General features: G+C 38.5%; 1 protein-coding gene across 2 annotated transcripts; it reads left to right on the forward strand.

Moving 5' to 3' along the window:
• The first annotated feature begins 49078 nt into the window (after nt 1–49078).
• Nucleotides 49079–116262, forward strand: LOC145984367 (plasminogen receptor (KT)). Of its 2 annotated transcripts, none has more exons than XM_083118026.1 (7): nt 49079–49136; nt 83060–83115; nt 93180–93260; nt 97653–97740; nt 101968–102098; nt 112751–112860; nt 114739–116262. In XM_083118026.1, exons 4-7 carry the CDS (start codon nt 97660–97662, stop codon nt 114876–114878), a joined length of 462 nt encoding a protein of 153 aa, XP_082974152.1. In that variant the 5' UTR covers nt 49079–49136; nt 83060–83115; nt 93180–93260; nt 97653–97659; the 3' UTR covers nt 114879–116262. The 2 variants fall into 2 exon arrangements, with proteins under 2 accessions (XP_082974152.1, XP_082974154.1); XM_083118028.1 differs by lacking the exon at nt 49079–49136 and adding an exon at nt 49147–49291.
• Nucleotides 116263–130657: the final 14395 nt, after the last annotated feature.

Below are 130657 nucleotides of genomic sequence, written 5' to 3' on the forward strand. Positions count from 1 at the left end.
ACACAGAATTCACGAGAAGTGGCACGAGCTCCTCCAGTCTAAAGCACAACATTCACTATGTATGATATTGAGAAAATGGGTCAGTCTGAGCGACACATGCAATTTTTCGTGTTTCTTCAGTTCAAAAGGTTGCATTGATCACCGAGGGTTCACTTTCAAGCAACACACAGTGCTTGTCGATTCAGTCTGAAATATTCCTAAGAGTTGCAACATGATTTCAGATCTACACTTGCTCGTCTAAGGGCAGTGCTAAAGTCCCTTTTAAACACCTTCAAAGAAAGTTAAGAGAATGAATCCCATGTGCAAAATGTAAACAAACTTTGCAGCTCTTCCTCCCAAATTTCCAGTTCCATTGCATAGGTGAACTGGCCAGACAACACTGTTCTGTAACACACCACCCTTACCCGGGTCACTTCTGGTAGGAAAATCCAAAAATAAATAACTAATTTGGCTCATTAGTCCTGGGTTCCCATCCTGTTCCTCACTAGTGTGCTCAGAACCAAAGAATAAAATGACAGGCAAGAACTTAACAGAATTAACATTGCAGGGTGTTACTGAAAAGTCACAGAAATGGGCTTTATACATTTATACAGGCAGGTCTTGGATTCTTCCATTTATGTTCTCTAATCTACCTCATAATCCACCATGGCAGTGCAGTCTAAAGGACCTCGCGCACTGAGATGCGGGGAAACACTGAAAAATCCAGCAACAGAACTTCTGTCGTCTGCTTCTATTGAAAACAAATGGTGTAACGCTTACTACAGAGGAACGTGCGGAACCGATGCATGGAATTTCCAACTAGAATTCTACAGGTTATGGCCCACTGAGACACTGAAAGCGAAACTGGTCCGTTGTGTTGCCTTGCTTCCAGCATCTCGGTGCACGTCAACCTTTGGGCTCAGACTATGGGATGCATGCAGGTTTGAGTCTCCTGGGGTGAAGCATAACTTTTCTCTTGAGATTTTGACCTGTGTGTGGGATCGGTAGCCACCCACAATTGTGAGGAAATTGGGGAACTATGAATGAGTTGCATAACCTGGTCATGAATACCTACAACAGTGACTGGGGGTTTATTGTGCTGACCACACGTCACTCCGTAACTGGTTGGATTATTTCACCTTGAGGGAATGAGGCTGGCAGTCGGTAGGTAGGCCCGGCCCCTCAATGGGCTGTTGTACCATGGGTTATTATTATGTTAATCTACCTCAAACACATTGTGGAAGCCAACATTGGCGGAACTCTCCAAATATCTATTTCAGTGTGTGTCTCCCCACAGGTTCGATACCCAGTGGAGACACATGGTGCACCCACCCAATACCCAACACTGGCCTTAAACATACAATTGTGAGGTTCTATCTATACCCTTTAAAAATATGGTGTTCAGCCCCCCTGAAAGAACTTCCTGGATACGTGCCTGCCCTGGTTGGAGTGTTATTTATCATAGATAAATTTGTAATCAAGAGAATGCAGGTATAAAATACTCTCGTCCAGTGTTGCAATACTGTATAGATTTCAGTTTTGTTCAGAAATCTGTTATTTCTGATTTACCAAGTTTGTCTTCAAATAATTCAGGGGATTGTGATTTTATAAATTAGATTAAATTGTTTCATGCATGAATCACATGTTTGCATTTACATTCTGTGAAACATTAAAATGTTGACCAAGGCAAAATTTATTGTATAAAAATGTACACTAAAAACGTAACTTTTCCACCCTCTAACAGGCTCTCCTTCAGATGAAGATTCACAATAAATCAATTCAATAAGTTTATTGTGAATCTTCATCTCAAGAAGACCCTGTTAGAGGGAGGAAACGTTATGATTTTAGTGTATATTTTCATACAATAAATTTTCCCTTACCCTAATCTGTGGACAAACTAAGATCTTGAAATACTGACTTCCCCGGAATGTGTTATGTGTGTTGCCTAACTCTACGGCGATAGAACTTCATATTGAAAAGTTGCTGTTGAATCTTATAGCCATATAATTGGGTAACGCATTGCAGGGGAAGCCAGTAGTAGTTTAGGATTTAGGTGTCCCATTATTATTGCCAGTGACTGTACATGAAACAAGCCATGTACACATGAGGATAATTGGAAGTCAATGAACTATGTTGAATCACAAGGAGATAAGCATGCTATTTCACATCATGCATGTCCTTTGTCTTGTGCTTGAAAGAACTTCTGATGTGACTGAAATAAAGGTTTGGAAATGTTTTTGCATTTTTTAAGGTTCTTTGAAAAGCTCGGTGTCCATAGATCTTGACAAAAGGAAGGTTTGGATAACTTTTTATGTCCACAACTGCTTTCATGCATTTGAAACGATTGTCCAATTGTGAGCAAATTGTGTCCATCATCGGATAAAATATTGATACGTCGAACCAGCTCTTTCAGTTGGCAAGTCCTTGAACAGATTTCGTAAAGAGAGTGTTCAATAAGAGATCATATGCAGCCATGTCAAGAGTGTTTGCTTATAATGACTTAGATGTGATATTCATCTGCTCCAGGACTTTACATTGAACAGTCAATAATAAAATGAAGCTGATAGATTCAATTTTTCCCTTAAGCTCAGTCCCACATCTTTCATTTAACTTCCTGCTTGTTAATTATAAGAAAACACTTTGGAAACATTGAAAAGCCTCTCTTAAGGGCATACCCAACTTCTTTTCCTGCCTGTCGTCTTGGATCAGTGTTTTGAGAGTTGGTTCATCTTATTTCTTGTTCAAGATTTTAACTCTTGCCATTGCAGAATACTGTTACCAAAAGAATCTTAGACATTCTCAACTGTTACAAGAAAACATTGTGATTAACGCAATTTTGAGGTGCATGTTGTTGGGTTATATCTTGTGCGTACAATGATCACCCGGCCAGCGTTGCAATCCTTACTTAATTGTGTTATAATCTCCTTAATTTTACCCTACTAGCGTTTTTTGCATAGTGGGAAATCATGATATAATTACTGTACAGGGAGTATCAGAAGTCCCTTACCACATCTTGTAAAATCCGCAGTGATGTATTTTCATGGAATTTGATATGGGCGATACAAAATAGGCCTAGGGGGACACCTTTTGGAGTATGTCACGGGGATGTCTGCCATCTTGAATTCAACTTTTTTTTATTTAAAATGATAGGTGGGTCATGTAATACATGACCATAGGCTAGAATTTCGTCAGGATGTCAAATCTGAAATCAGATTTCATGTAACTTCATTTGGTGAAAAGTTATTGGCAACTGAAAGTGATGTTTACCTGTTACAGAATGTGCTCCACATGTCCGTGCTGGGCAATGCACATGTGCAGATGCTTCTCCCAATGTCTGTGGACACCGAGCAAGGTATCTGGTTAAATTTGCTCAAAGGCAGCCATGATACGTTGTTCCAGATGACGAAGATCACAAATTTTCACACCATACCATACACCCAGGCCCGTAGCCAGGAATTCTTTGTGGGGGGGGGGGGCGAAGTCAATCCTAGAGGGGGCAAATTTTTAGTATATTGTGTCGCATTGGCAGATATAACAGGGTACACAGAGGCACTTACCCCCTCCCCCAAAAGAGATAAGTAACAGAAAACGCATGATATCTTGAAACTGCAACGAACAAAAATACTTCGAGCAACATCAAATAGCAATATTTCGATAATGACCTTTCCAGATTGCCAAAGAATATAAAGTTTAACATAAAGAGGCTAATAGGGACTGTATCTACAACCTTGGTGACAATGAAGTTCGACCAGAAAGGAATACGTGATTAAATGCAGAGAGGCATAGGCGGTGAGTAGGGAGAACGGTACGTTCTGAGCCACCCCCAAAATTTTAGTTTACTTTTATTGTGTACACCTATACAGTAATATACTCAAAATTGAACTTTGACTGTTACAAAAAGTGACACAATACAAGCGCAAAAAAAAAAGTCAAAGCTCAAATTCCAATTTTCATACTGCAAAATTGCTAATTTTCGAAAATCCCTCTATAACTTTTGCTAAAATTTTATTTTTCAATAATTAAAGCGAAGTGCTAAGTTAAAAATATTATAAATTATTACAAATTTTAGCAAAATACCCCAGCATCTATTCGGTTCAGATCTGAACACCCACACCCACCCACCCACACATACTTACCCACACATATTTACTTCCGGTCCACTTCCGGTTTACTTCCGGTCTACTTCCGGTTTACTTGACAGATACCTGTGGGTTACTGTGGTGTTTTAATATTACTAAAACGTTTATCGAAACTTTAAAACGTTACCAAAACGTTTACCGAAACGTTGAAACATTTATATAAGAACGATGGAACGTATTGTCATCCTCATCTTCACAATTAGTAAGTAAGTGCTATTGGTAAACTTACGAGGAAAAAAAAAGTTTTGTAGGAATTCCCTTGTCAATATGAATACCATGTTGCTGCCTTTTAGTTTCTGAAATATGTTAAATTATATTACATTGAATATCAATTAACTAACTAACTCTCTAGCCTTCTTGAATCCGAAAGTTCATAGCTGCAGTTTTCCATTTGTCCTTATCCTGAGCAAGATTTATATATTCCATTCCATGTTTACCGATTTCTTTTTAGGTCCGCCTCCATCTTCGTTTTGGTCTCTTACCATCAGGTTTTCCTACAAGATTCCTATAAAATCTCCTTTATTCTTTTCTCATTCGTACCCACCTAAATATTCATGATTTAATCATCAATCTAATAATACTTGGAAATTAACATAAATTATGTACTTCTAAATTATATAACCTTCTCCATTCACTTGTTTCTTCATCCCTTTTAAACTAAAATATTTTCCTAAGAATCTTATTTTCAAATACACCTCAATTTATCTTCAAGAGATCAAGTTTTCTCATCCACAGGCAAAATTACTGTTTTGTTTACTTCAACTTTTCGTTTCTTAGATATTAAACAAAAATACAAAAGTTTATGAAGAGAAAAATAACATGCATTATCCGAATTAATCCTACTTTTCATTTATTAATATTACTCCTAAATACTTAAATTTGGAAACTAGTTCAAAAATCGAGTAATTATCACTTAGTTTCGGCCTGTGCTAACTTCCTTAGATGCTTTGAAAAATATTTTAGCATTATTCTTAATTGTATTTACATCATCTGCAATTGAATCACAGTACTTTGTTAATTTTTTTACCTTCCTAACAACATATTCTAAAACAAAATTAAAAAGCAATAAATATAATGCATCTTTATTTTATAACATTTCATAAATTGTACATTTATCAGACATATTAACAAGATTCTTAGGTATTCCAAATTCAAATAATTTATCTTTTTAGCATTTTTAAATTCAATCAAGTTAGTTTCTGGGACTATAAGTTCTGCTTCATTTATTTCTGATTTATCTCCTACATGAACATTTGAAAAAGTCATTAAAGCAATTCTTCCATCTATTTAAAATAGTCAGCCATTTTTCATCAAGTTTACTTTAGGTTGCTACGCCTTTCTAAATTTATTTGCACCTCTGATACTTTTATTTCAATTGCATTAATTTTACTTTTCAAGTAATCTCTTTTTTGTACAATGCTATAGGTTAAAATTCATTATGAAGAAATAAATTTCATTTTTTAAAAAGTTCATTCTATGCCAGGGATTGTATTTTTTTTATAGTGCCATGTGATTTCATAACTAACTAACTAACTAACTAATTCTCTAGTCTTCTTAAACCCAAAAGTTCGTAGCTGCAGCAACACAGGCCTTCCATCCATATATTCTTAACCATCCCTAGCAATTTCCTTTAGATCCATCTCAATATTGTCCTTCTATCTTCGTCTAGGCCTCCTCTTACCATCAAGTTTCCCAACAAAAATTCTGTAAACTCCTCTTTTCTCTCCCATTCAGGCTTTGTAGCACATATCCTGCTCACCTAACTCTTCTTTATTTAATTGTTCTAATAATATCTGGATATAAATATAAATTATGTAGTTCTAAATTATGTAACCTTCTCCACTAACCTGTCTTCTCATCCCTTTTAGGTCCAAATATTTTCTTAACAATTTTATTTTTAAATACACCTTAATTTATATTTGACCAAGTTTCACATCCATATAATACTACAAGCAAAATTACTATTTTATATATTTTAACTTTTAATTTCTTAGAGAGAAATAACATGCATTTCCTGAATTAAGTCTACTTTTTATTTTATTTCCTCTTTAATATAATTTTCATTTGTTTATATTATTAAGCATATCTTTTATCGATGTTTCATGAGATTTGGTCACCTGCAAAAATTGATCTGTTTATCTCCTTTTTAGTAATAGTATTTTATTTATATATCATGTCAGGTTAGAAAAAAAGTTCGTGCCTCAGTCAAAGCGATAAGTTGTGTAATAATATTATCTGTTTCAGCATTTGACTTATACCAATCATCCGTATATCGTCTCCTTCCTTTCCTCGCCTCATAAAGCTCGTCCATTCTATCGGCCAACTTTTTGCCTGCAGCCCGAAAAAGAGACTCGGGATTCTGTAAGTTTTTCATACCACTTATTTTGCGTAGATTATCCATAAAAATCATCTCGCACGGTGGACGAAATTCAGGCACTATTTTGCTTAACTCAACAAGCCTCGCAACATCCTCACCTTCGTCAACTGTGTATTCAAAAATCTTGTACAGCAGTTCAAGTGGTAAGTCAATTATACAAGTTATCATTTTTACAAAATATTATTTAAATAGAAATTTCTTGGTATTTATATATAAATTTTCTCGGGGAAAAACACAAAACTCACAATCAAATCAAAATTTAATAAAATTCTATTTACTAGAAAAAAACACTTTTAAACTTATGATAATTAATAAAATGTAACTTAAAAAACAATAATTATAATTATAATATTTTTTTCAGCTCTGATATTTATATATAAATTTTCTCGGGGAAAAATTCAAAATTCAAGTATGTACATGACCCCAAGAATACAATTTAAAATTACTAATATAATCACATTTTCAGAACCTCTTTTTTTCCCCTTTCCCTATACTTATCAACATCTAAAACCAACACATATGCCTACATCTGATAGCAAATTTCCTATAACTATTCTATGATAAAAACTATATTGTATTAGGACATTCAGGAGCTCCAACTAATCCGAATTCTGGGTTCAGGTACATGGAAATGTATTGGACCCTTTCTTGAGAATAATTCTCGAAAACTACATATTACGCATTGCATCTCTTCTTATTATTATATCTTCTTGTTTATAATTTTATTATTTTACGCCGCCTTTCTTTCGATTTTAACTAATCGCGACGATGAAATTGGATAAGAAACACTTATAAAGATCTCCTATGCAGGGATTCGAACCCGGAAACTTCAGTGGTGATACCTAAAATCGACCCTTGAGCACTATGCCGGTAGAATAATTATTAATCCACACAAAACTTAGTGCCTGTCTGCATCCATACCTAGATCAAAAAATTCGAACCATGTCTCAACTCCTTATAACTTATTTAATTATTTACACTTGTACTTGTATTAACTCTCTTCGGGTTTAAGATATCTAGAGAATTAATTAATTAATTGTTTTCCACTGCACTATTTGAATTTTTGAATAATCACATGTTAATTATGAATGCATTGTTGACATCCTGTCTACGTCAAACAAATTACATGATCCTCTATCTCTTTTTTATAAAGAAAAAGAAATGTCACGACCTTCCCAAGCTAGTATTATTGACGTGAGATTCTTAAGAAATTGACGTCACATCTACACACACGCACGCACACTCGGGGAATATTTGGAATGCAAAACTATTGATTTTGTCAACAACTAGGTTAGATGAGAATTCTTACCAACATTTCTGTGTTGCAGAAGTTTCTTTCTAAAAATAATTGCAATTAAGAAATTATTAGCCCCGTCTAATTCGATACTCGTACCCCCTTCTCTGACTACTGAGGAGCACTGGAAAAACACCTCTATACTCTTCAACTATTCTCACAATATTAACTGATTTGTAATACAAAAACCCTTTAAGTAGCCTAAGCGCGAACCGCATCTGAAACAGTAAGCCAATCAGAAAACACCACAGTAACCCACAGGTGTCTGTCAAGTAGACCGGAAGTAAACCGGAAGTAGACCGGAAGTAGACCGGAAGTGGACCGGAAGTGGACCGGAAGTAAATATGTGTGGGTAAGTATGTGTGGGTGGGTGGGTGTGGGTGTTCAGATCTGAACCGAATAGATGCTGGGGTATTTTGCTAAAATTTGTAATAATTTATAATATTTTTAACTTAGCACTTCGCTTTAATTATTGAAAAATAAAATTTTAGCAAAAGTTATAGAGGGATTTTCGAAAATTAGCAATTTTGCAGTATGAAAATTGGAATTTGAGCTTTGACTTTTTTTTTGCGCTTGTATTGTGTCACTTTTTGTAACAGTCAAAGTTCAATTTTGAGTATATTACTGTATAGGTGTACACAATAAAAGTAAACTAAAATTTTGGGGGTGGCTCAGAACGTACCGTTCTCCCTACTGCGGTGAAATGGGTGACCCGCAGAAGTGACGCATGTGTGTAAGAGGAGGCGTGTGAGCAGGCAAGAATCGTGATCCCAGCATGTTGCACCCAAGGTCACGTAAAGAACGTAAACACGGGGAACTATACGCGTGACATTGAACTTCGACCAGGCACCAGACCCATACAGAAAATTCCAGATAGTGGCGCATTCGACGGAAACATGACGTCACGGACACGATAAGGGAGTCCGCCGTATATAAGCGCGTGCTGTGCACCGAGGAACCGCAGTGCATCATCACCATGGCCAGGGGCAAACCTATTGATAACACCGTGAGGAGAAGAGTGGTGGAGTTGCAACGGGATGGACTCAGTGAACGGGAAATGGGGCGCCAACTGAACTTACCCAAGTCAACCGTCCACTGCATCATCAAACACCACAAAAATACGGGTACTACAGAGACAGGTAAGGCCCCCGGTCGAAAACGACTGCTGAGCGTGCGTGACCTACGGATATTTAGGCGCTATATCCAGACCAACAATCATGTTTCTGTGGCCGAATTACGACTGTGGACTCGAGAACGCTTTCACATTGAAGTGTCAACCAGAACCATTCGCCGTTACCTACAGCGATGCGGTTACCGAGTGTACAAGGCGAAACATAAACCCTTCCTTTCCATGTTGAACAAAGGCAATCGACTACGGTGGGCACGAATGTACCGGGGATGGACATTTCGGCAGTGGAACAGGGTTTTGTGGACGGACGAATCCATTTTCAATGTTGTGTACGGGAAAATACGGAAAACAGTCATTTGTCGGAAGGAGGAACAGAATGAAGCAAAATGTTATGCACGTCGGGTACAGAAACCTGCGTCAGTGATGGTATGGGGATGCATGACGGCATCTGGGGTTGGCCCACTACACGTCTGTGAGGGCATTGTGAATGCACACGCCTATACACGCATACTGGAGCGGCATCTTCCCACAGTGCGAAGGCACCTGTTCCACAGGCGGCGTCTCATCTCTCAACACGGCAATGCCAGGCCTCATACAGCGCGGCTGACAAGAGAATGGTTGACTCGCCATCACGTGCGAACTCTGCCATGGCCACCATCGAGTCCCGACCTCTCGCCCATTGAGAATGTGTGGCGTGTTCTTAAGCGACGTGTGCAACAGAGGGGACCCACTTCAGTGGCTGCTCTTATCGCCTGCCTGCAGGAGGAATGGCACCGCATCGATGTGGTATACCTTGAACGACTCGTCCGCAGCATGCCCCGACGCGGCGTCACGCCATGGTAAACAGGATCCCCTCTAACAGTGGTCGAACTTCAATGTCACGTGTAGATGGACGAAAATGTTTTATTTTGTGTGGACACCATACATTGCTGCGTTGCAGCGGAAATTTATGTTTTCCTTTGTTCCATGTAGCCTGCTGAATAAAATATGTTCAGCATATGCAAGTGTTCTCCTTCTTTCACAACGCACTCCTATATTTGTGACTGGTCGAACTTCATTGTCACTAAGGTTGTACTTTATAAACTCCTCACAAAAAGTTTGAAATATAAGAAGAAAGTGAAGAAATGGGAACAGACATTTATTGTAGCAAAAATGATACACCCTGTGATAGGACAAGTGCAAAAATAGAGGACAAGTGACGATGCCAGCTTGCCAAGTTCACCAAAGCAACCAAATATAGTGAACGAAAAACAACCAAAATCAAGGGAAGGAAAAAACGTCTTCCCTATGAACTGTGCAAAACGGCCACAGTGTGTGACACACATAAAGTGAGTCCCTCAATAATGTGTATAGCCTCCTCTTGCACTGTGCAGTTCCCGCACACGTTGTGGCATCCCAGAGATGAGTGCATCGATGGCATCCTGTGGGAGACGGTCCCATTCAACCTGGGCAGCCTGGATGAGGTCTGGCAGTGATTGCGGAGGCTGTGGACGACGTGAAATGGCTTGCTTCAACATTGCCCACACATGCTCAATGCAATTCATGTCCGGGGAGAGTGCTGGCCAATCCATACGACGAACGTCAGCATCCTGCAGGAAATTGGTCACTGGTGCTCCACGATGTGGACGTGCGTTATCGTCCACAAAGACGAAGTCGGCACCATACTGGTAGCGAAATGGAAGCATAAAAAGCCGTAGCACTTCATCCACATAGCGTCGAGACGTCAACCGCCCTTGCAGTGGAATGAGAGGTGTCCGTCGCCCGTACATGATACCTGCCCAAAACAAGATTCCACCACCACCAAAGGGATGGACTTCTTGCACATGCTGCTGCCTCCCGTGGTGTTGGCGACGTCGCCAAACACGTTGTTGTCGCGTATCAGGCCGCAAACAGATCCTTGTTTCATCGGAAAACATCACATTCCGCCATTGTTGCACATCCCACCTACGATGTTCATCAGCCCATATTCGTCTGTTCCGCCGATGGTGAGGTCGCAGTGGCACACGTCTCAGCGGCCTATATGACCTTAGTTTGACACTATGCAAACGATTACGCACAGTCTGTATCGCGATACGAACGCCGGATGCTTGCAACAAGTCCTTTTGCAACTCCCGGGCAGTCGCTGTTGGCCTTCGGCGTGCAGTCACAGTAATGTATGCATCCTGACGGCGCGTTGTCACTCTTGGACGACCACTTCTCGGCGTGTCTGATACACTGTTCGTGTTCCTGAATCGTTTCCATGTTTTGGATACCGCTCCTTGGGTGGCCCCGACCACACGTGCAACCTCCGCCTGTGTACGCCCTTGTTCCAACAATGTCACAATCCTGGTGCGATCAAACTGCGTTATCACCATCGTTAACGCCAGATATCCATTTAACGCTTGCACTGCTTCGAAGACACTGGATTTGACATGCTGCGTGACAGCCAGGTAAACTCGGCCGGTACTGATAGGTTGTACCACATTGTAGATGGCGCTAGCTGTTGCCCGGATATGCACGTACATCACATGGTGTTCTGCCTGCATTCTTTTCTCATGTTTCCAACTACATTCCACCCGCACTGCGCCCTGCTCATGTTCTCTCTCCCCGACAAATGGAATATTCCAGACTTTTTGTGAGGAGTTTATTTACATGTCGATAATATTAATAGATGATTAATATGTACCAACAGCTTTGGGCCTCTCTGCAGAACTGATTAAGGGAGTCCTTTATAATTCATGCTTCATAATGATTCCCTCTTAGTTTCCAGTATGCAAGATTTTCACAAAGGAATCTAACGAGAATCCAACAACACCATTGTGTTGTGTTATGCAAGAAAAATCGAATTAATTAAATAATAATGGTTACATATTATCTACACTTTGATGACTTGTGTAAAAATTTGTAATACATTTTTTTTTGTACTTGCTAAAACATTAAAACATGGGTCCCTTAGTCCACCATGGACTCTATTTCTTTCAAAGGGGATACTCTTTCATCACTACAGACAATGTTTGCCTACTTGTTACGTTAACAATTTTGCAAAATATTCTGTGAATTGCATTATATTATAGTTGAAATACATGTTTTGACACCTGACAAAGAAATAGGAATCCCTTGATTGATCAATGACTTCTTGGATTACAGTGTCATCATTAATATTTCATATTAAGTTTCATAGAAATAAATTGTTTTAATAGGGTGCAAATAATTTTACGGGCAGCCATGGCATTCTCTTTAACATTTTTTTTTCATACAGATTGTTTGGCTCCCAGGACCGACTCCCGCTGCCCCATAGCTATGGCTCTGAACTTGAACTATAAGAATAGCACACAATGCGAGCGAAGCGAGAAAGAAAATTTTACGAAATGTATTTTTATTTGTATAAAATTTGAAATCGAGGGGGGGGGAAATTGCCCCTTGCAAGTTCCGTTGGCCGTCTGGTAGAAAAATGCAAGGAACACGTAAAAACTAATTCCATCATGAGTATCCAATTTGTCCTGCTATTCTTAGATTCTCCCAGTCTTGTTTTTTTTACTTCAATGTTTGCTTCCCCTAAAATGGACTTCCGTCCAAGGTCAGGGGGAGGGGATAATGCCCCCTGCCCGCCTGTAGTTGCGGCACTGTTTATGAGTTACCCTTAATGAATTTCACTTCATCCTTCATTGTTGCGATTAGCTAGAAGTGGCAGAAAAGCAACGCAAAGTAACAAAAATCAAATATCCACTCCCTCTCTCTACTACACTATTACCAAAAAATGACTTGGGAAACAAAAATTTAAGCAATTCAAAGTTCATAGCAACACATCCAAGAAAAACATCCAAACACATTAGGCACTTTTAATACAAGACTACTCAAAATGTCACAACTGTTCTAGATACTGAAAATTGTGAAATCATTTCCCGAAGTCTGAATCTGGACGGGAATGTTTCCTCCCAATCCTGATACGACATTATACGGAATCCCATACACCCTAAAAAATCACAAAAACAATAAGTGTCTATGTTATGTTGCACAATATAATTGTAAGTATTAGTGAGAATTCCAGGTAGGAATGTGTTCTGTATTTTTCACAGGGGGCAGAACAGGCTTTCAGGGGGGCAGTTGCCCCCCTCTAGGTACGGGCCTGCATACACCATAGCCTTAACGTGTCCCCAAAGGTAGAAGTCCATTGGAGTTAGGTCTGGTGATCGGGCAGGCCATTCAACTGGCCCACGTCGACCAATCCATGCCCCAGGAAATTGTTCATCCAGGTACTGACGCACCTGGACGCCATAATGGGGAAAAAACCTGGGAAATGTACCATCTTCCGACATCAGAGCTGGCAGTATCTGTTCCTGTAGCATCCCCAGGTATCGTTCTGCATTTAAATTTCCTTGAATGAAAAAAGGACCGATTATCCGTGTTCCCCATATGCCTGCCCACACCATAATTTTGCCTGCACCAGTCATTTTGGAGGGATCTGTCCATGCGAGGTTGTCATGAGACCAATAGCGTATGTTTTGCCTATTCACCTCCCCATTTACGTAGAAGTTCGCTTCATCGGAATGGAGTATCTGCATAGCGACGTTTGGATTTAGCCGTAATTGCGCGATAGCCCACTCGCAAAACTGCACGCGGCGATCTTGATCGTCCTCGGAGAGGTGTTGCTGCATTTGCACCTTATACGGATGCTACTTGTGCCTCTGTAGCTCCCTGTACACTGAACTGTGACTCAAAGCACATTGCATTGCTATACGACGTGTGCTCGCTGCGGTGATGTCGAGAAGGAGGCCAACACTGCCGTAGCTGTTGCTTCATCCGTGACTGTCCGCGGTCGTCCACTACGCGGTCTGTCCAAGACTATGCTCGTCTCCTCGAATTTGGTTAATAACTGTGCCACTGCAACATGTGACACAGGGTGACGTTCTGGATGATGCAGGTTGAAATCGGCAGCCACTGCAGGGGCACTTCTCTCACACCACAGTTTGACGATCTGGATGCGTTCCTCAGTTCTTAACGGCATGGTTCAGCACCTGCAACAAACAGGTAAACATCACTTTCAGTTGCCAATAACTTTTCACCAAATGAAGTTACATGAAATCTGATTTCAGATTTGACATCCTGACGAAATTCTAGCCTATGGTCATGTATCACATGACCCACCTATCGTTTTAAATAAAAAAGTTGAATTCAAGATGGCGGCCGTCCTCGTGACATACTTAAAAGGTGTCCCCCTAGGCCTATTTTGCATCGCCCATATCATCCATGAAAATACATGCGGATTTTACAAGGGGTGGTAAGGGACTTCTGATACACCTGTAGATGTGCAACTATACGAAACCACCAGCTTTTGGACTCACACGTCACTATATTCTGCCTACAGCGGTCCAGACTAACAAAAAGAAAAGTCAGAAAAATCCATTACAGTCCTCGGATCTTTCGGGGGCCCTGGAGCACCACACTGGTTGCCCGAGCCTAGTTACGCTCCTGGCCCAGTCCCGATTAGCATTACTGTGCATAAAGTAGACTTATAACAACAACTCAATTGAATGTGGTTACTGCTTCAATATATGATCTGGTAACTTATTGTATAGGTAGATGCCTGTGAATATATCAAGTGGACGGGGGAAAAGAATGCTGGTCGTAGAAATTTTCAAACTTCATGATACGACAAACATCTGTGGAGTTTTTTATGACCAAAACAAGAAAGTGGTGTTATGCAAGGAAGCTAATGATATATTTTTTTCTTTCATATTAAGGGACCCTCGTTTAATTTCTTCTGGCATTTCCAACTGGAAACTTGCTTTAAGGAAATTCAGTTCCCATGAAACCTTGCAGTGTCGCAAAGAATACTCTCGCTTAGTTCTAGGAAAGAAGGATTTTTGTGAACTTACAACTCAAGGGGTTTGAGCCCAACTAATGATTTTCTAAAGTTGGCGCACTATGTCCACAACCACTCCCCACCCCTTAAAGGTAAGGTTTCCTCTGCATGTAGCACCCTGCCATGAAGGCACATTTAAGGGATGTGGCCCCCACACATTCTCGATCTCGGCCATTTTGGAAGTGATGTGAACAGCACCACGCTCCGGCCGCCTGTACCCCCAGGTACCCATTGATTTGAGGCTGGGTGAGCCCCGGAGCCAATTTATGGGGGGACATAATGCCCTCGAGGCAGTCAGGCGCCTTATCGACTAGACCACCGCGGCTCATTCCCCGTTTCTTCTGTGGCAGAGGGTACTCCAGTGGGTGAAAAATCTAACACAAATTTGAGTAGAGTTCTAGGGGGTACTCTACGGTAATACTAATATTTCGTAACTCGTTGAAGTTAGTAACTACAACCCAATGTGAGCTCGACCAAGATAAGAACCCCGCCAAACTCGCGAACTAAAGAGGGCGGTCATTTCTCAAAAAGGATTTGAATTTGAATTTGAATTTAAAATTTTGGGTTCGTCAGCACTAAGGCTATTTTGCACCCGTCACATTATACGGGGTCCAGCCCCTTATCGTTACAAATCACAACTCTAATGTTGCAGAACTAAAATCATAAAATATTAAAATGTTCTGACTTTCGTTAAAAGCTGAGGCTGTAAAGGAGCACTCATAAGGACACATAAGGACAAAAAACAGGACAATACAAACAAAATTATACTGGCCATGGGGCCAGTCGCCAGAGCCTCGTTAGCCTTTAGTCCAGGGTGCACTACGTGGAAGTGAGGTTGACTTTTTGGCGCCTACGTGGAAGGTACCCCTTACACCCCTCAAAAAGGATCCTATGTTGTTTGGCCATTTAGTTTTTCCTCTCGTTTCCACTTCGCTTCCCTCCGAGTGCCCTCGTGTGCTTAAAGTGGACTTAAAACACCAAATCAACACACCACCGAGTGCCCTAGTGTTTGAATTGATGTTTTAAGTCAACTTTATGTGCAGAGAAGATAATCGGGACTGAACCTACAGTTTAAGTTTGGATCCGAACCACCGTGCCATGTGCCTCTACTGAGTATCGATTGAACCCGGGACCCCTTGATTACAAGCCGACGACGTTACAACTACGCCACCGGGGAGTCCCCAGTCCTCGTGTTTCAAGGGTGACTGAAGAGAGGGCACTTGCCCCCCTCCCCCCAGGATATGTGGAAAAAGTTAATGTAAGGTTAGGGTGACCAGACAGATACATGTAAAAAAGAGGACAGAGCATGGTGAAAAAGGAGGACAAAGTCATAAAAAAGAGGACACCGCAAAAAATGGCAACTCATTTGCCATTACTCATAATTAGGGACGTGAAGTTTTCGTTTTATTTTCAACTGAATTTCGATGTTATTTTTTACTGCAATTCGGTATTATTTTTCGCGGTTTAGGGCAAAATTCGATGTTATTAATTTAAAATCGGTTATTTTTACATGCATATTTACTGTTCCTTCTATGATTACGATTTTCACATTGCTTTAGTTCTGGAAAATTGAGGCAAATTTTAGTTTTAATGAGAAAAAAATATTTAAGGCTTACCTTTGTTAGGAATTACCAAATTTCTTGCATTTGGAAAACTATTTCGTCTCATCAGCCAGTAAATATGAAATGTTTATTGAATGATATCACCCAAATCTTTGAAAATAGTCATACATATAACTTCCTCCAACAATGCCAGGAAAATCCCTCTGCGACCTCAAATTAGGCGTTTTGTGTACGCACACTCGCATACACAACCCCTCCCCCTCCCCCGAAACACAAAAGGTGCTTCTCCCTGAAAATTTTTCCCGTTCCTAATCAACTTCCCTTCTGTGAAGATCCCCTCCCCCCCGCCCCGAGCAAATTCTATTTCAGGAAGAGGTTAAATAGCTTACTGTCAGTCATATCTGCGCCAAACTGCAATAATGAAGCACGACAATTTCGATTTAATCGAACTTTCACCAGCTGGACTAGAAACGACAGATCAAATAGCACTTCAGGTAGTACTTTTTTTAACAAAAGAAGTATTATCCCTAGTTTGTATTGCATATTTCGCGACGTTTTTCGTGTTAAAGTTTAAAATTCGGTGTTATTCTGAAAAATGGGATAATTCGAGTTATTTCGCGATTCCAAAAAACCGAAAACTTGCCTCCTTAATTTACCCAAATCCATTTTAGACACTTTTTTTTTTTGCTTTCTTCAAGTATTCGGTGTTATCGTTAAAACGAAAACTTCACATCCCTACTCATAATTTAATGAATATAAATCTGATGATTTTTAAAATAATTTCCTATTACCTTTGAGCAGCGAAAGCAATCTGCTAATCATATTATTTAGCACAGGACAATAATAATTAAGAATATCTATAGTTTGAAGCACAGAATTTTACTCTTTTTACAATTCTTGGATATTAGAATGCAATATAACCATAAGTGAATGCAAATGTGAAAAGTAAGCTTCGCTTTAACTTATTTCCAAAAACAGAATTTAAATTTTAGGTAGTTTAGATTGTGTCAGGAAATATGATTTTATTGCCACGAACATTTTTGCACTCTTTCAACAGGAGGGGAAAGTGACAGCCACCTTACACTTTACCTCATATTCGTTTCTTCCATCCTCTAAAAGCTGGATATTTTTTGCAAGACCATTGATGAATTTACACTTTCGCTTCGTTATTTTATAAAAGTAAATACGACTTAATAATAAAAATTCTCACTACGCGTTTCTGTATCGCGTATATTTGACTCTAAAATGAACTGGCCGACCTCTGTGGCGGAGTGGTTAGCACACCGCGCCACAACTCCAGAGGTCCCGGGTTCGAATTCCAGCCTGGGCATGGGTGTTCTTTGTGAGTGCCCCTTCATCAAAATCATCATATCATCGCTCATCCTCATCTTCGCAATTACCAAAAGTGGCAGAAAAGGGAATTAAAATAAACCATATCAGTCAATCTAAAAGGAACTGCTCAAATTACATGTGTTTCACAAGTCTCAGATTGCGGAGCAACGAGTTTCAATAATACATACTAATGACTAGGGGTGTGCGGTACATAACATTTTTTGGTCGGGACGGGGAATTTTTTTAAATCCCGACGTTCGGGACGCGTAAAATCCTCAATTTCCCGAGAAATTTTCAGGAACGGGTAATGATAAAACATCCCCGACGCTGTAGAAATCGCAAATTTGACGTCATTTCCCTTTCTTTCGATTTCTGAAATAAAAGCCAACAATTTCAGAGAAGTGTCAAGACACTTATAATGCAGAAAACATCAAGAATTAACCACTTTTTAAAACGACCATTTGGAAGTTTAGAACTGCTCGGGATCTCGAAATGTCTGTAAATCACTTCCTGAAGTCGGGATCGGGAATTTTTTTAACCGACTTTTTTGGATCCCGTACACCCCTACTAATGACTTAGTCAGGAAAGTGATCATGTTCAGCTCCCAGATGCTAGGTGAGCATTGCTCTCATATTTAACGCGCCCCAAGTGATATGAATATCATTATGTGTGGAAGCATTCTCTATGCAGAACATTTGCTACGGTAGATGCTATACCCTTTCTAAAAAAGGAGGACATTTACCGATTTCTAAAAAATCCGCCCGGACGCCGGACAGACACCTAAAAAGGAGGACATGTCCGGATAAAAGAGGACGTCTGCTCACCCTATGTAAGGTACCTGAACCCAATATGGCATACCTAAGGTTTGCGATTGTTTCATGTGGTCAGGGCCACCCTTAAGTGGGCCATCCATTTGCAAGGAAGCTTGCATGCTTTTCTCCCGCTCAAGGTCGCTGACCCCCGCGCTGGTTTCTATCCCAACCAGATGTGAAAGTGGATGGGGGGGGGGGGGGGGGTTGCGGGTTAGGTCAAGTTCCAATATCTCTTCAGTTTTCCACAATATTCAGGCATTCCAAACGTTTGGAAGTTTTGCACCAGTCTGGCCAATTCGCGCGTTTGCAAAGCTTGCTTTGCCGCATAGGCGGAGTTCTAGAGAGGCCAGAGAGGGCCTGGCCCCCAACTTAAAAAATACTAAAAAAAAATAACACATGATTAAGTTCAGTTACTACATTTGGCATGATGGCATGTGCCTCAATGGCGGGTAGTTCTTACAAGTGGGATTGGAAACACCACTCAACACTCAACTCATTAGCTTCCTCCCCTATTTCTCCTAGAATAGATTTGTCCGAATTCCTAACCACACTGTCAGTGCAGTCTGCAGTCACTACTGTAGGCTACAGTGTGTTTTTCATTCGTGGCTTTATAACAGTGATTTTTTGTGTTCTGGTGTATAGTTCTTTAGCAGAACTGTTTCGTTGTTAATGTTGTTTTTAGTTTATTGTCTGTAAGTGGTAGGCCTACTGTCTACAATCCAGGTAACAATGAGTAAAAAGCAGAATACCAAGACTGACAATCGTTCTTCTTTTCTGAAACAACGTGACAGAGAAGAAAAAGCTAAAGCTATTGGAGGTAACTTACGTAAAGAAAGGCCTGCTTTCAGCTATAAAATTGTTGGATTTCATTGTATGTTTATCAGTACATTTATCATAAATGTTTTATCCCAGTCCCTTCAGAAAGCTGATGCCTCATTAGCTCAAAGTTCTAGTGTAGCCAACGGAGTGATTAAGGAGCTTGAGTCCCAACGAAACGAAAACCCTTGAAACAGATAATGGAATGGAATAAAGGGTGTTGACAAAGAATTAGGTCTAAGAAAGAAGGTACAAATCCGAAACGGCCTAGACTGATATCAAACAAATTAGATGCTTATCTGGTTTGTTCTTCAGTTGGCCAGAGAACCAGAGAAGAGACATCTGCTGAAACACTTTCTACATTTCAAAGTGAAGAAAACTGGAAGAAAAAATAAAAGTGAGGATTTTTTTATCCATTGCTGGATATTTTGATTGGCGAACTGAAAAGGAGATTTATTGGAGAAACTTCGGAACTTGCTGAAGCCAGTGAAAGATTTAATCGTCTGGATGAAGAAGTAGCTGCACGTTTCATTGAGATTTACTCCATTCCTGGTATTGACACAACAATGTTGAAGGCAGCAATGACCATTTTAAGAAATGTAATGGAAGGTTCAGGTTTGAGTTTGGTAAGTGCGTCTTTGAAGAATGATGTTCCAAAGATAGTGGACACAGTTTTGAGCAAACATACAGAAACATACAAAAATGTTAGCATTCTTACCCTGCCATCAAATAGTGCAACTTGTGAGAGGACATTTTCTGCTAAGAGGCTAATCCACGAGTGGTTGCATTGCACAATTTAATGATCTTATACTCTGAATCAGATGTTGATAAAAAAAAAATAACTTAGACGATTTCATTGATGTGTGCAGTTTGAAGAAAAGGAAACGTAAAATGACTTTGTGTTGAGTCAACAGTTACTGTTGAGACATCAAAATAACTTTTCAATTTAATTTTTCTAAAATTTCTGAAGCTTACTATTTTCCCGTAACTTTTTTAAAAATACGAGTATTGTATCAATAAAATATTAATGAAATGTAAAATGCAATAATCGTACTGTTTTGCTTCTTTTAAAACTGACAACCAATATACTAATTAATATTTGTTTACTTAAGCAAGGAAATTTAACATTTCTTCAAATCTAAAAGGTATAAAACTCAGTGTTTTTAAGTTTTTTCTTCTTTTTTCTTCTAATTTCCAGGGGAAGGCCTCCGGACCCCTTATATAGTAGGGAATATTCAATAACCCTCGGGTACATGATATGCTTCTCCCAGAGTCTGGCCCCCCAAAGCAAAAGCTCAAACTCCGCCCATGATTTGCCGTTGTTCTGGTGTTTGATGGAGGTGGTTGGCGGCTTGGGGGGGAATTTTCTGTATTGGTATGCATACTTTTTTACCAGGCGCGGATCCACGGGAGGACGATGGGGGCGATCGCCCCTCCCAAATCAAAAGCTTAAACTAGGTTTTTGTCCATACATTATATTTAATTTAATCTTCATTTCCCCATTTCTATTCGTATTCGCATCTTTATGTAATTACTAATTAGGGTCATCACGGTGGAAATATATAATACTGATTGAGAAGATTAATAAGCACCCTTTACTTATCCGAGATTCGGACCCAGTACCCTTGTTTTCAGCTGTGCGCGTTAATCCCCTGTAGACCACGGGGCAAGGCGCAAGGGAGGACACCCCCTCCCCCACAAATTTTCATGTCTATGAAAATGTACAATGGTAGAAGAAATTTTTAAAACCCTTTTGGAATCTAATGTTCATTTTCTGTCTTCCCCTCCCCCCATCCCAAAGTTAGGCCCAAGTTACACTAGTGACGGAACCTAGAGAAGGAATAATGTTGATTTCATGAAATGCATGAAGGATAAATTAATTCCCCTCGAAATATATTTCTAGATACGTAATTGCAAGCTTCGTCGTTGTGTGAACAGTTTCTATGATTTCTCTGTTCTTCAGTTTTAAACTCATTCAGCAAGTTCGTATGGCTGTATGTACAATTCTCATTGAAAAAAAAAAAAAAACAAAAAAAAAACAAAAAAAAAACAACCAGAATCTATAATTTATTATTTTCCAGCTGCAAGTGTGTAACTGCTTGACTCCAGCTTTTGGCAAATCGCAGCGTCTCGCCAATGGCAAGGGAGCATTTCCCTCTCGTTTTCTTTGTAAATGGATTGCCCGCATTAGGGGTGTGCGACGCGTGCCACCACACAGGGTCTCGCGCTTCGAGATATTTAACATTATTGACTCTTTTATTCACATTTATTTCTCGTGAAAAATTGATCACATTAGAATAGATAAAATAAAAGAAAAGAAGCCTACATTAGCAATACAGCTTCATTTGCAATCAGCATGCATACTACAGAAAAGGAAACTGAAATAGAAAATGGGGACAACAAGCCTGCTGTGAAAACAAAATTTCAGCACTAACACAGTTGAGTTTCTTGTTTGTGATCCCAACCTTCTACCTATTCCCTGTCAAAAACTCTATTGTTCGATAGAGTGTGTTTCTTTGCATTGACACCGAGCGCCCAGGCCCCAAATTTGAAGATGGGGAATTTACGATGTAGGTAAATTGAAAACAGATGTCAAGAAGAGGATATACCGTGGCAGGAAAACTTGTCGCGGTCGGCAGTTTGCCTTTTGTGTGAAACGGATCCGTAGCTAAATATAAATAAAGATTTGGAGATACCTTTATTTCTACTTCCTTGAAACCCAGAGAAGGGGCAGATTTCGCGGATATTAGAAAAATCAGGTGCACTATATTCAGTCCGTTAAGAGAATGAAGAATTTTGTGGGAAGGCAGATCAATAATAGTGTACACTGTCTTAAATAAATGCTTTATGAGGATTATGACATGACGTGGGTGAACGCCATTGGCCTTGGGTTGGAGTGGACGGCTGCCCTTGGGATTGACGCAGGGCCCCCTCGTCATTACGCAGCAACGGAAAATTGGAAATCAAACTATAAAATAATTAATGAGACTTGTTACGCTATTTCAATACTATTTAGCACAAAAGGATATCTCGCTCGACCACAGTTAAAGTTTAAAAAATGCGACACTAATTTTATATTATTATTATTATATATTATATTTTATGAAAACTCTCTCACTCTCTCTCTCTCTATCTTAAACGTAGCTTAAATTTAAATGTAGCAAGTATTAGGAAAGAAATGAAGGCTTGACTTCATATGTTTACCGTTGTAGGTCTGTGATTGGATTTTTAGAAGGATTACATGTAATATTCCCGGATCTCCCGCGTGGGTGATCTAAGGTCTGAATTCTTTCGTTTCCTGGGTTGTCCCCGCATAAATCGACTCTGGGGTTCACTCAGCCTCAAACTAATGGGTACGTGGGGGAACTCTGCGAAGTAAAGGCAGCCGGAGAGTGGTGCTGGTCACATCACCTCCAAAATGACCGAGATCGAGAATGTGTGTGGCCATATTCCCACGTCCCCTAAATGTGTCTTCATGACATGGTGCTATATGCACAGGGAACTTTACCTTTACCTTTGCATGTAATATTCCTTTTCGTATAATGCTATCTTGCATAAAATGGAAGCAAGCGTGTTTCAGACATGATTGACCGAAGATAGTATTTTTATTAGCCTTAATTTTCAAAAAAAACTTTGTTCGCCACTTGCCACGATTACCGACAAAGTTAATAAATTCAAGTTCTACACTCACATTAGGTGCAAAATCATGACCCTTTATCAGTTTAAGGTCTCCTTTGGTATAATTGTTTTATTGTAGTCGAAAACACTTTTAGTTCATCTTTTAATTCAGTAGCCTTCATGTGTTAACATTTCGGCAAGTTTTCTACACTTTTCAGACGAAAGATCAGATGGCATGTCTTTATGCTTACTAATATCATAAAATAAATTGAAAATTCACTATGATGTTTAAGCTGCTCAAATCTTTCTCTTAGAGCTAAAATAATTGTCTAAGACCTGGTCATAAAAAACAACTTTGTACCATTTTTGTGGATCTTCAACAGTTTAGTCATATTGACACTGCTTCTTCTTTCGATTTTGACCCTGTACAGTGTTCCTTCTTTGGATCATATATATCTCAATTCGATGCCAATTCTTTCTTATCAATCAGGACTCGCAGGTCGCCGCCCCCGGATGCCTCCACGAGTGGAGAGAGGAAGACCCTACCAGGCTGCCAAGTGGCGTCTAAGAAACTTTGAAAATCTTCATCACTCCTGCTTTTTTCAAAGCGCTGATATGTTTGCAAGGAATCATCTAACAGCATCTAGCACATCGTAGATTAATGTTTTGAAGACATTTGCTCATTACATTACGTGAAGTAAAAAGTCATACCAGATAACTAGTGAATAAAGGAATGTAAAGTCACACAACTGGTTTGCAATACACTGAGCCTCATGTGCGACCATTTGAACAGTTTTATTGTCGCCAATTATTTGAAGGAGCGCACCATAGACCTTCCCCACTTGATATCCCAACGGAGTTAAGGCAAAGAATTTGCTTTCCCACCTTGTGGCACTCACATCAGTGGTTTAACAGTGAGGCTACTGATATGTTCCTTCAAAATGGTGGGTTGGCATATATTAACTTCCAAGTTATATTATATAATATAATATTACAACTTTCAGGTTTTCAATAGGCTTATTTTTCTTCTTCTCTTCAAATTTTGCCGCCCTGAAAATTTGCCGCTCTGGGAGGAGGCAAGCTTCGTCCCCCCCCCCTTTTCCGCCGGCCCTGGAATGACGACTTCTACACAAAAGGTGAGGGAAACATTTTATGTGAGAGGTAAGCTACATTGTGCTCTCTAAAAGAATTTCCCTCAACTATACCATACCAAATATTCATACTTTCACAACACATGTAAAGAATAGCGTTCGTTGTGGAAAGTGTTAGGTGGAGGATGTTGTTCGAGTCTTGGGGGTAGCTGGGGGGAGTCTTTGCATAAGCAAAGGGACTTAGCTGGGGAATACCATTCTCTCGACCCCCCCCCCACGCACTTAGAGCATTGCTAAAAATTTTAAGTAACACAAATATTTATATTCGTTTATGGATATATACGTACGTACACATGCTGTTGCTGTAAACCACCGACAACCTTTCACAGCATGAAGATGACATGTGAAGGACTTTTATTGATAACGTTTTGTTCGATTTTACGACTCCTCAAAAATCGGCATTTTTATCCTGTATGTTTGCAGCTACGAATCACATTTTCTACCGGAAAACTACGAAATCTTTAGTATGGTATGGATAGATAGGAAAGGATCGCCCTCAGTCATGGGCGTATATATACCTCACGTAAGAAGGGGGGGGGGTTCAATTAGGGTGCCTATATTTCATAAGTGAAAATCCGGGACACTACTGACCGGTAGCTTGTTAGGGAGTTGAGGGGGGGGGGCGCTGGAACAGATAAAGTTGTATGTATGTACAACATAATTGTCATTTACATCACACATTGTGTGGGAACTTTATTTGAAAACTGCGGACTGAACAGATAGGCAAGCACTGACTCTTTATAGTAAGCAGGTTACTATACAAATGGAAGAGAATCGTGACTAAAATTCAGCACTGCTAGCAGACGGCGGCGCCATCGTGAAGTCAAAGATGTTTGCAGTACCGTCTGTATCTCGTTAACTCTTGTATTATGGAGAGGGAATGGTTCAATGTAGAGTTAGATTGTTTTGTAAAATGGGCATTTTAAAATTACGTCCAATTTTACGTAAAATTTTAAAATATAAATAAAGTTCAGGAAAGTACAGTCTAAATCATTTCTTCTTTCCCACCCGATTCCAGGACATTTGTGCATCCCGAAGAAACTATTCGGGACACCGGGACAAATGTTACCATTCCGGGAATGTCCCTGAAAATCCGGGACGTATAGCGTCCCTAGGTATGATCTGGCTATCAAAATTCACTCTGCCATCACATGACAGGTCACACATTTATAAAATTAAGTCTATCTACGAACTTCTAACTCTTCTACATAAAATGAGCAGAAAATGCTTTGAAATAGCTAATCCAAGCTTCTCTTTAAAAAAAGAATTACAATTAGTCTTTCCTCCTTGCTACAAAATTGAAAATAACATCATCGATGTTATTTTAATATTTGTATGTATGCACACTTAACAGTGCAGGGTTCATTAGTCGAGGATCTCCTGTTGAATTGCCCTGACATTATTTCAACCTCCTTAAATCCCCTCTGGTGTTGAAGATGAAACTGGTAGTGTAGCCAAGATCACCAACAGTTGGTGCATATCTGAGTACAAGAGCTTGTCACAATTTTCTACTGCCTACAATGCAGACCATGGACATGTCTTTTCAATTACTGTTTGCCACATTTTTCATTCAGATTTGAAAATGTAAAAATATCAACCAGGCCATCCAACATTTTGACACACTGTTCCAATGAATGAGGAATAGGCAGTACAGATTGGAATAAGTTGTTGCAATTTTTCAATGTCATTGACTTGTTCAGAGAAACTTGCATTCATTTCTACTACAAAATGGTCCAAAAATGGACAACAGTAAAGTTTTTACTATTAGTGTATACGATTTCACAAGTCACCCTAATGAGTATTGATACTTTTCTGTCCATCTTGTGTTGAACAACCTGAGAACGTTACAGAACTTCCCTAGCTATTTTGCACGGCATTTTTACAACCAAATTACTTTGAGAAGATTGATTGATTTACTGAACCTAAGGGGGGGGGGGTTTGGACCCGTTGAACACCCCCTTAAATACGCCCATGCCCTTAGTATATTATTATAACTTAGCGAGTCACTAAAGCACGATAAGCAACATTACGTGAATTGAGCAAAAGTTAAAATCAGGAATGTCTTTCTGCCAGCACAATTCCGCTTCCATATGTTGGTAAAGGTAAAGTTCCCCGTGCATATAGCACCGTGTCATGAAGGCACATTTAGGAGATGTGGGGGTAGGGCCCTACACATTCTCGATCTCGGAATTTTCGAGGTGATATGATCAGCACCATGAACCGGCTGCTTTTACCCCCGAGGTTGCCCCAGGTCCCCCCGGTGACCATTTATTTCAGACTGGGTGAGCCCCAGAGCGGCTTTTTGTGGGGACAAGGCCAGAATAATTCCAACCTTAGGTCACCCACCCCGGGAATCGAAATCGGGTCTCCCACGTCAGACGCCCTACCAACTAGACTAACGCTGCTCTTATGTATGTTTACAACGATGAATCTGTAGTGCATGGCTACATACATACAGGATAAAATATGTTTTGGGAGGGCTGATAGAAGGCCGAAACAGGTCCTAAAGTAGCAAAACGTTATTAAAGAAAGATATTATAATTATGCTATACTAATAACCGTGTTAGTTTTAGTGTATAATTTGACGAGGAGTTGAAGGTGTAGGTTATACATTTTCATTTTTCAATATATAAAGGCCTCGCGGGTATAGTTCGCACAGGGCCTCTAGCTTTCTAACGGCGGCCCTGCATGTGGTGTACAGAGTCAGAATGATAAAGCTAGTGGCAAGATTCAAAAGAGGGAACATTTCTGGACGTTTACTGAAAATTGGAGCCAATTCCATATAATGACATGGGTGCAGGGAAGATTTTGTTAAAAGTTACGTTTAGGCCATATTGGGGGTCTAGTCATATATTTAGTTCTTTCACATCAAAATATGCAACAGAAATTGTAAAGAAAGTACAACTATGTTATTTTTATAGGTACATAAGTATATTGATACACTTACATTTTATTTACATAATGGCATATGAGATTTGCACAAAGAAATAACATTGTTTACAACCCAATAAACAAGGAAATGACATGTCACAATCTGTTACTGGAAGACCATGGATTACACATCACAGTGGGCAAATGAAAGGTCCTTTATCACTCACTACGTGAATATAAGAGTAACAAATGTCACATTTGCGCATGTCTTTCACGATATATTCCTATGTAGGCCATATTGAGTACACCTTACATAGTGTTATTTATTCCTTCGTTATAAACAGTACTTTAGATTAAAGTCTAAACTAAATACATTTTTGTAAGGTACAAATTATGAGCTACACTAATATGCACTAGAGATATAAACACCTATCACTTGGCAGATGTAGTAAGTAATAACTAGACTTTGCAATATTAGATCACGTAGAATGCAACCACAAGGTTCAGCTATTTCGCTTCTTTGTCCTCAAGTTACTGTACTATAAGTACAGCCAACAGGTTCAATCACATCATTCGGACAGTCAAAATAGCATGCTAACGTCATTTGTTGAATTAACCATGCAACTACTTGGGAACAGCAAATAGGCCAAATTGGGGGCCATTGCAGGGGGGGTCGGGCTAATGATAAAAGTTGACTAGTAGTTAAAAAATAAGTATTATTACCACGGTTATAAATGTTATTATACAATAATTAATAATAACACCATTAAGCCTTGTTTCCATGATAATCAAAAATCCAATATGCTGACCAAGGCAGAATTTATTTTATTTTAAAACGTAAACTAAACTTTACGTTTCAACCTTCTAGCAAAGTTTTCTTCAGACTCTGTACCAAATACAAATGAAATAAGGTACAAAACAGGAAGATAAAAAAGAGTGTTCCCCTGTGCTTAGCACCACGCCATGAAGGCGTATAGGGGGTGTGGGGGTAACGCCCCACACTTTCTTGATCCGGTCGTGAATGGGGGTGATGTGATCAGCATCACGCCCCTGGCCGCCTTTACCCCCCAGGGTTTCCCCCAGGTACCCATGTCATTCGACGCTGGGTGGGCGCCGGGGCCGCTTCCAACGTTAGAAAAGTTCCCGGATTTGAACCGGCCGGGGATCGAACCCGGGACCTTTAGCATGGTAGTCAGACGCGTTACCGACTGAGCCACCGCGGCCACATAATTTATACACAAAAATCACTCCCCTCCAGACACAAGAACATTAGAAAGTTGTTTATCTGGAACATTCCTTTCCAGATGTTCCGGCAGGTGGCCTTCTCCTGTCAACTGTTGTTTCACCTGACAGGTAATTTAGATAAAAATTTCATTTCATCTGGAACGTGGTTGGACTCCTTATCTCACGCTCTTTTTCCTTATTCTTTTTTTCTTCATTCTTCTTCCTTCTTTTCTCCTCCTTCGCTTTTGTCCTTTTCACTCTTTCTAACACCTTCTTCCATTCTTTGTTTATCTCCAGTCCCCCTTTCCAGTTCATTGTGTCTTCTTCCCCTTTCTTCTCTATTTCCTTGGCCTCCTTCCATTTTCTCACTAGTACTCTCTTCTCCCTTCCTATCTGCTTAGCCTCATCCCACGCTATGTCATGTCCTGTTTCTCTCGTGTGTTTAAATATCGCATTTCTCTCTCTCTCTTAAGTCGTACATCATCCCTATGGTCTTTCAACCTGTATTTCAGCCTCTTTTCTGTTTTAATGCCTGCTTTCTGAAGCACTTTGCATATAGTAATAGGGAATGTAGATCTATCAAAAGAAGAGGAAGCTTTTTTAAAACTAGGAAGAGGTTTTAAAGTTAATGAAAGAAATGTGGACTATGAAGAAGTTATATATGACATTGAGGAGGCAGTGCTCCATATAAAAGAGGAACCAGAAAGAGACAAGATTAAAAGGAGAACAGCAGCCATATTGAAGAAACAAATGAAAAGCAGGGAAAAGTAGATAATTTGAGTCAAAAGGAAAGGGAAGGCATGAAGAAAATCAAGACAAGAAGTGATGTGGTTGTGGAGCAGGCAGATAAGGGAGGAGCCATTGTGGTGATGGAAAGAGAATGGTACGAGAGGAAGTATGAAGACCTAAAAGGGAACGGATATGAGGAGATTTGTGGAACAGAAGAACAAACTATATAGAAAAAGCCATACAAGACTGTAGGAGGGGAGTATTCAAGAAATGCATAAAGGAGACAGGAAGACTGCCCAATTTGAAAGGCTTTCCAAAGATACACAAAGATTGATTGATTTGTGGTTTTAAGTCCACTTTATGCACAGAAAGGCTAATCGGGAGTGGACCTACAGTTTAAAGTGGGATCCGAACCACAGTGCCATGTGCCTCCACCGGGTATCGAACCCGGGACCAGATATACAAAGAGGAGATAAAGTTGAGACCAGTAATGGACTGCAGAAACAATATTTTGGAACCCTTGGAAAATAAATTAAAGAAAGTGATTGAAGTGTTAGAAAGACAGCAAGAAAGCAGAGCAGTGAGGAACAGTGAACAAGTGGTGGAACTCATAAAAGGACTTAAGTTGAATGGGAAGAAGACGACAATCTTTAGCTTAGACGTGAAAAGTATGTTCCCAAACATCAAGAGGGGACACGTTTTGGACATTGTTAGAAAGAAAATGGGACAAGAAATTATAGGAGAATGGGACAGTGAAAGGGTAGTGAAGGCGCTGGAAACCATTTGGAATAACGGTTACAGTAAAATGGAGGATAAAATAATGTTAATGAGCGAAGGACTGAATATATGTTCTAGCCTAAGCCCAGAATTGGCTGAATTGATAATGAATGAATGGGAAAAGAAAGTGGTCAAAAAAGGAGGTGACAAAATAATTCTGTTTTGCAGATATGTGGACGATTGTTTTGGCATATGGAAGGCAACAAAGAGGCAGTTCGCCATATTTGCAAAAGAAATACAAGATGAAAGAAGAGGGATATTACTGGAACTCGAAATAGAAAAGGAAGACAAGATAAGCTACCTAGATATATTGATGAAAATGAAGAGAGGACAAGAAATTGAAACCACTTGGCATCATCAAAGGGTCCCGGGTTTGATACCCGGTGGAGGCACATAGTGGTTCGGATCCCACTTTAAACTGTAGGTCCAGTCCCGATTAGCCTTACTGTGCATAAAGTGGACTTCAAACACCAAATCAACCACTTGGCATCAGAAGAAGTGTGCAGCATGGGTATCCTGTCACAAAAGAAGTGATGTAAAGTGAGGTGACAAAAATAAATTTTATAAAGAACATGGAGGACAGAATCAAGAAAATATGCACGAAAGAATGTGAAAAAGAAGGCAAAATAAATAGCCTATGGAAACAGCTGGAAAAGAATGGCTACGAGAAGGAAGATAGACTGGACATAAAGAGAAGAAGAAGGAAGACAAGTGGCAGGGCAGAAGAGGAAGAGAAAGTTAAAGATGAAGATAAAGGAAATGAGCGGTGGTTTGGCATAAGGAGTATGGGGAAGACCACAGAAAAGATTTGCAAAGTGCTTAGGAAAGCGGGCATTAAAACTTACAGGAAGGGAGGACGAACCATATTAAGAATAGTGAAGAATGCGAACAAGAAAAAGGAAAACAGAGAAGAGGAAGAAGATGGAATTATCTACGAAGTGAAGTGTAAGGAATGTCAGAGTGTGTACATAGGAGAAACAAAAAAGAGGCTTAAAGACAGGTTGAAAGAACATAGGGATGATGTACGACTTAAGAGAGAGAGAGAGAGAAATGCGATATTTAAACACACGAGAGAAACAGGACATGACATAGCGTGGGATGAGGCTAAGCAGATAGGAAGGGAGAAGAGAGTACTAGTGAGAAAATGGAAGGAGGGCAAGGAAATAGAGAAGAAAGGGGAAGAAGAGACACAATGAACTGGAAAGGGGGACTGAAGATAAACAAAGAATGGAAGAAGGTGTTAGAAAGAGTGAAAAGGACAAAAGGGAAGGAGAAGAGATGGAGAGTTCTTTGGCTTTGCAGCAGGTGCCTTCTTTTCACCGGTCTTCTTTGGTCGCTTGGCCGCGGCAGCTTTCTTCTCCTTGGGAGCTGAGCGTTTGATCTTCGAAGCAGCCCCGGTTTTCGGTTTCTCCTTCAGCGACGAAGCGCTGAACTCGAAAGATCCGAAGGCACCCTTTCCTTTGGTTTGCACCAGTGGCGTAGCGCAGTTCTCTGGGGGCCCCCCTGCAAGCAAAATATTGGGGGGGCCCCTTACTGACAAAAAAAAAATATGATGCTGGAGTGGGGCGGACGTACAATTTTTAGCTAGTCCCCTTACCGCCCCCCCCCAAGTTGTACAAGAAAGTAACTTTTACCCAAAATACTCCCTTTTTTGTTATCGACTTATATCTCAGTGTATTACCTCCTTGAAACTAAATCAGGATGGTCTGAATCTCTAAATAACTGGAAGAAGAATCTGGAAATCTTTTCTCGTATTTAAACGCAGCGGCACTGCCAGGAATCTTTTTTGGAGGAGGGGAAAGCTTCCCACTGCCAAATATTTTGTTCGTGATCATTTGTGTTTTTTGCTTGAAACATTTTTTAATGAGGTTACATATAATACACAGATATTTTAAAAAAATACTGTTGTGGGGGGAATTGTTATGGGATAGGAAACACTCATTTCATGGATTTTGAGGTGGTTACGCCTTCAGCCCCTAAGCCATCCCTGGCTGCGCCAGACCAAAATTCAACGTAAGAGTTGCTCACATTAGCCTTCTAATACTGATAGTGACCAATATACTCAAGCAAACTTATCACTGCAGTTATGGGGGTTCAACTGGACCTCTCGATTTCCGGTGGTGACCTAACATCACACAAAGTCAATTGCTATCTGGTACGAAAAAATGGTCGCGGTCTCCGGTCTTGGGAGATAAAGTTGCGATAGGACCCTATTCACTGGAAATTTGCCGTTTGGAAGGACTGAACCACTCCCCCCTACCAAAAAAGGTTCGACCTTAATATCATTATTTATAATTTTAACGCTGCCACTTCTTTTCGATAGACCATTGATCATATATTTCTTAAAGAAATGACTATTTTATTAATAGATCATCAGTGCTGGAATTTGCATAAGCATCCTCCTCCACATACTGCATATTTTCCTTCTATCCCCAAACTCTGAACAAGGAAATTCGCAGACAGGAATTTTCACTTCCAACACTGCAGATCACAAAATCGTAACACATTGGAAAAGAAAACTTGGTTCGACAGAAATGTTCACATAATTTCAATATGTAAGAGAAATGAACTTCACAAAATTACACAAAATAATGGGCACATATAACTCATACGCTGTGTACCCTGCGTGGCAGAGGAAGGGATAATGGCCCTCAGGTCAGGGCGAGGTGGTAATTGCCCCTGGGCTCCACCTCCTACTGGGTTTTTTGGCTCCTTTGAAGTAAAACGTAACAAGTGTAGACAATGTGGGAAATTCATTTCAACTCGTATTTCAATATGAAAAGACTTGGGCCCCCCTTCAAAATATTTGATGTGAAGTTAAATTTTAAATATCACGTGTAACACTAACATTAGCGGTAAAAGGTCATGAATTACCAAGTTTGATGTTTATTGTGTAGCAATAAGGAATCGACTGGTTGAGCAACTGAATCTTTCTACAGGATTCATAACTGTAGACAATTGACACACTACACTACGTTTACGACAAACTGCGTAGCTATAAAGGTGTGATATAAGGGATGTTTTCCTATCGATGTCCATCTGCGAGCAAGTAAGTTAAGGAGTGAGTGACAGGACGTGATATGATCAAGACCCGTAGTTATAGCGGTCCTGAGTAACTACCACCGTATACCTGTTCGAATTGTCTCCTTATATTTTTCCTGTACGGGAAAATATTTGTGAACCAGTGACAGTGTTGTGAAGTGATCTTGTGCTTGAGTGTCGAGTTAAATTTACGGGGCCGGGAATTAGACTCGTTCTATCATGGCCGGGAATCATACCCCGGAATCCCACTCCGACATGGACGCTGAGAAATGTTCCAATAAACGTTCTCGCGAAGAAGTGGACGATATTCACCCCGATAAAATCTCACGAAGTGACACACTTAATGTGTCCCCCCAGATTCCATCTACATATTGGTATGGTACGGATATGCTGGGTCCATACATAGTCCTATTTGACGATATAGGCAAAAACGAGAAATTTCTTGCCGCTGGAAGTGTTGGTAACTATCTCCGTAAGAAGGAATCCGAGTACATTTAGTGGAACAATGCGGTCGTAATCGCGTTCGGGTGACTTTCCCAACCGCTAAGACTGCTAATAAGTTTCTCACGCGTAGTGCAATGCATCATGATATGGGAGTCAAACCGTTAATTCAACGGGAAGGACTCATATTCGGCATAGCTCATGACGTGTCTGAACAGGACGTTCTCGATGGCTTCGAGAGTCCTATCCCTGCCCTTCTGGCCAAGCGCATGAACAAAAAACTGTGGAAAGAAGATGGATCTTTTCAGTTAGCTCCCATTAAACTCTTCTGCATCACATTTCGCGGTAATATTTTGCCGGCTAAAGTTCTCATTAACAGTGAAATATTCGAGGTTCGTCCGCGTATACGGTCAGTCCAACAATGTTCCACATGTTTCCGGTACGGACATTTACATTTAGTTTGTAAATCAAAACCAAAGTGTGTCAAGTGTGGAATGGACTCTCACCCAGAGGACTGTGAACTTACAGTGTCTTGCATCAATTGCAAGTTACCACATTCAGCCTTAGACCGCAACTGTGCGAGCTGGCCAGGGTTGGCATGTTTAAAACATAAGTGTTTAAAACAATTTGTTTTAAACGTTTAAAACACACGGCTTTGTTTTTTTACAATTGTTTTAAACGTCTAAAACAATGTGTTTTAAACATGTTTTTTTAGAAGTGTTTAAAACACATTTTGGTACTTGATATTTTATAGTCTGTGTTACTTGTTTTGTTTGGCAACCCTGTATTTTCATTGAATCTGTGTCAATTAATCCGTGCTTTACGGGTTTCACTTATCGCACAACACTTGAGCAACCTTATGTTCTGACGTCACAGGAGAAGGCTTCTAAATTTTAGGCTAAGTGCCTACGTTGTTAGGTTAGGCTAGGGTTACCAGATCGCTATAAGGGAAAAGTAGGACATGCTGTCCCAAAATGTAGAACACAAAATATTTTCAATAAATAATACATACTATGTCTATAGAACATGTTAGAAAGTAATTGAAAAATGACACTTTTCAGTTTTAAAAAATGAATTCTTAAAAGCAAAATTTCAAAACTTGCAATCATACTAAACAATGCACCTCTTACTACAAGATTTAAATAATACTTCTGAGAGGAGCCAATTTTTCTCAAAATTTCAGGTTTAGTCAAAATATATTTAGGTTAGACTGGACAGTCAAACTCTTGAAATTATAGAGACCAGTACCAAACATTTTACAGACTTTATGAAAGAAAGCATTTCTCTTGTGAGTCTGTTGTGCTGATGGTAATGAAAGTACACTCTCAACATTTGCACTATGACCTGTAATGGCAAACAAATATTCATCAATTACCTTAATTTGAAATGGTTCGAAAAGTTTCATCTTGGATAGTTTTTAGTTCAATAACAGGGTGTCTACCAAAATAACACATCCAGGATTTTTGACATTTTCTGGACTTTTCTAGACTTTTTCCGTTTTTCTTAACGTTTATTTATTCGATCCCTACTTAGGTAAAGTTGGAAATTCGTAATTAAGAAAATAAATATTTATTTAATGAAACCCCCTATTTGAAAACTCAAGAAGAGAATTAGATCTGCTTTATCTATTAATGCATCCTGGACTGTTTTTGGCAGACTAGCGATGCTTTGGCGTCTGGATTGATTGATTGAGTTGGTGTTTTATGTCCACTTTGTGCACAGTAAGGTTAATCGGGACTGGACCTACAGTTTCAAGTGGGATCCGAACCACTATGATTCTCCACCGGGTATTGAACCCGGGACCCTTTGGCGTCTGGACTCATCCAGTATAATCTTATGTGGGGTTTGTGCCTGTTGTCCCTATATGTTTGTGACAGTCCCTTCACCCATCTTATCTTACCACCGTTCATCCTCATCTTCGCGATTAACCAAAGGGGCAGAAAAAGTGAAGTAAAATAAACTAAATCAACCAATCAGTCACTGTGATAACAAAAATTCTTGACCACAAGAATAATTTATTGCCTTTTTATTGATTTCTTTACTTTTTCTTGACTTCCATTACTCTCTTGACTGGCAGACACCCTGAATAACTTTGTTCTCTATACCCTTGCTTTACAATCAAAATATTGAATAAGAATGGGAAGCACCTTATTTCACCAATATAAACCCAAAAGCAAGAAATTCCGCTTAGGCATTGAATAGTAACATCATCACAAAGTGGTCCGAAAACTTTGTTCATTAATTGCTTCCGTTTTATCGTTTGTTTTCTAGCTGCACAAACTTTTCTTTTCTTTTTGGGCAATGACTGAATCAAAATAAATTTCACTAATGAGTTTGGAAGCGCAGTTCATAGACTTGTAACTTGCATGATTTTTTTTGTTATGTATTTCCCTAATTTAGTTAATATTATGTGATGCTCAAAATGTAGGACATTTACGATATTTTTCAAATTCCTCCCGGACACCGGACATAAGGCTACAATGTAGGACATGTCCGGGAAAAACAGGACGTGTGGTAACCCTAGGTTAGGCAGGCTAGCTATGTACGCACAAGGTAGCAAAACTGTTCCGCGACAAGAAAGACCCGTGCTTTACTGTAGAATTCGAAACTTCTCAGTTCTTTGTTTCGTACCGTCCTATAAATTTGAGACTTGTGGAAGCTGGAAAGTAATATCTGAATACACAATGCGTGATTTTGATCATGACGTGAATTTTTTTCTCTTGCGATACGATTCATTGGTTTGTATAACTGAATTAAGCGCAGATGCTTACTTTTGGTAACATAATTTTGTACTTGGAAAGATAAGTTGATCTGGAGAATCTATTATGACACCGCAGGTTGTTTTCTGCTATGTAAACTGTTCAGGCAGAGGGAAATATTTCACTCTGATTTTTCCACGACGAGGATAGTAATTTTATAATATTTAGTTTCTTGAAATTTAGATGAATATGAATCCTAACCTACTTCAGCAGTGGCGGGAAAAGGGGGGCTATTACCCCCAACGTTTGTCCCAGCAGTAGAGGTGTGCGGGATCTTGAAAAGTTGGGATCGGGAAAAAAAAATAACTTCCCGATTTTTCTGGATCCCAAGCAGTCGGGGAAATGCCGAATGGTAATTTTAAAAATATCTTTAACGACTTTAACTATAATTTACTGGGAAAAGGTTGACTTTCTTTTGTTTAAAACATGTTTAAAACATGTTTTTTTAAACTCATGTTTAAAACTATGTTTAAAAAAAACATGTTTTAAACAAAAAAAACAGTTTGTTTTGTTCTTTTTTTTTTAAAAAAAAACACAAATCTTGCCAACCCTGGAGCTGGCGGTTGGAATCAGCTGTTCAAACAAGAATGGCCGAACACAATATATCATATCGGGAGGCGAAACTTAAACTGCAAGGCATATTCCTCCCCTCCCACTCGCGATGATATTTATCGACCCCGAGTGACGAAAGAGACATTCCCTGACTTGCAGACCTCCCGCACAAAACCTGTCTTTACTAATCACACTTTGCACTCCTCAAACAGGACATATGCTAATATATTTTCCCCGCTACGTAATCAACCTGACAGAGACTTTACTGAAAATAAGAATTCTCAAACATCAATTGATTCTTCTCGCTTTAAGGTGCCATCCTTTAAGACCAATTCTAACACACGAAACACTAAGAAATCCAAAATCCGCCCTTCCCCGAAGAAAGAAATCCATCGATGACGTTGCAATAGAGTCCCCTGCTAGTTCTTCGACCCTTACCGACCTAGAGGAAGTGACATCCCAACCACTAATTCCCATTCCAATGATTTCCAACATCAGAAATATATGCACCCGATCAAGAGGCATGACAATCCACACTCACACATTAATGAATAACCTACCGAACACAGCTAGGTGTATCAAGCTCTATTAGATATGATTCCCAGCATGTGGGACACTTTTAGACACATACGGGACAACACCCAACGAATTCGACTCATCCAGCACATTCAATTTTTGACAGACAAACTTTTGACTTTACGCGAAGACACGGCCTAAGGTGACATCGGAAATGGGTACCATATTACTATGGAATGTGAATAGTTTCTCCGGAAGGAAAAATCGAAATGTTAGATTTAATTGCTGAATACCACCCGCTTATTCTTTGCTTACAGGAAGTTAAAGGTACGAAGCACGAGAATTACAGACTCGTCCATCATCACTTGTACGGCAACCCTACGCACCAGCATGGTACTGTCATATATGTTCATGAAACCCTTTCTCATACAGAAATCCAAATTCCACATAACCTCTCCCTCGTCCAGACCTTTCAACTAGAGTTAATGGCTATCAGAGTCAAAATTAATGACCGATATATAGTCATCATTTCATTATATATTCCCTCATCAAACAACTCCCAAAGAATACACTCTCACGACTTACAAGAGATCACTTCCCTTGATCCGGGTCCCTATCTCATCCCTCTTGGGGACATCCGTACGCGGACCGTTTGGGGAAAAATTTAGATGCATGGATTACACACAATCGGTTTATCCTTTTTAACGATGGCAGCCCTTCTCATTATCCATTGCATGGTAATCGACCCTCCTGTATTGATCTCACAATTACCTCTCCCCGTTTGTATCATAGTTTTGATTGGGTAAAGGAACAAGATCTCCGTGGCAGTGACCATTCCCCCATATTACTTATAGCCCGTAGATCGGTTTCCACATGCTTGTTGAGAGAAAATAGGGAGTCGGTACCAGTGAAACGTTGGACCAAACCTTCAATACAATGGGACGCATTTACAGCACACTTTACAAGCATTTATGAGCAAACAACTCCCCACAATGACGGAAATGTAACATATCAAAATTTTCTCAGTATGATTACAGTTGCAATAGACAATAGTGCCCATCGAAGTCAATATAGTAGTTCAATTAAATTTCCTTCCCTCAGTTGGTGGACCCGAGATTGTGCCTTAATAAAATGTGAAAAAAAGATCAATTAAAACCATATGAACGAAACCCCTCGCCGGGGAAAAAAATCGAACTTAGGCGAATTGCAAGCTAAAGCGAAGAAAATATATTTACAAGCGAAAAGAGAAGCGTGGCATTCCTTTTGTAATTATCTCGATTGCACAGATAGCCTTAGTTCTATATGGAATAAATTTCATTCTATTAGGAATCCGGCCCAACCAAAGCGCAAAAATCTCGATAGACAGTGGGAAGCAGAATTTATGCAAATACTCACGCCACCCTCTGCATGCGCCCGAGAGGCAAAATCCTTTGCGCTGAATTTCGATTTCACTGACGATTTCCCGGCTGTTAATGATATCGAAATACAACAAATTTTAGAAATTGTGCCGAACACTTCCCCGGGATTTGACGGTCTCACTTATGACATGCTCAAACATCTGCCATATCATCGTATACAATTACTTACTCACATATTCAATACTGTCTATCGCACCGGACGAATCCATATAGAGTGGCGTCACCATATAGTCCTTCCCATATTAAAATCTAACAAACCTCCTGCGGAGGCAAAATCATACCGACCAATAGTATTAATACCAGTGGTCGCCAAACTTTTCGAACGAACACTTCAACATCGCATTAACTGGGCGTTGGAAAATAATAAGTTATTTTCGCCAACACAAATGGGTTTTCGCATACAGCATGGTAGCCAAGATGCCATGGCTACCCTTACAGTTGAAATTCAAAATAGCCAGATTACTCAAGAATATTGCTTTGGCCTATTCACCGACATAGAACATGCTTATGATGCTGTTCATATCCCGATCTTATATAAAATGATGGTCGAACTAAACATACACCCCATAGTAGGGACCCTAATCTGGAATGTATATCACGAACGAAATTTACAATTCTGGTTTGAAGATAGGCTGGACTGGAAGGCCCCCGTATAGCTCGCACGGCGATCCCTCAGGGTTCGCCCCTTAGCCCCCTACTATTTAATATCTATACCCACGATATACATCACCTAAATGTGCACGGCATTACATTGTCACAATACGCCGACGATCTTTGCTGCTATAAATGCACTCCTGAAGCCTCGCAAGGCCTACTCGCCCTAAAGAAAACCGTCACAATTCTTACAGATCACTTAGATACCTTAGGACTCACTATTTCCATCCCGAAATCCAAAATTATTATTTTTAACTCGCGAAAAATGAGCAGTTACCCCAACAACATCAAAGAAATACAGCACATTCCAGTAGTCGACAATGTCAAATACCTTGGTTTATACTTCGATAGGAAACTAAATTGGGCAAGGCATATACAATATCTCAAGGAAAAGGGGTTAAAAATTGTTAATTTCCTTCGCTGTATTTCCACAACAAAGTGGGGAGGACACCACCACACAATGTTATTATTTTATAAAAATTGTTTCCGCGCATTGTTTGATTATGCAGCACCGCCATGAAGGCGTATAGGGGGTGTGGGGGTAACGCCCCACACTTTCTTGATCCGGTCGTGAGTGGGGGTGATGTGATCAGCATCACGCCCCTGACCGCCTTTACCCCCCAGGGTTTCCCCCAGGTACCCATGTTCTTCGACGCTGGGTGGGCGCCGGGGCCGCTTCCTCTAACGTAGGAAGCGGCCCCGGCGCCCACCCAGCGTCGAAGAACATGGGTACCTGGGGGAAACCCTGGGGGGTAAAGGCGGTCAGGGGCGTGATGCTGATCACATCACCCCCACTCACGACCGGATCAAGAAAGTGTGGGGCGTTACCCCCACACCCCCTATACGCCTTCATGGCGTGGTGCTAAGCACAGGGGAGCACTTTACCTTTTTTTTTTTTTAGCATATGGTCGGGCCAATCTAAAACTTCTTAAATCTATAGACGTATTACAACGACGGGCCTTACGTACCTGTCTAGGACTCATGCCGTCCAGCCCCAATGTTAGTGTTATTTAGAAAGCAATGAATCATCTTTGTCACATCGACGTATCAAACTTACTGTGCAATATTTATTCAAATCGTGGGCGCGACACGCTCATCCCTTTAATAAAACATAGCGATTCAACGACAATGGTTTAGCATCACTCGACAATTTTCCCTCCCATCCGATATGTCTATCTTCTCGGCGGAATGTTATGCTATAATTACATATATAAAGCATTACAATTTGCCCTGCAGTTACGACTCGATCCTAACCACAAGAACCTCCATCAAAACCAGCAAAACCAAATAAACAAATTAATAAAATAACCACAAAATTAATAGCACTAAAAGCTAAATTGAAAATAAAAACAAAATCGTATTATAAATATATACTTCTTGCACACAACCGTGTAGAGATGTATCCTGCAAACTAATAAAACAACAAAAAACCGCCTTAACTAACACCGCTGCTGTCTTAAAAAATAAAACCCATTTTATCTAAATAAACTTTCCACTTAAAACTTACTTTCTAATTAATAATTAAATAATTAGCCATAAAATTAATAATAAATACTTAAATACTATAATATTAAAATTTAAAAGAATAAATAATTATTATATCTTAAAACAATGCTTTTAAATAAAATACTTCAAGCGTTATCACGAACAGGTCGGGCAGCATATAAGTTAACAGTATTTCCCTATATTATTCTCCGAATCATGCTAGACCTTCAACAACAGGGTCTGTCAGCGACCTTTACATATATTCGCGCCCACAGTGACCTGACTAAATATCAAGATCGCCTTGATGTAATGGCAGGGACGTCGTTACGGGGGGCCGTGGGAGGGCTTTGGCCCCGGCAGTTGTAACTCTGGCCCCCGCAAACAAAATTTTGATCGATTAAAAATTATCCTAAATTAATACTACATATTATTTTCTGGTAAATTTGTAGCAGAGTTGGAAACACTGTTCCGAAGAAAATCTTCGGAAGCAAATGTAGGACAGCAAAATTCCACCCTTTCCTTGCTTACCAGATTATAACCAAGGTCATAAAATCTGCCTACTTAGAGGTTATTATCCTTGCCCTAAGTTCCTGGAAACCAGAGATCCGACCCTTTTGTTGCAAATGACCCTTCCAATACAGATGGAATCAAAGACTCCGCCGTGGCCGAGCGGTCAACAGTAGGTGGTCGAGCGACATAGGCTATGGAGAGAGTTCTCCAGTACTGACATTGTTCTGAGATTTAAAATTGCTCTATGCTTCAGCTTCAGAGCCACAGATTAGCTTTGTGTTCTTGCTTGCGAGGAAGGTCTGCTATCGGGTTCCTACGGTCACTGTGTATTTGTTCGTGTGTGAGAAGAGTTCTAGCGTTGTTGTGCATTTCCATCTTGAATGGATAAATTTATCAAAACCGGATATTTTAAAACTATCTCAAAACATGTGGAAGATGACGGCAATGAAGAGGGTGTTGGTCTAAGTTCTGACGTTCGAAAGTTAGACAAAACAAGTGAATGTACTAATGTGAAAACAATTACTGATCTTGGGGTAGATAATCCTAGGCAACCACTTTTGCAAAACTATCCAAATACTACGTTCGGAAAGCGAAAGCGGTCATTTCAAAAACACTGGTTTGCATCTGCGCCGTGGCTAGAATATAGTGTGGAACTTGACGCATGCTTTTGTTTTCCATGCCGTAAATTTGGCACAGATTCAGGATATGCAGAACCAAATTTCAGGAAAATAGGGATGCGCAACTGGAAGAAAGCATGTGAAAAAATCAAGGAACACAAAGGAACGTCATACCATCTAAAATGCATGGAACTGTGGGCGAATTACAAAGTGAGTACCAATTAGTTTTGTAAAACAATTATATATATGTGTGTGTGTGTGTTTGTGTGTGTGTGTGTGTATGTTCGTAGATTAAATTTAAAAAATGAAATATGTGTATGTCTGTATCCAGTGTTCAAATTGAAAAAATGGTGAGGGAAAAATTTCACAGCTTCCCTATTCTAATTTTGAGAATTGTACCTGATAGAAAGCCAACTGCGTTGGGCAGAAATTTTTCTAGGGGAGGGGTTTCAAGAATCCCGTATCTAAAACATACGGACTGATTTATATAAATTTCTTGGGTTTAAAGTAAATAACACAAATTTTCCAATTAGTGTACAAGGTTTCAGTAATCACTGATCTCGTCTCAGTGGACTTTTATTTAATATCAAAATTATTTTTCTTAGAGGAAGGCAAATTAATCAGGAAATATTTTCTCATTAAATATATATTGTAATTTGCAAACCAACAACAGTATTAATTTTAATGTAAAATGTAGTTCAGAAACTGACAATATATATGTTGATATTAATGTAACATTTACTTGAAATTGAAAGAAATGATTGCGTCAAATTCTGAGCAATGGCAAAATATGATCTAGAATATACTTATGAGGGTAAATTCTTTACATGGTCAGGAGTTAAATTAAAAACTCCCCCCCCCCCCATTTTAATTCGAACACTGGATGTACTTTGATTTTCGTCAAAGATATGCAACGGTGATAGAAGAAATTAATGAATGGACAGTAACAAAAGACACGCCTGCCTGTCCAGGGGAGGATATCGCGTAGTGGTAAAGTCGTCACCATATAATTCCATATATATCCTTGGTTCGATATCTAGTGGACGCACATAGTGGTTCGGATCAAACTTTAAACTGTACGTCCAGTCCCGATTGGCCTCCTATTTGTGCATGAAGAGGACATAGAACATTTGGGGACAAAATCGTAATTCGGGAGCTAATGTGCTCAGCCACTGAGGCGGCTAAAATTCAATAGGTTTCCATTTTGGCTATTTTACCTTTTTTCCTACCTCGTAGGTTAATTTTTACGACAAGTCGATGTGGATTGATGAATGATGGACGGATGGAAAAGTGATGGGAGCACAGACAAACAGAATGAGTCACCAATGGCTGGTGGAGGTTTGAACATGGGATCTCTGATTTCGTAGCCCTTTACTCTTACCACTCCGCCACGAACACTGGAATAAATTAAATAAGTAATGCCATGGTTTAGAATGAATGTCGGAGAGAGTGGAAGCCGAGATAATAACATGTACACTAATGCTTTGTTGGCATTGCTAGCAGATGTTAACGGTCTACCGATACCTCCCAGAACGGAGAAATAATTTTTACCTATATTTGCATTGTTTTAAAAAATATATACAGCACTGACGAACGAAGGAACAAAGCTAATCTCCACTGTCTAGAGCAGGGGTTCCCAAGCATTTTCGTTTCACGGCGCCCTTCGTGTTTCAAGATTTTTCCACAGCGCCTACGTCATGAATGTAGGCCTATCTAGTACTTGCTTTGATTGACTGAATTGATGTTTTAAGTCCATGCATAGTAAGGCTAATTGGGACTGGACCTACAGTTTAAAGTGGGATCCGAACCACTATGTGACTCCACCGGGTAACGAACCCGGGACCCCTTAATTACAAGGTGGCGAACTCTAACACTACGCCACCGGGGAGGCCCTATCTAACACTTGTAACGCTCTGTTAGTGTGCTTACGTTGCTTGCCTTAAGTTAAAAAATAAACATATTTAAAATTCAGAAACATTTTTTATGCAACAAGTACAAAATAAGAACATGTATTTGGAACAATCATATCGATGACTGAATTTCATTGAAAATATTGGAACATCACGCGGCGGCCCCTTAAGCCTACCAGGGCGCCGCGGCGCACACTTTGGGAACCACTGGTCTAGAGATTACAATTTCTGTAAAACTGAGTCCTAGGTTTGAATCCTGAAGGAGATATTATTTTCTTTCATTATTACAATAACTTGTCATCGTAATCAAAAATAGTTTAAAGTCCATTTTATGCTCAAATATATTAATTGGAACTGGATTTATAATGTCAATTGGACTCCGACCCATTGTGTAATGTGCCTCCATCGGGACTTGATCCTGGCACTCTTTGGTTATAAGGGAACGTGGTAAACCACACCTGGGAGGCCCGCCGTGGTGAACGTGTCGTTATAAGAAATATGCAATATAAAGCAAAAATGTGAATTTATTCTTGAGAATGTTAAAAAACAACAAGAAAAACCAGAATATTTGAGTCGCTAATAATATTCTGCATATTACATATAATTGTGATGGCCGGTTGCGAGTTTTCCTTCATTAATTGCCATTCATAATCGTCAACATTGCGATTAACTAAAAGTAACAAAAAAGCGGTACAAAATTTGAAAAATAAAATATACATAGAATAAAAGTAAATGGCAATGAATGAAGGAAAACTCACAAATGAACTGAAAAGAAAGGTAATAACAAGTTGATATTTACTACCTACTTTTGGGCTTTTTGAAGTTGTCATTTTTGGCGCCAATTTACCTGTCTATTTAGCATGGTTTGTGGCTATTATAAACGCGCTCCCTACTGATAACACGAACTGAGACAGAAATAAACAAAGTGTGAAAATACCTAAGTCAGTGTCTTCATGACACTTGTACAAACCACCAACGTCGTTTTGCGATAATGCAGGGTGCAAGTTTAGAGGTGCACAATTTTCGAAAGAAAAGTGGCATGCGTCCTATTTTTCCTATTACATCTCGAGGCATTGGTGTACACATGGGGGAGCTGATGAGGCTACAACTCTCCCGAAACTTTGAGAAAAACAAAATTTTGAAATAAAATCTGTAAAGAACTCGGGGAAAAAAAACAAATTGGTAAGTGCAACCCCCACACCCCCTAAAATGACCCTAGATATCATTTCTCTCTTTGAACAACTTTAAAAAGGAATCCCAAAAGTGGTAATTACCAAATATTTTATATTATCTCTCTCCACCTCCCCTCCGAAAGAAAATCCTGCGTACGTTTGTGTCTGGAGGAGAGTTACAAATCACTCGCGTAATGTAAAGTGCTGCTTGCGCTGGAATACTGCTAGAATTTAAATTTGAAAATAATTTCAATGTTAAAGGCGTCATCATTATTACTATTATTAATATGATTTTGTAACGTCCTATTATTGTTATCATTACGTCCCTGCCTAAATTCGCAGCCAGAAATACGATTGATTGATTGAGTTATTGTTTTAAGTCCACTTTATGCACAGTAAGGCTAATGGGGACTGGACCTACAGTTTAAAGTGTGGTCCGAACCACTATGTGCCTCCACCGGGTATCGAACCCGGGACCCCTTAATTACAAGGCAACGACGCTACCACTGCGCCATCGAGGAGGCCCAGAAATACGAATAAAACGCGATCTTCTATCTTCAGGAAAGCAACGTCTTGACAAGGCACAAGGCGGTCCTAAGACCAGCACAAAGCTTGAATGGAGACAATACAACAAGCTTGTTCAACAAATGTTGGCGCGAAGGTTGCGGACAACCAAAGGCGGCACTTCGTCCCAAATACTACGTGCGTCAAGTGGGAATCGCCACATATTAATAAATTATGAAATTATATCTCAAACGTTTGCACATCGTTGCTCAAAAATATTTTTTTGATTTGTGGCGATTCTGGCTTGATATCAAGCCAGAATCGCCACAATAAACTCCTTAATATCTTGATTAATATTTGTGTGCTTATTAAAATAAATAGTGTGCTTTCGTGTGCTAACGATGTGCAAACGTTTGAGATATAATTTCATAATTTATTAATATGTGGCGATTCCCACTTGACGTACGTCCAAATACTCTCTGAACTACCTGTCATAAAATATTCCTGCGAGAGGACAGTCGTCACCTGTCGAACCTGACAAATTGCAAGGAGCGGTCTTTCTTGCTTTAAGGGAACAAGGGAAAGATGGAGAAGATAAAGGGAAGGAAATGACAATCAAATGGTAGAGAAGACTTATCCCTGGGTTGTACCCCTGCTGTTTGAGAGCACAGTTTCTGAAAGGCAACACGCAAATATGGTTAAATTTTCCCTTCCCCAGTAAATCTTTGTTTCCGATTCATTTTGTTCATTCTGCTAGATTTTGCTTCTATCCAGGGTGCCAAGTACCAGAACGGTCCAATGACCTCGGTGCCCTCGAGCAAGGAATAACTTGAGTGAGGAGGCAGGAGGGCTTTGGGGGAGGGAGGCGGGGCAGATGCAAGAGGACGAAGAAAATGTAGCAGTTTACTTACATGATGACTCGTGAAAGTAAAATTGTTATTGCTTGCTTGAAAGAATGAATCGTTGTACTGATTTTTGCATGTCTCAGCAGAGAGGAATTTTCAAAAACATCTCTCCTCTGAAAGTGCTAAGCAGATTTCGTAAATTCTGAAAAATGAATATGTGTAAGATTTCATCTGTAGGTTTGTTTGTTTGATTTGTTGTCTTCACTTTATGCACAGAAAGGCTAATCAGGACTGGACCTACAGTTTAAAGTGGGATCCGAACCACTGTGCCATTATCTCCACCGGATATCGAACCCGGGACCCCTTGATTACAAGGCGACGACCTTACCACTACACCATCGGCGAGGCCCTTTCACCTGTAGGTTTGGAAGAATCCTCATGATGGTTGCATTTGTAGCTGTGTTGAAAATAAATGTAGTAGTTTTGTCTTTCCGGAAACTTAATATCAAATATCTTGACAGACAATAATGCAATCCACAGGAGGATTCTCCAGAATAGCTAAATAGGAAAAATCCTGCACAGAATAATTTATCAGATGTCAAGAAATCAGCTTAGCACTTCCACAGTAGTTTCGATAAAAAAGAAGAAGTTGTCATTGAGACAGGCAGAAAGTAAAATACATTAAGAAAACTGTAAAGTAATAGTTTAATAGTAGTACTTTTATAAATTGATTTGCTTCCTGAAAATTCTTGAACTCTAATGTTTATTTGACCTCCAGTATTCACATATATATTATATACGTACACTTCGTAGTAGTTTTATATACCAATGCACTATATATGTAGCAATATTATAATGTAATATAATGTACATATAAAACATTATATATATATATATATATATATATATATATATATATGTATGTATGTATGTATGTATGTGTGTGTGTGTGTGTGTGTGTGTGTGCACATCGCGCAGAGTTGTTTAACTTTACTGTCTGGTAATATTTGCATAGGAACAAATTTTAGATTTGGCCCCCCCGAACTGATCAACCTAGCTACGTCCCTGTGTAATGGCTAAACAAGCGAGAACGAAAGAAACTGTTATCCCGAGGAGCATGCCGTACACTGACCTCCTCCCACGGATCAAAATCAAAGTAGAACAACAATGGGACGATTGGTGCACCCAGCAACTCCACAATACCAATACATATAAATGGCATGCACAAGTCGGCAACAAACGCCCTCGGTTTCAACACATTAAACTACCCCGTGCAGTTTTAGTGTTTACCATGAGAATGCGCACAGGTCACGTTGTCATACATCCCAGTTCATATACCGTACCTACAACTTCCTGTCAGTGTGGAGAACCTATACAATCAACCACACATTTGTTTTTACAATGCCCACTTCGACAACAACATCGCAATACTCTTTGTAAACAGTTACAACGTGTGGATACCCCATTTCCGATGTCACTTTCGACTCTACTATACGAACCACGGTCTGACGTCATGTGGATATTGTACAGCTTTGCAAGGAAACACAACATTGTAACATAAACAAACAGATACTTGGAATGTAAACAAACTTTCTCATAACAAACCACGCCTGTGTTTACACTTTAGAGACATGGTATCAGAAGAAGAAGAGTGGAAATCGTTAATAGACGATACGATGACGAAGAAAAGTTTTATTCATGTATAAGTATAGTTCTTGAGCGAAGTGTACTTCTACCAAATAGGACCCCTGGCAAGAAATCGCTCATAGGCGGTGTGTGCCAAACAAAGAAGAAGATAGCCGTGTCCGGTTTGGCAAGCGCTCCGTCCCGTTCTCTCACGTTGCTCTCGCGTGCCGTCGAAGTCACGTCGAAGTCGTCCGAATCTACATGTCCCCTTGTAGTACGTTTGTCACTTCACCCGCCGCGCTCTGGGGCGCAGGCGCATCGCACGGAAGCAGAAGGCAGACGCCAAACAAACATGACAATGATTTCCACCTATTTACTACTCATATTAAAAATGTAACATGCTATTTCATCATTTACAATTTTTCTACATTCAGTATTATCGATAAAATGTTAAAGTATAACTGAGTTTTACATCCTCTGATCAGTAAATGTTGTCTGTACAAAGTGAAAGTTAGAATATGGCTGCCAAGCGCAGCGTCACAGCGAGTTCAAGGGTGAATCTGTCGCGCCTCTCTGCTCTCCCCTCCGACTACACGTCTGCCGCGAATTCGGACAACGGAGGTTGGCTGAGTCCCCGGATGGAACGGTGCTCTAGGTCACAACTGCTGCCGATTCGGACGCAGCCTAGTAAGTTAATTCTGCATTTCGGAGGGGATCCATATGACAAGTTGCCAGGGCCCCTCTGGCTGAGACAATACTCCACTGCTTATTATCGCAGACGTCGTTACATGATGTTATTGGGAACAGATTTCTGTTTCGCAAATTGATTTTTTTTTTTTGTAAGCGACACTAACTCTGAAATTTCTGCAATTATATAAAATTTCAGGACCACATTGCGGGGCCCCTATACCTCGGGGCCCCACCGCATTGCGGGGTTTGCGGAGGCGGCAGCTATGCCACTGGTTTGCACCAAAGAACCTGATGCCACGGCGCTCCTGAGGTACTTCTTGATGAAGGGCGCTAACTTCTCGACGTCACTCTGCAGGGAATAGCCTCCGCGCTCCTTCAAGTTCTTGATAGCGTTGTTCACCATCTCGGATGTCCTGGGATGGGAAGGAGCCGTTCTTGGCTTTTTCGCCTTCGAGGACTTCTTGGGAGAAGCCGCCGGCGGGGCGGAGCTGACGGTTTTCTGCCATATCTATGCTCTTTTCGCACACGACACGTCCCTAGTGCTTCCCAACGGTTGAAAATTCGTCAGCGCCAGAGAGGTTTTCAAAAGTTTATTTGTGATGTTTTAGAATATTTTTTAAACAAATTATTATTTTTTGCATCGCCTCAACAGACGGCCTTCCAGCCTTCCATTTCCATTATCTGGCCGACTCGATAATCTGTGCCATGCACTGCGGTCGGGTCCGGTTGTGATGTAATCTGTGGTAAGTTAGGGTGAATTACTCGTATTTGATCGTTTTCTTTATGTTGGTTTCAGTACTTTGATAAATTTCTGATGTTATTTCACAATTAAGATAATATAATTGCTTGTCTGTTATTATGGCACATATCTGGCTATCTATCATAGAGTAATTTAAGGGTAAGTACGTAAGAGTAATTTTAGGGTTTGCCTATGGTTCTACATGCACGTAGTTAAAAACTCCCTTGAGCAGAAAGTGAGCAGCAACAGTCCGCAGGTGTTAATATAGTGCATATATACAAACCTCCTAATCTTTTAAAAATATATCCAGCTTTGTTTTGCACCCTCATAACACATTTTTTTTTACAATTTGTAATTGTTATTAATGTGCCCCTTCATACATAATTGACTGCCCCGGGTGTGAGTTTCGTATGCCTGGTGGAGGCACAAGTGGTTCGGATCCCACTTGAAACTGTAGGTCCAGTCCCGATTAGCCTTACTGTGCATAAAGTGGACTTAAAATAACAAATCAAAATCGTATGCCGGATGATTTTCACGGAGCGTACAGGAATGCGTACTAAATCATCTTTCAAGCTTAAGACAACTAATTCTAGTATTTGTAAATCACGAAGGTAAGTTTTGATATGCTGGGCAATAAAATTACGTAAGACTAACCCACTCTAAACTTCTAAATATAACTGGCATAATGTATTCACGAAATCATGTTTCACCCTATGTACATCATTTTTTAAGATGATATGTTACAGAGTAAAAAGTTGATAATTGTTGGTTGGTGTTTTATGTATCTACACACAAGGGCCCCATCCTCCCAACGAAAATGTTATATGTACGCATGAATTTGACTTTGAGCATTGATGGCCCAAGTTCCGATTGTTTAATTCAGGTTTCATCTTGGTGCACAAGCATTTTTTTCTTTTGATTTCTATTTATGTCTGTCAACACATACTTTGGAGTTTTGGCGATAACATATTGCATGTTTGCTAGAGAGTGTTTTTCCCATACTCCTATGTGGTTCTTCTCTTGCAACGAGCCATTCATTTACCATTGTCTTGGTTATGGACTGCTGCTGCCATCTAGGTCACATGTCTGGTGTGAAAGGGTTTTGTAGTTAGATTAGGTGAGTCAGGTTTAGGGCTGTTAGTATTCAAATAATAGGTTAGGCTGGCCAGATTTATGGCTCTTAGCATTACAGTAATTTCCCTAAATGCTTTCAACAAATCATGTTGGTGCTGGTGTCAGAATGAAACCCATTCGAGCCTCGTGTCAGCAGTATGTGGAAAGCCTTGTCCAGGGACGTAGCTAGGTTGATCAGTTTGGGGGGCCCCAAACGTAAGACTTTTTCTATCAAACTATTATAAATTAACAAACTATTTACACACCATATAGGCTTACACTGTATACATACATTATATATATATATATATATATATAGTCTTGGAAAGGAACAAGGGCCTCCCCGATGGCGCATGGTAGCATCATCGCCTGGTAATCAAGGTCAAGGGGTTCCGGGTTTGATACCCAGTGGATGCTCATAGTGGTTCGGATCCCACTTTACACTACAGGACCAGTCCCGATTAGCCTTACTGTGCATAAAGTGGACTTAAAACACCAAGTCAATCAATCAAAAAAATTGGAAAGGAACATAATTTTCTCCTGTAGCCCCCAACAGTCTATGGATATAGACTCGCGAAATCCAGAGCCATTATTCTGGAAACTAAATGCAGAGTGAACTCATTAGCTTAATGGCTGATACACCAAGAACAGTGTTATTAGTCTTTAGATTTGTAAATTTGCTCGAAGAAAATTGAGAAGTAGATAAAACCCTTTTAGATATAAAGTGATGGAACCTGGTTTACTGTTCAAATATGAAGTGTGTGATAATGAGTTGAAGCTAGCCATCTCATGTAAACAGTTTGTACCGGAATCGAATCCGTTATTCTCTTAGTTCAAGGCGACCGCGTTAAGCACTATTCTATAGGCCTGAGTCTTCTATGATATATGATTGTTCACTTGGAGAATGATGATGATAAGAAACTTATGCACACGTCTAATTTTTTAAAATTAATCTTATTTGAGTGTGAAAAACTGAATGTATGATGGCACTGGATAAAAAAAGTTCCACTCCACACACTCAAATGATTACGCTCTCGTCTTTGGTTCAGCAGGTTCAACAAGGGGTCCCGGGTTTGATTCCCGATGGAGGCACATAGTGGTTCAGATACCACTTTAAACTGCAGGTCCAGTCCCGATTAGCCTTACTGTGCATAAAGTGGACTTAAAACACCAGTTCAATTGGTCAATCAATCGAAAGGTTCAAGATTCGATCCCTGGTGGTCAGGCCGATAGCCAGAATTTGATTCCGGAAGGGGTTTATCCCTTATCGGCAGCCGCCATCTAAAGGCGAGGACATTGGAGGGAGGGGTAAATGTGCTGAAGATGAATTTCTATATGGTATATTGCAACTTACTATATACAGTACAAGATGTTTAATCCTGTTAATGAAGTAAATTTAATTACTACTACACATTATTAAAATCAAATATCTGTAGGATTTCGGGAAAGAACTGCAGTCCCTGAGCCCCTTCCCTGGGTACGTGGCTGCTTGTATTAGTTCCAAAAGTTCTGTGGTGTCCCAACATTGTGAGGACAATTTGGGAAATACTTGAAAGCGATATGGAAGCAAATTCTGCTCTTGAAACTAGATGGGACTCTATGTGATGACCACGCACAACCGAATGAAAGAACTCTTCGCAGGCCTTGTCCTTCAATATTAATTTTACTGACTAATTGTATTTTTTTCTGGGGTTCCTTGATGATGCAGTGGTAGCATCACCGCCTAGCAATCAAGGGGTCCCGAGTTCAATACCCGGTGGAGGCACATAGTGGTTCGGATCCCACTTTAAACTGTAGGTCCATTCCTGATTAGCCTTACTGTCCATAAGTGGACTTAAAACACGAACTCGATATTTGTAAGGTTTTAGAAGACCTAAATATGGCTTTTTACGCATCATACAAATTTGCTTCCTTTCACCCTACTTTTAAAGTTTTTCTTACTAATAATTCCACTGAGTATAACACGCTACGAAACCAGAGGTCCAAGGTTCGGACCTTGGATAGGTATGGTTGTATCATGTCTGTCCCATCGCCATTCCTTTGGGTCATCATTCATCGTCTTGTTGCATTTCACCCAAGAGATAGAAAAGCGGCGTAATATAAAAATATATAAGTGATTGATTTGGTTTATTTTACTTCTCTTTTGTGACCCTTTTTGGCTAATCCTGAAGATGATAGATTGATTTGATTTGGTGTTTTTTAAGTCCACTTTTGCGCAGTAAGGCTAATCGGGACTGGACCTACAGTTTAAAATGGAATCTGAACCACTATGTGCCTCTACCAGGTATCAAACCTGGAACCCTTTGATTACAAGGTGACGATGCTACCAATGCGCCATTGGAGAGACCCTAATCGTGAAGATGAAGATGACAATGAGTGATGTGAAATTGATGAGAGGACCCATCATAAAGAACACACACGCCCAGTCCAGGATTCGAACCCAGGACCGCTCGCATTGCAGTGAATCTTGTTAACTACTGCACAACAAATAGAAACAGAAAATACTTGATAAGTAATTTGCTTCTCCATAACTCATGATTATATTATATAATTATTATTCGCTGTATGACTAGGGATTAATTATATTGGGATGTCTAGCCAACCTTGCCACCTAAGCAGCAACACCTTCCGCATTTGCAGGTGGAGGCTAAATGAAGAAAAATCACAGAAAGTCTAAAAGGTATACAAATTTTGAAACACAATACTTATAGAGCATGCAGACGGCTGTAAAAAATTGGTACATACATACATATCCAGGATCTCGTGTGGGTAGTCACTCTCTTTTAGAACGTTAATATGTTGGACATTTGGTTGATCCTGATCCATTGTTTCCAGAGGGTGACAATCTGGCAGCTATCTTCTTGCATTTACAGAAGTTAACCACCGCTTAGACCACAAACCCTACTTCAAACCAAGCTTCAAACTATCTGACAGCCCACCAAATCAACAGATGAACCGACCGCTTCGATGTTTCTCTGAATTTTCAGAAAGTGGCCTTTCCCTCCTTTGCAGGGCAGGTCATTAGCAGGAGGGTTGAGTGCATGTGAGAAGAACTGCTCTATCATTCATTCCCACGCAGAAAAATGGACAAGCAATATATTTCTGTTCTTGGAATTTGAAACGCATGGGGATATCTTTTCTGAACCATAAAATAAGTAACCCAGAAAGTCCTATCCACCCGCAGCTAAATCTTCCTGTTTGTGTCGTCCTTTCGACACCCATGGTGCCAGTGCAGGGCCAGATGGAGAGAAAGTACGGGTTTTGGGGGGATTCTGGAACTGGTGTGCAGCAGGGAGGAAAAGTGCATTTTCAGAACGTCTCCGAATTCCCTGACCGGGGCGGACCATAAAACCATTAACTGCATCCTCTGCCAATCCACCTGTTTGTGTTCAACAAGAAAGAAGTGCCTTGCTTGGGATTCGTGGTACTGAAAATTGAAGATGTGTTTCAAACTGCAAGCAAAATTTAGTACTGAAGAATTATTTTGCAATATTTGTCATCAAAGTAAAATTTCCGGCAAGGACAGAACAGTTTCCCGGTGCCACGTGGATGTTTGCCGGGGCCAGTCCCCACTTGGGCCCCACCCTAACGACGTCCCTGGCCTTGTCAATGAGAAGCGGGGATATTTGCATAAGGTACCTTTTACATCTTCCTTTTGCCAATAAATAGAACTCTTTTGGAACTCCGAATATTGCTAATTACTTTCAGAAAGCTACAGGTATACTTTCGCAACATAAATGTATGTTTCTTCTATGAACGAAAAATGCCTGGTTGATGGGAACCTTGGATGCTTGCATAAGGTTTTTTTATGTATTTTTTTTTCTGTCGATAAATTGTAGTTTTCTGAACTCCAAACAGGGGTAATTACCTTCACCAAGATTCAAATTTACTGTAAAAATAATTTCGGTGATTCTGCAATACGTTATTTTTCTCATGTAACTTTGAAACATTAAACATTCGGAACTGTTATATATAATTCTGTACTTATTATTGTACACATAAATTTTTAACATTGTTGAATATCTATTTATGTCTCCACGCACATAACTTAAAACTAATGATTACTTACAGTGTTTTGTAGACAGGGCCGGGCTGGCCTACCAGAACACTGGGCAAATCCCAGTGTGCCCTCTTGTCTTGGCGCCCTTCTGAAAACACAAATTGGTCACCTTTTTTTTCTACTCCTCACAAGATGGGGGTGGTTGGAAATAGTGACAGGGGGTTACGTCATCAAATGCACAGAACATCCGGTTGAGGTAGAGAAAGTACATGGAAGGAACGGCAATTGCGATATTTTTATAGATAAAGACATGAATTATGGCTAAAAAAGATGAAACAATGACAGAAAATACATTCGGGAACTACAACAATGCTACAGAAAGTGATTCACGTAAGTAGTTTCTTGTGTAAAAATGAAGAAATCCATTTTGACTAGTTCAAACTGTTACCGTGAATAGAGAAAGTAAACTTCAGAATCACACTTGTTGTCAGTTCCATTCTGCTTGTGAAAATTTGAAGTATTTCCATATAAAATAATCCAAATCATTTTATTTTGTAGATAAAGTGTTATCTCACACTTTTGAAAAATACCTTCGAGTGATGTTGAAAATGCAAAATGAATGGCTTAACAAATTTCACTCGAGTCCTGAAGTTTCTGGTTTGGTTCTACAGTGTTGTCGTACTTCCTTGTGAAAGTATTAGTGCCCTAGTACATGATTATTTTGGTTGGTTTGTGTGCAAAGAAATGGATGAAGTAAAAATATCCTTGCATGGTCAGTTGCATCGTTAAGACAAACTGGTGATAACCGTCGCTGCGCTTAAACTTGCAGAACGATTATCAATGCAAATAAAATTGCGTAATTAACGATAACCGTTATATTTAAAATAAATACAATACAGGCGCAGAAAATCTCACAACTTCCATCACCATTTTTAGTACTTATTATTTCTCGTTGCTATGGTTACAGCAATTTGATTTCTTGTATTTTATACAGCGTGATAAGATGATTATAACAATATATATATATATAACAAACATGCATAAGTTAAAACGACATCAATAACATAAATAATATTAACTTTGAATATGACAATTTGAGAATAGGGCAGTCTCAATCTCTCCCCTTCTCCTGGGGAAAAAAAATGAACATAACATTTTTTTTTTTACATAATATATAAGATTTGAGTCCTGCTTTTTATACACACTCGACAGGATAATGAGAAAGTTCACTTGACATAATGAACCAATTCACAAATTTACAATACTCTTTTCACTAAAGTTCTGAAAATGTCATCTTAGTGTTCGAAATTACAGCTACTTATGCATCACTTCATGACAATTACATTAGTTTAAGTAATTCTTCCTTTTTTTCATCAGAACAATTAAATTTCTTGATATTTGACAAGTTCTGCCTTGTTGTTATCTTCTTTCCGTCCATAGACATCAAAATTGTATAATTGTTTTTCACAGCATCAACTATATAGGGTCCAAGCCATAATTCCATAAACTTATGAATTTTCTTGTTAATTGTACTACTATGTTCATGATTTTTCACTAAAACAATATCACCTGGGACTATCTTCAATTTATTTGCATCACACTCGATAGTTTTGGGCTTATATCTTTCCTTAATACGTGCTTTGGCGATAAAATACTTGTGTTTCCAGGGTACAAACTTTAAATCATCTGGCCAGTTAATTTTATTGATAATTGAATCCTTTAATTCGTGATGAAGAAAAAGTTCACTAGGTGTGAAACTTGTTATTTCCGAAACGGAATTATTAAAAAGTCCTGTTACATGATTCAAAAATTTTACCCAGTCCTGATGATTTTGCGAAGTATATAATCGTAACAATCGTATTAACTCTTTGTTGTACCTTTCCACAGGATTTGCGAAAGGCGAATAAACTGACGTGGTGATATGTTTTATGTTACAGTCATTCATATATAACTTCCACTCTTGTGATTTAAATTGGGAACCGTTATCTGATAATATTACCTTACATGCTGGATAGTGGTAAAAATACTGGAGCTTGAATTTGTTAATTATTTCACGTGACGTTGCCTTCCTTAACGGATAAGCCATTAAAAATTTGGACATCGTGTCAACTATTGTTAATATGTAACTATATCCTTGTGATTTGGGTAACGGTCCAACAAGATCTATTGATAACATATCATGTGGAGTAGTAGAATATACATGCAATTCATCCTTACTAATTTTTGTGTGAGCTTGTTTAGTTTTTGCGCATGTTAGACAGTCGTTCAAATACTGCTTGATACTAACTTTCATTTTAGGCCAATAATATAAACTTCTGCACTTATTAAATAGTTTATAGTATCCAAAATGACCTTGTAAGTCATGTAATTTATGAAGAATTTTGGGTACAACAATAATAGGTACTACAAGTTTCCACTTGTCTTCTTTCAAATGTTTCAGGAATAATATATTATCTTGAATCGAATATTGCCTTTTTATATTCTTCGACAAATTCCCATTTTGTAACTTTTGTACAATGGCACTGCAATAAGAATCCGAATTTTGGATTTCTTGCCAAAATGTTACACAATCTTCGTCAAGAAAATCAAGACTTATGTTATTTACATATAGTTCCGATAGAGTTGGAAAACCTGTACTTAAATCAGGATATCTGCTTAAAGCATCTGCAGCTTCATTAGATTTTCCCGGCACGTGATATACATTATAATCAAACATTTGTAATTTCAAACTCCAACGATTTAATCGTGGATTCAAAGTTTTAGTAGATTCTAGCCAAGATAAAGATTGGTGATCGGTAAACAATTTCACCTTAGTTCCAGCTATGTAAATGTAGAATTTTTCGAAAGCAAATAATATCGCTAAGCATTCAATCTCGTGAGTATTGTATGATAACTCATTGCCTTTAAGAGATCTGCTAACGTATTGAATTATACGTGGTCCTTCTTCAGAATTTTCAGTTGAGTCTTGCCATAGAACAGCTCCTATTCCTTTCTTCGAACCGTCTGTGTTGACATTGAAAGGCTTCGTGAAATCTGGTTGATACAAAGCCTTTGGAGATATCAGTGACTTGCGGAGGTTTTCAAAAACTGAAGCATGAACATCATTCCATTGCCATTTTGATTCCTTTTTCAACAGATCATACAAAGGCTGTGCCATTTCAGCAAATCCTTCAATAAACTTTCGCCTCCAATTAGCTAATCCTAAGAACCTTCTCAAGGAGCGTTTGTTTGTTGGAATTGGAAAATTAATAATTGCTGAATTCTTTGCAGGATCAACCATAATTTTATCACCGGACACTATGTGTCCAAGGAAGCAGATTTCTTTGTAAGCAAACTTACATTTGGAAAATTTAATAGACATATTGACACCCTTTATCTTTTGTAAAACTAGTTCTAAATGTTGCATATGTTGAGACCAATCTTTGCTGAAAATTAGAATATCATCCAAATAACAAACAACAAAATTTCTGCAATCGGTGGAGAATATTTTATTCATCCTGTCCTGGAACACTGAGACTGCTGATCGAATCCCAAACGGAAGATAGCGGAAAAGATATTGTCTGCCTCTATAAGAGAAAGCTGTGTAAGGATATGAATCTTCAGTCAACGGTATTTGAAAATAACCGCATGATAAATCAATTGAAGAAAAGTAAACGCATCCTAGGAACCTCTGTAACAGTTCGTTGATTGCTTCTACTCTCACTTGTGGAGAGATAACATGTTGATTAAGTTTCCTAAAATCGATCACAGGTCTCCAAAGACCTCCTTGCTTTGGCACTATATGTAGAGGGTTAAGATATGGTGAAGAATCCTGGTAAATAATTCCCCATTTCTCCCACTTTGAAAGTTCTTCTTCTAAAGGTTGTCTCCTTGATATTGGTATGGGATAAGGTGTGCTTGTAATAGGTGTTACAGTATCTAATTGAATCTTGTAAGGTTCAACAATTGCTTTTCTAGGTTTATCTGAAAATTGTACGTGATAATACGACAGAAGTTTGAATAAATCAGCTTTCTGCAAATTGTCTAAATTATCATTTCCAAAAACAGACTCATAAATGGACTTCTTAGCTGGCATATATTCTACATCATCATTCAAAGTTGACGCATCACGTAACAATCTACATGAATAACTTTCATTATCATTTAATGTATCTTCGGAACAAAAGTTAGACTTTGTACAATACTTCAAATCTTCTGTAGAAGAACATTGCCGAGTTAAAACTGAGGAAATTTCCTTTCCTTTATCATTTAGCAAACTTACATTCCCTTCTTTAAAATCAATTACAGCTTTATATTTCCTCAAAAATGGAACTCCTAAAATGACATCGGCATTCAACTCTTTAAGAACAAAAAATTCCATAGAAAAGTATTCGTTCTTTATCTGCAGATTAATAATTTTACTGCCAACAACTTTGCACTTCTTGGATCCAGCGAAACCGGTGAGTTTTACATCTTCCACGTTATCCAGTTTAATGTTGCCAATCAAAGACGATAGTTTACACCAAACGTCAAAATTTAGAACATTTGCCTGACTTCCAGAATCTATAATACAAACTACAGGTATTTGACAAATAATTCCATGAATAACTGGAACTTCAGTTAATGGAACCGGAATATCATAATCACTAACAGTCCATTCAGGTTCTTCTTCAAACCATTCCAATAAAAAATTCACTTGTAGTGGTTCCGATATTAAGTCTTTATCATCACGTACATTCATAATTTCCTGTGTTTGAAATGAATTTCGTTTGTTCAAATTTGGCCTCTCTGAAAGAAAGCAGAGTGAACGAGGCACTTCCATCCGCTCCTTTAATTTAAATTTGTTGTTGATTGGTAAGATGTTCCAATACCAGATTGTCGTGTAAAGGTCCTTGATACATTTCCAGAAGGAGAATTTGATATTCCAGAAGTTGTAGATGCATTTTGTGGTTGTAATGAAGTCACATTAACAGGTTGACTGTAAGTAGGAGCGAGAGCAGGCTCACTTGAATACTGCGCTTGCCTATTGTAGAAAATTCTTCCATTCTGACTACTGTTAGGTAACTGAGAAGTTATAGCATCCTGATTATAATTCCTATTTGTAATGTCACCGGAAATACCAGAGTATGCATTATTTCTTTGGAATCTGAAATTATTTCTGTTATTATATGTAAATCCTGAATAGCCTCGATTATTTCTACGTCCTCTAAAATTACCATTGCTACCTCTAAACTGTCCATATCTTGAATTAGCATTGCCAAATTCATTAGTAAAGGGTACTTGAGCATCTATCGACGAAGTCTGAGTAGAAGACGAGCAAGTGTTTTTGGTGTGTTTAACATTAATTTGCTTGACACTAAATTTTGATTTCATACTGTCAGGATTCTTGTTGGGTTTAACCTTACTACTATTATCGGTTTCTTCCGGTAGGAAAATAAGTCCTCTTCTACTAGTTCGGACAACATCTAATTTCCTTAACATAGTTGTTAACTGGTCCATAGAACGTATCTCATGACAAGTTATGTTATTAGCTATATTATTTGGTAACTGGCTAATAACTAATTGAATAACATCCAATTCGTTTGGGTTCTCAACTAAATTGCAATAATTTGAATATGTTTTCAACGCAAAGCTTTCTAAATCACCATGTACTGTAGGATCATACTTCCTGTTTCTTAATACTGATAACTGAGACTGTATTATTTCCGGACTTGCAAATTGTTTCATGAATTCCCTTTGAAAATGATCATATGAAGAAAACATACGTTTGTGAGTTCTATACCAGTACGCAGCTCTGTTGGTGAAACACTGCTGAATACTCTGTAGCCTTTTGTTAATTGGAATGCCCATAAGATCAAGCATAGAATTAAGATGTTCTAGATATTCTCGAGCCGATTGGTCTTCTATTTTCCCAGAAAATTTGGGTAAATGAGACAGTTCATTTATCTTTACATATCTGTTTCCTCTATCCCCAACAGTAATTACAGGTAAAGACGTTGGAGAAATACAACGATCAAACTGACTTTGTGAATTATCACAGTAATTGTTATTTGTATTTGACTCATTAACAGCAATTTCAGCATTTGGACAACTTGTGCCAGTCATTAAATTTGCATTACGCCTTTCACCTTGAAACCATGGTCTGCAAGCTTCATTCTGCAAGGAAGAAATATGACGAAACCCACACGTTTCACCAGCGACATTACTATGATGAACAGCAGGGAGGTTAGGTTCTTGCGAGTATGTAAACATTTGATTTATGTAACTATTTTCACCATCAGCAGAACAACATTGTTGAACGTTGGAATGTTTATCAATATTTGTAACGGTAGAATTCAATCTAGAAGTTGTCTGCATATTGTTAATCGCATAATTACTTGTATCCTTAAACTGTACACTATTAGGTGACATATTATTTCGATAATGTTCCTCATTGCAGGTTGGAATAAATCTTTTGTTTCGCTTCCAGCGAACACGATTTCGAACATGTGGTTCATCGAACGTTGTTTTCACATGAGTTGTTAAAGATTCATCAGATGAATAAGTAGATGAATTAGTCACCCCCGAGTCAACTGCATTTCTAGCCCTTTCACGTGATGTCTTAGTTTGAGAACTATTTTGTGCAAGGGTAGATTTCAGATTTCCCTTTGTGTTGCGTTGAGAATTTGCATAATTAGTTTGTAAAACATCAACACGAGATTCTATATGTTGCAACCTGTTATTACAATCAGTAATATACATACCAAAATGTACATTTTCCCTACCAGCAACTTCCAACGATGATAATCTATTATTAATATCAGTTATTTTGGAAGAACATACTGTAATAGATTTATCGTGTTCACTAATCAAATCTTTATTTATTAAAATTTGTTGCCCTTGAACGTCTTGTTCTGTTCGGATTTGAGAAATATTGCTATTTAAAACACTTCCCAAATGTTCATTTTTCTTGACACATTCGGAAGATATTGAATCAAGTTGTGTTTTAACATCGGAAGTCAAGTTGTCTAATCTTTGATTAACAGCATTAATTTCTTTATGAACCAATTCAAATTTGGAAGTTAGGTTACTATAAATATCCAATTCCAATTGTTGAAACTGAGACTTAATATTCTCATTAAACTCTGCAAATTCTTGATTAGATTGCTGTAACTGTAATTTCATATCTTGGTTAGCAAGATCCATTCGGGTTTTTAGTTCTTCATTAGACTGTTCTAACTGCAATTTCATTTCAGCATTAGACTGTTCTAACTGTGATTTCATAGAATTTTCTAACTGATATTTCATTTCAGCATTAGACTGTTCTAACTGCGATTTCATTTCAGCATTAGACTGTTCTAACTGCGATTTCATTTCAGCATTAGACTGTTCTAACTGCGATTTCATTTCAGCATTAGACTGTTCTAACTGCGATTTCATTTCAGCATTAGACTGTTCTAGTTTCGTCTTGAGGTCTTCATTAGAAGCGACCATTAGCAATTGAATACTCTTAACAGTACTTAACAAATCACCAAAATTCGGGTTAAGAGTTTCTAGATAAGCTGGCAAACTAAAAGGATCATAATCTGGTTTGCAATCTTTACAATAATAATTTTCTAGTTTAGTCGAATAAATTGTCCAGTGAGTGACTGTAAGTTTGAGACAAGATATATGATGCCATGACGAGCACTGTGTACACTGAACATACCGCAAATCATTGTCAGGATCATTACAACAAGATAATTTGTCGGGTTTTGTAGAACAAACATCATGTTCTGTAGTATTCGCATTACTGGAAGCGACTACGGGATTACCAGCATCAAAGTAAGTAGTCATTGTATTAGCCTGAATGTTTGTTTCTTTACGCGACGATTTAGATTTACTTTGTTTTAACTTATCAGCCATTGTGATCTTTACACATATGACGATTCACTTAAGAAGTTACGTTATACAAGCACACTGAAGAATGTGACATAAGTCTTAATTCAGCATATGCCAAAAATTCTGTTCCATTACAACAGACATTCTTACCACTATCAGAAGATTGCACACTTTTTGAACAATCCTGGCTTCTGGGTCGCCACTCTTGATAACCGTCGCTGCGCTTAAACTTGCAGAACGATTATCAATGCAAATAAAATTGCGTAATTAACGATAACCGTTATATTTAAAATAAATACAATACAGGCGCAGAAAATCTCACAACTTCCATCACCATTTTTAGTACTTATTATTTCTCGTTGCTATGGTTACAGCAATTTGATTTCTTGTATTTTATACAGCGTGATAAGATGATTATAACAATATATATATATATAACAAACATGCATAAGTTAAAACGACATCAATAACATAAATAATATTAACTTTGAATATGACAATTTGAGAATAGGGCAGTCTCACTGGCAACATGATTTTGTTAGGTGAGTGCATCTCCTTCACAACAGGAGACACCTTGAATGGACAACTAGACAATGGGGGAAAAATATGAGGCAAGAAAAAACGAGCGATGGGGAAAAAATATGAGAGGCAAGAAAATTTCCGAAATTCATCAATGGGCATCAGCGAAACATTCCCTCCCCCCGCCCTCCTGTTCACAACTTTCGAGACAATCATTGTCGCGATCAGTGGTGAAGCATGGTCTAAAGAAGAAGGCAAGCAATGCAGTACTCTGAAGGGGGGTAAATAAATTGTACAGCTCTTTGCCCCAGTTTCTCTAGGTCAGAAAGGGCATTTTAAATACTATTAATGTATCCCCAACTCCTCTCAATGGCCATGCTTCTTAGTTCAAAATTCTTGGTCACGTTATTGATATAATAATATACTTGCTATTACTTAGTTACCCGTACACAATTTGAAATATCAATGTTTGTTTTGGTAAATTCACAACACACTAAATAAAAGAGAACACTCACTTGAACTACTCGTTTTTCCCACATAAATGGAAGATGTTCCAAAAAGCTCCAAAACTAACAGAAAAGTGATACCAACTTTGTTGTAAAAATTGTTCATGGGAGGGTAAAAAAACTGACTTGAAGCTTAAAATTGATTAAGCTTTGGAATAATAGGCCGGTTCTTTTTTTTTTTTTTTTTAACAATGTATCATATTAATGAAAATAGTATTTCGAGTTTGATAGCATTTAGGACTTAACGTTTTTGCTATTTGCAGGTCTCAGAAGAGAGTTTCATTGCTATCTTTACATAAGCGTTATCGAAAAAACATCAGTTTATTGAATTTGTATGGAAACTCACGATACATATTGTGTAAATTATTTGGTAGGTGTCAACACTGGTGTAATTTGAGATGATTGAAGCATGAAGCGGACAACAGCCAGCTGTTCTGCAAATTCCAGTGCTCTCCAGTAGCGGGGACAACATGTTTGTCTTTAAAAAAACCATGAACTTCTACATTATTGACACGTGTTACAAATCGTAAAACTTAAAGTAAACTTAATGCTTTAAAGTTTGTTTACATGGAATTTGGAACAGTTATAGTGATTTATCAATAATTCCGTGTTTATAATAAAACAAATATTCATCTTCGAGGTTGTGTTAACACTTATATGCTTTCTGCTAGTAGTGTCTGCTTTGTGCTTGGCTCTGCTGTTTTTAAGAAGCCGAAAAGCAGAGCTTTTATTAGTGGTTTAGGGACCGTATCTTTACCAGCATCTACCCTTCACAAAATGATACTTCAGGAGCATTACTATCCCGCACAGTGGCTGCAAGCAGAGAGGTTGCTGGTTGCCAATGGGCTGCTGAGAGACTTTTGCGACCATACAATTTCATGAAATCGAGTGCGACAGAAAATTAATAAGGCACTCAACATTAAGTAATATTCTAATAGTGCAAACAGTGCTTGCATTGCTTGTACGATATCTTCACCACTGGTCGCGATGATTGTATGCAGATTTTTTAAATTAAAACTTTCCTCTCAGATTATCTACAAATGAGGAACTTATATTTCATTAAAGCGATATGTCTAAAAACATATGAAAAGTGCTAGAACTTTAGGGTTTTTCTATTGAAGCAGAAATTCCTAAAACAAATACAAGAAAATTTACAGAATGCCAGGAAAACTAGCAGGAGATGCAATGCGTTGGGTCAACTGATTGACAAATTTTGTTTAACTATATTTAACTGCATTATGGAAATCATAGAATATCGATTTTTCTGTTCACAAAAATACTTATATCTGGATTTGGAATGCTTCTATCTAAGAAAGTAGCTCCTCAGAACAAAATTTGTGAACTGGTCCATAACACTGACAAGAAAAGACTGAAAGAAAAACTTAACGTTATTCGCTGTCTGATCTCAAATGTGCAGACAGTTAGTGGAAGAAGATTACCAGTCTAACAGTGATGGCAAATTAGTGAACATGGAATGAAATTTGAAGAAAGGGATCAGATAGAAGGTGAGAGCATGTGTATGAATAAAAGACACAACAGCCGTACCCTGTGGCAGAGTGGTTAGCACATCGCCCTGCAATGCCAAGGGTCCCGGGTTCGAATCCTGCTAAGGCTTGGTTGTTTGTGAATGTCCATTCATCAATTTCATCATTTCATCACTCATCCCCATCTTTGCAAATTAGCCAAGAGGCACAAAACGCGAAGTAAAATAAACTAAATCAATCAATCAATCAAAAGACACAACAGCTGCATCGAGTGTGCATACTTCGTGAGTACAATGTGTATTCCTTGCAATAAACTGAAGTTTAGTAAATACAATACAATAAAGTTTATAACAATATTCTTATAATTTCACTAACGCAAGTAATTGCAAAAACCTCCTCCCAAATTAAAGATAATAAAAACAAGACGATCCACTGATAATCTTGAACCCCTCTTCCTCATCAATTTCATACTTCAGGTTTGTGCGACTTACTCACTTTTATATATATATTCTTTTGTATTTCTAAAAATTAAAAATACAAAAATATTTATTACTTATATTATTATTGCCATAGCCTCATCAATTCATACACTCGTCAGGAAAAGGAACTGGTACATTATGGTAAAGGTAAAATATTTGGAAAACACTAAAACCTTTGCTTTACCCATGCTTACTGCTTTTTGTTAAAAATAATCACTATATAACCTTCCACTTAAGAACCAGTGCAAGTGAAAACTTTTTAAAATGAAAAGATGTCCCCTATCATGCTATTCCCATGCGGTCTTCCTGTGCTTTCCCTATCGACTGTGTGAGGTTGCGGGTGTGTCGACTCTCCCCTCCCCTACTTTGCCCCTGCATTTCTCCTCCACTTTACGTCATTTCAAGATCAAAATCGTGTACAACTTGGGCTTCGCGTATTACGTCAGAGGTGACCTGGGATCCAATTTTCTCATATTCCAGTTTCTCTCATTTTTTGAGCATTTCAATCCATAGTTCGTCTATATTACCATCTTCTCTGTTAAGCTTATTCTCTCTATTTTTATAAATGTACGAGGCATCATATACGTTCCTCCTAAGCAATTTCTCCTCTTCCCTTATTATTTCTCGTACTTCTATTTGGTGTCCTTCATCTATAATGTGCTCCAATAGTCCAGTCCGGGGAACCCCCTCCCTTATGTCTTTATCATGTTCCTTCCAATGTATGCTCATGCTTCTACCTGTTTGTCCTATATACTCTTTATTGCATTGGCATTTAATCTTATACTCCCCTTTCTTGTTTTCTTCAGTATCTTCGTTTACGATTCCCTCCCTTTTGTAATTCGTAAAGTATTTCTCCAAGGTTCTAGGTGCTTTCATCCCACATTTGATACCGTACCCCTTTATTTTTTTTCCACATTATCTGACACTCCTTTAAAATATGGGATTCCTACGTACCTAATTTTCTCTTCCTCTTCCCTTTTTTCTCCCACTTCTTTCACATCCTTGTCCATCATCTTTCTTGCATATCTTTCGTGCTTTGCTTAAATTCTTCCTGATTTCCATCCCCTTGTAGCCATTCTTTCTACCCACAATCTTTATCCACTCAATCTCTTTCCTTAATTTCTCCTTAGTTACATAATCTTATTGCACGTGTAAAGAAATTTAAGAATACATTATACTTAGTCCTGTTTGCATGCGCAGATTCCCTGTAGATATACATTTCTCCTGACAAAGTCTTATGATATACGCCCATCCTAATTTTCTTGTCCGTTTTGCAAATCTCAAGATCTAAGAAACTTATCCTATTATCTTTCATTTCTTCTTTTGTGAATTTGATTCTTTCTTCTTGTTCCCCCAGTGCAATGAATAAACTTTCTAATCTTTCCTTCTTCCCAATAACCAGAATATCGTCGACATATCTCCCATAGAATTTAACCTTATTTCCTATTACGCTCAAGGCTGTACTTTCAATAAAGTGAAGGAATATACTTGATAGAGTGCATCACACATAAATTTGCCGTTGCGTAGATACCAATTTTCGTTTCATCTCCCTCTCTCTTAGTATCACGTGTTCTACCCTGCTCGAAAACCTTCGCTATTGCCATATTGTCATTCCATTCCTGGACACACGCAAACATCATTGAAAACAATTGAATAGCGCTCCAGCTCGCGGTTCACACCGTTCGGCAGGGACGGTAATGTGGCAATATAGCACGGCGTAGTGGTTGCTTCTTTTATGCAGTGCATGTTCATTGGCTAGCTAGTAACTAGTGTTGCCAACTGTAATAATGAAGCACTACTTCTGTCACGGAAGGGGAAAGGCAGGTAAAATGACGGTGAGTTTTGTTGGATTGGAAGCACCATATTTTTATTTTATACTAAGTATTTTACCGGTTTGACATTGTGTACGTGTATTGTGTGTGCGTTTGTTAATTAACGTTAAATTCCATAATGCCTCCAGTTCTGTCAAAGTTGAAATCAAAAACCTTGCATAGCCAAGCTCGGGAAATTCTAAGCAACGTGCACGAGTTCATGAAGGAGGAAGCCAATGAAGGTGTTAGCATCCCAATACAGCATTTTGGCAAGAGAGCAGCGGCTACGACTGGAGTTCCTGAACGAACAATCAGGGCTATCATGAACGAAAGACAATCTCTTGAAATGTCAGAAGGCCCCTCCACATCATTCCACACTCCCGGGAAAGAACGACAAAGACCAGCGACCAAATCGTCAGTGGACGCTTTCGATGAAAACGTTATCTGTAGGTGCATATACGACTACGCTCTGCGTGAAAATGAAGTGCCGACATTGAAAAAATTGCATGTCAAATTACAGGCAGACATAAATTTTGCGGGAAGTCAAGAGAGTTTGCGACGTTTGCTGCAAAAGATGGAATTTAGGTGGAGGAAGAGGAGGCTGTCATTTTTGCTGCTTAATGCGATGCATATTGTTTTCTGTGTTAAAATTGCCATGCTTTGATGGGTGACCAAGTTCATAGCAGGGCCGGCGGAAGGGGAGGGCGAACCGTGCTATCGCCCAGAGTGGCAAAATTTGAAGAGAAGAAAAAAATAAGCCTATTGAAAACTGTGATCGAGCGAGATATTCTTTTGCGCTGAATAGTATTGAAATAGCATAAGAAGTCTCATTATTTATTTTATATTTTGATGTTTTAGTTAGGAATATATTGATTTTCAATTTTCCGTTGCTGCGTAATGACCGGGGAAAGGGGGGGGGTCGAAATAGAGCGGCATCTGCCGCCACCTCCCAGGGAGGCAAAATGACTAGCGCCAGCCCTGGTTCATAACAAAAGAAAAAGCTGCGCAGCTTATCGTCTAATGGCAGTGCATGTAATTGTTATTGTTGTGGAAGCCGGCATCCTTTGTAAATGTACAACAAAGGCAACCGACTGTCGCCGATCTCAGAGAGGAAATAATAATACTGCTTGAGGAGGAGTGTTATGGTGCAATTGTAGTGGTTTAACACGTTGGCATGTTATTATCTGCCGTTGCAGTTCCATACCAGTGTATACGGGTTTTGGGAGTGAAAAGTTAGAACGCCACCAGTGCATTAATGCAATGAAAAATAATATATATATATTTATATTATTTTGTTTGAAATCACTCAAATAAGGAATCGTATGAAGAAGTCTTCTTTGCAGCATTTTTGGTAATTTTACTTATGTGTTAGTTCATATTTTGCGAATTTTTAGTCCATATGTATGTAGCTACATACAAAGCCACTTGTTAGTACATATTAATCCTAGTCCTGGTATAATGCATGACGTTTAAAACTCAACGTTAGATAGACCTGAATTCTCTAATTTTATTGTTGTACGTAACAGCTGTGCATCGGCGCACTGCAGCGATTTTTCTATTAGCAACACTGCTTCTTTAGTTGTTTCGCGCATCGCACGGCAGAAATATCTGCGCTGGACTCTACTATCCCTGATACGGGGTTATCCATAGCAAATCCCCCTTTTTGGACAAAGAGTTTTCCGTTACAGCAAAAGTAATTGTACTCCGAACAAATATTAAACCATCTTACATACTCCCAAGCAGTCACTACATCAATTCCATTCCCCATCAACCACCTGTGTAAACAATCGGCGGCCTTTTCCCTTGGTACGCTGGGGTACAAGTTGACAACGTCAAAACTCGATATCATATATTTACTGTTAATTTCCAATTCTTCTATTTCCCTCTTTACATTCCATGAATTTTTAACACTATATTCCATGTTATCCCTGACTACTTTGTTTTTTGCAACAAGAGTTTTTGCCAACTTGTACCCTGGGTGTATATACATGGGTATGATCGGCCTTAACGGTGTCCCTTCTTTATGCGTTTTTGGTATTCCAAAAGCCACTGGGATGATCCCCTTTTTACAGTCATCAATTATCCTTTTTTTTTCTATCCTACTTAACATGCTGCTGTTTTCAATCCCCCTTTTTGTTTCCCTTCTTATTGTTCGAATCCTTGTCTACCTCTTCGAACTTGTTACTTACGAAACATTCTTCCAATTTTCTTAAGTAATCCCCTTTGTCTATGACAACCATTTTGTTCTCTTTGTCGGACCGTAATAGAAATACATCATTTTCTTTGACCCATTTCTTTACGTTATCTAACTTCTTTTAAACCTCTTATTCCTTTCTTTTTCCTCTCCTTTATCATACCCCTTTTTATTTTCCTTCTTAATTTGTTGTTCGATGATATCATGTATCTTAATTTTGACTTCCCTTTTATCATGTTTGTCATCCAAGATGGCTTCTATCCCTTCTGCCGCAATGATAAATTCTTCTTTTTCAATTTTTCCCCTACCAATTGCGAACTTTTGACCTTTTTCCATAATTATATTCAAATCGGGGGGTAGTTCTTTCTTTGTCAGGTTGAGCACAATATCCTTCCTTTCGTTTTCCTCACTCCTCCCATCTTCATTTGTTCTGTTACCCTCTTTCACATTTCCCCTTATCCTAGCCAATTTATTCTGAATTTTTATTCTATGTTCATTCTTAGCCGCTTCAACATATTTATGATGCCTCTCCTCTATTCTACTCCAGGTCACCCCATCCATAATAGAGCTTAGCTCCAAATGTAGCTTTAAACACTCATTTTTAAGTTTATTCACTTTGCTATACCCTTCTCTTATGCAGTTACCTAACATTCCCATCTAATATTTCTTTTTTTGATCTTCCCCCTTAATGCTTAATGGTTGAAACCCCCATTTGAAAAATTTCGGCACCACCCCAACCTTCTTTAAGAAACCATATTTTGTTAATAGTAGAATTTAACCTAATCCTGGACTTCTGAAACTCTCGCACTTTTCTTCCCATACAGACCATTGAATTCTTACTTCAGGTTTGTGCGACCTACTTTTATATACAGGGTGGTGCAAAATTTCATTTACAACGTGGAGGAGGTGAATAGCCAAGTGAAATGAAGACGAAAATGTAAATGGAATTTTGTCGAATGACGCATCGTGTCAGAGCTAGAGGATGCCAAAATCATGTGAAAATGCACTTCACACCTCCATATGCCGACAAATAGTACTCATAAAGAAGATGCGGCACGATATCCCCAAAGAAAACACCTGGTCTAGCGAATGATGCACACAAAATGCATGTCGAAAATGAATGCAGCAGGGATTCCCCACAAGAAGTGAGGGATTCCCGGGAATATGTCCGACATAGAACACAGGTATCGAATGGGGGTACAAAGGGAAATGACAGGTCACTACACATGAAAAGCAGGCTGCAGAAGGGGATTCCCCAGAGAAGAGAGGACACAGACAACATGTGCAAGAGGTGTATGATGACACACACGTATCATATTTTTCTCTTCATATTTCTTCAATTCATATAAATTCTTACATATAAACGGCAATATTACCAATCTAATTAATGTATGACAGCATTTTAACTTCTAAATTTTTATCGTGCAGATGTGTCCCAGCTATCGATGAAGGGAACTGAGAGCGCTGCATCGTTAAAAACCGACCAAACTCTCACACAGAAACACATTTTTTTTTACTGATACGACACACAACTCACACGATTTGGACAGAAATACCAAATCAAGTCCCTATCTCTTCTTTTTACATCTGCCATTTTTATGACACATATTTACATTAACTGTTATTACATATTCTGAAGACTTTTCATTGTGTTTTGCTATAATCGAATGCGTACTGTGTATCTAATCTTATTATTTACACCCTGATTAAATTTACCAATTGCTCCTGTTCACGCTCAAAATTTTATTTCATAACATACTAAACACTGATATTGATCATCATTTGCTGTGTCATCACTAATGTACCTTGTCATAGATATAAGATGAAGTCATTTCTCCAGAGTACATCCAGAAGACATCCATAAGTGGCAAGCGGATTTCGCATCGAATTAATATTGTTCCTGAACTTTTCTTGCGAACATATTTTGTCTCCCATCAACTTATTTGTGTATTCTTTTCAACATTTGAGACCTACTAACTTATCTTCGGATCAATGTTACCAGTGATATATTTATTCAAGTGTTTTCACAGTGTCACGTACATGTACGTCGTGCGATGAGATGCCGCTGAGACTACCATAATTGCAAATTTTGGTTCAATCCGCTTCGGAATACATGACAGAAAAGTGTTACACTTCAATTAGTGTATTATTATTTGTTACGTTCTACAGTGCACTACATAGGCTACTTGCCTACTGCCCTACGACGAATCATGTTATATACGGGGTGTAATCATTTATTCAGGGACTGGTCGTTGTACATATTTAATCATATCTTAATATTTTTTGTCAATAAAGAAATGCGATTGTCCCCTGGCCAATCCCATTTCTTTTCAGGGGGAGGTGGCATGTCACGAGCCGGAAATAAAATGCTGTGTAATCAAGAAAGCCAGCAGTCCCCGGGTGACGAGAGGTCGCCGGGAGAGTCTTGATCGAGGGAGCGAAGCGCGAGGTGTGTTGCGAGTGACAGTGTTAAGTCGGTCCATTTATAAGGTTTGGGCGAACCCACTGAGGACACCTTCGATGGACCGATGGAGCGCCACGTCGTGACTCAGCCGAGGAACCGCGAAGGAAATCAGGTACAGTGGTGACACTTTGGATTTTATCATTATCAGTGTTTAGATATCTTGCTGGCTCGTGCGTGATCTCTCCCCCCCCCCCCACTTGTGCGATTCTATTAAATATTGGTAAGGAGCAATGAGTGTAATTTATTCCATTCTTCATACACACATCCTCTTGCAGCCAAGCAGTTTAAGCCGGCGAACGGCCTAAACGTAACACAAGTAGTATTCTTTATTGGCTGTGGAAATGACATACGATACATATCACAGACGTTGTTGAAAATTTACGCCAGCCACATCTACACACAGACGGCATCGGTGTAGCAGGGAAGCTCTGGTATGCTCAAATACGTTGGGCATGTCAGTGATCATCCCAGCAGTGACGCTAACTCGAGCAACGAGGTCCTCCACACTTTCCACCGGGGTTTCGTAGACCAGCCTCTTCACTTCGCCCCACAAGAAGAAATCTAGCATTGTGAGGTCAGGTGACCGAGGTGGCCACAGAACAGGTCCACGCCTACCAATCCATCTGTCACCGTATGTATTGTAGCTCTGGCTCGGCGGTCAAAATGTGCAGGGGCACCGTCATGTTGATACCATACATCTTGCCTAATTGCAAGGGGTACATTTTCCAACAGTTCAGGTAGAACTTCCCGTAGGAACACACAATAGTTCCCACCGGACAAAGTATTGGGCAACACGTACGGACCTATCAGGTTGTCCCCGACAATGCCACACCACACATTCACTCCGAACCGTCGCTGAAAATGACGCTCAATTATTGCATGCGGGTTTTGCACATCCCACACGTGACTATTATGGGTATTGAAGATGCCTTCTTTGGTGAATAGTGCCTCGTCAGTCCACAACACTGCATTTGGAAAATTTGGGTTTGCAAGTGTTTGTTTCAAATACCACTGAAAAAAATCAATGTGTAGGGGAAAGTCCGTCGGCTGCAGGTGTTGCACCCTCTGCACTTTGTATGGCTGCATACTCTCATCGTGCAGCATGCGTAACACATTGGTATGGTGTGTGTGTTGCACATGGGCAATGGCACGGGTGCTGGTGTCTCCCGTATCCTGTCCAGCACTTCCTCCTCAAATTGGACAGTGCACACACACTGCGCGGTCTGCCACGATCCCACACCCTAGGTCGTACATATCCAGTTTCACGTAAACGAGCATCCACCTGTTGAAACAGGACATGTGATGGTAGGCGCCGATTTGGAAATCATTCGCGATACACACCCCTTGCCTGATGGCTGTTTTGGTTTTTTTTTCACCATAAATGAGATGCATATCGGCAAGCTCGTTGGTGGTGTATGTTGCCATTGTCAGGCTCACAAAGGAGCACATGAATACGTACAAAACTAACTTGTTTTGTATCGTTCATAACTACAGCACTGAACACTCCACACAGGTGTCCACCCCGTACAGACAACACAGATGGTACGCACTACGTACTTCCTAACGGTCACTTTAGCAATGTGCTCAATTTCACCACATGCCTCAGGATGAACACCTTGCGACAACACGCGTAACTGACAGGCAGATCGCTAGTCGCATACACTGACGCGTTGTTTGTACGTACATATACCAGCGATAGCGGGCCGTGACAAGTGGCATCCCACTGAGCACCTCTAGCGGAGCTTTATGTACTACTACGTCTTCCGTCATAGTATTTGGAGTCGATATCAGTACGTGCTGGTCGTTCTCTCATTTCTACGTACAGCCTTGGATACTACTTGTGTACATGTGTGTCGTCATAGTATACCTCTTGCACATGTTGTCTGCGTCCTCTCTTCTCTGGGGAATCCCCTTCTGCAGCCTGCTTTTTGGACACTTCCTGGCGAAATGTTCTTCATGTGCTGTGACCTCCGTCATTTCCCTTTGTACCCCCATTCGATACCTGTGTTCTATGTCGGACATATTCCCGGGAATCCCTCACTTCTTGTGGGGAATCCCTGCTGCATTCATTTTCAACACGCGATTTGTGCATCATTCGCTATCCCAGGTGTGTTTTCTTTGGGGATATCGTGCCGCATCTTCTTTATGAGTACTATTTGTCGGCATATGGAGGTGTGAAGTCCATTTTCACACAATTTCGGCATCCTCTAGCTCTGACACGGTGCATCATTTGACAAAATTCCATTTACATTTTCGTCTTCATTTCACTTGGGGATTCACCTCCTGCACGTTGTAAATGGAATTTTGCACCACCCTGTATATTCTTTCGTATTTCTAAAAATTAAAAATACAAAAATATTTATTACTTACATAAAATGAGTATCTATTTTGTACACCGACAACGTTTCGGGAACCACTGTTCCCTTCTTCATGTCCTATATTTCAGCTATCCGAAAATTGCCATAGCCTCGTCAATTCATACACTCATCAGGAAAAGGAATTGGAACATTATGGTAAAGGTAAAATATTTGGAAAACACTAAAACCTTTGTTTTACCCATACTTACTGCTTTTTGTTAAAAATAATCACTATAAAACCTTCCACTTAAGAACCAGTGCAAGTTAAAACTTTTATGTACCTTTACCATAATGTACCAATTCCTTTTCCTGATGAGTGTATTATTTGATGAGGCTATGGCAATTTTCGGATAGCTGAAATATAGGACATGAAGAAGGGAACAGTGGTTCCTGAAACGTTGTCGGTGTACAAAATAGATACTCATTTTACGTAAGTAATAAATATTTTTGTATTTTTAATTTTTAGAAATATGAAAGAATATATCTTCCTCATCAAGTGTGAAATAGATATTTCCGTTGCTATTGATAATGACAATATTATCAACAAATTATGTTGTGAAATGTCTGAAATGAAACACCTTCTTTCACTGAGAAAAATATAAATTTCAGTTCTGGTTCATTTCAATAGCAAAATGATTTTAAAAAACTGTTTGCATAGTTGTACGTACCTAACAATAGTGTAATTGTATTTTAAGGTATACGAAAGTGGAACAACCTGACACTTATTCTTTTGTAATCTATGTTGGTAATAACACTGTATCGAATTTCTTGTGTCTACTTTTATAGACTCTATATAAATAATATATATATCAGGGACGTCGTTAGGGGGGGGGGGGGGGGGCACGCAGAGCACTGTCCCCGGCAAACGTCCACGTGGCCCTGGGAAACTGTTCTGTATTTGCTGGAAATTTTACTTTGATGACAAATATTGCAAAATAATTATTCAGTAAATTTTGCTTGCAGTTTGAAACCCTTTTTAAATTTTCAGTAGCACTAACCCAAACAAGGCATTTCTTTCTTATTTCCCTGTTTCTTGCTTGTTGAACACAAACAGATGTATTAAGAGGGATGCAGTTAATGGTTTTGTGGTCCGCCCCGGTCAGGGAAGTCTGAGACCTATTGAAAATGCACTTTTCCTCCCTGCTGCACACCAGATCCAGGATCCCCCCTAAAACCCGCACTTTCTCTTCATCTGGCCATGCACTGGCTTCATGGGCGCCGAAAGGACGACACAAACAGGAAGATTTAGCTACTACGGGTGGCCAGAACTTTCTGCGTTAATTATTATTTATGATTCAGAAAAGATACCCCTATGCGTTTCAAATGCCAAGAACAGAATTCTATTGCTTGTCCCTTTTTCGGTGTGGGAATAAATGACATAGCAGTTCTTCGCACATGCACTCAACCCTCCTGCTAATGACCTGCCCTGCAAGGAGGGAAAAGCCACATTCTGAATATTCGGAGAAACATTGAAGGGGTCGGTTCATCTGTTGATTTGGTGGACAGTTGATATCTGTCAGTTTGAAGTAGGATTTGTTGTCCGAGCAGTTTTAAACTTCTGTAAACGCGTTTTCCTACATCGTGAATAAAATGTCGAATGAGAAGGTGCCAGATTGTCTTCCTCTGGAAACAATAAATCAGGATTTACTGATTGACCAAATATCCAACATATTGGCATTCTAAAAGAGAGTCTGACTACCACACAAGATCCTGGCTTTGACTCCCAGGGTGGTGACTCTCATGTATAATGAAGAATAAACCACGTTTCAATTAAGGAAGGAAACTAGATATGTAGCAATTGTTTTTACAGCCGTCTGCATGCTCTATAAGTATTATGTTACAAAATTTGTATATCTTTCTGTGATTTTTCTTCATTTAGCCTCCACCTGCAAATACGGAAGCTGCTGCTGCTTAGGTGGCTAGGTTGGCTAGACATACAAATAAAATTAATCCCTAGTCATACAGCGAAATATACTTATAATATAATCATGAGTTATGGAGAAGCAAATAATTTATCAAGCATTTACTGTTTCTATTTGTTGTGTAGTGGTTAACAAGGTGCATTACGATGCCAGGTGTCCTGGGTTCGAATCCCGGACTGGGCGTGTGTGTTCTTTATGATGGTCCTCTCATCATTTTCACATCACTCATTGTCATCTTCATCTTCACGATTAGCGAAAAAGTGTCAGAAAAGTGAAGTAAAATAAACCAAATCAATCATTTATATATTTCTATATTACGCCGCTTTCCTACCTCTTGGGTTAAATGTGACGATGAGGATGAATGATGAGCTGAAGGAATGGCGATGGGACAGACATGATACAACCATACCTGTCCAATGTCCGAACCTTGGACCTCTGGTTTCATAGCGCGTTATACTCAGTGGAATTCTTAGGAATAAAAACTGTAAAAGTAGGGTGAAAAGAAGCAAAGTTGTACGATGCATGAAAAGCCATGTTTAGTTCTTCTAAAACCTTCCAATTATCGAGTTCGTGTTTTTATTCCACTGTATGCACAGTGAGGCTAATCGTGGATCCTAACCACTATGTGCCTCCACTGGGTATGGAACCCGGGACCCCTTGATTGCAAGGTGGCGACACTACCACTGCATCATCGAGGAGGCGGAGAAAAACTTACAATTAGTCAGTAAAATTAATATTGAGAAACAAGAGTTCTTTCATTCGGTTGCACGTGGTCATCACATCGAGTCCCATAGTTTCGAGAGCAGAATTTGCTTCCATATTGCTTTCAAGTAAAAAAAAAGAAAAAAAGTAAAGTGCTCCCCTGTGCTTAGCACCACGCCATGAAGGCGTATAGGGGGTGTGGGGGTAACGACCCACACTTTCTTGATCCGGTCATGAGTGGGGGTGATGTGATCAGCATCACGCCCCTGACCACCTTTACCCCCCAGGGTTTCCCCCAGGTACCCATGTTATTCGACGCTGGGTGTGCGCCGGGGCCGCTTCCTACGTTAGAAAAGTTCCCGGATTTGAACCGGCCGGGGATCGAACCCGGGACCTTTAGCATGGTAGTCAGACGCGTTACCGACTGAGCCACCGCGGCCACAAGTATACTTCCTAAATTGTCCTCACGATGTTGGAACAGCACAGAAATTTTGGAACTAATACAAGCAGGCACATACCCAGGGAAGGGGCTCGGGGGCTGCAGTCCTTTCCCGAAATCCTACAAATATCTGATTTTAATAATGTGTAGTAGTAATTAAATTTACTTCATTAACAGGATTAAACATCTTGTATATGGTAAGTTGCAATATACCAAGAAATTCATCTTCAGCGCGTTTACCCCTCCCCCCAACCTTTTCGTCTTTAGATGGTGGCTGCCGATGAAGGATAAGCCCCTTCCGACAAAAACAAATTCTGGCTACCGGCCCGACCACCAGCGATCGAACCTTGAACCTTTGCATTAATTGATTAATAGAACTGGTGTTTTAAGTCCACTTTATGCACAGTAAGGCTAATCGGGACTGAACCTACAGTTTAAAGTGAGATCCAAACAACTATGTGCCTCCATCGAGAATCGAACCCGGGCAGGTTGTTGAACCTGCTGAACCAAAGATGAGAGCGTAATTATTTGAGCGTGTGGGAACTTTGTTTTATCCAGTGCCATCATATATTCAGTTTTCCACAAATAACGTGTGCATATAATTTCTTATCGTCATCATTTCCCAAGTGAACAATCAGATGCCATAGAAGACTCGGGCCTGCCCTTGAACTAAGAGATACCGGATTCGATTCCGGTATGAACTGTATACATGAGATGCCTAGCTTGAACTCATTACGCACACATTTCATATTTGCACTGTTCCCAATACCTGTAAACCTGGTTTCAGCACTTTATATCTAAAACCACGGAAAAGGGTTTTATTTACTTCTCATTTTTTCCCAGCAAATTTACAAATCTAAAGACTAATAACATTATTCTTGGTGTAGGCCTATAAGCCATTAAGCTAATGAATTCATTATGCATTTAGTTTCCCGAATAATGGCTGTGTATTTCGCGAGAGTATATCTGTAGACTGTTGGGGGCTACAGAAGATGATGATGTTCCTTTCCAATTTATTGATTGATTGAGTTGGTGTTTTAAGTCCACTTTATACACAGTAAGGCTAATCGGGACTGGTTCTAGTGTAAAGTGGGATCTGAACCACTATGAGCATCCACCGGGTATCGAACCTGGAACACCTTGACTACAAGGCTACGATGCTACCATGTGCTACTGAGAAGGCCCTTGATCCTTTTCTGTATACAGCATAGGCCTATATGGTGTATAAATAGTTTGTTAATTTATAATAGTTTGATAGAAAAAATCCTTACGTTTGGGCCCCCCCAAACTGATCAACCTAGATACGTCCCTGATATATATATATATATATATATATATATATATATATATATATATATATATATATATATATATATATATATATATATATATCAAATCAGACTTTACAGTAATGCCAGGCCATTACAATCAATGATTATTTTCGTCACCCTCAAAGGAAAATTGCTTCCGCCCTCTTGGCAGTTCCAGTCCAGCGCTGTTTGTAGTGTATGATTTCCTTGATATACTACAATGCAAGTATTTTTTTTTGAATGACCATGTATTTACATATCTACCTTGGGTGATGTAAGGGCTTTGCATTAAAATTAGGTTCATAGATGCTTTCAAAATTAATTAGATAGTTCATGTTTAGGGCTCTTAGAGTATTAAAACAATGTCCCTAAATACTTCCAACAGCTGATCACATAATATCTGGTCTCAGGCATGACACATTTTCAGAGCCACACATGAAAACCTACAGCAATCCATGTACAAGATATCTGAGTATTTTGAAGTCTTCATTTTGTCATAAATAATACTTGGACGTGCACTAATTACTTCCTTGGTGATCCAAACTTACTACCAGAATTCTACATTACTTCTAACATTCACATAAAACCTGGGAAAGTGATTAAACATTCAGAAACATTACCCACGTAAGTATTAAATCTAGAGCTGAGCCGATGCCACCATTTGCTGATACTGATACCATGACTGATGCCTACTGATACTTGTATAATTTAAGTATAAAATAGCAAGGGCTATACCTCCCGCAAAATTAGTTTTGGTATTGAGAGCTGAAGGAACACACGTCACGGTGTTGCCATATCATGCAGTATGCTACGGTACGCAGTACAGCCAGCCGTCTCATGCTGTGTCGAGGAAAACGTGTTATGAAAACGAACAACAATGATGAAAGGTGTTATTGTTTTTGGAGGAAAACTGGATTTATTTATGTGTTATGAAAAGGAACAATAATGATGAAATGTGTTATTGTTTCCTCTCTTCATTTCCATCTCTCTTTCAACATGAATGAATTAACGAAACAAGCATTGTTTACAGGTTACCTTTTCAATCCATTCTGAAAATATTGAATATATACACTTGCAATTACCATTTCTTTCCAAAGTCATCGTTAAAGTCTGTCCATCTTTCAATTATACCGCAACTGAAGTGCACCAAAGTCCAGTTGGTGGGGCATCTGACTTTCACATGGGAGACCCGCGGTGGTTGTGGTACTTTTTCAAATATCCCGATCGGCTCCAGGGTCGACTCAGCCCAAGTGAGTACCTGGGGTAAAGGCAGTCGGTGAACCACATCACCCCATCACCTCCATAATATGGCCGAGGTCGATAATGTGTGGAGCTCTACCTCCACATCCCCATATGCCTCCATAACTTTACTTTATATACATTTGTTTAAAATATGGATAAAAAAAGATAAGTCAGTTACATCAGATATATAACATATGATAAGTTATATCAAAGTAAATACAGTTTTCTTAGAAGTAAAATGAAGTCAACAGTTTGGAATGAACCCTGAGGATGTACCGGCATGAAGTAATATTTTCCTGCCCCCCTTACCTAAAGGCTATCCCATCGTACCCTCAGGGGTGTCATCAGTCCATCCTTTATTCACACTGTGATTGGTGTTTACCCAGGTTTCATCAAGCCAAACAATTTTGTCAAAATTGTGCTTCTTAATTTCCCTGAGGAATCTAAGTAGCCATGCAGAAATGTAAGGTTTTTTATTCATTATTTTGCATCCATTAATTTTTTGTATGAGAATCCCAGAGATTTTATGACTGTCCTTAACCCGCAATCAGTCGCGGGTGAGCACTGAGCTCACTTTAAATTTTAATGAAGTGCCATTTTAACAGTATTTAAAATATTGGCCTGTGGTGCTCTCTAGCTGACTTTTAGATTTTCACGAGCTACCTGATCACATTTTTATGAGATGACGTAAATAGCATTATTAGAAATACCATTGTTGTGGAAATGGTGTTGTCAGAGTGAGTGCAGAGCTCACACTCAACCAATTACATTATATATTTTTTTTATTTACATGTGTGCATTATTTAGTCAATAGGTCTATCCTGTTGCTAGTGAGTTTTCGTAGCTATATGTTCTTGTTGTATTAATAGAAAATTCGAAGAGTGTGGCAGTGATTTTATATCATATCAGATTTCTGGAGATCAGATGGAACTACCTCAGAGGAACATGCACTTTTTGTTAACGCTGAGACTTGTTGGCTTCGACGATGTATACTACGCTGTTTGAAAACAAACATTTTGAAACAAAAATGTAATGAATAAGAAGGATTATAATAAACAGATCATTACAAGTACAAAAAATAAATTTAACAAAATTAAAATACGGTGAAATATGCCTGAAAAGCAAGTGTGAGCATGGCGACCGCCGACATGACTACAGCGAGCGCGACCGATCATGGGTTAAAGATGTTTCCCTACCTTGAAAAAGTCCTGAAACTTTCAACAAAACGTGCAGTTTCCCAACAGTGGGATGATCTTTCCTCCTATAATAAGAGTAAATATGGTGACGAATAGCATTTTGCTGACAGGTATCTAAATTTGTCACGGGTTTACTGATATTCCTCTTCTTTCCTGGGGTTTCCAATTTTGAAGCCTTGCATTGATTTATTTCCACCACATTATATTTTTCTTTCCGTATGGTAACAATAGTGTTCTTAGACATGCCGACAGCAGCAGCAGTCCTGTCCAGAACTTTATTTACAGAAATGTTTTTCTCTTGCTCAAAATATTTGTGCACAGAACAAACCATCTCCCGCGTTTGGCCTTTGAGAGGAATTCCTTTACCGAAGGCTTTCTTTCTCTTAGTGCATGACGTCTTTGGTACATTGTCATCTCAAGTATTGTCTCCTGTACTTGACATTCTTCACAGAAGCACACAACACACACAAGCAGAATACAGAAATTATGTACAAAAGAACAACACGCTATATACAACAAGGAATACACTAAATTCAGTAAACACTAAACAAATGGACCGGTTAAAATATCACAGCAATGCAACACAACAAAAAGCAACACGTCATCTCCCAACAACATGAAAACTGATCACAGAAACAATCGCCCGATAAGCAGCAACACCATGATAAACGTCTTCTGTTGCTTGGTAGCCAGGGCTTGGGAGAAGCACTGGAAAGATTTTGATTGGTTCACATGCCAGCAACCCACCCTCCCACAGTGACATAGACCTGGTTTCTCCACGTGCTTCACAAGCGTCAATATCAAACTAATTTTGCTGCAAGTATAGTTACAGAGTCATACTAACTCGTCACATCACTAGGCACATATCTAGAAATATATTTGGGGAGACAGTCTGAGCCGAGTGTCTCAGAAATGTAATAATAAAAGTGTTTCTATTTAATACGTTAATATAATTATAGGTCGATTCATAAAAATACATAAATTAATTAATTAGTACTTTAATTTCTCCGATGCATATGGAGTATTGTTGTATGTAACCACAGACTAAATAATATTGTTATTACATAAATAGTGAAAAGATGCCATAAAATCAGAGATACAACAGCAAATATTCACCATCTAGCTTACGTGTAGTTAAGACCGCTAACATTTGTGTAAAAACATCTGTCATGGCAAGGAAATTAATATCAAGGAAGTAAAACATTGAATATATTGAATAACAAAAAGACTGATGCTATGTCCATTTGATGAAAAGTAAAGTTCCACATAAATATTTTATGGACATTATTGTAAGTAGTGGTGTACCTAAATCTTTAGAGGGGCCTCCATGATGGTGTAGTGGTAACACCGTCGCCTTGTAATAAAGATATCCTGGGTTTGATACTCAGTGGAGGCACATAGTAGTTCGGGTCCCACCTTGCGCAAAACTCCAAGTTTCACATGTATGTCTCCCTTATCGCATAAAGTGACAACAACCTTGCATTCTGACATCACCGGGAATACTTTCATTGTTATGGCCTAAGTTCTTAGGTTAGGATTTTTAGGTTTGGTTCTATTAGCATAAATAATACATTTACAGTGTATTTATGCTAAGAGGACAAAACCTAACAGACCTAACCTAACAACATAGGCATTCTTCGTCTGACATCAGAATGCAAGGTTGCCTTTGTGTTGTGTGATAACTAAGCAAACGAACGAATAATTGCTAGAACTCCACAGTATGTGTTCAGACGTAAATCGAAATCAAACCATGTAAAAAAAATGCATACGTAGCATGATGAAATTGCAATAAAGCAAAGGAACTTGAGCCAATCAAATTATATACATGTGTAAGTACATACTTGAATGTGTTTTCTGATTATTTACTGTGTACATTTTGCAGAACACATCCTGCTCCTGCATGCTTATGTGAACAGGTTAGACTGGATGACTTCGGCGCTTTTAGCATTAAATAATGCACCTATGTGCTTTATGATATAATTGCTCACAAGTTTACTTTCTTGGTTACAATTTAGTTTCCGAACCTTAAACTTACTTTTTACAATAATTGTCCATATTCTAAACTCATTCCTCATCCTCTTGTACAATTTGTAGATTTCATATGGAGTTGAAACCTTGACCAACACATATTTGAATTTACAAAAGTAATGTGAATATTTTTGGAAAACAAGAATATTGGGCAATTTTTAAAAACTGCTTATAATTATTATTTGCAATGTCATACATATTTTTTGTTTGTCTTTGAGTAGAATTGTGAAGTAAAATTAGATCATATTCACACTAAAGGAAGTTATGATTGAGTATAAATATTAAATAGTCATCTGAGTAATATTGTTTTTTATCTTTTCAGGTATTTGGTTAATCATTATGTTATGAAGAGGAAATCTGAAGTAAGGAAAATGAAAGGTAAGTACTTGTTATTTTTTTTCATTTCTTTTGTTGTTTTTTTTTAAATTATGGTACATTATTTCACCATATGCCTTTTGTTTGTCTATCATACTGAATCATCCTCGAGGGCATGTGCTCTAAAGCACATGGCAATATCTGTTGTGATTAGATGTAAATCACCAGCGAGGGCATAGGGATGATCAACAAAATTATGTTGCACCAGAAGCCATATAGTGATGTTTGTCACCCCTCGCAACTTTACTTGTTATCATGAGTCGATCACTCTTCTCCAACTAACAATAAATAGTCCTTAACATAAGATTAACTGTTGACAACTTCCTCTGATAGTGGTGGCGATAAGGGAGCAGTTTCCCCCCAATTTTTGCCACTCTTTGCTTCGCACTCTGGCCTCTTAATGATAAGCATTGTCTACCAAGAAAAAGTAACTGCCCTTGTACCGCTCCCAAGTGCCAGGTTTTTGGGTACATTGATATGCCTAATATTTTTCAAGACATAACTGTTGTCTTTTATCAACAAGTTTAATAGGCTTGAGAATAATTTTTAAGAGTTGGATGTAAAGTTGCTCATTATAAGCTAATCGGAACTGGACCTACAGTTTAAATTTGAATCCAAGCCAATGTTGCCTCAAAAGGGGATTGAATTCTGCGGAGAATGCAATTTTGTTTCTTTGTTTATTCATTTCTCTCCTCATATCTGATCTAAAAGTTCCCATAGCACTGTGCCATGAAGGCACATTTAGGGAATCTGGGGTAAGGCCCCATACATACTCGATCTCTGCCATTTTGGAGGTGATGTGATCAACACCATGCTCTGGCTGCCTTTACCTCCCCCCACCAGGTACCCATTGATTTGAGCCCCAGAGCCACTTTATGCAGGGACAATCCTGGAAAAATTCCATACTTAGATCACCCACCTCAGGAATCGAACCTGGGTCTCCCACCTTGGCTAGACCACCATGGCTCCAATTATAATAATAAAGACATACAATAATAACCATCTATTCCAGCCTGCAAAAATAAAAATAGAGAAACTACTAATCTCTAAGACACGTAATTGGTTCCTGCTAACAGAACAATATATTGTTTATGTAGAAAACAGTGCATGTGTAGGTTAGAATTTATTGTTGGTGAGGTGAGGTACTCGACTGAAATTCACCTCTCCCAACTGTAATTTCTGGAACTGCCAGTGGTTGTGATGTGAATATCCAAGGAACAACATTGGGTGCCCTAAGCAAATGAGGTTCTTCAATCACTCATAGCAGGGCTCTTTAGTAAGCCTTGCATTCACAACCATGGACACCAGAAGTGACGAAGCAACATGAGATAAAAATGAAACCACTGCAGGCAGATGAAACTATGTTGTTACAATAGGATTGGCAACATGGGGTGTCTCCGATTCTTGTTTTCCATGCTGCAAGTAACATACAGGATTCTGAAACATGGATGTAAGCAGTTCAGAAGGTGCCCAGTTTAATGCTTATTATTTTAAGTCATTCTGTGTACAATTTTGCATGCAGTAAAATAGGATAACACCAACTAACTTACATGTAAAAGTTGTCCATCGAAATTTAAGATGAATCCACCATTTCAGTCTACTCATCTCTCCTGATTTTTCACTTCCACTATTACATTTCTGTGGAATTTGTCTCAGTGATACTGCAACAGAATCTATTGCCTTTGACATGCCTAAACCATCGACAGTGCCAAGTATCTCACAACATGGATCTAAATATTACCATAGGTTTATATACATACAGATGTTCTGTGTAGAAATTTAATAGGAACATGAAGTTTGACCAGGACTTGAACCTCAGTCTTTGCCATTGCTCAACCTACGGAATTACCAAGCAAACTCTGGTTTTGCCTGATTTGTTCCTTTGCTATTTTACCTGTGTGGAAATTGGCTTAGTCAGTGATACTACTGAGATACTGAGACAGATGCCAAAAATCAGGCAAGACCAAGACTGACTAGCTAGCTTCTTTTTATATAGCAATGGCATGGTGTGCCAGACCCACAGGTTCAAGTCCTATTTGACTCCGAATGTCTTTGATGTATACCTAATTTTCTTTAGAGACTCAAGCATTCCAAAAAGTTCCTATATCATCTCACAATTATAGTATGCACATTTTTTTAAATATGTGAGAAGAACTTAAAAATTGTGATTTTGTGTCAAATTTATTTTATTTTAATTTTTTTTTTCAGGATACTGTAAATGTTTATTTTTAGTATGTAGCAAATTATCTACTCAAAAAATAGTAATTATATCAATTTTCCTAATTCCTATCCTTGGATCATTCCCTGCCTTTGGTACAACTTGCTCATTACTGCCAACATCACACATGATTATGTGAGTACTTCACAACTTATGTACACACCCAGTGGCGCAGGAACGGGGGGGTACAGGGGTACATTGTACCCCCCTAAATTTTGGAAGGGGGGTACTCTACCCCCCTAAATCCGTAAATCGAGTTGTACCCCCTGTACCCCCTTGCTAATTTGACAGCAGACGCAAGGTGAAAGAACCTATTTTAAGTTCACCCAATAAAAAAAGTGTACAGTAGACTCGCGATTAACCGAGTCCCGATTAACCGTGGCTCCGGGTTAACCGAGGGAGTGGTTGGAAAACATCGCGCTTCATAACGCACCCCCTGTTTGTTTATGGAGTCAAGTCACCGTCGGTGTATCCAATTGTTACGGTGGTGTTTAAGTCTGTGTAGGCCTATTCTAAGCGGAAAAAGTAATATTCTCATTTATGTTGTACTTGTAATAAATAATTACTATACAGTTTTAAGTGTTGTTTCGTCATTTACGACCTATTAGCACATTATCTCCTTATTATCCGAGTTTTTCCGTATCCGAGGTAATCTCGGTCCTAATTAGCTCGGATAATCGCGAGTCTACTGTATATTGTAGAAAATTAAACATTATCTTCCTTACAACAGAAATTCAAACCATTATAAACATATTCTACTACAGTGTGGTTGCTACTAGTTAGTTCATTGACCTAAGTTTTTGGAAACCTCTTTAAGGAGATGATAATTGTTTAAAATGTGTGTGGAACGATGGAATCAGATTTGCTCTCAGACAATCACGCTGCAGGCGAATGTTCCTTCGCGTAAGGGGGGGGGGGGTACACTTTTCTAAAGAAGTGGTCACGTCGATTCGAAGTTAAGATACAAATCTTCATCAGAAGAGTATATGACTGATCCCATTTTCTTTTGAATATTTAAAATTGAATTTTCCAAAACAAAATACTTACACGAACGGGACGAGACACAATAGACCAACTTGGGGGTACAATGTACTGCTGTACCTCACCCATATTTATCATAACTTTGTAAGAGGGTGTTCGGAAAACTATACTTAAACCTACTATATATTAAGAGATTTTGAAAATAGAGTCCCGATTAGCCTATCTGAGCATGAAGTGAATCTAGAATAAGTTTTAATAACTTCTGAGTGGAAACCGAAACAAAAATAAACACATACATGAACGAGAAGGACCTCGCCACACAGGAGACGAGATGAGGCTGTGACAATTCTCGACTCATCGCATCGCGATAGCATTCCTAGGTGCAATGAAATTTTTCCTAGATATTTAAACAGGGTTCAATTTGCGATATTATTAGAGGAGGGGGGAGGGAATTATTTTTACCTATGTATTAGGTATACTTATAATTGGACATTAATTACTTACAATCTAATTTTGGTATCGAATGCAACACAAACACAACGCCATTTTAAGTTATACCCTAAAGTTAAACTGTAAGAAAATTACATTAGTCAGATGAATGCACGAGATAAATTAAACTCACTGCAGGTTCTATTGGTAGATTTTGGATTGGATTCGCAAGGTCTTTGAGTGAGATGGGTATGTTTGATTGATTTATTTGGTTTATTTTACTTCGAATTTCTGCCAGTTTTGGCTAATCGGAAAGATGAGGATGGGTGATGATATGATGAAATTGATGAACACTCACATACCCAACCTGGGACCTCTGGCGTCAAAGTGTGCTATGCAAACCCCTCCGCTACGGAGGTCAGCGAGGTGGGAATGTGTTTTGGATTTTCTTTGTAGATGCGAAAATCTTTAACTGTGACGCGCACATGCTTTTGCTTACATTAAAGTTTAAATTTTCACATAAACGAGAAATTGACATGTCACCCTAAAACACACACATGTATCTGCATTTAATACTACTTTATACGAAAAGAAACCTTGGGCGGTTCTTCATATTGTCCACCAAGGATCGAAACTGAAAAAAAAAAAAAAAAAAAAAAAAAAACCTTTTGAGCGTATGCCTTTCCTTGCTTCCTCTGATAACTGAAGGATTTCGGTTTTTCATTTTTAATGATAGTACTTTCAGTGCTTGAAGACTGTCATTAAGTACGGCTAATTATATAACAAATAAATGCTTTGTCAATTGTTTCACAAATATTTCAAAGTTGGACTTTTTACGAGTTGATCGGGAACCATCTCAACTCAGTTTTTCCTTTTTTTTAATACAACGCCCTACAGATGTCCGAGTAAATACCAAATACATGGCTTCTAAAAGACATTGGATGTGGTACACATCTGCCATAAATTGTTTGAAGATATTTTTATGCGTAGCTATGGGATTTAAAATTAGAATGAACTGAAGTGGAACTATAAGTATGATATATTCAATAATGTGGTTTCTATATACAGTGGGGGGAGATTCCTAGTTAGGGTGGCTCAAGATCCTCCTCACCCCCTTTAATTTCAACCCGCATTAAAATGAATAGATGTATCTTTGTTCGCAATTTTCACATTTCGAACTCCTGATTTTCCGTTCAGTTAAATTGAAAAAAGTCCAGAGCTATATATGTTTTAGAATTGTTATCTGGTTTTATAATCTGTTTAAAAAAACATACATTCTAAGAAAAACAAAGAAAAAAATAGTTACGCAAATTTTGCATTAAATAACAGGACATTCGTGTGTGCTGTTCTAAAATAGAATATTTCCCATACCTTCACTTTATACCTAAGTATCAAGGACGTATTTAGGAGGGGGTCCGGACACTCCCCCGAAAGACTTACCAAGAAGTAAAAGTAAATAATCAAAATATAATTGTTTAGCATTTGTTATATAATCGATGGTTTTTTCCGCTGAACGTATTGGAAGGCAAGAAATTTGGCTCATACGGCTTTGAAAGGTTCCAAAGATTTATGCACACAACTACGAGGGTCACTATTTATATTTTGAGCCTTGGCAACACTGATTAAAGTTAGGCGCGATTTGACGTTTGCACGGAATCGTCTGGCATTATTGACCATAACGTACTTCAAATGTTTTGTCAATAGCTTCATTTGTGTTGTTTATGTTGCCTTGGAGATTGCGCGACAACAATAAAATGGAATTAACTCGTGAACATTTTCGTGCGATGATTTTTTACGATTTTCGACGTGGATTATCAAGACAAGAGTGCATCGATCAACTTACTTCCACATTTGGCGATGAAGCCCCATCCTTTGCCACTGTGAAACGCTTGTATAACGAATTTAATCGTGGCCGCCATTCGCTCACCGACGAGATTCGCGAAGGTCGTCCAAAATCAGTTGTTGTTCAAGAAAACATTGATGCTGTGCAAAACCTAATACTGCAAGATCGTCATGTGACATACTGTGAGATTGAGGCAACCATAGGCATTAGTTCCACCAGCATATATAAAATATTACATGATCATTTAGCTGTGAGAAAGGTATGTTCTCGTTGGATCCCACACAATTTGACGAAAACTCAAAAAGACGCTCGCGTCAATTGGTGCAAACAAATGCTCAATAAATACAATCGTGGTGCTTCAAAAGACGTATATAAGATTGTAACAGGTGACGAATCATGGATATATGCATATGAGCCGGAACGTAAACAGCAGTCGACTGTATGGGTGTTTCAAGATGAACCCAATCCAACAAAAGTTGTTCGCGCTCGAAGCATATCGAAACAAAAGGTCGCCTGTTTTTTTGGGGAAACTGGTCATGTGGCAACTGTGCCTTTAGAGGAACCTAGAACGGTCAACTCTGAATGGTACACAACAATTTGTTTGCCAGAGGTCTTCGGTCAAATACGGAAAACAAACAAATGCCGTCGGATCATTCTTCATCAAGACAATGCCAGCTGTCACACATCTCGTCTAACAACCGACTTTATGAACAGTCAAAAAATCGAATTGATGGGTCATCCGCCGTACAGTCCTGATTTGGCACCCAATGACTTCTTCTTGTTCCCGAATGTCAAGAATAAATTGCGTGGACAACGATTTTCGTCGGCGGAAGACGCCGTTGATGCGTTCAAAAACCATATTATGGAGGCGTCTCAAGAAGATTGGAAAAACTGCTTTGACAAATGGTTCGAACGAATGCAAAAGTGTATTGACCATAAAGGAGAATACTTCGAAAAACAATAAAGCAGTTTTCAATGCCAAATTCCTGTTTTTTCATTGTTAGACTCAAAATATAAATAGTGACCCTCGTAATGATAATATCCATAAAATATTAATCAGAAACTTTACTTTTCGTTAATTGGATCTAACTTTTGTTTGTTACTCAATAAATATTCAATTATTTTTCTATTTGACATTAAATTCCTTGCCAGGGCAGTTGTTTTTATGCAAATCTTGGCGATCTTAACTACATGCAAGCTAGATGCTGTTATATCTCTATTATTTTACTATCCTTTACCTATTCACGTAATAACAACAATACAATATTAATTAACTTACATATTAATATTAATTAATATTTTAATTTAATTCAATATAATAATAATAATAATTATTATTATTATTATTATTATTATTGCAACACTTGGTTGGACCCCCCGAAATGTATTTCTAGGTGCAGTAGTTTGTGTGTTTATATATATGGGAGGCTGAATTTTGTACCCCCCAAATGAAAAACGTTCCTGCGCCACTGTACACACCATGTTTGGTTTTGTAATTCTAATTGCTTGCCAGTCATAAATAAATTTCCTAAATAAGCTTTATCTAATTGTTAATATGTGAAAGACTGATTAATAGATTGACACACAATTGTTCAAATTTCTTGTAAGCCTTGGCCAGCTCAACAGTACTGGGTCTCTGCTTTCTTTCTTCTGCTTGTTGTCTCCAATTTTTAACTTTCATTCCCCGTTACTACGTCAGCTTCCCATTTCTTTTTTGGCTTTCCTCTTAATCTTGATGCAAACTGTTTCCATTTTGTTACTCTTTTAACAGTTTGAGTTTCTTCCATTGTTCAAACAGTTTGTCAAAATTATTTTAAATATAGGACAAACAATGTATTTTGTGACCACAGTGGAACCCCAATTTTACATTCCCAGATTTTACATTTACTCTAATAAGTTCACGTTTAATTTTTTCCACACAATTTTTGTTTGCGATCGATTTTGCCACCTGTCTAGTAGCTTCATCAGGTATCTGATGAAGCTACCTGGAAGAATGAAACTTAAACTTGTTAGAGTGAACTACCTCTCCTTGCGTAACTGCCAAATGGATATATTTAGATATATAGCAACATAGCAAAATATTATAAAATTTTCCTCAATTTTACATTTTCTCACATTTTAAGTTTCTTTCGGCTTGGTCCCCTGAAAAATGTAAAATTGAGGTTCCACTGTGCTTTTATATTTAAAATGCTGCAGCATATTAAAGTAGTTGTTTTACATAGGTAAATTTTGTGTTTTTCAGAAATAGTATGTATCTCCAGTTATCCAAAATAGACACACATGAAGAGAAAGCTGTTAGACATGAGAAAATATTTTGAAGTCCAAGTCTTGCAGCTTTCACACATTTGGCAATTTTGTAAAATACAGAAGTGTGTACATATTTGTGCATATACAATTTCAAAATCTTAGTTAAAAAAAATTAACTCACAATATTTTTCCCTACTTCAGAGGGTTCTAATTGAGTAAGTTGGACATATGCCTGTGACCACCTTAAGCTATAAATATTAATTCTGGAGGAACCCAATAGTAAAATTGGCAAATGTTTGGTAAAAACGAATGCAGAAGATTAACATCAATTTAAAATTACTAAGATATGTAAAGACAGTGGCGACAGTAATTTTAAATTGTAATAATTACTCTTAGTACTTCAGTTGTATTAGAACTATGTGATGTACTTGGTGCATATTCTGCTAATTGGAAAATAATATTATGCATGGGTATATAGGGAAAAGGTATATTGTGTACAGTATGTATAAAAAATGTGTTCCCATCACTAAAAATAAAAAATAGAACTTCCAATTACCTTTTTCACGACTATTTGTTACATGAAGTTTAATATTGAAATTTGCTTAAGTCCACTTAGTAGAGACTAATTGGGACAGGACCTACAGTTTAAAGTGGAATCAGAATTACTATGTGCTTCTGCGTATCAAACCTGGGACTCCTTTATTATAAGGTGACAACATTACCACTACATCATTAGGGAGGTCCATGTGCATTGTATGTGAGCAATTTGTTGTAGATTTTCTTATGATTCCATGTGGCATGTTGAAATAGAGATAATAATTATTAACTAATATAATCACATTCACATGTACCTGTAGTTGTCGTAGACTATTTAAGGGGCACGACAACAAGGTTAGATTATTTTAGATTTTTTTAGAGGAATGTATAATGTTCTCTGGTACAAGAGAGGTTGATTGCTTGTTTAGGTTTTAACAAGATTTCTCTCTACTACATTGTTCTCTTTTTACTCTAATTTACTGAAGAGAGAAGCTAACAGTCACAGTGTTTCAAACAATAGAGGCAGTCACTGTGTATTTTTCCTCTTTTCTGTTAAGGTACCACTGCCATTTTCACTTTTTATTTTCTAATTTCTCTGTGCAATTATTGTCTTGATTTCATGAGCAGTAGTATGGCTATTGGCCATCATTTATACAAGAACATGCTGGCAGTGTGTATATTTATGCTATCATGTAAAGGTACATCTTCATTGGCTTTTTACAGTGTTACTTCCATCATTCGTCCTCATCCTCTCAATTAGCTTAAAGTGGCAAACAATACAATAACATCTTCCCAAGTCTGTGTGCAGATGTGTCTCTTTTACAAAATAAAATTACAAATTTTGTCTGGACTCTAATATATTAATTACCTTCAAAGATTGCAAGTACATAAAGATTAGAACTTTTTTTTTTACCTTTCAAAATCCTCAGTGTTTTGAAAGCCATTTTACCCATTGATGAATACTGTAATATGGGGATATAGTAGCCTAAAGCTCACAACAATAGTTTCTTTGAACTCTAACAATTCATGTAGTATTTGATGAGTGAAATGACAGACTGTGTTTCCTGTTGTGTTGCCCTGTGTTCATGGTAAACAACACTGTGCTGTTTGCACTTAAACTCTGGTGAGACTATGCTTTCTCTGTGGGTGAGTACAAAAAATAGTCTACACATGCTGTCAGTCCTGAGGGTTCCTGGTTTGAGTCCTGTCCTGGGAATAAATGTTGTCCCTTCATCAATTCCATCAGGTCTAGTCAGACATCTAACCGCCACACGGGAGACCTGCATTCAATTCCCGGGTGGAATTTTTCCGGTCTTGTCTCCGCATAAAGTGGCTGTGGTATTCACCCAGCCTCAAATCGGTTGGTACCTGGGGAAAACAAGGGAGGGGGGTAATGGTGCCCAGAGCACAGTGCTGAAAACGTCACCTCCAAAAATGGCTGAGATCGAGAAAGTGTGGGACCCTACCCTCCATCCCCTAAATGTGCCTTCATGGTATGGTGCTATTTGCATGGGGAACTTTACCTAACCTTTACCATTGTTTATTCTAATCATAACTAGCCAAAAATGAATGAGAATTGACTTCAAATAAGAATAATACAAATGTGTGACTGCTAACTTGCATATTTATCTTGCCATATATATTTTTTTTTAGTTAGTAGGTAAACCACCTGCTGAAATCTTACTTAGTGAAATAAGTATTAATTTGGAGACCTGAGTTCTTTATTGTATATCCTACATTTTATTTTTGAGCAAATCAGCAATTGTGGAATTTATTAGTTGTACAAAGAGAATATTATGTTTTATATTGCAGGTTATAGGAAGCAAAGTGACCATGAGAAGTGATGTCTATGAGCATGCATAGTTGGTGTTGTTGAAGGGGTAGGAATTACAGGTAAGGTGCCCCATTCTCTGAATATACCATACTTACAGATACCAATGTTACATTCCTAAGGACATGCATATTTATTTTTGATGGATACACAAACTAAGAGATTACTTCATATTTTATTTTTTGTTTTTTTCATTATTTAATGTTGCATTATTCGAAATTAGACACTGTAATGCTATAGTGGAACCACGAGCAAAACAACCTGCGCAGACCTGCGACTCCTGTGCACCCTACTCCGTGAGGAGGGGAGGGGGAAAGTGGACCATGCTTCCTTATGGCCCGATCTGAAGGGAAGAAGGGAAACCTGCACGGGGACTTTTCGTCCAAGGTTTTTTCCTTGTGGTCGATCTATATTATATATGTTTCCAAATTTTCATGAATGGATGCAAAATAAAATTCAGGGTGTGAATATATTTAAATACAGGTTAACTTTCCACACCCTAGATATTCTGAAAATTGTACATATTATTTCAAGTTTATTTCTTCAGCAAAAAATTGGCATCTTAGACTGAAATTTTTGAATTTGGCTGGCCCCGCACCTAGGCAACATGAGGGTTCAAGATGGTACACCCAAAGGTGAAAGAAACAGTAGACGAATTGTCAACCACCATTTTCATTCGGTCTGTATTACACAATGTCATGGCAATGAATTGAAATAATGACGTCAATAAGCAGAGAACAATGTCTGGTTCGAACCAACATGGTTTCATTCCTTAAAACAACACATGTTGTAGAATAAAAAAGTAATGAAAATAGTGGTGGACAATTTGCATATCATTATCTTTGCCATTGACTGTACATGTATGTTGCCTGATATGTGTGGCACTGCAAAGATTATGCTCCCCTGTGCTTAGCACTATGCCATGAAGGCGTATAGGTGGTGTGGGGGTAACGCCCCACACTTCCTTGATTTGGTCGTGAGTGGGGGGTGATGTGATCAGCATCACGCCCCTGACCACCTTTACCCCCCAGGGTTTCCCCCAGGTACCCATGTCATTCAACTCTAGGTGGGCACCGAAGATTATGCACTTGTTGATATTTTCAGAGAAAAAAAAGGCTTCACAAAGTTTCATCCTGGTGCTTGTAATTCCCTTGAGGATGGTTGGGACAGCAGTTGTCCCAGTAACATGCAAAATCATTAAACACATTTTTTCTGAAAATAATTGAGATTTTTCATTGTCAAAAGTATGTGTTTTTTGACAGTTGTTGGTTGCATTTGTCCTACAGATGCTAATCACTTCATGTCATGTGCCCCCTATCCAAATATTTGTAAAAAGATGGCACAAATCATAACTTTCTGGAAATTTTGGAATTTGTGCTTGTTCCGCCAGGCCCTTAATAGACACACATTGGTACAAGGGGCTACATGACATCCATGGGCCAACGCAAGAACCAATTTCCCCACAAAATTTGCTATGATGCTCTTCATGGTGCATTATTAATATTTTTTCCCAACAAAATTTCTGAACTATTTTCAACTCAACTTTGCACAATTTTAGAAACATAACAGTTCTACATAGGAGATTTTTCATTCACTTTGGTTTATTGTGGACCATATCAACCAAATACATTTTACAAATAAAATATTTTTTTTTTTAAATTTCAAATTTTCTTCTTCTTTTGTTAATTTCATTATTGCTAAATTTTAGACATCACTGGGATATGGGTGATTTATTGATGATTTATCATTTTGGTTGTCAGCATTATAAAAATATTAAAGTTTGAATATGTGATTCTAAATTTTGTGTTCTTCATCATTGGAAGTATTAGTAGTTAATGTCAGTTATATGCCTTTTTAATTTTTGGTGTCTATTATCATGTCTTTTTGCTTGGCTATTTGGGTAGTTTTGAGTGACTAGAAATGTGGGCTCTAATTCTAAGTTAACTTATTTCATTGTAAGGCTCTGCTGGACCTTTGGCCAATGCGAGAGTAGCTTTTTTTAAAATTTTCCTCTCCTTCCAAAAAACCACTATGATATTCCAATAAATGATAATATCTAGAACCACATGAATATTCACATGAATGCCCTAGAAAGTGTTCTAAGCACATGTAATTTTTCACATTTTGAAATATCGTAGCAGGTTTTCGAAAGGAGAGGAAAATTCAAATAAAGCTTCCCTCGAGTCGGCCAAAGATCCATCCATCCAAGCCTTAACATGCTCTTCCCATGTTCCACTCTTCATTCTGAATATTAGTTTTAGTCTTAACCTTTTGAGTCCCAAGGCCATTTTCACATGTAACCCCCTTGGTCCTGAGCCGATTTTGAGCAAAATGCAGAGTTTCAATTAAATGAGTGCAGATTGGAGGCTAACTGCCCTAGAGAGATGAGTGATATACCGTTGTACGCGGAATGAACCACAGATTCAGACTATATGAAATTTTTGCAAATTCGGTGTATATGTGGTGGGGGGAGGGGCTAACTCTCAAAATTCCAAAATTTTGGGGAAAAAATGGTTTCCCCCCTCTCCCCAAGAAAAAAGTACATGACAGTGTCGACATGCACATGGAAATGATCGCTGGCATGTAAGGAACACAAAAATATTTGCATTATCATCATATGACCAATGTAACATGAGTTGTACCCCCAAAAGGAATGGTCAGCACGTCATTGATTCAAGCTTCAAAATGCAGCGGTACCTTGAAATGACTTTAGCTCGGAGACTATTTGCCCTGGAGATATGTATGATATACCGTTGTACGCAGAATGAATCACAGAATCAGACGATATATAATTTATGCACATTCGGCATACATATGGAGGGGGAAAGGGGGGAAATCCCCTGAAAAATACTTTTTTAAAAAATGCCCCCCCCCCCCCCCCGAAAAAAAGGATATGAAAAGTTCAAAATGCACATAGAAATTATCGCTGGCATGTAAGAAACAGAAAAATATTTGCATCATTGCCATATGACCAATGTAATGCATCATCAATGTGTTGAACCTTCAGTCTAGTCTGTCCTAGGAAAGGTTGGGGGTTGGGAGCAGTTCTACCAGTTCGGGAAGGGGGTTGCCAGTCGGATGGAGCAGGAGGAGGGAAAGGGGAACGTCTTTGTGACATATCATCAGAATCAGATTCTGATGATATATCAGAGGGAATGTAAAGCTCTTCTTCATCCCCACTCGGAGTCTGTATCCATATCCTCCAGCTCATCTCGGATTTCATCAGAACAGAGATCACCGGGGGCAGCCATGGTTGCCTATAAGCCTTTTGGGGACATACCAGGCACAAACAACACTAGCACACTTTTCACACCACAAGAAAAACACGTAGATGACAAAAAAGTCCTTGGAAGTCTGTCACTTCACTCAAAAAATATCCTCTCACTTGGGTACAAAACGACATACACCTACGCACAACTTTCATGCAGTGAAAAAATTGTGCCGATTCTTGCAGCTGCTTGAAATTCTATTTTTAGACAATGCAGGGTAACCTGTGTTGCAACTTGTGGAACACTTGTGCTCAAAAACAAAGGTTTCCTTCAGCATGCCTTGAAATTCCATTCTCACAACTCAGATTCAACAACCAGTCTTTCCCCTCCTCCACTCCCACCCCCTGCTTGCGCCCACATGGAAAACTTTCATTTTGATATCGGATACTGATAAACAAGCTTCCTTCAAATGCAGTTACCAGGCAGGAGTGAAAAGCATTGCTTTAGAACAACAAAGCCGGTCTTCCTTTGTCGGCAAAAATTTTCCTTAAAAAAAAAAAAGACTGAAAAGAGAAGTCCCTTTTCCCACTTTTTCCCCTCCATTTTCATGAAGAAAAAAAAGTGCAAGAAACATTTCTGTTAAATACATGTGTTAGGAACAATATTAAAAAAATTGAAATTCTAGCCAAAAATAGAAAAGTTATAACGTAAAAACTACGACCTTGACACAGCGTCCCAAAAGGTTAAACTTGGTTGGAACTCTTGAAATATATGTCTGATTTAAAAAAAAAAAGTGTTCCCCTGTGCATAGCACCACGCCATGAAGGCGTATAGGGGGTGTGGGGGTAACTACCTTTTTCTCTCTTTTTAGTGTAAGAGTGGGTTGATATTCATGCTCCCTCATTTTTTACTTCAAGTTGTTACATGTTTTCTCTACTCACTGGTCTCCTTTACTGTGAATTGCGTTAAATTGAAAATACCATATTTCAATTTTTATAATGGTCAGTTTATTGCCAGTCAAGGATACGTACAAGAATGCTTGCTCATTTTTTCAATCGAAAATATAATTTTAAATGAAGAGCAGTAGAAAAGAGGGTATTTTTCTAGAGTATTTTCAGTTTGTGTTAGATTTCTGTTTTGTCATTTTGTACAAAATAATTTTTTAAAATTTCTGATTAAATCTGTATTGAGTGTTGTGATTTATTTGATCAGGTGCAACCCTAATCACAACATTTTTTCTTTCAGAGGAAAAATGGGAAACATATTTACAAAAACAATGGAGGAAAATATGAAGAAAAACCAAGACTTCATCACTGAAATGAATAAAATTACTGTAAGTACAAATGTGTATATTTTTCTTTTGCTTTGCATATCACTATACATTTATCTATCTTTACATCTATGATAGCCATGTTGGTGGTTGAAACCATTGAGTGGTTGACTCTTTACCTCACCCTGTAATTAGCCTAGAGTGGCAGAAAAGTATTATTAAATATTAGAAAAAGTTCATGTTTCATTTTTCTTCACAGTTTTTGTTCGCGATCAATTTTGCCACCTGTCTGGTGGCTTCGTCAGGCATGTAGTGTCTTGCTGCAGGTGGTGTGTTTCCGTGTTCTCCCACTCACATTTGTGACAGTGCTGGTTGACACAGGCCTTTCACTTTCTGCTCCTCCAGTGTGGACGTGGTATTTCCATTTTTTGCCACACATCGGGATTTTGATGCTGCTGGTTCCCAGTCTGTATTTAATTTAATTTCTGCATCCGTGCAAAGGTGCTTGTTTTCACTTGCATGCGCAGGCAGGCTTTTTCACAAGTGCTTAAGGTTCGTGCTTGGTTTTTTATGGTTGGTGTGCTGAGAGAATGGGTTGGGTAGGTACACACATTTCTAATGGCAGAAACCAGGTTTTGTTGAGGTCCCCAGGGTTGGTGTTGAGATTGGCAGGAGTGGTCGCTATTGCTTAGGTTTCTTTTGAGAGCATTTCTAATGTGGATCACATTTGCTTAATTACTTTGGCACAGTTTATGTTATGGTTTTGTCGATGAGGTGACAGGCAAGGCCCGTTCTTCTGAGCCAGTGGTCTGCATTGTGCTCCTTGAGCCTATTGGTAATTTTACTGGTAAATTGATACCCCAAACAATGCCAATTTCCAATGGAGTACTGAGTAAGCCGCCCTATCTGTAATAAATATACAGCATAGAAAGTTACACCCATAATAAAGATGATACAGTTTAATTTGTGATTTATTGGTTAACGTACTTACTTTATCTGCAAATCTGATTTATCCTCTCTATTAATTGTAGTGGCCGCTGCCATCCACTACCTCGGTACTTTTTGCTTCATTTCTTGGTGCACTTTCCTATCATGCTGTTTTACTGAGAACTGCTAGAGTAGCACACACATTCTTAAGTCGCCAACAACAAATGTGTTCTCACAACATTCAAATACCAGCTATGACTGAGCATTACATTACAAGTGGTATCTGTTACAGAAATAATTGATTTGAATTCTATTACTGATAATCTTCTAGAGACCATGAATCTTGTGGGGGATTGCAAAATGTGACTGAATATTTTAGTGGAGTCTCAGTATCCTCAAAATTTCACAAATTGCACAAATTTCATTATTAGGAGGCAACAGAAGATTTCATGATTAAATTGCATTATAAAATTCATGTACTAGAGTCGTTTTCACGTTCAGAAGACACAACGGCGCTTATGGAGAAACTGCACAGTGTTGCCAATACAGCGCTAGCTCATGTCGCCGGGAAATGATGCCCTTCCTTCACAATGAAGGTGTTACATATTTTGTATATATAATTATAATTATATGTAATTATTAATATTAATATTATACTGTGAACGTTACAGTTATCCTTTTTACTATGATCCATTGCGATCACTACATACGCGAGTGTAATGCACGAATATGACACTTCAGAAATCACTTAAAAAAGTAAAAATCACTGAGAGGTCACACAACTGAAAACACTTTTTCGGGAGAGGGAAAAAGTCTAAACAGACCAAAGCAGATCTCTCACTCAAGTAAGGGGAACCTGGCACATGGGTTAGATTAAGTTGCAACCCAAACAAACAAATGAGTTATGGCCCACGTGAACTGATAAGACGTGAATGACTCAAGCAAGGCATGTCATATTTCTATCTTGAAGCCCCATATTTTGTCACGTGTTGGAAAGCCTTTCAAGGGTTAATATGGTGTCTATGAATTTATGTGTACGTTGGAAACTGAAAGGTGATCTTCATTTCAGTATTAATGTCGACAGTAATGTAAACGAAAACAACGTGTATTTGCGACAGCACTAATGTTGATCACAACAGCAGCATTGGAAATAATTGTCAATTATTAAATTTAAGTAATTTCAATTCTATTATAACAAACAGCATGACCTTCATATTTTTACTGAATGGAAATAAAATAACTCGAAAACTTGGTGGTGATTAGCCGGAATGCTGCGGTGAGTCAGCTCAAGATGCCCAGACAACGTCTCCTTACTTCGCGCGTGGTTCGGGTTAAAAAGAAACTCCAAATGCATGGAAGTAATATTTCTGGGAACCTTTGAGTGGTTATAAAAAATAATTTCATTATTTTCTCCACAACTTTGTCGCTGGAAGTTTTTACTTGGAATTACAGAACAAAAAATGGCCAGCGACGACATTTTCTACTGCACGAATATAAAAAATCTCCACATACTTTATTTGAATATTTTTTAATGCAAATATGCTTTAAAGTATTGATAAATTCTGAGTACCACCGTCACCTATGACAATTAAAAAACAGTGTCAATTTTTTTCATAATGAAAGCTTCAATTTTACGGCATGTTTCAACGTTAGGAATGAAAACAATGTAAAAATTGTGTTTTCACAGAAAATTTGCGTTTTTAATTTATCTAAAATTATGTAAGAAAGTTACCAGTTTTTTGTGTTCACCATCGTATTCTCTACAAAATTTCCTGCAAAACTGCAGGTTCCGATTTTACTTAAGCTAAATTTGTCAATCCAGAAATTTGACAACAGCGCGCTCGTATTTCCCATAAGAAAAGCATTGCCCATAAGAGCCCATTGTGTCTTCTGAACGTGAAAACGACTCTAGTTCTCTTGTATGTAAACCTATGGCTATTTTAAAGCAAACTCTGAGAAATTAAGTTAGTATAGTTGTGATATCTGTATTTGTATCTGTATCTGTATCTCTTACAAGTCAGAGAAGAATTGTGACAGACTGGATGCAGGTCAAATTTACATGAGGTATAGGCTGATTGTTATTTGCAAAATCACCCAATGGCTGCAACGTTGATCAAGTGAGCTTCAGAATGCCAATTTTGTTATTTTAAAGATGGCGCTTCCTCTACGCACTTGCTCCAGTGAAGACCAGTGCTCTCTTTCCCCCAAGAAGCATAATCCAACATAAACGGGTCGGCAGAACGTTGGATAAGCGAAAATGTCAGATAATAGGGAGGTGTTAAGAATAAGCCTATTAAACGTCAAACTAATGTTATAATTTTACACATTACAAACCTAATACAGTAACCATGTTTTACAACAATACAGAAAAATTAACTGGAAAAATGAACTTACAGTTACAGAATTGTCTGAAGTTAAACACAGTACGTACGTACAGTACTTCAAAAGTTCACTCCTGTGATGATTGAAAGAAATTTTTGGTCGTGGTCTGCTTTCCTGACGATTGCCGTTAGTCGCTGCCAAGTCTCGCCATCTTTGCCAACTAAAAATAGACTATGCTCACAACTTGCAGTTCTTGTTGCCGATTGATGATTTTTTTTTCTGGTGGTATGTCGGATAATACGGAATGTCGGATAAACGAGACTCTACTGTACTTTTAAAAATTCTTGGCCAAGTGAAAATTTAAAATCTCTATGCACACCAGAAACTTTATTAATGAGGAGCAAGTTCAACAATGGCCTCAGTTCACAGGCTGATGGGTGGAAAGACCTTCGCAGTGGTTTATGTGTGACTACATGCACATTACAAAGATTCTTCTTCTTGAGGTACACAACCCCTAACTCAGACTTGAAAATATATGTAGATCACCAGTGGATCTATGCTAAAATGCAACAAACTTGAGCAACGCTACATACAGAAATCGACTAGATAAAAAGCAAATTAAAGTTTTAATTTGACTGTCCTTTGTGTGTGCATGCATGTGTGTATCTATTTTGAACAACTTGAAATTACCACAATGTTCAATAAAAAATTCAAATGCTGACCAAACCAAAATTTATTGTATAAGAAATGTACACTAAAAACATAATGTTTCCACCCACTAACAGGGTCTTCAGACAAAAATTCACAAATAAATTCTTATTTGTCTGAAGAAGACCTGTTAGAGGGTGGAAACATCACATTTTAGTGTATATTTTTTATACAAAAAAATATGCCTTGGTCAGAATTTGAATTTTCTATTAACATGGAAACTAGGCTTAACAGTGTTAACAATGTTCAAGTATAAGTTGAAAGAGGTATAGGCTCGGTCTATTACTCTCCTCTTGGCATGCTATTTTTAAATTTCTGTTTCTTCAATTGAAGGTTGAACGCCAGATTCAAATGCAGAATCAGATGCGTGAAAGAATGATGGCAATGCAAGTAGCTAGGGCGAGAGAGCTGCTCTATTGGTTTGGTTCATTCTATGTTCTGGCTGCTCTTGGAATGGTCGCAGGGTAAGTATATTAGTTAATATATTGAAATCTCAGTTATACGTTTCATGGGGGGACAGAAGGGAAAAACTTATATAACAAAAACATATTATTGAAAGATAATTGAAATGGTAAAATTAAGTACACCTAGAAAGAAAAGGAGTACTACATATACACCAAAGTTTGTTGTATTGCACTGATCTATTCTAAATCGTTATTCTAAATTCACAAAATCCCGAGAAATAGAAAGTGAAGACACCACGGGATGGAAGCAAGGTTTACCCACTTAATCCATTCAGCCAATTCCCTGAAAAAAAGAAACATGTTGATCATTAGGACGTTTATCTCGATCTTATGTTTACCGTAACTCTCTTTTTCCCACTTTATACATTTTTCAAGCCCTGCTGATGACAAAATTTGCCAGAAGGTTGTTCCATATGTCAGGGGACCTCTCCCTCCCCTCCCCTCCCATCTTCCTTCATTCCTTTTACTGCAGTCTCATTCACCATGCGACCTTGAAATCCTGATTTACGATCGGGGAACAAGTGCACTATTGCCCAAATGAGTCACTAAATGCTGCTTTCTCTAGGGTTTTAACATGTTCTAAAAGTGTCATTGAGGTGTCTTTGTTCTCCCATAAAAATGTATGTGGACAACTGAGAACATGGCCCAATAACTATTCACACTTCTTTACAGATGCTTTTAAGTAATCCTTCATAGTATACGGGAGAGGGAGGATAAGGGGGTTGCTTGGAAAACTTTCCCTTTTTCTTGTTTGCTGGGAAAGAAAGAAGAAGAATTTGCCAAACTCAGTTATCCTATATTGCCTTAGGAAAGAGTGGAAAAAATCACTAATATCCTCTCACAAGAGATAATAATTAATCTGCAACTGCTGTGCAGGGGTATGTGCAATAATTTCATGAAGCTGCCTTCTTTTTAATGCAGCTATCTGCACAGGAAATATTGCTCGTGTGTCCCTTACAATACAATAATCCTTCCCCCTTTCTTTCTGCAACTTGGTTCGGGAATAAGCACGCTGCTGACTAAAAAAGTAATTGAATTCTGTAGTTCAGCTTTTCTTGTCTTCAAAAAATGCTTTGGCTTTATCTTTAAGATGCACAGGACCTATTCTGCCACCTGTGCATTGGTGCCGGCTGCTACTGACACCAGTGTTATTTCTAGTTCTTCCAAAGAAGTCCCTTGCCGATATCGCTTCTGAAAGCAGTGACTCATCCAACGTAAAGGATGCAATTTTTTGTTCTTGTCCTGCCTTCTGATAAACAAAACTGTAACTCTTATCTTGCAGATAACACAAGATTAATCCTTTTGAACACTAACATTTTTTTACCTCCCCCATGGTGTCACGGAAACGTCATCGCCTTGTAATCAAGGGGTTCCGCATTAGATACCCAATGGAGGCAGATAGTGGTTTGGATCCCACTTTAAACTGTAGGCCCAGACCTGATTAGCCTTCTGTGCATAAAGCAGACTAAAAACCTTTAGTGGACGGAGCCTCACGTACCTGTACCTGGTGCCTTTTCAAGCATGAGTTTTTCAAACTTGCCGCAAGTACAAAAAAATTGTAGCTCGAAAACTAATTGTTGTACAAAGAAGGAAATTGGTTTTATTTTATTTCGTTAAGACAGGGCTTTTAGTGGAGGTAAAATTTATACATTGTGCCTCCAAATAATTAGGGTTGACCAAATTTGGAGGGAAGCATGACAAAATACTACTCTATGAGGATATGTAATGCTCGTGCCGCAACTTCGGGGGAAAAACCTGAAATTATGGCAATTTAAAATTTTGTGTAATTAAGGAATTTCACTTCTAGATGCTGCACAGACCAAATTTTGAGGGAAGCACAACAAAAGACAGCTCTATAAGGATATGTAATGATCCTGCTGCAACTTTGAAAAAAAAAATGGAAATTAGGGCATTCAGAAATTTTGTGTAATTACAGAAAAATTCGAACTTTGGGCTCTTGACCTTACTTCCTCCCTGGACCCTTAATTGTCTGATGTTTCTTGAAATATTGCTTTTTGTTCATTCTTACATTTAGAATTAAAAATTTTCAAATAGATGCAGTGGTTGAGCAGTTATAGCCTTTTATCTTCAATTTATTCCATAGTATCAAAAGGGATAGAAAGTGATTTTTTTCAAATAGTGCTTGCAGAAAGAAAATGCCCAGTGTAGTATGATTGCTGCTTTTCTTCAGAAACATTCACATGCTAAAAATAAGTCACAGGGTTTAAATTTATTTATCTGTGATTTTGTTTTTCATAAAAAAAAGTTCTGCAACTTCTCTGTCTTGAACAATCGTATTATCTTTAAATATGATGTAATAAGACACAGCAGAACTCCCCCCCCACTCCAAGCCACTGTTGACTCCCTCTCCCTTTCATTATCTTGTTTGTAATGTTTACAACAGGCTGGGAATTGTGGCGCCAGTGACTTTTCTGACAGCTTAAAAGATATCTGTTCCCGATCTGTGTTAGCAAGATATGACTTGCCCAACGCAATGCAAAGAACAAAAGCAGGTCAGTCTGATTCAAGTGTGCATTGCCCATTCCATGCCCTCCGATGCAAGCTACAAAAATAGAATTCCTCATCAAGAGTCTGGTCCAGTGGTGGTAGGTGATAAGAAAACCTGTATGGGTGGCACATGTTATCATCACAGAAATCTTGAACTTGTAATGTACCAGGTGAGTAAGCATAAACATCCAAATCGGAGCTGTGCATAAGTCCGTGAATCTTTAAGTATGCCCCTGTCCTAGTATGTTACAAGTCTCGATGGTTAGAAGCCTACGACTAGTTGTTACTAATTGCTTCTGTCTCATAAGAGAACCAATTACTATCACAAATATCTGTTCAAAAACGTACTTGCGATTTAACCAAGGTAAACTAATAGATTGCTCAATAACAATTGCCAAGCGCAGATTCATCAAGCAATGTGCAATCTCAAGTGTAGAACGTTTTATTAACTCACTGAATGTTCAGTTTCAAACATTTCATTCATGAAAGATGGGCAGGGCCTCCCCATGGCGCAGTGGTAGCGTCATTGCCTTGTAATCAAGGGGTCCCGGGTTTGATACCCGGTGGAGGCACAAGTGGTTCGGATTCCACTTTAAACTGTAGGTCCAGTCCCAATTAGCCTTACTGTGCATAAAGTGGACTTAAAAACAGCAAATCAAACCAATGAAAGATGGGCACATGTATATATAGATCTGTTCAGTAAACAATCAATTAGTATGTTTCCTAGTCTATTGTTATTTGTCATATGACGTAAGCAAAAACAACCTTCGTGTTCATTTAACGTAACAATTTATTATATAATTGATGCATATCAAAAACTACGGTTTGTTACAAACAATAACAAACAATTCAGATTCCAAAAAAGGGTGTTCATAACCAAACTTTAAGTATAGCATAAAGCAATCTTTGGTTTCCAATTATCAAAAGCATTAACAACAATTATTTATCTTTTTATTCACGTACTGCTTAGGTGTTTGTGTCATCATTAAATAGCACCAACATTAATTAAATCTATCAAGTTCAAACACACTAACCCTCTATTTAATCACTTGATGCTTTTTTAATACTCAAAAATCACATAGAAAGGGAGCATCTTTTGTTTTTCTAATAAATGCATCGTAATTGCACCTTTAACTCTACTTGTCTCTTGTCGGCTTACACTAAATAGTTTCAATGTAGGTTTTTCCAATTTATATATCCCATAATTAATTAATGTGTTTTGGCAAGTATCATATGTGTCCCCACAAAGTCAATTTTCAATGGTACCACGTTTGCAATTGTATTCTCTCTCTTTAAATACGGTTGTGTAAGTGAAGTAAAGACGTCACAGACAATTAATATTTCTTTTCGCCCACGTTGTTCATTGACGTGTTTGAACGAACATTTCGTATACAACCAACTGCACAAATTAACACTGCACTTTCATATCTTACGTACCTCAAGAAACGTAGTTCAAAATCCTCACGAACTGACGAAGAAAGGGCTGCTTCTTCAATAGTTCCAAGTGACGTTACGTTACTTGCTTCGTTCTCTCATTCCAATCACGTGTCGTAACTCTCTTCAGGTTGACGAAGTACTGCAAATTCTAAGTGGGTCATCGGATGGTGATTCCAGAGCAACGACTACTATTCCTTTTGCTGCTGGTTCCCGCTGCTGACGAATCTTGGTTAACTTCATTGAATCTCATCACGTCGTCATTAAGTATTCTTCACGTGCGCCATATTCCTCTATCATTGGTTTGTGTTTGCACATTTTTGCTCGTTATGGAAAACAGTCCTTGACATGCCGCATGATCACTCACAATATTCAACAATCTATCGCACATTTATTCTCGCCATAACTATCTTAAGGGCACATTTCCTTTTGGCCCACTTTTACTCGTGAACCACGTCGAAAGGGACAATGGTCAAAAACTCTTGGCGTTCGTTAAGAATTCGTGGCACTCGTAACTTCCATGAAAGTACTTGCTTGCTATCCAACAAGTACTCAACACTACAATTCACAATCCTTGTGTTATGCACTCTCATGAAAACTTATAAGTCGACCACACGTACGACTTGTCGTTCCTTCCAGGCAACCATACCGGGAGAGATTACAACATGCCGTGCATGTCTATACGTGAACTGTAGGTGGGCTCAATGCAAACTCGTGTGTGTCTGTGGGAGAACTGAGAATTCCGCAACTAACCAAACAAAACACACTCGTGATGCGGAATGCATGCCGAGAGAAATGAGGCGAAAACTGTGGCATATTTTCGCGGCGTAAAATTGCTGTTAAAAGGCATTTTATAACTGTCGCGAGAAAATTACGTCACAAACTCCAAGAACAGCATTCTTTCAAGCACACACACTTAAAGACGTATAACTGGAAAAATCATATAACTGAAATATGATAGTACACAGCCTTAGGGGAACTGGCAGGAACTGCCAGAAAGAAACATACTAACGAGAAAAATGTACTATTGCAAAATGTATAATTGCAATTTCACTGTACTAAGTTTTACATGCAAGCAACTTTATAGACATAATGAATTATTATGAATGCTGGAACATAATTATACAGTGAAACTTTGACTTTAGATTCCTGATTTTTTAAATTTCCTTCCGATTTATTAATTTTTCTTTCAGGTCCCAACAGAGCAAAATGTTAAAAAGTAGCAGATTATGCATTTTCCTGTATTATAATCTCACTGGAAGAATATATCATCAAGGTTTCACTGCATGTGGCAACATTAACATGCCAATTTACTGGACATTTGCTTCACAATATTTTTAGATTTTTTAAAAATAGTTTAACTTCCACCATCATTCTTCCCAGTGGAACCACGTTGGTTCAGATCTCATTTAAGGCCGTCCCCCATGGCAAAGTGGTTAGCACAATGTGCTACCACGCAAGGGGTCCCGGGTTCGAATCCTGGCCTGGGCCTGGATGTTTGTGAGTTGTCCATTCATCAATCATCATGTGATCACTAATCCCCATCTTTGCAAATTAGCCAAAAGTGGCACAAGAAGTAATGTAAAATAAAACAAAACAAATCAAGAGATCTAATGTAAAACTAGGTCCAGTTTATCTCTGCAATTAGTACTAATCATTACACTTTTTTAATTTGGTAGACTTTTATATACTGTTAAGTAACGAATTGACATTCTACTAAACCTTGAGAATGTTAGGAGATCCAAGCCACAAAATGATTGCCAACATTTTCCTTGCTCCACAGACAATTTATTTACAAATTTCTTATTGCTACTACTGTAGCAAACCCTCCGAAGGTGGGTAATACCCAGCCATACAAGGCTAACCGAGACCAAAGTCACTCTGTTCGATGTATGGGAAAAGACTAAAACTCGACTCGCACCTCCTTGTGCCATGAACCTTTGGGAACCCCTCTTCTTTTGCTTTCCTTGCAAAATTTCCGGACTTTTCCGTTCAGAACCAACAGCTACAACCTCACAAGTAAAGCACCCGATCAAATTAATCTTGAACAAGTCGTTGAATTGAACAATTGAATGTCATTGAACAGCGTTCCTATTGGAAATCTTGAATGGTCTGAAATTGCTCATGTACACGATCAAGGAAAAATTGGACGAGTTCACATTTGACCAAAATGTGGCAGTGTGTGTGGCATGAAAATAAATAAATAGACTAGCGATTAGCCATAACAAAGGTAATTTTATTTCCAAAGGAAGAAGTAGGACACATTAGAAATTCGAAGGAAGTGCGATATTGATGTATTTTCACGAATCTGATTTCCTTTTACATTTTTGCCAGCATAAATGTTAAGTAAATGCTTCAAAATATCTTATAGCAGATAGTTCTTTACATTTACACTTTACATTTACACGAAAACATTTCATTTCATGGAACATTTTGGTTAGCTTTTGTGATTGCAATGTATAATATATACAGAACGAAAGGCACATCAAGTTACACCATCTATGGTGAGTGCACCGTATTTACAATTGAAAAAACTAAAATATTCTTCCATACTGTAGAGTAAATGCTATAAAGTATGTATTTTAAGCAGCGCCATTCTTTTGTACCTAAAACCATTTAATACAAAACATTATTCCTCTAGGTTGAATAGTTATCGTCTTTTTAAAATGTGAAGTGATATATTGTTTACATCTCACACAGCTGCCAATACATCTGCATTCGTGATGTAGAGGTCGCTTTCTGATAATCGATTTCAATAGCATGTGCTCCGATTGGTAGACAGTCAGGCTTGGATTGCGTTAATTAGAACCATTCCTAAATAGAAATTCTTTGACCGAAACTTGGATCCAGTGAGAAAAATGGCATTGTCTCTGACTTCATTTCTTTTTAAGTGTTCAATTCAAGAACTTGTTCGTGATTTATTTGATTGTGTACAAGGTGCTTTAGGAATACCTTAGCTCGCATAGCTTGCTGGTGGCTATGAATTTTGTGAGGATAACTTTGGTTCGCTAGGCTGAGCCATACATGCCCTTACAATATTTTGTTCTAGATATTACATGACCACAGTGCAAGTAGCATAAGTGTTGACACCCGTATAATTTAATTTAATCAGTCCGATAAACCTGTTTAGCACATTGATAATATATAGGTAAGAAGAATTTTCTGCTGCTTCCTGAAGAAAGCTTGGAACGTTGAGTTAAAAAATAATACCTACCACAGGATGGTACATTGTTTTAATTTTACTTTCATGAAATAGGTAGTAGGTAACAGTTGGGCTGAAAAGTTCGTAGGCTAACATAGTAAAAAAAATTTTTTTGACAAAATTCGATTTTATTATTCAATATAGTTGCCTTTGAGGGCGATACAACGATTATAGCGGTCATACAATTTTTCGATGCCATTTTTATAGTACGATTTCTCTTTAGCCTCAAAATAGGCCTCAGTTTCGGCGATTATCTCTTCATCAGTGCTAAATTTCTTTCCAGCGAGCATTCTTTTAAGGTCTGCAAACAGGAAAAAGTCACTGGGGGCCAGATCTGGAGAATATGGTGGATGGGGAAGCAATTCGTAGTCTAATTCATATAATTTTGCCATAGTTTTCATTGATTTGTGACACGGTGCATTGTCTTGATGAAACAGCACTTTTTTTCTTCTTCAAATGGGGCCGTTTTTTCGTGATTTCATCCTTTAAACGCTCCAACAACGCTATGTAATAATCTCAGCTATCTCGATCAACTTCACTTTACGATCATTTAAAATTATTTTGTGGACTTTTTTGATGTTTTCGTCGGTAACAGCCTCTTTGGGGCGTCCACTGCGTGCATCGTCTTCGATGCTCATTTCGCCTCGTTTAAATTTAGCAAACCACTTCTCAACGGTTGATTTTCCTGGTGCAGAGTCCAAATAATGTTTATCAAGCCAAGCCTTGGCTTCAATAGTATTTTTTTTCGCCAAAAAGCAATGCTTTATTAACACACGAAATTCTTTTTTATCCATTTTTTCACAATAACAAAAGCTGCTTCACTCACAATGCTATATCTCACGAACTAATTATCCGGCAGCTGTGAAATTTATACACGTATCTTTTGAAGGTTAGTACTAAGTAAAAATCACATGGATTTAATTCTAGTAACGCCATCCATGAGTCAGCCTACGAACTTTTCAGCCTAACTGTTAACTATACTATCCGTGACAAAAATATTGAGCCCTCGGTTTGCGTGCTTGTAAAATTGTACTCCGTTGGAGGAAAATAGTCAGATATACCTCATTGGAAAGCTACAAGTGTCTGCTTTTAGACAAAAGTAAGATAAAGTGATTTTTACTTTGTCTGTTTTCTATTCAGACAAAAATGTTCGTAAAAGTATAGTTTTTTTGGGTGTTTTTTACATAAGTCGAATTCAATTGTATGTAGCTTCGTGTAAAACAGTCGTAAAAATATGATTTTTTTTGTGATTGAATCTTGTTTATGTGGAAATTTCTCAGCCAAATATAATGGTACTATCACCTGTGAAACAGTCACAATTAAAGATTAATTATGATGTTGCAATCTCGGTAATTGTCAGCCCAATGGTCATGAAATGCATATCAAAATGATGGCCGTGGAATAAAAATCAAACTTTCATATCTCATTCTTGCACACTGTACGAATTGAAAACAACAGAGAGAATGTTTTTTCTTGGCACCGGTTCCCGCGCGATTCACATCGTTGCTAAGAATGCATGTAGAGCGTTGCCAAGCATCGCTGCTTGCCCTTTAAACTCCGCGTCCAAGCAGCTTCGACACGGGAAATGAGCCGAAACAAGGTTTTGCGCAAAGGAAAGCATTGTAGAGATGCCGAAATTTTAATTTGCCACTTCTGTGTTTACATTCCTGCCATGAATTATTGCCAGAACTCCCACATAATCATAATAATTCTTACGTGCATTCTATCCAGGCAGTCGGTCTCTCACAAGTTTTCATGTTTGTATGCACTGTATTGAGTGATGGCGGTTCTATGAAGTGATTTTTTTGTTGCATGAAAATGGCAAGACTGTAATATCATAGTGGTGCAAAAGAAATTATAGTCAGTGCCAAGATATATTTCGACCAGGGGAAACGAATAGGCACATCTCACGACATAAACCAAGGTGTCAAGTGCACGGCAGAGTGTTTAGGGGTTACGTCAGCACAGTGAAAAAGGTATTTTAAGAAAAAGGGAGCAGCAAAAATTTGCATCGACCCAATATTTTATTGGGCAAGTTTTTCCAAGGTGTGGTGAGAAGAAAGATACACGACTTTTATATTAATTATCCAGTTCAACAGAATCCATTATGAACAGCATTTTATACTTTTACCTTTCACTCATATTTATTGAAAATTTATAAATGTTTTTAGTTCTTTTGTCTCTCTTAATGAACGCACAACTCCTTGCTTATTAAAAGAGTTGCAGCTGTGAAACAGACCAAAATATTAAAGCATAATTTCAGATGCGTTAAATGCTGAAACCACCACCACCACTACTCGATACGATGATTAAGTGAATTTTGTGAGATAAACACAATTTACATTTTTTGCTCGAAATATATTTTATTAAAATGTTAGTTGGCGCAATTTTTTAAATATAATTTCTATGCGTTGCTATTGCTAGTATGCACTTCGCTCTGTTTCCCTTTCTTATGAAATTGCTGTACACAGCAGGTGCGTCATTATTGTATACAGAGAAGTCTGGATCTCTCATAGACTTCATTCAAATCGTCCTTATCGAACATAATTTTACTCAATATATCTGTTTAAATGTGCGACATAAAATAATACTGGGAAAATGATGTTCTCTTTAAGTCCACTTTTTGCACAGGTAGGCTAATCGGAACTGGACTTACAGTTTAAAGTGGGATCCGAACCACTATGTACCTTCGCCGGATACTGAAGGAGACGATGTTCATATGAAGATAAAAGCTAGAAAAAATGTGGGGAAAAACCCTACAGTACAGCAGTACTCCATTTGCAATATGATAAATATTATTTTATGCTGCAACAATACTTTGGACCGGCTCCACGGAACGCACTTGCGCGATTCTCGCAGCGAAGCGGCGACGCTGTGGAAGTTGCCTGCTGCCTGCGGAGTCTGAGATTGGCCACACTCCGCAATACATCATTCACCCGTTTACCATATTAGGAGTGCGAATGAATAATTAATATCTGGAATCATATTTGATGTACACACACCAAACTTCTGGAATTTGATAAAATGCATTATATCAAGTTTTTTGCAATTTCATTGAATTTGTAATTATGCATTTTTGTTAATTTTTGAAGTATTTAGTAAAAATATGCATTTGATTTTTTCTACAGAGGTGTAAAAATAATCAAACTTCAAGCACACAAAATCTCAAGATTATATGTACATTTGATTATGAACTGTATGGTATTAAGTTCCCCGTTCTTGAAAATGGGAAGAAAAAACTACACTTTTCAGTGAATTTTTCATATAGCAAGAAAACAAAGTTAAGAAAAATTTCAGATAATGCTTATTAAAAAGTAGATACTTGAAGCTTACCAATGAGGTATATTTGACTTTTTTCCTCCCACGGAGTACAATTTTACAAGTGCGTAAACAGAGCGCTCAATATTTTTGTCACGGATAGTAGATCTGCTGTCCCTTAATATATCAATGGAATTTGCTTTGTGTTTGTTAATTCATCAACAGATAATAAGGAATTATTCTCTTCCAGATTTCGACGCACAAGAAAACCTGGTGTTCTGGCTCCTTTACTGCCATTAACTTTTGTTGTGGGTTATCAGGCAGACATGGCATATGGAAACAAACTTCAGCGCATTAGAGGTAAGTTTGTACCCTTGAGAAATGTATGTTTGTATAAAATATGGTGTTGATGCATACTGGAAATCTGTGCGTTTACTCACTAAATAGATTCTTTTACAGTAAAAAAAAGTATAAAAAACTTATGTGAGTGAGTATAATGGTTACAGACGACGTTTCGCGAAGCAACGCTCCGCTTCTTCAGGTCTCTTTTCAGTACATAGAGTACTTTGTCATATATGTAAAAAATCCAGGATTAGGTAAAAGAGGGTGTTTGGATATGGAATTTAAGTGGGCTACTTGTTAGTTTGTTTACATATTTTCACATGGCCATATCTTCGTTCCTATGTGCAGTAGATGCATGAGACCAACGGCGTTGTGTTTCTCTGCGTGTGCTCTTTTATATTATGCATGTTATTGTATATCGTTCCATTAACAAAAATATGACTTTGCTCCAGATGCCCCATTTGTCGATATTTTTCGACCCACCCCATACCTCCGATTTACGAGCCCCATTTGATATTATTGTTTCCTGCAAACCTCACATAGCTACTGTTTCTGGTTTCTTCGCTATTTCAGGTGGTAGTTTTAGGTGCCTCACGTGGTATATGTCACCTCATTGCATTGCAGTCTTCTGGTAACATAAATTTATTAAGGAGTTCATTGAACCATTCAGGTTCGTCGAGGACCATTTGCAATGTTACATCAGATTCAGGTCCCACATTATATGCTCATTATAGTTGTTGTGTGTTTCTCTACCAAATCGGTTGAAAATAATATTCAATTGGTCATGCTTATGTGTGAAACCCCATCTTTCCCTCAGCAAACAACATTTACTACCATGCCATATTCCATGTTCTCCACTTTGAAAACAATAACCTGTTGTGAAGGTAGGCAAATGTTGAAACCATAAATTAGTTTTTGGGTACCCATGGACCAAACAAAAAAAACATCATACAAAATTCGTTTCAAGTTATGTTACTCATCAATTGAAGTGGTCCTGCACCATCGCTTCATGGTCTAAGGCATCTAGCTTTGGGCTCCGGCTACGGAACGTGCTCAATTTCGAGTCACCTGTGGAAATCATAACAACATTTCTCTTGAGGTTTTTTTTTCGTGTGTGTGGGACTGGTGGCCACTTACTATTGTGAGGAGATAGGGGAGCTTCAAATGAGTAGCGTAACCTGGTCATGGAGACCTACAATTATGACTGGGGGTTCGTCGTGCTGATCACACATCACCCCCGTAACTGGTTGGATGACCTCCCACCTCGGGTGAGTGAGTGAGTAGAATCAGGTGGGAGTGATGCTGGCAGTCGGTTGGTAGGCCCGGGCCCTCAATGGCCTGTTGCACCATGGGTGGTTGTTATTATCAATTGAGGTGTTACTTACTCAACTTCCTTTCCTATTTAAAATTTTTTTAGGTGTACCTAAGGATCTTCCTTCTGGGGCACCACTTATGCTCAAATTACCACCACTCAACTTCAAATGTACTATATGTTTGGAAAGGTTGTGTATTATCTTGTTAGTATCAAAACTTGTGGGGAACTGGAACGAAACAGAATTAATGTCCTTTCCAAATAAGAATTATTGTATTTTGTAATAATTATTGCATTTTCTGTCTGTGAAACTCAGTCAGAACAAACAAAATATGTAGATAGTATGTTATCTTAAATTATGCATGAAACCTGCAGAATTCTCATATTTTGTGAATATATTGTTGATTTGAAAACTTAAGAAAGTACATTTCCTTAATCTACAAACACTTTTAAGGTATTTTTGCATGTTTGTTCACAAATGTTGTATATATGTTGTGTGTATGCAATAGTTTACAGAGATTTTATAATAACTTTGAAATTCCATGTAGTTGTGTGCAAACAAACTTCTTTTTTTTCATCTACAGCTGAAGCAGAGAATATAATGCAATTTGAAGTTGATCTTTTAGAGATGCCTTGTGGTCTTCCCACTGCTTCTACTATTGATCAGGCAAGGTTGACAGAGGAAGAAAAAAAGAAACTGCATCCCAGTGTTCCTCCACTCTAAGTGTTACTAAATACTTTGTTCATTGTAGTTTAATGTAATGTACAACAATGCTCATCTTTAATAATTCAATTGAAGCATATGGGTATATGCCATTATTGATTACTCGGTCATATTTCTAATATTAACCTGTCATTTTTCTGTGTTCCTACCACCATTACTTCTTTGTAGATTTTATACTCTTGTCGTTTCATACAAACTAATTAGTTTTACTCACTATTAAAATGAAATTGCCAAATCATATAAAATCTGGAACCATATGGGTTTTGCTAAAGTAGCCATGGTTTCACTTTTGAGCCTGTGTATACAGGGTGTGTGGGCTAGAGGTATACAAAAATACACCCATATATTTTAGCATCTGTAAAGTTTATTAACTTTCTTGTCCTGGTTATGTACAAAGTAACTTGGAAGGTTTTATGTACATTGGTACACCTCAATGTTAGCACAATTTGTAGCTCGACACATATCCAAACAAATAGTTAAGTTCGTGCCAAGTGTTGACCAGGTTTTGAGGCATTATTAGCGCAATGATATGCTGTCTCAAATCACCAAAATCGTGAAATTTCCATTGTGCACAGCATCTTGAATGAAGCCCCATGCAATAAAGTCTAATGGTTGCAAATCTGGGGATCTCGGTGGCCAGGCAGTTTGCGCATGCGTGACTCAACAGCACGATAGATCGTCCAAGTGGACTACTGAAATCTTGAATCGATGGTCAATCGACTGAGCTTCACTATGAGACAATACAAAGAGCAGTTTTCACATTATAAGTAGTTAATTTTGTATACCTCTAGCCCGGACACCCTGTATATTAGGGCTGAGCCGATACCACTTTGAACCGATACTGATACTTTATAATTGTAATAATTGAAAGCTGTTCAAAATATTGATTAATATTAGTCACAAAATTTAGTTTTTTTTTACAGCAAAAATGGTGCAAAATAAGAAGCAGTTTCACATTTTGCATGAGTTTCTGGATAATTAGACTCCTTGAAAGTGCCATGCAACATTTTTATGGACCCCATGAAACACCAAAATGCCGGAAAAGTATCGGCTGGTATTCGTAAATAAATTCCACCTGATACTTTCTGATACCGATACCACTGGTATCAGCTGATACTTATTGTCGTTGGCTCAGCCCTAGTATATATATATATACAAATGATGAAGGAGACAGTAAACACTTACCACACGAAAAGAAAGAAGTTGATATTTCACGGTATGCCGTAAATACCACAAAATATCAACTTATTTATTTTTGTGTAGTAAGTGTTTACTGTCTCTTACACCAATTTTGTTAATCAGCCCTTCTGGCACTTTCTCATTCTATCCCTTATAAAATATATATCTTTCTCTCTCTTTTTCCTCTCTCTCTCTCTCTCTCTCTCTCTCTCTCTCTCTCTCTCTCTCTCTCTCTCTCTCTCTCTCTCTCTCTCTCTCTCTGTGTGTGTGTGCATGCATGGGTGGGTGTGTTTTGTCATTATTTGCATATTATAGTAACTACTGATAAGAGGATCAAATGAGGATTATTTTCGCAAGTAGAGAATGAGGTAGGTGTCAAGAAAGAATAATTGTTGGGTTCTCATTGTCTGTATTGAACTTTATTGAAGCATCATTTTGTGATATCCAAACGACTTATCTTCCCTTCATGCCATGTGCATATAATTGCTACCTGAAACAGTCAAACCTTAAGAAAGTGAGTTGGACAGTCCTTGCGCCATAACTGTGCAAAAAGAATTCCTGTACTGTAGAAATGGTGAAATAATGAGATATTATATCCTTGTTTTTAACATGTAATAAAAAGTTTGATGTTCCTTATTTTTGTAATTCAATTTTTTGAAAGTTAACCCCAAAGAACATGTACAAAGATTGTACAGGTAACAATTCATAGCATATTATTCATTTTAAAGCAATAGCTTTTATACAGTACATTTATATAAGTACAATATTCAATGGTATTTTAGTGAAAAGTGTTATTAATTTATTTTACTCAAAGTATTTTGGTTGGACAATCCCTGCACCGTAACCCCAGCACTATGCTGGAACTCCTGTACTTTTTTAAAAAACTGTTGAAATAATGAGATATGATATCCTTGTGCTTTTAATGTGTAATAAGAAGTTCCTTATAGATTTTTTTAGTTTTAGTAATTTGAAAGGTCACCCCAGAGAAAATATGCAAAGATTGTATGGGTAACAATTCATAGCACATTATGTATTTATTTTGGAACAAAAGCTCTGATACATTACATTTATAGTGTGTCCCACATAAGTACAATTGTTAGTGGTATTTTAGTCAAGACAATCATGATGATGAATTAAAAGAACATGCATCAAATCAGTCTTCTACAAATAAATATAAATAGTACTCAGGTAAAATTGCAAACAGTTGAATCTCTGCTTAAGGATTTAAATGAGAAATGCATTACCTTAAAACGAAGTAAGTAATGTTATTACTTCTCGTATGGTTAGAGACCGCCAGCAAACAGATACAGTAAAGACTTACGTAATTGTTTTATGTACTAATCAACATGCACATACAGCAAAAAAAAAAATAATAATAATTCTAAAATAAATTATAAAGATATGTTTTCTACTTGATCCCCCAATCTGTGCACCAAGGAACATTGAACCCTACCTCATACAATGTGATCACCAACAACATTGGACTTGACCCCAACAAGTTACAGAGATTAACCTACAGGCTCACCCATCTCTACTAGAAATGGGGTGGGAACCACAAGAGTATTGCCACCATGTCAGTACACGCACAAGCTGGCATATTTGCATGAACCGACATAGCACCGTAATCCCAACACCATGCTGGAAGAACTCTTATACTTCCTTTAAAACTGGTTAAATGATGAGATATGATGCACACGCACACACACAGACACACAAACTCTAACTACAAAAATTTACAAGGAACATTAATTTTTTCATTACATATTAAAAGCACAAGGATATCATATATTCCTTATTTCACCAGTGTTGAAGGAAAATACAGAATTTCTAGCATAGTTCTGGGGGTACTGGTGCAGAGACTGTAATAACTCTTGACTAAAATATCACTAATAATTGTAGTTACATAAATGTAATGTATAAGAGCTATTGCTCTAAAATTAATAATATGATATAAATTGTTACCTGTACAATTTCTGTTCTTTGGACTGAACTTTGAAATTACTCGAACTACAAAAATTATAAGGAACATTAATTTTCTCTTTACATGTTAAGAGCACAAGAATATCATATCTCAATCATTTCACCAGATTTAAAAGAAGTACAGAAGTTCTTCCAGCATAGTGCTGGGGTTACAGTGCAGGGACTGTCCAATCGAATACTATTTGAGTTTTTTAAAAAAAAACACTCTTGACTAAAATATCACTAATAATAATACTTACATAATGTACGTATAAGATATATTGCTCTAAAATAAAATGCAATGAATTGTTACCCACACAATTTTTGTACATATTCTTTGGGGTGAACTCAAAATACAAATATTATATGTTAAAAGCACAAGGATATCATATCTCATCATTTCATCACTTTTAAGAGAAGTACAAGAGTTCTTCCAACATTGTGCTGAGGTCACGGTGCAATGTCTGTTCATGCAAATACTCCAGTTTGTGTGTGTACTGACATGTTGCCGATACTCTTGCGATTCCCAGCCCATTTCTAGTAGAGATGGGCAAGCCTGTAGGTTAATCTTTGTAATTTCTCAGGGTTAAGTCCAATGTTCTTGGTGATCACATTGTACAAGGTAGGGTTCACTGTTCCTTGGTGTACAGATTGGGAGACCAGATAGAAGTCATATCTTTATAATTTATATTATGATTTATTTTAGTATTAAGTTTTGTATGCCGCATGTCTATTGATTATACGGCGTATGGTTTTAGAAGCGATATCAGGCAGGGCCACTCAGAGCCTGTCTGTCGTGACCAGCCAATGGCAGGAGTGCAATGTTGTACAGTTAGGAAACTGTAGCACATAAGTTAAACGCCGTGTCCTGTATTTTTCTTGCGTGCAAGAAGTTTTCATAAAACTCGCCACTCTAAGGTTCATCATAAGATGGGGCAAGACATTTTGAACCTGACTGTCCAAGGTCTATAAATTCCCGTTGCCTACAGCCGGAGTTATAGTTTCTCGAAGAAACATGTGAAAACAACACGTCTCAACATGCACACAATGACCATTTCATTTTCCTTCCGTCTGTCTTTTTCTTTGCCACCGTGTTGACAGCTGAGTTGTTTTGTGTATTGGGAAAACAATGGGTGTTAAATTCATGTCACTATACACAATGACCCTTCATTGTCATGGGCGTTCTCCAACATTGCGAGTCTGAGTCAGTATGAGTTCTTTTATGCTGCAGTGATATATTATATTATAAACCTGTGTAGAAATATTCACTATATTATTGTGCATGCATTACAAAAAAAATATAAAAAAAGAAATAGTTGAATATTGGACACAGCGAATTCTCTGTCTTTCCCTTCGGCTAGCAGTTAGTTTGGCAACAGAGCAATAGCACTGGCTGCGTATTGGCTGAATGCATGTGCCTTCTAAAAGTGTACACCGTATAGTACATATCCCAATGTCACGTAAGTCTGTTTGCGGGAGGTCTAACTATACGAGTAGTAATAACATTCCTTTGTTCTAAGGTAATGCATTTCTCATTTAAATCCTTAAGCACAGATTCAACTTTGCAATTTTGCCTGAGTACTATTCATATTTGTTTGTAGAAGATTGAATTGATGCATGTTCTGGGGTGTAAGGGGTGTCCCTTTCTGAAGACTCCCAAATGTCAACCTCTCTTCCATGTAGTACACCCTGGACTGCATTTTGCAGGCTAGCGAGGTTCTGACATCAGGACTCGCGGTCAGTATAATCCTCCGTGGGGCTTGTGTTGTGTTTGTGTGTTCTTTCATCCATTGCATCTTATCACAATTCTTTTTCATTATTTTTTCAACCTCCTTTTTTCAGCATGTATGTATATATATATACACTATCTGGCCATTCGTCACCGGACACCTGGAACGAGTACTTTAATCCGGTTTCAGGCGTCCGTCAGTATCGTGTGGGGCCACCTTTCGCAGCAAGTACAGCCGCAACCCTCTGAGGAAGACTGTCCACCAAATTGCGATAGGTTTCGACGGGAATGCTGCTCCATTCCTCTTGCAAAGCGGCGAACAACTCTTTAGTGTTTTTTGGGCAGTGTGGCCTGGCTCTCAACCGGCGCTCCAACTCGTCCCAAAGATGGTCAGCCGGGTTGAGATCAAGACTTTGGGTGGGCCAATCAAGTTTTTGCACACCCATATCCTCGAACCACGTGTTGATCACACCTGCCGTATGACATGGGGCATTGTCGTGCTGAAACAGATAAGGACCACTACCGAATTGTGCCCACAATGTCGGTAGCGCAGAATTGTCCAGGATCGTTAGGTATGCATCTGCATTCATGTTTCCACGCACTAACACAAGGCGACCAAGACCATACCAGGAGACGCACGACCACATCATGCTGCTTCCACATGCCTTTGGTTGGGTGTCCGGTGACGAATGGCCAGATAGTGTATATATTTTATTAAACATTTTGTGTTGTTTACTTGTTGCAATGTTTTAAAGTGCAGTTTTCAAAGTACGTATAAGTTCTATATTTCCTCAGTGTCTTGAAGGTTTCATTGCCCAAACTATATTGGTGTCTTCAGGAAAGGAATGGTATGTAGATTATAAAGTGATATGGCAACTCTATATTGTTGCTATATTTTTAAAAATCTTATAGCTTAGAAACGAACATTTATTTTGATTAATCATTTGATATTGAATGTATTGGTGGTAGGAATATTTTGTTGATAGTTATAGATATTGTGATGATACCAGAAGCATCTAATATCAGTAATTGCAATACTGCTGCATATGCCAACCAAATATATAAACTAAAATTTTGTATTTTCTTAGAAGCAATGTTCCTTTTGTCTTAATTCAAGCAATAGTGGTAGAAGTATTGTTTTAAAATTCAGTTACTGAAATGGCCAAGACCTACATTGTATTTGAATATACATAAGTTGTATTGTTCATCAATTATATTAAGGAATTTTGCCAACCTCTCATATTTATGATGTTTACATTCATATTTTGCATTTTGTGAACATAATATGTGTCATGATGGTGGACTTAATTTGTCTTTTTTATAATCTGGAAAGGAACAAAAACTGGGTAAAAATGGACTTTATTGTGAGTGTAGTGAACTTCAATTAAGTTACCAAGAAACTTACTGGATTAAGAGTTGTGTTGGGATACAAGAGATTTTGAAGATTTAGTGAGGTACCTAATTCTTTGCAGTATTGTGACTGATTACTGAGTGATGTTACCAGGCAATTTTTGTCAATAGTAATGTAAGTACGTATAATATAGTATGCAACATGAATGGTGGTCAGTGTTGAGTTACACTGAGATATAAACTTTCCTTGTTATACAATAATATGATATGAAATCGATTGTTGATTATTAACTGTCAAAAACCAATAAAGCCAAATATTGTTCATATTTCATGTGACTTGTGGTCCATTGAAATGTAACCTTATCTTGTTGTACAATAATATCACTAAACTGTAATTTGGCAGTTAATTATGTTGAGGAAAAGTATTAGCAAATTAAATATAATGTTACATAGTTGAGACAAAGATGAAATGTTGTTCATACATTTAAAATAAATATTTTGACTAATATATCTTGTGTAGTATACATGATGATCTGTTATTTGTTGTACTTTAATTTTTTTAATGTAGTTGTTTCATGGTCAAAATATCATTGTGTTGATCAGGTGAGACTGAATGTAATGTGATTGTGTCTAACCTAAGATGGTAAACATTGTTTCACAATGGAGAAACTTTTGCTTGTATTTTGAGTGTGTGTGTGAAGAGATGTACACATGTACTTCTTTCATCAATTAGTCATTTCATGAGAACAATTTATTTGTAAGCTGCTTTTTCTCATTCTCATGTAGAGGTATCTTTGAATTTATATGAGCATTTTATATGTGTATTTATTTTTTTATGTCTGCATTGATACTTTCTTGGAATAAATTTAGTCATATTATGTAACACATGTATGGAAAGGATTACACAAGCTACTTAAAATAGACATAAATGTGTGTTAGATGTTACAAGATGCTATTTTTCTAGTATGGTTTTGAGTATTTTCTTTTCTTCTTTTAATTATACAAGTCAAGATGCATTAATAGAAACTGGCCTGCTCAGCAACAGGAGTCTAAGCTCAAACCACCTGACATTTCGATAACAACTGAAGTCCTCCACATTCAATTCAACATGTTGGATGGGGGATATAAGGATGCTTAAATAGAAGTGCCATAGGTAAATTTATGAAATCGTGAAATATCATCAATACTATGACATGATAAGCATGTTAGTACATATATCATTTTTATATCCTTGCATGGAGATTTTTGTATGGTTTGCAGTGCTGTTGTATACAGTGGAACCCCAATTTACAATTTCCCACATTATACATTCAGTCTTCATGGTCTCAGTAGACCATAATGCTGTAACATTCTCGTGGATTTTACATTTTCCCTCATTTTAAGTTATTTCAACTTGGTCATCTGAAAAACTTAACTCACTATTTCTTTCTAACAGAGTAGATTGGCCTGTGTACTGTTGATGTTGAACACATGTGCATAAGTAAGTTGTACTGTAACTGTTCCAAATTTGCCATTAATTTTGTTTTCTACCTGTAGACTGAAATCTTCAAAAGTGGATTACATATAAATATGCATTGAAGGAAAGAGTAAACACTTTCTAAAAGGAAATGGTTGATATTTTGTTGCTTCTGTGCATCATCACATGACGTCCAATAATAATGTGGCCAGGTGAAATGTCAACAGTTTCTTTTCATAGTCTGGGTCTTCCCTTTCTCCTCCAATTTTGATTTATACCTTTCTGGCATAAACCCTGATCTTGCTCAGAAGAAAAGAGGGGAGAATAAGGAAAATACCTTTCATAGTGACTAATAATTTTGTCTGTATACTTTTATTTTCCTTCTGGTATTAAAACTATGGTCTTGAAAACCAGTAAACAACAGTGTATGTGACTCATTGTGCCACAAGAGCAGTACTGTAAAATGCTAATACAAAAACAATGCCTGTTAAAGGTAAGTTTGATATGTTCTACTGTTTTATCTGCGTATGTGGTTTACATGAATGTACTAAGGGACTACCACTGTCAGTTTGCAAGTAAGTGTACATAATAAGTGCTCAAAATTGAAAGCTTTCTAGTCAGACTTCACCATTTCATGCTTCTATACATGGAGTTTGCTAGCTGGGTGAAAATGGAGAGAGATTATGAGAATAAGACCCATTATTTTTATTTAAACTGTTTCACTTTTCTTTTTTGTGCGTATTATGTACTATATTGTGTCATTTGATGGCCAAGATGCTGTCTTCGTTGGTATTCTTTTTTTTAAGGGTTGGATCCACTCACTTAACTTTACCTTTGGAGATCCACAGTTCTTTTTTCAAGACCTACTCTAGTGGTGTGCTAGACACATTAGTTTGTCATTAATGAACTTGTCGTAGAGGTTAATGTTAATGATATATACATTCCATTTTATAATCATCATTATTATAATGCTTGGACTATACCATGGAGGCAAGAACATGGTTTCGATTAAACTTTCCGAAGATGATGGTCAATGATGATCACATTTCACATAAAGGTGGCCTTTTCTTCAAATGAGGGCCAAAGCATTTGTGCACAAGATCCTATAAACAAGCCCCCTTATTGAAGGGGTTGGGAGAGCACTTTTAGAATATGTGTTCTCAATGGTTCACCTGGCAAACAGGGAAGCTACACAATGAAAGTAGCGAACTAACATTTCTCTCATTTGTCTTAGGATTGTAATACTTAACCCACAAAACCACTTGGCTTGTTAGAATCCTGAGACTGTTCAACTAGCCCTTCAAAATTATCTCGAAGGTGTGATTACAGCTTCTGACCACCTGTTATTTTTTCTGTGTTACACTTTGGATCTACAATTTTACAAATAGTAGGAGTCTCCCCTCATATCTTACTGTGGTATTAGTCTTTTCTCTACATATATATCTTTGTGTAATATACCAGTATGATCATCCAGGTGGTGATGTAAATTTATCAATTTTGTATTCTGTAGTGATACTGAATAAATTGCATGAACATATCATTTCACTCTCAATCCTCATTTATTGCTACCACTAAAATTAAAGTACAAACATTGTGCAGTCTTCCCCGAAAGTTCTTAGTACAGTTCATGGTGGTTGCGGTAAACGCGGTTTAAAATTACTTACGTGAAATTTAGAAGATTTCGTACTTCCGCGTTGCACAATTTAATGGTTCAATCCTATTAATTTCGAAGATCCACTGTCTTCATTCACAAAAGGGTACGGCGTTTGAAGCGGAGATGGTACCGCGTCACTACTTTGTTTGTTCCCGGGCGGCGGTGGTTGCGATTTTTCCCGTTCGGCAGCACTGGCGCGCGCATCTTGGTTTGTGTCGTCTGCTTCCTGTTGTCTGGTGGCGTTGTCAGTTGGGGGTTGGGGGGCTGGGCAGCATTGCTCGGTAATGTGCCGTTCCTGTTCCCCGCGTGACTGGAGGGGGGTCGGGTAGGTGCATAGCATCTTTTCTTTTTCAGGTCGGGGATCTTTCTGAGGACAGGGTGCCAAGTTGGGTGTGCTTGCCCATTGTCCAGGTTTAGTGCTGGTTTCTGCTGGATGATGGCATGGGTTTCTTTGATGGTGTTTTCTATGACAGAGCCGGTTGGGTGAAGTATGGATATGGAGGAGATGGTGTGGTTCGTGGAGTGGAGGTGTTGGGAGAGGCCTGATTTAGGCGTGTCGTTTTTGGCATCTTTTACATGTTCGTTAATCCGTTCTTGGACGGTGCGGATGGTTCTGCCAATGTAGGTGTTGCGGCATTGGCATGTGGTCTTGTAGACACCGGGGGATGCAAGTTTGGGTAGGTAGTATCTCTTGAAGTTGGGTAGTGCCCTTCCGATTTGGGATATGGGTTTGTGCGCTACTCGGATGTTGAAGGGTTTGAGGGCTTTGGCAAATTTTCCAGATGTGGTGGGGTGGTATGGAAAGGCGATCCATTTGGGTTTAGGATTTTGGTTCGGGTTATCTCTGTTTCTTGGGTGTCTGAACTGGGCTTCTGTTTTTGCGCACCACATGGATAGTTGGCGCTCGGTGTAACCGTTGTTTAAGCCTATTTCCGTTACGCACGCTATTTCATCTTGCAGGTCATCTTCTGTGCAGCTGTGTGTGAATGCTCTTCTGTAAAAGTTCATCCATACTCCAGCTTTCTGTTTTGGTGGGTGGTTGGATTTTGCATGGATATACTGGGTGCCCGAACCTGGTTTCCTGTATACGGATGTGACGAACTTGTCTTGGAGTCGTCGGATGCTGAGGTCGAGAAAGTTGAGGTGGCCATTTTGTTCCTTTTCAACGGTGAAGTTTATGTTGGGATGTATGTTATTGAGGGCAGTTAGGAGATGGGTTAGGTCCTCTTCCTGCTTGTAAATGACTATGGTGTCATCGGCATATCTTTTGTATCTTATATGAGCAAACTCTGGTTGAGTGAGAATTGACTTCTCGGCCACATGCAGCACTATGTTGGATAGGGGTGCGGAAAGGGGGTTGCCCATCGCTAGGCCCCCTGTCTGGTGGAAGAAACTGTCCTCGAACTGGAAATAGTTGTGGGTGAGGCAGGCTTGTAGAAGGTTGCATATTTCATCAGTTACAAATGGAGGCGTGCTATTGCTGAGTAGCCATGTTCTGGTGGAGTCAAGTGCAAGGCTGATCGGAATGGAGGAGTACATGTCCACTACGTCTATGCTGGCTAGTTTGCAGCTGTCGGCTTTGACAAAAGAGGTGATAAATTCTTTTGCTTCGAGGCTGTTTTTTAGGCAGTAGGTGAGTTTGTCATTGTGGGCGGTCAGTTTCTGGAGGAGCCATTTGGTCAGGTGGACACTTGGTTGATTGAAGCCGGCCACTATGATTCTCAAGGGGGTTCCTGGTTTGTGAGTTTTTGGTATGCCATATGCACAGGGAAGGCTGGGGTGGGTGTTCCTTAGTTTCTTCTTTTCACTATCTTGAAGGAGGGTGCAGTTATCTATGGCTCGGCGGATTGCTGTATTGTATCTGCTTGTGGGGTCACGTTTCAGCTTTTTGTAGCCATCAGAGTTTAGTTTTGCTAAACCAAGATGCCGAGTGTGTACGCCTTACCTGTGCTTCCATCATCCTCCGCTAACACACCCAACCTACTAGCAAACCTAAACCCACAGTGCACAATAAACTAAGGAACACAACACAGGAATTCCGAAAGTGGCTACAGGACAACAAATGTTGGTGCATAAAATCGGACAAGGGTAACCAATACGTCATAATGGGAAAAGGCCAATACAGTGACAAAATGCAAGCAAAACTAAACTCTGATGGCTACAAAAAGCTGAAACGTGACCCCACAAGCAGATACAATACAGCAATCCGCCGAGCCATAGATAACTGCACCCTCCTTCAAGATAGTGAAAAGAAGAAACTAAGGAACACCCACCCCAGCCTTCCCTGTGCATATGGCATACCAAAAACTCACAAACCAGGAACCCCCTTGAGAATCATAGTGGCCGGCTTCAATCAACCAAGTGTCCACCTGACCAAATGGCTCCTCCAGAAACTGACCGCCCACAATGACAAACTCACCTACTGCCTAAAAAACAGCCTCGAAGCAAAAGAATTTATCACCTCTTTTGTCAAAGCCGACAGCTGCAAACTAGCCAGCATAGACGTAGTGGACATGTACTCCTCCATTCCGATCAGCCTTGCACTTGACTCCACCAGAACATGGCTACTCAGCAATAGCACGCCTCCATTTGTAACTGATGAAATATGCAACCTTCTACAAGCCTGCCTCACCCACAACTATTTCCAGTTCGAGGACAGTTTCTTCCACCAGACAGGGGGCCTAGCGATGGGCAACCCCCTTTCCGCACCCCTATCCAACATAGTGCTGCATGTGGCCGAGAAGTCAATTCTCACCCAACCAGAGTTTGCTCATATAAGATACAAAAGATATGCCGATGACACCATAGTCATTTACAAGCAGGAAGAGGACCTAACCCATCTCCTAACTGCCCTCAATAACATACATCCCAACATAAACTTCACCGTTGAAAAGGAACAAAATGGCCACCTCAACTTTCTCGACCTCAGCATCCGACGACTCCAAGACAAGTTCGTCACATCCGTATACAGGAAACCAGGTTCGGGCACCCAGTATATCCATGCAAAATCCAACCACCCACCAAAACAGAAAGCTGGAGTATGGATGAACTTTTACAGAAGAGCATTCACACACAGCTGCACAGAAGATGACCTGCAAGATGAAATAGCGTGCGTAACGGAAATAGGCTTAAACAACGGTTACACCGAGCGCCAACTATCCATGTGGTGCGCAAAAACAGAAGCCCAGTTCAGACACCCAAGAAACAGAGATAACCCGAACCAAAATCCTAAACCCAAATGGATCGCCTTTCCATACCACCCCACCACATCTGGAAAATTTGCCAAAGCCCTCAAACCCTTCAACATCCGAGTAGCGCACAAACCCATATCCCAAATCGGAAGGGCACTACCCAACTTCAAGAGATACTACCTACCCAAACTTGCATCCCCCGGTGTCTACAAGACCACATGCCAATGCCGCAACACCTACATTGGCAGAACCATCCGCACCGTCCAAGAACGGATTAACGAACATGTAAAAGATGCCAAAAACGACACGCCTAAATCAGGCCTCTCCCAACACCTCCACTCCACGAACCACACCATCTCCTCCATATCCATACTTCACCCAACCGGCTCTGTCATAGAAAACACCATCAAAGAAACCCATGCCATCATCCAGCAGAAACCAGCACTAAACCTGGACAATGGGCAAGCACACCCAACTTGGCACCCTGTCCTCAGAAAGATCCCCGACCTGAAAAAGAAAAGATGCTATGCACCTACCCGACCCCCCTCCAGTCACGCGGGGAACAGGAACGGCACATTACCGAGCAATGCTGCCCAGCCCCCCAACCCCCAACTGACAACGCCACCAGACAACAGGAAGCAGACGACACAAACCAAGATGCGCGCGCCAGTGCTGCCGAACGGGAAAAATCGCAACCACCGCCGCCCGGGAACAAACAAAGTAGTGACGCGGTACCATCTCCGCTTCAAACGCCGTACCCTTTTGTGAATGAAGACAGTGGATCTTCGAAATTAATAGGATTGAACCATTAAATTGTGCAACGCGGAAGTACGAAATCTTCTAAATTTCACGTAAGTAATTAGTACAGTTTAGATAATACATACATAACTTTCAACATAGCCTTAATGTGTAGGTAAATTATACATGTACCAAATTTGTTTTGTACAGTCTAATGATATTTAAAATGACCTCTCTAATACCTGTTTGCATTTGAGCACACTGTCCTCCAATACAGTCAAAAATGTAAGGAAATATTTCGTACACATATTACAAAATCTGAACTAAGGTGGAATAATATCTGACCTTTAGATAATTTACAATGATATATTGATATGGAGAATAAGGTTTGGAACCCTTATTTGTTTGAATGTGATAAGAAACTATAGAATGGTTTGAATCTAAGCCCTAAGGTCGTGTGTGTACACAAGATTTTGCAAATTGCCAGGGGAAGGGATCGGAAATCCTATGGTCAATGCTGCCAAATGGAAATTTGCTGGAAATATTTTGAGTTGTACACACTTGCTTGCTACAGGATCCCTTGGTTGTAAAAGTCAACTGTGGCAGTTTGAATGATAATTTTATTATCCAACAGATATCTCGCCTCTGCTTCAACTTGCATTGTGCAAAACTAGCAAGCGGCATGTAAAGAAGTATAGTTTGTGCAGTTTCATGAGCCGAGGTATCAAGCAAAGAAGAAAGCTTCTACCAGTTACTGTCAGCTGTACATACAGACTTGCGGTTAGGAAGTTGGTGGTTTTGACCTATACACACACGACCTAACATTCTGTGCTTGTTTCCTAAAGAACTGTTTTTTGTCATAACAAGAGAACATCTCATGAAAGAAAAGTTGGATTTGAAACGAAAAATTGGATAACACTAATAGATGAGTCCCAGGTTCAAATCCCAGTCAGACTACAATAGTTGATGGTTTGTTCTACTTTGTTTTTTGCTGCAAGTGAATAATATACCTTGCAAATTTTGAATTTGAAATTGTCATTTACCTGTATGGCAAGTTATTATTTTAAAAATAAGATCAAAATTGTGTTATTTAGAAGGAAAGTGCTTCACATGCAAATTTCAAGAAAGGGTAACTTTTGTACCAGATTTCAGATTTCTCATTCTCGCTTGGTTATGCATTTGAATATATTTTTCAGTTTTGTTAATTTATTTTTAATGTTTTGAGTCTCTCATTGATTTTTTTCAATTGTAAAATGATGCAGTTTAACATGCATATGCATTTATTTTTAGTGTGTTTTTTTTTATTAGTGTAAACACTTGTGGCTGTGATGGAAGAAATTTTTCCATGTGTTCAGTTTTTGTATTTTAAGAAAGTGTATGCTTCTGTTATTTTTATATGCATGGTTTGTACAACATAATTATTCTAAGAATCAGTGCTACTCTTATTTTGTGCAAATGGCATTTGTAGTTAATGTATATAAGTTGCTTGTGTAATGCTTTTCAAATTTGCATCAGTTTCGTATTAGAGAATCATATCTTAAGATTATCTGAAATTGAAGTTGTTGCAGTTGCACTGAATATAGAAATGTGCAGCTATATCTAAGGGAATTTTGTGCCTAAATTAGACTTGCAGTTAAACAAAATAGTATATATACTGTATATATATATATATATAGTATACACAAACACAAATATGTATTACAAGACTGGTTATAATAAAAATACTTGAAACTGTTCAGTAGTTTCTTGTTTGTCAACCTATGTATCTCCAGGTGCAAAAATATAAGATATTTTGTTGTTTAAATCATATGTACAGAAAATTTTGTTTATTCATATTTTTGTTAAATTCAAGAAAATGCCATAGGAACAAAGTAAACATTGTATTCAAAGACTTTTTTTTTAATTGTGATATTAAAACATCATATCAGTGCTGTTACCTGTAACTGAAAACTTGAATGTTACAATAAATTTCACTTGTTTCTACTTGTCTATTTGTCTCATGCTGTAAACCTTTTCCTGACGTGCTTTACAAATGTACAGTGATGAACAAAAAAACTGTACAAAGGAAGCTACTTATAAGAGTACTGCATGTGACCACCTTTGCTTGCTTGTACTCATTCGAGTCCCCCACCCTCAAGAGTTCTATGGTCGAGTGTATACAATGGAATATCATTTATCATTATATGTAAAATATCAGCTTTGGTAGTTCCCACAATCATCTATTTCATTTTCATATATTGCTATGTATTGGTAAAATAGACTAAACAACATTTTCACATGGAAACAATGACTATGTTCACTTAAGTTTCAATTTCACTGCATCTTTCACTTCACGATCCATATTTGAGGGCCCACTACCACAGACAAATATGGTTAAACATGTATTACTAGACTTGGAGTGTATACTGCTCATTTTGCCTGTTCAAGGGAAGCAGCTATTTCAATTCCCTGTGCTATCTAGCATTGTCTGTGCGAACTATTGTTGCTCGAGCGAAATGTTCTACCTGCAGCATTAAAGGATAG

Source organism: Lepisma saccharinum, chromosome 2, assembly GCF_977018435.1.
Source record: "Lepisma saccharinum chromosome 2, izLepSacc3.1, whole genome shotgun sequence".
Classification (NCBI taxonomy): Eukaryota; Metazoa; Arthropoda; class Insecta; order Zygentoma; family Lepismatidae; genus Lepisma; species Lepisma saccharinum.

Excerpts from the sequence above, each read along its gene's own strand:
- LOC145984367 (XM_083118026.1), top strand. The coding sequence starts at position 97,660 with ATGGGAAACATATTTACAAAAACAATGGAGGAAAATATGAAGAAAAAC. Across the intron at positions 97,741-101,967 it reads CTGAAATGAATAAAATTACT|GTTGAACGCCAGATTCAAAT; the intron begins GTAAGTACAAAT and ends CTTCAATTGAAG. Across the intron at positions 112,861-114,738 it reads CAAACTTCAGCGCATTAGAG|CTGAAGCAGAGAATATAATG; the intron begins GTAAGTTTGTAC and ends TTTCATCTACAG.